General features: G+C 43.1%; 1 protein-coding gene and 2 pseudogenes across 1 annotated transcript; 2 read left to right on the top strand and 1 right to left on the bottom strand.

Moving 5' to 3' along the window:
* Positions 1-11,544: 11,544 nt before the first annotated feature.
* Positions 11,545-43,136, bottom strand: LOC106573132 (endoplasmin-like; annotated as a pseudogene).
* LOC106573039 (5'-nucleotidase domain-containing protein 3) lies at positions 42,889-86,222 on the top strand. The gene is made up of 14 exons (XM_014147662.2): positions 42,889-43,459; positions 45,357-45,541; positions 48,039-48,113; positions 49,293-49,348; positions 50,465-50,555; positions 50,915-51,052; positions 74,941-75,001; positions 75,451-75,553; positions 76,036-76,137; positions 76,372-76,453; positions 76,558-76,644; positions 76,784-76,924; positions 83,915-83,979; positions 84,307-86,222. Exons 1-14 carry the CDS (start codon positions 43,135-43,137, stop codon positions 84,569-84,571), a joined length of 1,776 nt encoding a protein of 591 aa, XP_014003137.1. The 5' UTR covers positions 42,889-43,134; the 3' UTR covers positions 84,572-86,222.
* Positions 86,223-90,545: 4,323 nt separating this feature from the next.
* Positions 90,546-92,426, top strand: LOC106573133 (pinopsin-like; annotated as a pseudogene).
* Positions 92,427-144,179: the final 51,753 nt, after the last annotated feature.

Consider the following 144,179-nt stretch of genomic DNA (forward strand, 5'->3'; position numbering starts at 1 on the left):
CAAACGCAAGTCCTGCCTCTCCCATCTCCTCATTGGTTTATAGAAGCAGATAGACACGTGCCATCTCCTCATTGGTTATACCCACGTGTGTGATTGAAAGACGAACTTCGGTCAGATGGTCGTGGTAATACGCCCATGAAAGTTAGATGCCAATCGCCATATGAAGTACAAAGAAGAAAAAGGCTGGAAGGAGGAGAGATGACTACAAACGATTCAGTTGACTGGTTTATGTGTGGATTAATTGTCAGAGTAGAGGACCTTGTGCATTTCAGGTAAAATAACAACTCAACGTTTATATCCCAGGACAAATTAGCTAGCAACTGCACATTAGCTAGCTAAATTGCTATAACTGTTTAATGCTTTTCGACCTTTCCCCAAATTAATATAATTGGTTCAGAGTTTGTTTTGATATTTCAACCTGCATGTCGTGATCACGTTTGGTGTGGGGGGGACAAGATCAATTTGCACGCGCATGGCCGGTTTGGGTAGGTGACCACACCGCTTGCGTTGCAAAATAAATGTAAACATACGTTATTCAATTATTACACCCACACTGCTCACACGCGCCAACAAGATTATACGTTGCCAAGTGCTAAAATAGAAGTCAGTTCTATTTTTGACACTGAATGCAGTACAAGTCCTGCCTCTCCCATCTCTTCATTGGTTTATAGAAGCAGATACACACGTGCCATCTCATTGGTTATACCCACGTGGGTGATTGAAAGATGAACTGAGTTCGGTCGGTCGTCGTGGTAACTATGAAAGTTAGATGCCAGTCTATAAAAAAAACAAAGCCCAAAGAAGAAAAAGCCTGGAAGTAGTAGAGATGACTAGAAACGAGTCGGTTGACCGTTTAGTGTGTGGATTAATTGTCGGAGTAGAGGACCTTGTGCATTTCAGGTAAAATAACTCCACGTTTATATCCCAGGACAAATTAGCTAGCAACAGCAAGCTAGCTAAATTGCCATAAATGTTTAATGCTTTTCAACCTGTCCCCAAATTAAAATAATTGGTTCAGAGTTGTGATCGCGTTTGGTGTAGGGGGACAAAATCAATTTGCGCACGATTTGGGTACGGTGTAAGAAACTGAAGTAGATTAACCACAGAAGGTGCTTACGTGTAACTTTCAGCTTTGTTTCTGGGATAGCAACAAGATTTTTTAAATGGGATTTATTGAATATACACAAGGGAATGGTTTTGGAAGTATAAGGACCATATCTTTCATATCAGTGAGAAATAATTTTCACAAACAAAAGGTTAAATTGATACACACCTTGATAGTTATTGTTCCCACATGGCCATATGTTACAGCGCTTGTTTATGGAAGACAGGCGGAAGACAAGAGGCGACCACCTGTGCTTTTTAGTGATCTAGCATGCTCCGAACACCGGTGTGTAAGTGTAATTTGGGAAGTGTAGTTTCGTCGGATGGTTTTCAAAAGCTAGGGGATCATCAGCTGCTAGTCAACTATGCCTGTTTAGAGAGTGTTCTGACGATACTTTTGACATGACCGAGGCAAGTTTGACCTCTTACTTGCCAAGATAGGAGCAAGCGTCGCTAGGATGGAGACCAACTACCACAACTCCAGCTGAAAGGCTCACAATTTGTGTATTTACCTAATAGTTGGCTGCTGATTACAAAATTGCCCATGGTAAATGAAACTATCAACATTGGAAGCTGAAATGTACTAGCCTATAATGAGTTTGGTGTAGCCTACACTACAGCATGAAGCAATAGTTTGCCCATGGTACATGAAACGATCAACGTTGGAAGCTGAAATTGAATAGCATAATGACTTTGGTATACCGGTAGCCTGCAATGAAATAGGCTACAGCATGCATGAAACAATTTCATGTACCATGGGCAAACTATCAACTTTGGAAGCTGAAATGAAGTTGTGTATAGCCTACAATACATCATGGATGAAACAATAGTTTGCCAGATTATAATTTGAGGCAATGGTGAATAGATTAGGCCTACTGTTTAGATTGAATGAATTTATAACATTTTTTTGTAGTTGCAGATTCCTGGCAACTGGGGACTAGTGTATGGTATAGTGCCCTTAAACTCAACTCTGGAACTCAAAGCCAGTTCCACTGCATTTAAAAAAAAAAAATATCCCCCCCCGTAGGGTAGAGTGGAATACTCCTGGTATAGTTTATATACTGTATATAAATGCTCACAGGTGTGACTCATTTGCATGTTTAACCTAACAAGAATTTCTTTTGGTTAATTGCCTTGTCATGTGATTTGAGCTGCATGTATTTAAACCCATCTTTGTGTTTCTTTGGCGGCTGCCCACAGGAAGTGAATGCAGTCTGGAGCCTAGGTTTTACCTGAGCATGTGATGGCTTCTTTTGGTAAAAGCACATGGCTAAATGGAGTTTGTTTGAGCTGAAGCGAGATCGCATCCTGAGCCCCTTTTTGTTGGTGTGGTTATGCATTTTAACTAGCGTGGTTTTAAGAGTATTTGAAAAGTTCAGACCCCTTGATTTTTTCCACAGTTACATTACAGCCTTATTCTAAAATTGCTTACATTGTTTTTTCCCTCAAATCTACACACAATACCCCACAATGACAAATCAAAAACAGGTTTTTAGGTCTGACTCTACAATCTTGGCACACCTGTATTTGGGGAGTTGCTCCCATTTTCTTCTCTGTAGATTCGCTCAAGCTCTGTCAGGTTGGATGGGGAGTGTCGCTGCACAGCTATTTTCAGGTCTCTCCAGAGATGTTCGATCGGGTTCAAGTCCGGGCCACTCAAGGACATTCAGAGATTTGTCCCAAAGCCTCTCCTGCGTTGTCTTGGCTGTGTGCTTAAGGTTGTTGTCCTGTTGGAAGGTGAACCTTCACCCCAGTCTTAGGCCCTGAGTGCTCTGGAGCAGGTTTTCATCAAGGATCTCTGTACTTCGCTCTGTTCATCATTACCTCGATCCTGACTAGTCTCCCAGTCCCTGATGCTGAAAAACATACCCACAGCATGATACTGCCACCACCACCATGCTTCAAAGGGATGGTGCCAGGTTTCCTCCAGATGTGAAGCTTGGCATTCAGGCCAAGGAGTTCAATCTTGGTTTCATCAGACCAGAGAATCGTGTTTCTCATGGTCCGAGAGTCATTTAGGTGCCTTTTGGCATATTCCAAGTGGGCTGTCATTTGCCTTTTACTGAGGAGTGGCTTCTGAACTGGCCACTACCATAAAGTCCTGATTGGTAGAGTGCTCTAAAGATGGTTGTCTATCGGGAAGGTTCTCCCATCTCTACAGAGGAACTCTGGAGATCTTTCAGAATGACTTTCCGGTTCTTAGTCACCTCCCTGACCAAGGCCCTTCTCCCCCGATTGCTCAGTTTGACTGGGCGGCCAGCTCAAGCAAATGTCTTGGTTTTTCCAAACTTCTTCCATTTAAGAATGGAGGCCACTGTGTTCTTGGGGAACTTCAATGCTACAGACATTTTTTGGTGACCTTCCCCAGATCTGTGCCTCGACATAATCCTGTCTCAGAGCTCTGCAGATAATTCCTTCGACCTCATGGCTTGCACAGTCAACTGTGGGACCTTATATAGACAGGTGTGTGCCTTTCCAAATCATGGCCGATCAATTGAATTTACCACAGGTGGACTCAAATCAAGTTGTAGAAACATCTCAAAGATGATCAATTTCGAGTCTCATAGCAAAGGGTCTGAATAGTTATGTCAAGGTATTTGTTTTTGATGAACTTGCCAACATTTCTAAAAACCTGTTTTTGCTTTGTTATTGTGGGGAATTGTGCAGTCGCAAAAACTGGCTCGAGGACCGCCACAGGAAAGGAAGACCTAGAGTTACCTATGCCGCAGAGGATAAGTTCATTAGAGTTACCAGCCTCAGAAATTGCAGCCCAAATAATTGCTTCAGAGTTCTATTAACAGACATCATCATCAACTGTTCAGAGGAGACTGAATCAGGCCTTCATTGTCAAATTGCTGCAAAGAAACCACTACTAAAGGACACCAATAAGAAGAGACTTACTTGGGCCAAGAAACACAAGCAATGACAGACCGGTGGACATTTGTCCTTGGGTCTGATGAGTCCAATTTTGACATTCGTTTCAACCGCCGTGTCTTTGTGAGACGCAGAGTAGGTGAACGGAGGATCTCCGGATGTGTGGTTCCAACTGTGAAGCATGGAGGAGGTATGATGGTGTGGGGGTGCTTTGCTGGTGACACAGTGAGTGATTTAGAATTCAAGGCATACTTACCCAGCATGGCTACCACAGCATTCTGCAGCAATACGCCATCCCATCTGGTTTGCACTACTAGTGGGACTATCATTTGTTTTTCAACAGGACATTGACCAAACACACCTCCAGGTTGTGTAAGGGCTATTTGACCAAGAAGGAGAGTGATTGAGTGCATCAGATGGTTTGGGATGAGTTGGAGCACAGATTGAAGGAAAAGCAACCAACAAGTGCTCAGCATGTGGGAAGTCCTTCAAGACTGTTGGAAAGCATTCCAGGTGAAGCTGGTTGAGAGAATGCCAAGCGTGTGCAAGCGCTGTCAAGGCAAAGGGTGGCTATTTTGAAAAATACTTTTTTGGTTACTACATGATTCCTTGTGTTATTTCAGTTTTGATGTCTTCACTATTATTCTACAATGTAGAAAATAGTACAAATAAAGAAAAACACTGAGTAATGAGTAAGTGTCCAAACTTTTGACTGGTACTGTACACAGTTGAAGTCAAAAGTTTACATGCACCTTAGCCAAACACATTTAAACTCAGTTTCACAATTCCTGACATTTAATCCCCGTAAAAATACCCTGTTTTAGTTCAGTTAGGATCAACACTTTAGGAATGTGAAATGTCAGAATAATAGTAGAGAGAATGACTTTTCAGGTTTCATTTATTTCATCACACTCCCAGTGGGTCAGAAATGTACATGCACTCAATTAGTATTGGGTAGCATTGCCTTTAAATTGGGTCAAACGTTTCAGGTAGCCTTCCACAAGCTTCCCACAATAAGTTGCGTGAATTTTGGCCCATTCCTCCTGACAGAGCTGGTATAACTGTGTCAGGGTTGTAGGCCTCCTTGCTCTCACACGCTTTTTCAGTTTGGCCCACAAATTTTCTAATGGATTGATGTCAGGGCTTTGTGATGACCACTCCAAGACCTTGATTTTGTTGTCCTTAAGCCCCTTTGCCTCAATTTGGGAAGTATGCTTGGGGTCATTGTCCATTTGGAAGACCCATTTTTGACCAAGCTTTAACTTCCTGACTGCCGTGTTGAGATGTTGCTCCAATATTTCCACATAATTTTCCTTCCTTGTAATGCCATCTATTTTGTGAAGTGCACTAGTCCCTCCTAGAGCAAAGCACTCCTACAACGTGATGCTGCCACCCCCAGGCTTCACGGGTGGGATGGTGTTCTTCGGCTTGCAAGCTCCCTCTTTCCTCCAATGATGGTCAGTATGGCCAAACAGTTCTCTCTTTGTTTCATCAGACCAGAGGACATTTCTCCAAAAAGTATGATCTTTGTCCCCATGTGCAGTTGCAAACCGTAGTCTGGCTTTTTTAATGGCGGTTTTGGAGCAGTGGCTTCTTCCTTGCTGAGCGGCCTTTAAGGTTGTCGATATAGGACTTGTTTTACTGTGGATAGAGATACTTTTGTACCCGTTTCCGCATCTTCACAAGGTCCTTTTGTTGTTCTGGGGTTGATTTGCACTTTTTGCACTAAAGTACATTCATCTCTAGGAGACAGAGCGTGTCTCCTTCCTGAGCGGTATGACGACTGCGTGGTCCCATGGTGTTTATACTTGCGTACTATTGTTTTTTTTTTTTTTTTTTTTTTAGGTCTTGATTGATTTTTGATTTTCCCATGATGTCAAGCAGAGGCACTGAGTGTGAAGATAGCTGTACCTTTGGATGTATTTCAAGGTATTTCAATTGACTCAAATGATATCAGTTAGCCTATCAGAAGCTTCTAAAGCCATGACATCATTTTATGGAATTTTCCAAGCTGTTTAAAAGGCACAGTCAACTTAGTGTATGTAAACTTCTGACCCAATGTAGCTTCTAAAATCAGTCATGTTTACAGTTGTTGCTCTGTTTTGCAGACACTTGGATATTTCTTTACAGTTGCGTTGCCCTGGTTATGTCCGCATACAGTAACTTTAAAACTAACTAATGACATGTTCCACCTGTACCTTGCAGATGATCCTAGGAGAAGGACAGATGAGAACAGCAGGTCAGTGGAGCATTTATAACAGCAGCAGCCAGGGTTAACTGGCAGGGAAGAGGATGATTTAGGTGAGCCAGACACAGGGCCAAAACAAGTTAAGCCATCACAGTATCCAGTTAAGCACTTTGGATTGCAAAACTAAGAGATTAGTGATGCACCAATTACATTTATGGCCGATACCGATATTTTCCTTGCCAAAAAACGATACCGATCACTATATTTTAAATTTTAGCGTCCTTAAGCATTCTAGTGCAGTTAAATAGTTAACACATGCACGCAATGATCTAAAATCAAATCAAACTTCATTTGTATTCGGCGCATGTGACAAGTGTAGCTCTTACCATGAAATGCGTATATTACAAGGCCTTACCTCTACTTGAACTGCACTGTTGGTTAATGAAATATTCAAATAAAATAGTAACACAGGGCTATATACAGGGGTACGGTACCGAGTCAGTGTGTTGGGGGGGGGGTACAGGTTAATTGAGGTAATTAGTACATGTAGGTAGGGGTGAAGTGACTATGCATAAATAAACAGCGAGCAGCAGCAGTGTACAAAACAAATGGAGGGGGGAGTCAATGTAAATAGTCTAGTGGCCATTTGATTAATTGTTCATTCACTATTAATTCTTGGTTACGTGATCTCGACTGATGAGTGATATTCCGAGGGAACCTCGTGCTCCCGAGTGGCGCAGCGGTCTAAGGCACTGCATCTCAGTGCAAGAGGCGTCACTATAGTCCCTGGTTCGAATCCAGGATGTATCAAATCCGGCCGTGATTTGTGAGTCCCATAGGGCGGCGCACAATTGGCCCTGCGTCATCCGGGTTTGGCTGGGGTAGGCCATCATTGCAAATAAGAATTAGTTCTTAACTGACTTGCCTAGTTAAATAAAGGTTACACACTGACCAAAACGTTACTTTGTTGGTATTTACGCATATCACCATTACCAGTAAAACAACCTATCAAAACCTAATTATTTCACTTACTTGCTGTTTCGCTGTTCAGTTGTTTCATTCTCAACAAGGATTTCATCATACATGTCAAGCAGTGAAGTTTCAGCTGTCTATCCGTGGCCTCTCTTCCTCGGTGCGCACTGTCACTGTCCATTTCAATCTTGTCCAGCTGTGTACGTAACATTTAACATACACCCTGTTTGTCTGCGTCGAAGAAGCGGTCCTTGTACATAGCATCGAGCATGGTGGCAACACAGTAAAGAGAGAATGCCTCCGAATCGCTTGTTCACAGCCTGTGTGGACAGTTTGTTGAGCAGGCGTTTCAATGCCATGACAGAGGGTATCACATCTGCTGCAGGCGCAGTTGAACTTATTTCTCAGGTCAGTTATTCGAATGGAGCTAGCTAGCGTGTTCATGTTTCAAACATGTTCTCAAATGCCATTGAATTGGCAGCAGTGGTATGACAACCAGCACATTCATTAGCATGCAATACGACTTTCCTCAGTACGGAATCCTCGACGACCCACTGTGCTGTCAGACTCCGCATGCTCATGAGGCTGATATTGCTGGTCCCAATGTCAGTCGTGAAGCTAATAGCAGTGATGCTATGACTAACTCCGGTAGGGCAACATCTGAAAATTAGCGCACTTGGTAGCGTGTACCGGTGCTCAACCAGATCGGTGAAAGCCAATGTCACCCACGACAGAACGGTTGTTTATCAAGGGCAATTATCTTGGCATTAACCTCTAGGGTAGGGGGCAGTATTTTCACATCCGGATAAAAAAAAAAAAAGACCCGATTTAATCTGGTTATTACTACTGCCCAGAAACTAGAATATGCATATAATTGTTTGATTTGGATAGAAAACATCCTAAAGTGTCTAAAACGGTTTGAATGGTGTCTGAGTATAACAGAACTCATATGGCAGGCAAAAACCTGAGAAGATTCTGTACAGGAAGTGCCCTCTGACCATTTCTTGGCCTTCTACACTCTATTGAAAACAAAGGATCTCTGCTGTAACGTGACACTTCCTGAGGTTCCCATAGGCTCTCAGAAGGCGCCAGAAGGTTGAATGACTCGTGTCCCAGGCTGAAAAACAGTAGCGCATTTGGTAAGTGGTCGATCTGAGAACAATGAGACGGGAGCGCGCGTGAAGAGTCCATTTTAGATTGAGTCTGAACGAAAACAGGGTTTCCCGGTCGGAATATTATTGCTTTTTTACGAGAAAAATCACATAAAAATTGATTTTAAACAGCATTTGACATGCTTCGAAGTACGGTAATGGAATATTTAGAATTTTTGTCACGATACGCGTCTGCGCATCACCGTTCGGATAGTGTCTTGAACGCAAGAACAAAACAGGATATTTGAACATAACTATGGATTATTTTGAACCAAACCAACATTTGTTATTGAAGTAGAAGTCCTGGGAGTGCATTCTGACGAAGAACAGCAAAGGTAATCCAATTTTTCTTATAGTAAAGTTTGTTGAGTGCCAAACTTGGGTGTCAAAATAGCTAGCCCGTGATGGCGAGCTATCTACTCAGAATATTGCAAAATGTGCTTTTGCCGAAAAGCTATTTTAAAAATCGGACATAGCGATTGCATAAAGGACTTCTGTATCTATAATTGTTATGTTTTTTGTGAACGTTTATCGTGAGTAATTTAGTAAATTCACCGGAAGTTTATGGTGGGTATGCTAGTTCTGAACGTCACATGCTAATGTAAAAAGCTGGTTTTTGATATAAATATGAACTTGATTGAACAAAACATGCGTAACATAATGTCCTAGGAGTGTCATCTGATGAAGATCAAAGGTTAGTGCTGCATTTAGCTGTGGTTTGGGTTTATGTGACATTATATGCTAGCTTGAAAAATGGGTGTCTGATTATTTCTGGCTGGGTACTCTGCTGACATAATCTAATGTTTTGCTTTCGTTGTAAAGCCTTTTTGAAATTGGACAGTGTGGTTAGATTAACGAGAGTCTTGTCTTTAAAATGGTGTAAAATAGTCATGTTTGAGAAATTGAAGTTTTTGAAGAACGCGCCACGGGATTACACTGGCTGTTGAGTAGGTGGGACGATTGTCTCACATACCCTAGAGAGGTTAATGGATTTTGCCTTTGAGTTGTCTCGCTGAAATTCTTACTCTTTCAAATGACGGCTCAACTTGTTGACTGCTCGATCCACATAACAGAAGTTGTGGGCTAGATTAGGAATGCTGTGTTGAACGTGTAGGGCAAAATTTTACGTGCCGTCATTACATCATGTACCTACGTTAGATTAGGTATGCATGGTAGCTTAGACATAAGTTTTGCACATCGTCGTTAAACTAGACATTGGGCTGGTGCCGAGGTTGGCATTTCTAGCTAATGTCGGCCGATTCCGATATATCGTGCATCCCTCAAAGAGATACAACAGAAAAGATAGACCGCAACAGAAGAGTAGATGGAGAGACACCAAACAAGAAGCCGAGACAGCAACAGAAGAGTAGGACATGATTGAGAGGCACACCAGACACAGGGGGGATACCTAGTCATTTGCACAACTGAACGCATTCAACCGAAATGTGTCTTCTGCATTTAACCCAACCCCTGTGAATCAGAAAGGTGCGGGGCCCACCTTACTCAACATCCACGACACCAAGGGTTAACTGCCTTGCTCAAGGGCAGATTTTTCCATCTAGCCGGTTCGGTAATTTGAACCAGCGACCTTTTGGCCCAATGCTCTTAACCACTAGGCTACCTGCTGATGGAGACAAAAAGCTTCTGTTGTGCACAAATTTGAATACATCCCTATTGGTGAGCATTTCTCCAAGATAATCCATCCACTTGACAGGTGTGGCATATCAAGAAGCTGATTAAACAGCATGCTCATTACACAGGTGCACCTTGTGCTGGGGACAATAAAAGGCCACTAAAACTTGCCTTGTCAACACAATGCCACATATCTCAAGCTGAGGGAGCATGCCATTGGCATGCTGACTGCAGGAATGTTCACCAGATCTGTTGCCAGAATTTAATGTTAATTTCTCTGTCATTTTAGAGAATTTGGCAGTACGTCCAACCAGCCTCAACCACGTGTCAACATTGAACAGAGTGCCTATGGTGGCGGTATGGGCAGACAACCTACAGACAAATTTTAGCGATTGCAATTTGAATGCACAGAGATCCTGTGACGAGATCCTGAGGCCCATTGGTCACGCCACTCATCTGCCGATGTCACCTCATGTTTCACCATAATGCACGGCCTCATGTCGCAATGATCTGTACACAATTCCTGGAAGCTAAAAACATCCCAGTTCTTCCATAGCCTGCATACCCAGACATGTCACCCATTGAGCAGGTTTGGGATGCTCTGGATCGACGTATGACAGCGTGTTCCAGTTCCCGCCAATATCCAGCAACTTCACACAGCCATTGAAGAGGAGTGAAACAACATTCTACAGGCCACCATCAGCCTGATCAACTCTATGCGAAGGAGTGTGTCATGCCGCATGGAGCAAATGGTGGTCACACCAGATACTGACTGGTTCTGATTCACGGCCCTACCTTTCTTATTTAAGTATCTGTGACCAACAGATGCATATCTGGACTCCGTCATGTGAAATCCATAGATTAGGGTTTAACAAATTCATATAGACTGATTCCTTATGCCAACTGTAACTCAGTAAAATCTTCGAAATTGTTGCATTTATATTTTTGTTCAGTATAATTAATATCACAATGGATTCATTTTAAATGAAGCAGCTGCCTGTTTGCTGTCGAGAGTCAGTGGAGTTGCTAGCTAGATAGGTAGGTTGTGCTAACAAGTGAATTGGAAGTATGGGAAGTGAATTAGATTTCTTCATCTTGCTAGATAGCTAAGCTTGGTAAAGCATTTAGTGTTGTGTGCATTGTGCTGCACTTTCCACCCCATTTGTTTCATACGAAATGTACCGAAGTGACTTTTTCGTAGCAGTTTAGGAGACTGAGGTTAAGAGAAATGATCTAACCTGCTATGAATGTCCCCCTCCGCCTGGCTCCGTTAGCTAGCGAACTAATGAGCAGGTGCACATTATCAAACTGAACCTAAAAGAAAGTTTAAGCGCAAAACTCCTTCGCTAGATGTAAATGATCAAGAGTATTCTTATTTCCAGATCTGTTTTCCGTGTCAGCCACTGCATGTGCTTCTTCAACAATTAAAAATAAATAAATAAATAAAAAGGGCCTCGCGAGTGGTGCAGCGGTCTAAGGCACTGCAGTGCTAGAGCTGTCACTACAGACCTAGGTTTGATCCCGGGCTGATTCACAACCGGCTGTGATTCCCATTGGGAGGCGCACAATTGTAAATAAGAATTTGTTCGACTTACCTAGTTAAAAAAATATTTAAAAAAGTCATTATTTTCCCAATAAATATTTATTTAATGGGATCATGTGACAGTATCGATCACATCTTTCCCAAAGACAGCTCAGTTAAATATTAACAAATTTACAATCCTGAGGAATGTATAAAAACAAAACCAAAGCCTTAAAAAAGAAAAAAAACCCATCAGGACCGTCAAGTGAGTGAAAGGTGGCCAATGGCCATCAATGTCTCGACTTAGCCTGATCGGTTGGGCAAGACCTCACAAACAGATCTGGGACCCGGCTAGTCTTCACTGACCATTGGTCATCTTGTCTATCCTGGAAATCCAGACTGAATCACACTGTCGTAATGACTAATTCATAAATAATGGAATGAAACATACAGAATGAAGCTATATTCAGTCTGAATTTCAAGGCTAGGACTTGGTTGGCCATGGGTGGTCTTGATTGTGGCTCAGCTGCAGGATAGGTCCATCATGACACCCCCACTCATTTAGTGCTTTATAATTCATCTTTATCTGTTACCTGTATGGGAAAGAGGAAGGAAAAAGGTTAGTAACAGGACTTAATGTGTGGATACTGGCCTAAACATATTTGTTGTACTTAGAAACATACCAATTCATCCTCATCTTGAATTTCCTCTTCTTCCTCAGCCTCTGCTGCCTCTTCAGGCTCCTCCTCAACCTGTTCGTTGAGGTCCACGTTCATACTGAGCCGCAGCATGCGTTCAATCCTGTCTCCATAGGCCTTGAAGCTGGTAGGCTGAACGCAGCGTGGCCGTCTCAAACACCATGGCCAGGTCTGAGGCAGTCTGGTCCTCGCCATCAGTCTATGGGGAGAGGAATACAAGTTAGTTATATTTACAGTTCGAGTCATTTAGTAGCAGTGTTGGGGAAGCTATTCTTAAGAGTTTACCAAGCTACCAATTACTTCACACTGAAAGTTAAGCTGAACTAAAGCTAACCTTAAAAGTAAACTATTTAAGTGAAATTCTCTTTGAAAAAACAGTTTACTACATCCAAACGACTTAATTTTTAATCATATGTATATCGGAAATGTCAAGACTACAAATTGCAAGAACAAGTCACTTTGGGGTCATATGTTAACAGAATGTAACAACCTATTAAACACCAAAAACAAATGGACTAAGTGAGAATGTGGCAGGGCCCGGTTTCCCAGATAGTGACGGAACTTAAGCTTACGAGTGTTATAACAATTAATCGTTCCTACAACGGCCGAGGATGTAACATGCGTTTCCCAAAACACCACGCAGATAGTGACTTTTCTAAGTGAGTCATTGGAGCATGTGACGATACTGATAGGTTCGAAAGAAAGGGAGCGCTGCCCTCTGAGTCGCTTTCTCCATCAAATTTTTACCTTTACATTTCACAATATTGACAAGGGATCAGCTCCTAGAGAAAAACTACCACTATTAAAGTGGCTACACATGAAATATAAGGGAGACAAGTTAGACGTAGCCTACAAGTAGCAAAATGGAACATGAAATGCATTTCAATATGACTGAAATAGGCCTATATTCTAGCGTTTATATTTTAATTCAGCCATCTCAGTTAATTTGAAGAATCTTTTTATAGGTTGGTTGTATTAAGACAATAGCAACTTTGTTTTCTAGTCAATTTTGTTCTGAAGTTAAGCAGTCAGAGACTTAGTATCACATGGTTTATGTTCGATTACGAGCATTTTCAAGCACAACATTAATAATTACGGTTTTGGGAAACCGCTCTGAGATTTAACGATGCTACTACGAAGGTTCTAACGAACAACTTAGCCTTAAATATGCTTTTGGGAAACTGGGCCCAGGTCTGATGCTGAAAAAATGAAATTGCCTACTTCACAACTTTAACAAAAATAAAATATGGGTGTAGTTTGCTACACTGTTACATGGAGAGAAAAATGTACTACTGAAAACACTACCTAGATATGAATTATGTTCAACTACCACCAAGCTACTGCAAAATGTTGTTAAGTTACATGTAGTTCACTACTCCAACACTATTAGCAGACACTTGTCGAGGGTGACATCCAGTTAGTGTATTGAACAAAAAACAGTAATACCTGCCCACAGATCAGACTGACAGCAACATTTACCATTTCAGTTGTCAGTGTCTATCAGTGAGCTCCAAAAGTATTGGGAGAGTGACACGTAATGGAAGGATAAAATTAGGTTAAAGTGCAGACTCCGCTTTAAATTGGAGGCCATCCATATTGGTTGAACCAGTTAGAAATTACAGCACTTTTTGAACATAAATAAGCCGCACATGTCTATAAGCCGCAGGTGCCTACCGGTACATTGAAACAAATGAGCTTTACACAGGATTTAACTAAACACGGCTTGTAACAAAAAATAAAAAATTTGCAGTAAGCTTTAGTTGTCTTTTTGCACTGAGTCAATTCCTCACGCTGCTGTTTCCAACGTCTTATCATCGACTCATTAAGACCAAGCTCCCGTGTAGCAGCTCTATTTCCTTTTCCAACAGCCAGATCAATCGCCTTCAACTTGAAAGCTGCATCATATGCATTTCTCCATGTCTTTGCCATGAGGGTGACAAAATGACTACCGTAATCAGAATGATGGGAAGTTTGAGAGCGCTCGATTTAATCTACACAGTAAACAAAAAAGTTGTTTGACCTTAACCCGTTCGGCAATTTCATTGGTCTAATGAAAGCTTCATGCCGCCCAAAAAAAACTGAGCACGTCACAGAATGTGTTTTGGGGGGAAAAAAATTGAAAGCGGGAAAAATCCATATTAGCCGCGTCATTGTTTATGCCGCGAGGTTCAAAGCGTGGAAAAAAGTTGCGGCTCATAGTCCGGAAATTACGGTACCCCATTACAATAACAGAAACAGTATCCTCCCCTGTTATAATGGTGAGATGTTAGCATTTCTTGGGGGTATGATGCGTTTAACTTTCTCACCTCATTATTCAGTCAGGATTATCCGTAATCATGGTAGCATCCACATTAATGTAGAAGTGTTTAGAAACATCCTATTCACAATAGAAGTGACTCCAAAATGAATACATTAACCATTTATTTCTAAATCGAGCACAAAATAAATCAAACCACCAAAACAAACATTTGTAGAGTCACAAGCTTAATGTAGTCATTGCACGTTATGAACATGGGACCAAACACTGAACTTTAATCCACATAAGTGAAATTGTTCCAATAATTTGGTCCCCTAAAATGGGGGGGGGGCAATTATGTACAAAAAGTGCTATAATTTCTAAGCGTTTCATCTGAGGGTATTTTCATCCAGATCAGGTGAATACTGACAGTCTGCACTTTGACCTCAGTCATAACATAATTTCAAATCCAAAGTGCTGGAGTACAAAGCCAAAACAAAAAAAGGGTACTGTCCCAATACCTTGGGAGCTCTGTATAATGGATCAATAATATTGTTGTATTACAGACATCACTTAAGTGATGAGAAACGTTCTGGCTTGGACCACATTGGCACCACTCAATAATCAGGTTGAGATGGAGTATTATGAACACAGCTTCACAAGGTTGTGTGTATGTGATACTTACAGTAATGCGTTTCAGCATTTCCTCGATGAGCGGGTGCTTTGGGTTGATTTCTAATGTTTTCTTCTGGCTTGCATAATAACTGGAAATACAAAGCAGAACACAATAAAAAAAATCAAGAAGGATCAAAGGGTGGTATGATGAAGTGAGAGCCAGGTTTACCTCATTCATGCAAGTCTCCCATTGACAGATTGATGTTACACAAAAGCTCAACACTTCAGAATGCTACCTGAAGTGCATAGTGATCACTCACTTTGTGGAGATGTCTTTTCCTGTCTGGTAGGCCTGTGCCTTCATGATCCTCTCCATGTTACCGGACCAGCCATACTGGCTGGCTACCAGGGCACAGGGAGACTTGGTCAGCCTCTGGGACAGGATAGCCTTCTCAATCTAAAGAAAAAATAAAATTGGCAAATAAGAAAAGGTTCCCCACAATATATGACAAATAGCCTAGTGGTTAGAGTGTTGGGCCAGTAACCAAAAGGTTGCTAGATTGAATCCGAGCTGACAAGGTAAAAATCTGTTCTTCTCCCCCTGGATGCAGTTAACCCACTGTTCCTAGGCAGTCATTGTACATAAGAATTTGTACTTAAGACTTGCCTAGGTAATTATATATATTTTTTTTTACATTTCATCAAAACATTTAGGGCTGGATTCACCGTTGAGCATGTTTTTAATCATGACAAGGGCTGTTGCGGTGACCATATTACTGCCACACTGGCAGTCATGAGTCATACGTCTTCGGAAAGTATTCAGACCACTTGGCTTTTTCCACATTTTGTTATGTTACAGCCTTATTCTAAAATGGATTAAATGAATACAAATCTTCAGTAATCTACACAATACCCCATAATGACAGAGCAAACGCAGGTTTAAAAAAAATCCGTAAGTATTCAGACCCTTGGCTATGAGACTCAATTGAGCTCAGGTGCATCCTGTTTTCATTGAGATGTGTCTACACCTTGGAGTCTACCTGTGGTAAATGCAATTGCTTGGACATGATTTGGAAAGGCACACCTGTCTATATAAAAAGGTCCTACAGTTGGCAGTGCATGTCAGAGAAAAAGCGCCGAGAAAAGATTGTGTCAGATCACAAATATGGGGAACGGTAGCAATACATTTCTGCAGCATTGAAGGTCCCCAAGAACAGTGGCATGCATTCTTAAATGGAAGAAGTTTGGAACCACCAAAATGCCTAGAGCTGGCCGCCCAGCCAAACTGAGCAATCGGGGGAGAAGGGCCTTTGTCAGGGAGGTGACCAAGAACCTGATGAATGACAGCTCTAGAGTTCCTCTGTGGAGATGGGAGAACCTTCGAGAAGTACAAACGTCTCTGCAGCACCAATCAGGACTTTATGGTACAGTGGCCAGACGGAAGCCACTCCTCAGTAAAAGGCAAATGGCAGCCCGCTTGGAGTTTTCCACATGGCAACGAAAGACTCCGACAATGAGAAACAAGATTCTCTGGTCTGATGAAACCAAGATTGAACTCTTTGGCCTGAATGCTAAGCATCAGGTCTGGAGGAAACCTAGCACCATCCCTACAGTGAAGCATGGTGGTGGCAGCATCATGCTGTGGGGATGTTTTTCCAGTGGCAGTGACTGGAAGACTAGTCAGGATCGAGGGAAAGAGGAACGGAGCAAAGTGCAGAGAACCTGCTCCAGAGTGCTCAGGACCTCAGACCGGGGCGAAGGTTCACCTTCCAACAGGACAACGACCCTAAGCACACAGCCAAGACAACGCAGGAGTGGCTTTGGTACAAGTCTCTGAATGTCCTTGAGTGGCCCAGCCAGAGCCTGGACTTGAACCCGATCGAATATCTCTGGAGAGACCAGAAAATAGCTGTGCAGCGACGCTCACCATCCAACCAGAGCTGGAGAGGGTCTGCAGAGAAGAATGGGAGAAATTCCCAAAATACAGATTTGCAAAGCTTGTAGCGTCATACCCAAGACGCACGGCTGTAATCGCTACCAAAGGTGCTTCAACAAAGTACTTTTTAAAGGGTCTGAATACTTAGGTCAATGTAATATTTATTATTTTTTAATAAATAAGCAACATTTTCTAAACCCGTTTCTGCTTTGTCATTATGGGGTATTGAGTATAGGTTGATGAGGAAAAACAAATACATTTTAGAATAACACTGCCTAACAAAATGTGTAAGTCAAGGGGTCTGAATACTTTCCCTAGGCACTCACTGCAGTAAAATCCCACGTGACCTTTGAGTCACAGTAATGTATTTTTATGCACTCTGGTTTATGCACCTAGCCCTCCGAGCCAACAGGTCTTAGAAGTGTCGCTGGCCAAGGCAGAACACTGACATTCCGGTCTTGTAGGAAATCGTGCACAGAACGAGCAGTATGGCTGATGGAATTGTCATGCTGGAGGGTCATGTCAGGATGAGCCTGCAGGAAGGGTACCACACGAGGGAGGAGGACGTCTTCCCTGTAACGCACAGTGTTGAGATTGTCATTGCAATGACACTCGGTCCGATGATGCTGTGACACCACCCCAGACCTTGTCGGACCCTCCACCTCGATCCCGTCCAGAGTACAGGCCTCGGTGTAACGCTCATTCCTTCGATCATAAATGCAAGTCCGATCATCACCCCTGGTGAGACAAAACCACAACTCGTCAGTGAAGAGACTTTGTGCCAGTCCTGTCTGGTCCAGCGACGGTGGGTTTGTGCCCCTAGGCAACATTGTTGCCGTTGATTTCTGGTGAGGACCTGCCTTACAACAGGCCTACAAGCCCTCAGTCCAGCCTCTTTCAGCATACTGTGGACAGCCTGAGCGCTGATGGAGGCATTGTGCGTTCCTGGTGTAACTTTGGCAGTTGTTGCCATCCTGTACCTGTCCCGCAGGTGTGATGTTCGGATGTACCGATCCTGTGCAGGTGTTGTTACACGTGGTCTGCCACTGCGAGGACTATCAGCTGTCCGTCCTGTTTCTCTGTAGCCTGTCTTAGGCGTCTCAATACGGACATTGCAATTCATTGCCCTAGCCACATCTGCAGTCCTCATGCCTCCTTGCAGCATGCCTAAGGCACGTTCACACATGAGCAAGGACACTGGGCATCTTTCTTCTGTTTTTCCCCAGAGTAAGTAGAAAAGCCTCTTTAGTGTCCTACGTTTTCATAACTGTGACCTTAATTGCCTACTGTTTGTAAGCTGTTAGTGTCTTAACGACCGTCCCACAGGTGCATGTTCATTCATTGTTTATGGTTCATTGAACAAGCATGGGAAACGGCGTTTAAACCCTTTACAATGAAGATCTGTGAAGTTTTGGATTTTTACGAATTATCTTTGAAAGACAGGATCCTGAAAAAGGGATGTTTATTTTTTGCTGAGTTTATTTAATTTCCCAAAATAAGAACTGGGTAGCTACAAGAACAGGGTTACAGTTTGGGCAGAATATCACCTGTCGCACAGGGAGAGCATGCTCCAAACAGTTGCCAACCGGCATCATTGAAACACACCGGCAGGAAAGCGTGCAGCCTCCATTCTAAATCTAAACTAATTTTACATAATATTGAAGACAAAATTAAATTGAGATCAATCTGATTGGTGAAAAGATGATCACTTGCGAGAACAGCTGTGCAGCCCGAGGCAACGAACAGAACGCAAGCTTTTTTTTTCTTTAACTATCTCAATACTCAATATGGTTGCATCATTCACAACTCAATTCACCAAATAACTAAATCTAGCCTATAGAATCCGTTTCAAATGATCACTTTTCCACTCAACATAGCCACTTCATATGCACACTCCACAGGAGGTTGCTGAGGGAAGAACAGCTCCATGTCTGGAATGGAGTGAATAGAATGGTATTAAATGCATGCATTTGTGGAACGATTCATACCATTATATTTATTCCATTCCAGCCATTACTATGAGTCCATCCTCCCCACTTAAGGTGCCACTAGTCACCTGTGGCACATGCGCTCCGGAATGTGAAACATATTTTATTTGGTTAAGTTTAATTATGTGTAGAGGCCTGGAGATGCTAAACATGTTTATTAAAAGGTAAATTACCGTGAGATTGGCAGTCTTTTGCATGACAACAGGCTGACAACGTCATGACCGCCACAGCCCTAATCATGACTAAACAGTCTGGGGAAAAAAGTTCTCTGAAGTCTGGTCTTTACATTCATGATCTGCATGTTACCTTGTCCTTGAGGGCGCTGTCCTTCATCCAGGTGGTGAGGGGTTCGTACTCCTTCTCCAGGACCTCCCTGGTCTCCTTGGCCTTGTCGCTCTCGTCAAACTTAATGCCCTCCTTGGCCACGTTCTGGAAGCGCTTACCGTCGAACTCTGGCAAGGCCTGGACACAGTACTCATCCACTGGCTCTGTCAGGTAGATCACCTCATAACCCTTCTTCAACAGACTCTCTACGAAGGGAGAAGACTCAGCCTGGGGGAGAGGACATTACACAAGGGAAGACAAGGGTAGGAACCTTGGCTATATTAACCTTGACTATATTACTCCTTACAGAGCTGCAAACAAAGGGCCAAAGGAAAGGAGTAGTGAGCGAATTGGGACCAGCTGAGAGTGGTTGATTCAGATTTTCGGCGATGCGACTTTCTTCCTTACCTTGACCTCGGTTGAAAATGTAAATTCAAGGTAAGGGAGGAAAAGTCAAGGGAAAAGTTAGAGGATCGCATTTTAATTCATCCAGTTCATGGTCCACCCTCTACCCACTTCCTTGTAGCTGGTCCTGGCCTTGAAGTACAGCTGGACCCACTTCCCCTTCATCTGTTATACATACCATTACACAAGAATCACCTATACCTACAGTACACTCCCCTGCGTATGTACTTGGACAGTGAAACAAAAACCTTTAATTTGCCTCTATACTATACGGAGGGGAGTGTTCAAAGTCAAACTCTACCCACCTCCCTGCGGCTGGTCCCGGCCATGAAGTAGATCTTGTCCTGCTTCATCCTCTCTACGTACTGCTCCAGGCTGGCCAGCACTGTGTCGCTGTTGGAGGTCTGAAAACGCAGCAGTTTGGCCAGACGAGTCCTGTTGGAGTGGTCCTCGATCACACCCAGTTTAATGTTGGTACCAAACTCCTTCCAGAACTTCTCATTGTACTGCTCCTCTGCAATCTTCTTTATCATGTCCAGGGTCTTACGCACCAGCTTCTTACGAATGACCTGGATGGAGGGGAAACGTAAGGGAGGAAGGGGCTTTAATTATGAAGCTCATATCATTCACTACATTAGTTAATGATAAAATTACTTATGTTGAAATCATCTTCTATAAGCACCAAAGAGAAGAGATCTGACCGAAACATTTCAGTAACAGTCTGAACTTGCTCATTTGAGATTGGAGCGGCTCACCTTGAGCAACTTGTGTTGCTGCAGGGTTTCTCTTGACACATTCAGTGGCAGATCAGAGTCCACCTAACCAAACAATCACATTATCATAAATCAGAGAAACTTAAGTATTAAATTAACTATCATTCAACTGTACAGCAGGGTCCAGGGTCAAATACATTTCTATTCAGTCAATTCAGATCGTAAACTAACGTTTTCAATTTCCTTTATTGATCCAAGCCTCCATAGCCCTAGAAGCTCCGTCACTCACCACTCCCCTGACAAAGTTCAGGTATTTGGGCATCATGTCATTGAAATCATCAGTGATGAAGACTCTACGGACAAACAGCTTGATGAAGTCGTTCTTCTTGGTTCCATACTCGAACATGCCCCTGGGGGCAGCAGTGGGGACAAACAGGATGGACTTGAAGGTGACCTCACCCTCAGCTGTGAAGTGGATGTGGGAGAGGGGCTCATCTGTCTCATCCTCATCTGAGGGAAGATTGAAAAATCAATACAATTCGAACACCAATCAAATGTATTGATTTATAAAGCCCTTTTTATATCAGCAGTTGTCAATGTTTCAGTAAACTAAGAACCCAAAGAGAAAAAAATAAAGGCACATTAGCTAAGAAAAACTCAGTAGAAAGAAGTAATGTCAAAAGGAGGTGCAGACTGCATACCTTAGAAAGTCTTGTAGAAGGCTTTGTACTCATCCTCCTCTACTTCTTTGGCTGGTCTCGTCCAGATAGGCTTGATGTCGTTCATCAGCTCCCAGTCCCACACGGTCTTCTCAGCCTGGACGAAAGGAATGAAGTTGCTTAGGTATTTAAAAAGTCACTTATCAAGTTGATGGCTTAGGTGTGCTACTATTGGAATGGATCAAATAAACTGAAGGAGAGTTTGGGAAACAAAATAAAAACTCTTGTTTTAACCTTCTTGGGCTTGTCCTCTTCCTCTACCTCTACCTCATCTTTCTCCACCTCAGTGTCCTCAATGGGCTCCTCAACAGTCTGTCTGGGTAGGGAGAGTAGGGAACATGGCAAAATGTTATTTCCACAGCTCACTGCTATTAAAACACCATGGGTTGTGCCATTGACAACGAACTATGACACCCTCAGTTGTCTCAAATCCATCCTCTCCATCTGCACTGATCTGAAAACAGACCACATGAAAGCCAGTGATGATGAGCAACTAGCACCATAATGTTTCCAATCAGTGCAGATGAGAGGACAGGAGATAATGTACAGTAAATTATAGTATAGTTCCACTCCTATACCTTGCTGGCCCAGATGTAGATGGGGAAGTTGAACTGTGAGTATTTCTTGACCAGGTTCTTGATGGTTTCCAGCTCCAGGTAATCTGTAGCCTCCTCCTTCATCACCAACCTGGAAGAGTAGAACAAATGCTAAATGCAAGGCTTTGTACATTGGATTTCATTGTGGGCTTTTGTCCCGTGTCATTTTATCTTTCAATGCTACATAAGTAGTTCATTGAAATCATGGCCACTGTATGAATACCATCACCAAGTATTCAAAACTTAAATACTTGGAGCACTGCCAGATGGGCGGGGTTTTCACTTTTGAGAGTACGCCATTGGAGGCACTTACGTGATGGTGGTGCCCCTGCCGAGCGTATCCCCGCGAGGGTCCTCAATGACAGAAAATTCATTGGAGTCAGACTCCCAGATGTGCTGTGTGCCATTGTTGTGCTTTGAAGACACGATCACCTTGTCGGCAACCAGGAAGGTAGAGTAAAAGCCCACGCCGAACTGGCCAATAAGCTCAGAGGTGGACTGGCCCTCGGTTTCAATCTCCGTCATCTTGTTGAGGAACTCGCTGGTGCCTGACTTGGCGATGGTACCCAGGTTCTTGACCAAGTCCTCTTTGGTCATGCCGATGCCCGTGTCAGTGATGTGGAGCATGTTCTTCTCTTTGTCCATCTGGGGAGGAGAAAATTAAGAAAAGCTCAAGCTCAGAAGTCCTAATAGTATTTATCTTATGATTCCCATGTCTTGTAGAATGGATCAGTCAAAAACATTTACAAAGTTAAGGCGTTTGGCTCTTCCTCAATTCAGCTTTACTTGATTCCTTGCATCCTCTCCTAACAGTCTCAAAACCCACTGGAGAAGGTCTGAAAGGAGAAACTTTGGACATTCTCCAGTACGGAATGTGAGTTGAGATTGAACCTGTGAGGACCATGAAACACCTTGATCTTGATGGTGAGCTCCTCATTGCCTGCCAGTGCATCCTCGTTGGTCAGAGACATCAGTCTGATCTTATCCAGAGCATCAGAGGCGTTGGATATCAACTCCCTCAAGAAGATCTACAACACACAGGAGTAAAGGATGGTTATGGTTGACTTATATCCATTTACCCCCTTGGTTTGATCAAATCCACAATCTGCATTTAGGGACCACTCTTTCAAAAGGATAGCCTACAGTTCCTATTATCAGGCAGGTGTGCTATTAGCAATAAGCATTATTCTGTAGGCTTACTGATGCAGCATAGTGGTTAGGCCAGTGGCTCCCAAACTAGGGCTTGCGTCCCCATGTGGGGTCACCTGATATAAAAATAGTCTCAATCATTGTAATGTGGTTAACCTTCAATTAAAATGATTCCAATCTAAAAAGTTAAAATTCAGTCCGAGATCACACTTAGATCATGGGAAAAGGCTACACTTGAATCATTCCCACAGTGAATGGCTAAACCCACTACACTATGAAACCACACACTAATTGCAGAGACTTTGATATTACCGGCCGCAGTTGATTTGGGATGGTCATATGACCTTTGACTGTTCCAAGTACTGGCATGATTTTTCTGGAGGACTACAAAATAAAATGTATACAAGCCATTTTTAGAAAAGCAACATTTCACTACACACCAACCATGCCCAATTTATCATAATTATAGATAACGAATCCTAATTGCCTCATTTTCAGTCAATAAATTGTAATTTAAGATTAATTTATTGAAACTAATATCAACTGGTTAGATTGTGGAACAGAATCTTCAAAAAAAGGTAATAACGTCAGCAGTGTACCACTTGTAGAAGCCTATGGTTACACAATTGCATGGCCTTGTTTTGTTAAATTAACAGACAATCTGCTCTTATTTCCCCGAGACCTTATCACATCCAAGACACATTTTTTGGTAAAAAAAAATAATCATGTTAGAATAAAATAGGTCAGATTAGACCGAAGTGATTCACATCATGTCAAGAACAGTTATTCAAAGAGTACTCATTTGAAACAGGGCTCAATTTGGAAAGTTGAAAGAAATCATGGTTACAAACCAAAATCGGTCTTTCCAATATACAGACGATCGATTTAGTTAATTAAGCCTGTTCTGAATTTTCTAAATGGATTAACAATTCTACATTGAACACTATGGGGATGAATTATGGCCAGGACATCCGTTTGGTGATTAGGCCTAGGCTTAATGATTCAGATGAAAAATAAAGTCTATCAAACTACATAATGTTTTAGCATATTTTCAGTGTGGAAGCGGTCAGTCTAGTGGGGGGGGGGTAATAGCCTAGGTTCACCAATTTGAAAATGCCACTAGTAGTTTGCAAAGTAGGGTCGCCACTAACATTAGTTACCACAGCCACGAAGTCATAAACCCTGTCCATTTCTACAATTTAGCTTCTTAACTTAACCTTTAGACCAAAAAGCACATTTTTGCATTTATTATTTTTTTGGTGCCTGTGGTAACTAGTGACAACCGCAAAGTAGCCTAATGCCTCGATCACACCGACAGAGTCATTGGCTGTGTTTGAACACCCACACTAACATACAGTATACTATACTGCTCAAAAAAATAAAGGGAACACTTAAACACCACATCCTAGATCTGAATGAAAGAAATAATCTTAAATACTTTTCTTTACATAGTTGAATGTGCTGACAACAAAATCACAAAAATAATCAATGGAAATCCAATTTATCAACCCATGGAGGTCTGGGTTTGGAGTCACTCAAAATTAAAGTGGAAAAACCACACTACAGGCTGATCCAACTTTGATGTAATGTCCTTAAAACAAGTCAAAATGAGGCTCAGTAGTATGTGGCCTCCACGTGCCTGTATGACCTCCCTACAATGCTTGGGCATGCTCCTGATCAGTGGTAGATGGTCTCCTGAGCGATCTCCTCCCAGACCTGGACTAAAGCATCCGCCAACTCCTGGACAGTCTGTGGTGCAACGTGGCGTTGGTGGATGGAGCGAGACATGATGTCCCAGATGTGCTCAATTGGATTCAGGGGAACGGGCGGGCCAGTCCATAGCATCAATGCCTTCCTCTTGCAGGAACCGCTGACACACTCCAGCCACATGAGGTCTAGCATTAGGAGGAACCCAGGGCCAACCGCACCAGCATATGGTCTCACAAGGGGTCTGAGGATCTCATCTCGGTACCTAATGGCAGTCAGGCTACCTCTGGCGAGCACATGGAGGGCTGTGCGGCCCCCCAACGAAATGCCACCCCACACCATGACTGACCCACCGCCAAACCGGTCATGCTGGAGGACGTTGCAGGCAGCAGAACGTTCTCCACGGCGTCTCCAGACTGTCACATCTGTCACATGTGCTCAGTGTGAACCTGCTTTCATCTGTGAAGCGCACAGGGCGCCAGTGGCGAATTTGCCAATCTTCGTGTTCTCTGGCAAATGCCAAACGTCCTGCACGGTCTTGGGCTGTAAGCACAACCCACCTGTGGACGTCGGGCCCTCACACCACCCTCATGGAGTCTGTTTCTGACCGTTTGAGCAGACACATGCACATTTGTGGCCTGCTGGAGGTCATTTTGCAGGGCTCTGGCAGTGCTCCTCCTGCTCCTCCTTGCACAAAGGCGGAGGTAGCGGTCCTGCTGCTGGGTTGTTGCCCTCCTCCACGTCTCCTGATGTACTGACCTGTCTCCTGGTAGCGCCTCCATGCTCTGGACACTACGCTGACAGACACAGCAAACCTTCTTGCCACAGCTCGCATTGATGTGCCATCCTGGATGAGCTGCACTACCTGAGCCACTTGTGTGGGTTGTAGACTCAGTCTCATGCTACCACTAGAGTTAAAGCACCGCCAGCATTCAAAAGTGACCAAAACATCAGCCAGGAAGCGAGAAGTGGTCTGTGGTCCCCACCTGCAGAACCACTCCTTTATTGGGGGTGTCTTGCTAATTTCCACCTGTTGTCTATTCCATTTGCACAACAGCATGTGAAATTTATTGTCAATCAGTGTTGCTTCCTAAGTGGACAGTTTGATTTCACAGAAGTGAGATTGACTTGAAGTTACATTGTGTTTAAGTGTTCCCTTTATTTTTTTGAGCAGTGTACATAATGAGAATACACTACATATTAATTCTTTAGTATATGTAAACAAACGGTATCGTTTCAGTTGAGCATACGAGTGTCGCCTGTCTACCGGAAGTTGATGCTGTTGCTATGCAACCTCTTGCTAACTTGTTAGCATAACAAATGACTAGCTACAATTTCTAGTGTGTACGTAAAGTCAATCTGCAGTGCTAGAGCGCATTCTGGGCATTCGTAATTCCAGAGCGTTTAGCTCTGAGCGTTCGGAGCGCACACTGGACGCCCTGGCCGAGGAGTAGGGTTGAGCAGAGCATTCAACTGCAGTCAAGCACCCAAGCTAACTGGCTAACGTTGGCTAGCTACTTCCAGACAATGAGAGAACACTGACCATTTTACACGCCATAGCAGACCTGGTTAGACTGTTTTCACATTATCCAGAGCCTTGGTGACTTACTGTGCTACTGGCAACAATTATGCTTTTTTGCTGACGTTTACTGACACCAGCCATATTCAGAGTAGATGCTCGGAAATCGGAGTAGATTGTCAATTCTGGCTATGTCCACTGAAACGCACAATGACGATACCACTTGTGAATATATTAACTAACCAATTTTTATTAATATACTGCCTGGCAAGTTGCTGTATTAGTATCCATCTAACGTTAGGTAACACACCTGTACATACTGCTGTAGTGCTATGCGGTTCGTAAAGGATAGCGTAGCTAACAAATTGTCAGCCAACATAACGTAGCATTTCATTGTGCAACATTTGTCCTTAGTTAAGTCAATGAATTTGTAGTCGCTCTCAGACTCTAGCAGCATATTTCCTGTCATTTTCATCAAATCTGAAAACATTGTGAAGCCACAACCATTTTCTGAAGAATCGCATTATGGGCCCTAAAAGTACAGATAGTGTCATCCTGTGTGTATAATACGTATTTAGTACGACATCCGTGAACATTTGGCATACTAACTATATCCATACTATGACCAATGTGCATACAAAAAACCAAAAAATGTCCTCTCCCTGTCAACGGCGTTTATTTTCAGCAAACTTAACATGTGTAAATATTTGTATGAACATAACATTTAACAACTGGACACAAACTGAACAAGTTCCAGACGTGTGACTAACAGAAACAGAATGTGTACCTGAACAGGGGGGAGGGGGTCAAAATCAAAAGTCAGTATCTGGTGTGGACACCCAGCTGCATTAAGTACTGCAATGAATCTCCTCATGGACTACGCTAGATTTGCCAGTTCTTGCTGTGAGATGTTACCCCACTCTTCCACCAAGGCACCTGCAAGTTCCCGGACATTTCTGGGGGGGGGGAATGGCCCTCGTCCTCACCCTCTGAGCCAACATGTCCCAGACGTGCTCAATGGGATTGAGCTCCAGGCTCGTCGCTGGCCAAGGCAGAACACTGACATTCCGGTCTTGGAAGAAATCACGCACAGAATGAGCAGTATGGCTGGTGGCATTGTCATGCTGGAGGGTCATGTCAGGATGAGCCTGCAGGAAGGGTATCATATGAGGGAGGAGGATGTCTTCCCTGTAACGCACAGCGTTGAGATTGCCTGCAATGACAAGCTCAGTCCGATGATGCTGTGACACACCGCCCCAGACATGACGGACACTACCTCGTTCCAGAGTACAGGCCTCGGTGTAACGCTCATTCCTTAGACGATAAATGCGAATCCGTCCATCACCCCTGGTGAGACAAAACCACGACTCAGTTTAGAGCACTTTGCCAGTCCTGTCTGGTCCAGCGACGGTGGGTTTGTGCCCATAGGTGACGTTGTTGCCGGTGATGTCTGGTGAGGACCTGCCTTACAACAGGCCTACAAGCCCTCAGTCCAGCCAATCTCAGCCTACTGTGGACAGTCTGAGCACTGATGGAGGGATTGTGCATTCCTGGTGTAACTCGGGCAGTTGTTGCCATCCTGTACCTGTCCCACAGGTGTGATGTTCGGATGTACCGACCCTGTGCAGGTGTTGTTACACGTGGTCTGCCACTGCGAGGACGATCAGGTGTCCGTCCTGTCTCCCTGTAGCGCATTTCCAATGGAATGCTGCGTGTGCCTTGCAGCATTGCGTTGCAGAGGCAGTTGCAGTGTGTTCTGCATATGTTGGATTTATCAAGCGCATACAAACTATGCGTAGACCGCTTGACAGAAATGTTAGAAGGTGAATGTTGAACTTTTTTGCGCCCTTATCCAGATACAGGGTACTATTTTGCACATGACGCTACCAGTGTGATCTAGGCCGATGAAGTCATGCGGCAAAATAGTGTGCAGTATCTGGATGTGCGCAAGAGTGCTTCTGGTGTACCAAAATGCAAAGACACCGTTTGGTTTGATCGAGGCGTGAGAGGAAAATTACGCAATTCCAAAACTGTAGTTCATTGTTGGAACACATTTCCCTACTTCAGTCAACCAGCATTTAGAATGTGATAACTGCCATCACTTGGCAAGACATGTCACCTTGTGAAGCCCATCAGTTAAATACCTTTACAGGCATTCATTTCTGTAGGCTCACAGCACAGGCGTGTGCGGAGGGAGCAGTTGGAACACAATTGAGTGAAAAGGAATTTAGGGAGCAAAACTGTGATGCTTGGCTTGTTTTATTTTTTTGTTGTGTCCTGCAAATGCACACATCGAACACTAGAGTCAAAGAAAATGAACGTGGTCTTCAACACAACGGACCAAATAGTTACAGTATTTAGTTGAAGATCGTTTGAGTACTCATGGCCTACGATTGATATGGTGAAAACAATGTTCCGGGCAGGCAGAGGCAAAGTCACAATACCTTTGTCAGATAACACTGAAACTAATAATTGACACTATAGCTAGCAATCATGATGATATTGACTTAAGACTCAAACTCCCCACCTTATGCACTCCAAATGGATTTTAGCTGTGAGGGCCGATATGTCCACGCATTGACTTTTGTTAGCTACATTTCGGGGGGTGCTATTCACGAGGACATATTTTTCTGTCTCATGATTCCAGAGCATGAAAGAGCACAGGGGATGTTCAGTGTGCGGTGTCACTATTGACAAAAAGCAGATTCCAATGGGGGCAGTGTTGCGGTCTAGATTCAGAAGCACATTCCTGTAAAGCTTAGAGAGGATCTCATTAAATACTGTTGAAGTAATATGGCTGCAGGTTCATCTTCCTCAACTAAAGCCCATTCTTGTGGGAAGCTGCTATAGACCAAGTGTTAACAGTCAGTATCTGGATTCCATGGGATTCTGCACAGATGGGGCGCCATTGATCACGGGACAGTGGATAGGCCTCTGCACTCTAGTTATTAACGCGTCTTCCTCTGCACGCATTGTATGATACACCCACTTAACTACTATAATGGATACAATTAGACCAAATGGCAGCAATAGAGCAGAAATCAGATGACGCAGGTAAGTTAGATTGTAAACTACATTGCGCACGTCTGTCTTGCATCAAACTATGTGGAGATATGGGATCAGAGCATGACAATATTCTATTTCCCACCGAGGCTTGGTGGTTAGCGAGCGGGAAGGTTGGAAAGATTTTTGGAATTGGGTTGGGAGTGACTTGTCATCCATTATGATCGTAATTTTTTTAAAGTCTCCTTGCTGCCGTAACAGGCATTTGGGATACTGCAGGAACTCAACACAATCATGTAAAGCAAATACAAGAGATGAGTGACAACCAGCAAAATCCGTTTGAATGTGATCCTGGCTCAGTTGATGTGCAGGTTCGATTTCACTTATAGCTGATCAGATGCCTTAAGTCAAATATACAGCACTGTTACTGTATAAGACACAACTCTCCATCTGGAGATCTAGGTTACTGGTGTGCAGGCTTTTGATCCAGCTTAACAAGATCTTGTTGAGCAGTTGATTTGTAGAATCTGATGTGTTAGAGCAGGGCTGGAACAAAAGGGTGGAGTGCACACCCAGTGCCTCTCCTGACAGAGCTCCAGACTAACCCCCACCCGTGCTACTTGCCTTTTCCAAATGGTGGCACCAGACCATGATTTGAGTCGCACCCTCAAAGTGTGGTATCGACTTCCGGTGACGCAACTTAGGAAATGGCTGCTTAGTTTTTCCATAATGCACATCGGTTGGGTGTTTCCCCCCTAAATTCAAGTATTTACACGGAGCATTAAAATAACTTCCACACAATGGGAAAGGTCGTGGAGCTACAACAATAGCCCGTAACAAGACAAGAAGATTATCGTTGATGAAACAGATGGCTAATGCTAGCGCAAATAAGCTAGCAGCAAAATAACTCATTTCGTGAGGTGATGAAGAATGGCTTGCGCGAGGCACTCACAGGTTCACGAGGAACTTCGAGAAGTTGTACGAAAATAATTAAACGAGTTGAAGGACATTAACCAGAAACTCAAAGAAAACAAGGATCTACAATAATGGGGATGCAGAAAAGCGCATTGGGGAAACAGACACATGGAACACTGCAGCCAAGAAAATACTTGAACAGTTTTTGAAAAGCCATCACACACTACAGGCAAAAGTGACAGAACTCAAAGGTTTCTCACAGCGAAACAGACTATTCTGTGGTGGAGGGCACAGAAAAAGAAAATGCCCAAATTTGTGGAGCGTATATTCAAAGAAATACTTGACACTGACCTGGGAATCGAGAGAACACACCGACCTCTGGCATTAAAACCCCCCAGCGGCACCCCACCAAGATCCATAGTAGTAGGGTTCCTTAAATTCTCAGTAAAAGAGAAAGTCTTACGTGCAGCCTGGGAAAAGCCTGTTTAATTCCCAAGACCAACGAGTGTTCTTTGATCATGACTACGCAGGAGAGATACTGAAAATGAAGGAATACACCATCAAGAAAGCACTTAGAGAAAAAGTATTCATTTCCAAACACCATTCCTGTCAAATGCAGGTATTTCTGGATAATGGCCTGGTTACATACAAGCATGCAGACGGAGCAGCTGATGACCTGAAGTCGAGGGGCATCCCAGTGGAGTACACCGCCAGGAGAAAGGCGTCTTCACCAGCAGAAAGACTCGAGCAGGACCTCCCATGGATTGTTGTCGGTGAGCAGTCACAGAAAGAGGGAAATCACCTCGGCGAGAGGACGTTCACATCCGAGAGAGACTCAGACATTTCCAACGAGAAGATTGAAGACACTGAATCGGATTTAACAGACTTAGTTACCGCTAGCTTTTAAGACATTAGGTAGTTAAAGTTGACATTGCAATAGGTAAAATGTCTCCCTATTTTCCCCCAATCCTGAACAAGGGTGAGTAGCCAAAAGTATGTGTTCTTTATGGACACATTATGCATGTCACGTTAATAACATACCTAATAGCTAATGATTAATGAGACAACGGGGTGACAGAAGGGCATATCAAGGGGAGGATTCATGATATGCACACATGACCTATATTGGTTAATTTCAAGTGCAAACTATGTGTATGAGACAATAGGCACCCTTTTTATTTATTTTCAGTTCCAACAGGTCGTTTGCGACTGCGTCACGCATTTTCAAATCTGAGTGAGGGGCCCCTCCTGCGGAAAGGCTCATCCCCACAAACTCCAGAGGAAAGAGACCATCCTCTGACATGGGACTCCAAATAGCAAAGTATTTGCTTTATTGTTCTTTCGTTCATTTTTAGGCTCATGTTAAGCAGGCAGTTATGGTGCACATGTTTTTTTTATTTATATTGATGCGTCGTTGGGAATTTAAGGTTATAAGTCTCAATGTAATTGACCTGGCCCGGGTATCCTGGAAGGATATTGACCTCATCACGTCAGTTGAGGATGCCTGGTCGTTCTTTAAAAGTAATTTACTCACCATCTTAAATAAGCATGCCCCTTTCAAAAAATGTGGAACTAAGAAAAGATATAGCCCTTAGTTCACTCCAGACCTGACTGCCCTTGACCAGCACAAAAACATCCTGTGGCGGACTGCACTAGCATCAAATAGTCCCCACAACATGCAACTTTTCAGGGAAGACAGGAACCAATACACAGTCAGTCAGGAAAGAAAAGGCTAGCTTTTTCAAACAGAAATTTGCATCCTGTAGCTCTAACTCCAAGTTTTGGGACACTAAACTCAATGGAGAATAAGAGCACCTCCTCCCAGCTGCCCACTGCACTGAGGCTAGGTAACACACACCACCGATAAATCCACAATCGAGAATTTCAATAAGCATTTCTCTACTGATTTCTTGCTGGCTACCCCAACCAACAGCTCCGCACCCTTCGCAGCTACTTGCCCAAGCCTCCCCAGCTTCTCCTTCACCCAAATAACTTATGTTCTGAAAGAGCTGCAAAACCTGGACCCGTACAAATCAGCTGGGCTACACAATCTGGACCCTCTTTCTAAAATTATCCACCGCCATTGTTGCAACCCCTATTACCAGTCTGCTCAAACTCTTTCGTATCGTCCAAGATCCCTAAAGATTGGAAAGCTGCCGCAGTCATCCCTCTTCAAAAGGGGGTGACACTAGACCCAAACTGTTATAGACCTATATCCATCCTGCCCTGCCTTTCTAAAGTCTTCAAAAGCCAAGTTAATAAACATATCACTGACCATTTCGAATCCCACCGTACCTTCGCCGCTGTGCAATCCGGTTTGAGCTGGTCACGGGTGCACCTGCCACGCTCAAGGTCCTAAACAATATCATAAACGCCAGCGATTAAACACAGTAACGTGCAGCCGTATTCATCGACCTGGCCAAGGCTTTCGACTGTCAATCCCGGTATTCTTATAGCAGAATCAACAGCCTCGGTTTCTCAAATGACTGCCTCGCCTTGTTCACCAACTACTTCTCAGACAGAGCTCAGTGTGTCAAATCGGAGGGCCTGTTGTCCGGACCTCTGGCAGTCTCTATGGGGGGTACCACAGGGTTAAATTCTCGGGCCGACTCTTTCCTCTGTATATATCAACAATGTCGCTCTTTCTGCGGGTGATTTCCTGATCCACCTCTACGCAGACACCATTCTGTATACATCTGGCCCATCTTTGGACACTTAACTAACCTTCAAACAAGCTTCAATGCTATACAACACTCCTTCCGTGGCCTCCAACTGCTCTTAAACACTAGTAAAACCAAATGCATGCTTTTCAGCCGTTCGCTGCCTGCACCCGCCCTCCCGACTAGCATCACTACTCTGGACGGTTCTACTTAGAATATGTGGACAACTACAAATACCTAGGTGTCTGGCTAGACTGTAAACTATCCTTCCAGACTCATTAAACAGCTCCAATCCAGAATTAAATCTAGTCGGCTTCCTATTTCGCAACAAAGCCTCCGTCACCTCACGCCGCCAAACATACCCTACTAAAACTGACTAACCTATTGATCCTCGACTTCGGCGATGTCATTTACAAAATAGCTTCCAATACTCTACTCAGCAAACTGGATGTAGTCTCAGTGCCATCCGTTTTGTCACCAAAGCCCCTTATGCCACCCACCACTGCGACCTGTATGCTCTAGTCGACTGGCACTCGCTACATATTAGTCGCCAGACCCACTGGCTCCAGGTCATCTATACGTCTATGCTAGGTAAAGCGCCGCCTTGCCTTAGCTCACTGGTCACAATAAAAGCACCCACCCGTAGCACGCGCTCCAGTAGGTATGTCTCACTGGTCATCCCCAAAGCCAACACCTGCTTTGACCGCCTTTCCTTCCCGTTCTCTGCTGCCAATGACTGGAACGAATTGCAAAAATCGCTGAAGCCTTATATCTCCCTCTCTAACTTTAAGCATCAGCTGTCAGAGCAGCTTACCAGTCACTGCACATAACCCATCTGAAAATAGCCCACCCAATCTACCTACCTCATCCCCATATTGTTTTTATTTACTTGTCTGCCTTTTGCACATCAGTATTTATACTTGCACATCACCATCTGCTCAACCATCACCCCGGTGTTAATTTCCTAAATTGTAATTACTTCGCTACTATGGCCTATTTATTGCCTTACCTCACGCCATTTGCACACAGTGTATATAGACTTTGTCTATTGTGTTATTGACTGTACGCTTGTTTATTCCATGTGTAACGTGTCGTGTCGCACTGCTTTTCTTTATCTTGGCCAGGTCAGTTGTAAATGAGAACTTGTTCTCAACTAGCTTACCTGGTTAAATAAAGGTGAAATAAAATGTAAATGTAAACTGACTGGGGAGTGCCATCAAGATAAGTTAATAGCAAAAATGAAACAGGTGTAGATTGAAGGAAAATGTTACTTAATCAATTTCAGAATACTGTAACATAACAAAATTCAAGCGTCCGAGTACTTTCTGAATGCACTGTAGATAACATGAGCAAGTCTACTTCTGATAAGCTTCCCAGTAAAGCATTAATAACAATCAAGCAAACCAGAAGTGCTCAAAATAGGCTACATACGTTAATATTGTCTAAGAACCAAGGTTCATGAAGTCAACTTGCGTGTAACAGATGACATTTATATCCTGACTATCTCTGACACTCACTTAAATAATACCTTTGATGATACAGTGGTAGGAACACATGGTTATAACCTCTACTTGAAAGACATGCCAATGGGGGCGGTGTTGAGGTCTATATTCAAAACTTTCCTTTAAAGCTTAAAGGATCTAATGTTAAATACGGTTGAAGTAATATGGCTACAGGTTCATCTGCCTCACCTAAAGCCCATTCTGGTGCGAAGCAGCTATAGACCACCAAGTGCTAACAGTCAGTATCTGGATAATATGTGTGAAATGCTTGATAATGTATGTGACAGGAATATTTCCTGGGTGACTTAAATATTGACTGACTCATCAAGCTGCCCACTCAAGAAAAAGAATCAAAAACTGTAACCAGTGTCTGCAACCTGGTTCAGGTTGTCAACCTACCAGGGTAGTTACAAACAGCACAGGATTGAAAAACAACATGTACTGATCATATCTTTACTAATGCTGCACAAATTTGCTTTAAAGCAGTATCCAAATCCATAGGCTGTAGTGATCACAATATAGTAGCCATATTTAGGAAAACCAAAGTTCCAAAGGCTTGGCCTAATAGTTTATAAGAGGTCATACAATAAGTTGTAGTGATTCATATGTTGATGTGAAGAATATTTGCTGGTCTGGTGTTTAATGAGCAACCAGATGCTGCTCTTTCCAAATTTATGAAATTGAGTACTCCCATTAAGAAAACAGTAAAAACCCCTTGGCTTGATGAGGAATTAAAAAATTGTATGACTAAAACAGATGAGGCAAAAGGAATGGCAAATAAGTCTGGCAGCACAACCAATTGGCAAATGTAATGCAAATTGAGAAATGTGACTAAAATAAATTAAACAGAAGAACTTACTATGAAATAATGATCGTTAAAAGCTTTGGATCACCTTAAGACATTTTGGGCAAAAAGTCACTCAGCTCCATCCTTCATTGAAACAGATGGCTCATTCATCACAAATCCCACTAATATTGTTAACTATTTCAAAAAAAAAATTCTCCCATTGGCAAGACTAGCAAACTAAGGCTAGACAGCAACAAACTGACACTACACATCCAAGTGTATGTGACCAAATTATGAAAGACAAGCATTGTACTTTTGAATTTCATAGAGTGTGGAAAAGGTGAAAAATTGTCTGTGACAACCTGGATGGAAAATGGCAGACAATATTGCCACTCCTATTTGCGAAGAATAGTAAAGCCCCCTTTACTGCCTCAAACAGCACTTAATAAAAACAAATGGCGTTTGACCAGATAATGCTATTTTACAGTAAAATAATTGACAGACCTGCGTGAATTGGACCATATTGCTGCCCTGCCGGAGCATTCGAAATGCAACTAGTGCTTTTGGGTGTACGGGAAATGTGAGAAAATCTACTTTTTACTTCAGGAATGTAGCAGAGTAAAAGTGCCCAAAATAGTAAAGTACAGCTACCCCAAAACACTACTTAACTAGTATCAAAGTATTTGTACTTAGTTACTTTACACCACTACAAATGACTGATTGGCTGAGAAAAGTATGATAAGATTGTGGGGGCTGTTTTGTTAAACTTCAATGCAGCTTTTGACATCAACCATAGTCTGCTGCTGGAAAAACGTATGCGTTATGGCTTTACACCCCCTGCTATATTGTGGACAAAACGTTACCTGTCTCACAGAACACAGGGGTGTTCTTCAAATAGAAGCCTCCAACATAATCTAGATAGTAAAAGATTGAAAAAGTAGAAAAAGTAAGGGGCCTAGACAGCTGACCTGAGGAATTCCTGATTAAGGACATGCCACTGACTTTTTTGACGCAACACTATACACGTCAGCTACTACAGCAACTGAAATGACTGCAAAACTTAGAGCTGCAGTTAGTGTCAGAATGGGTGGCAAAAAATAAGTTGTTAAATATTTAACTAAAAGCATTGTATTCAGGACAAATCATTAATTAAACCGCAACTAAACCTTGTAATGAATGATGTGGGAATTGAGCAAGTTGAGGTGACTAAACTGCTTGGAGTAACCCTGGATTGTAAACGGTCATGGTCAAAATGTTGATACAACAGTATCTAAAATGAGAAGTCTGTCCATATAAAGCACTGCTCTGCCTTAACACTATCAACAAAGCAGGTCCTACTTGTGTCACGGGGGGGGGGGGGCATAGAAAAATTACAATTGGCTCAGAACAGGGCAGCACGGCTGGCTCTTAAAAGTACACGGGGGCGCTAAATAATATGCATGCTAATCTCTCATGGCTCAAAGTGGAAACGAGATTGACTTAATCACTACTTGTTTTTGTAAAAAGTAGTGACACCCATGCATACCCAAGACATGCCACCAGAAGTCTCTTCACAATCCCCAAGTACAGAACAGACTATTGGAGGCACATAGTACTACATGGCACTATTCCACATCAGGTAACTGATGCAAGCAGTAGAATCAGGTTTAAAACACAAAAATACAGCTTATGGAACTGCGGGGACTGAAGACAAAGGTACAGACACATACATACGCACACAAGCGCTACACACACATACATTGTAATATTGTTGTATGGTAGATATGTAGTGGTGTAATAATGTTATATGTAGAGACTTCTCTTTTAGTTTTATATGTAATGTAAGTGCCTAAATGTGTTTGGACCCCAGGAAGAGTAGTTGCTGCCTTGGCAACAGCTAATAGGCATCCCTAATAAATACAAATACGGCAGCAGACCCCAGCGAAACAGGCACATCGGCAGGCCAGACATGAGGATAACCGACTTCAACTTTTGACCAAAACCATTTAATAGCTAAATAGTTAACAAGCTAGCTAACCAGCCAAACTACAAGCAATGTTTAGAATAGGCCACCTATTTAGTGTCCTTGTCTATCAAATTCTGTAGGCTACCTTACTCGCTCCTCTCCCCCATCTGGCAACGGCCCGACTCGCATTGGCACAAGCCTCATGTGCACAGAGTGGCACATATGGAGCTCTCTAGCATCTTGGAAGTGCACCTCAGGAGTACCATTTGATGTTAACATTTTTTTGCCATGGTGGCAACAATTAAGCAGCTGCATTATAGAGGAAACATATCATCTCTGGTCACATTTTAGACATTTAAATTTAAGACATTTGAATGTCGTCAACTTAAACATCTAAAACACACAGGACGGCAGGTTAGTTAGCTCCTCCTCAAATAACATTAAATGGCTTCAGGATAAGGTGGCAAAATTCCAGAAATAACAGTTGGAGGATTACCAGAATCAGGAGAGAATAATCAGGAAGGGAACCCTTCAGCTGGGAATCCACCAATTTTGGCGATGTTTTCATTATCTTTCAAGTTGACTTCAGGATAAGGGCTGTTCCCCAGCATGTTTGTGTGCGAGTGTGTCCCCAGCCACCACCACTCACCTCCTTGTTCTTATAGAGAGAGTTGATGATAAGCTTCATCATGCGGTTGACCTCTGCCTGGAAGACATGTTTCTCAGATTTCTCTCTGATCTCTTTTATCTGAGCTGCGTTCAGCCCATCCAGCTGGATAGACTCCTCTTCCCTGGAGGAGGAGAGAATTTGTGATATTGAAAGGATTAAGCACTTAAGTCAATAACCACTGTAATCACATTTTTGTTCCCTAGACAATGCTTTAAACATTACTGACAAGAATTTGATTTAAAGAAGGGCTGATTCACAGTCAGCAATGTAGACCATGGGAATGACTCCTGGAGAGGGTGCGTCAAGCATCTACCAGTGGTATTTTTTTTATTTAACCTTTATTTACCTACGCAAGTCAGTTAAGAACAAATTCTTATTTACAATGACTGCTTACCCCAGCCAAACCGTCAACTAACCCAAACACAGGTCCAATTGTGCACCGCCCTATAGGACTCCCGATCACAGGCGGTTGTGATACAGCCCAGGATCAAACCTGGGTCTGTAGTGACACCTCTAGCACTGAGATGCAGGGCCTTCCGAGGTCTAGTTCAAAAGGTCACGGCATAGTGACATGTCGAAGTGTACGGCGTCATTTTCTGTCATCTGTTCAAATACTGTACACAGATCAAGGTTGAGTTCATTAGGGCAAAAAATAGAAAAAGTGGTAAAGCATCCACTTGTCAGTTTCCTTTCTTTTGGTGCCTAATGAATACAACCCAGCTGTGAGATGCTATGACCTCCCCTATGAATCTAGTACCTCAAGTTTCTTCCTCTGACCTACCTCTGCACCATCTCATCTGTTTTGGAACCATCTCTGCTTTTTCCCAGATCATCTTCCACAGTCCCATCAATGTCAAGTCCATCTTCTGCTCTCACAGATGCTGAAATTAGAAGAGTAGTTAGGAAAAGACTTAAGTGAATGGACTTATTTGAAGGGCCACATATTCAGAGGGTGAATATGTATCTAGTTACCTTAGCTGGATTGAAAAATACTTAATTGCATACATCTGATTAAAAATATTCATTAATGGGCTATAGCTAAACAGCTTTATTATTTAGATGCATTTCCTGTATTATGGTTACAACAAACTGAGATAACTAGGATGAGCAAGCCAAGACTAGCAGCAAAGAAATACTGTAATCAGAGAGGGCGTAGGGCTATGGGGTAACTAGATAACCAACTATAAAACTAGAAAAGGAACGATGTTTGTTTGTACCTGTAAGGAAACTTTCAGAAACACGTGTGAGGGGAATACATTTCCTTGAATCAATTCCAATGAATAAAACGTTAATTCATACAAATAAGAAGCCCAATGATATCCATATCTAGGTAACTAACTATTCGTTTGAATTGCAAGCTTGCATTATACCTAGCCAGCCATCTAACTTACCAGGCTACAAATGAAGGAACTCGAGTTCAAGAGCTAGATAGCTCATGTGGGTGAATGTCGTTAATAATAAAACATATCCTTAGATACTCACCGAACGCTATATGTGCACAGAGCAGCCCAATCAACCAAATCCGCTTCCTTTTGTGAAATATGATTGAATGAAGCCCAGCTCTTCAGACAAAAGCCGGGATCAACACAATTAACGATGCCTTGGAAAGGAAGAATGACAAACTCCCTGTCACAAAAGCGCTCCATTTAATACCCCCATAACGGACCAATCACAGGACACCACGCACAAATCTCAGCCAATAGCAGCAGGACATTTCACGATCTACAGGACAATTCTCCCAATAAATGTCTTCCATGTACAATTTAACACGTGTCTTGTAACCATTAGCAAAATAATTATTTTAGTGGTTCTAGTTGAGGCAGCAAAGATCATTGCTCAACAAATAATGTCTACGCATGTTGCTCAATCAGTGGTTGTAGATTATAAATTGTATTGTAATGATGATTATTGATCAATGTTCTATTTATTCACTATAATGATGTTTTGTTCACTTACAGAAGCTCATAGCCTACCAGACGTTCATAATGCAAAACATAAGAAACATTTATTCAAGCAATAAAGAAAAGCAGAGCGATAGGATATTTTAGGGACATAAATCTATGCATATGCAGGAGGCATGAGCAGACATGGTTACCACAGTCAGCTCAGTAGCATCTAGGTTTCTGGGATAACCTGAAATATTTTATATGATTAAATGGATAGATAATTTTATCTGCAGTAGACTGACAATTGTCTGCAGCTTCAACAACCAACCACAAGGTGGTGGTCAGGAATAGTTTTTATAAAGTGGTGATAATGCTGTGTGTGTGTGTGTGTGTGTGTGTGTGTGTGTGTGTGTGTGTGTGTGTGTGTGTGTGTGTGTGTGTGTGTGTGTGTGTGTGTGTGTGTGTGCTTGCGTGTGTGCTTGCGTGTGTTTGTAGTCTATTTTGAAGAACATGAGCTGTATATATCCCTTCAATTACAACCTCTGAATTTTCTGCATGTCGTGCCGTTCAATATTTTAGAAAACTGAAAATTGGTTAAATAGCTCTGACACAGCCTGGAGGTGTGTTGGGTCATTGTTCTGTTGAAAAATAAATTATGGTTCTTCTAAGCGCAAACCACATGGGATTGCGTATCACTGCAGATTTCTATGGTAGCCATGCTGGTTAAGTGTGCCTTGAATTCTAAATAAATCACTGACAGTGTCACCAGCAAAGCACCCCCACACCATCACAAATCCTCCTCCATGCTTCACGGTGGGAACTACACATGTGGGGATCATCCGTTCACCTACTCTGCGTCTCACAAAGACACAGCAGTTGGAAACAAAAAATTATTGACTCATCAGACCAAAGGACAGATTTCCACCGGTCTAATGTCCATTGCTTGTGTTTCTTGGCCCAAGCAAGTCTCTTCTTATTGGTGTCCTTTAGTAGTGGTTTCTTTGCAGCAATTCGACCATGAAGGCCTGATTCACACAGTCTCCACCTGAACAGTGGATGTTGAGATATGTATGTTACTTGAACTCTGTGAAGCATTTATTTGGGCTGCAATTTCTGAGTCTAATAACTCTAAGGAACTTATCCTCTTCAGCAGATGTAACTCTGGGTCTTCCTTTCCTGGGGCGGTCCTCATGAGAGCCAGTTTCATCATAGTGCTTGATGGTTTTTGCGACTGCACATTTCAGTATTGTCTGACCTTCATGTCTTAAAGTAATGATGGACTGTCGTTTCTCTTTGATTATTTGAGCTGTTCTTGCCATAATATGGACTTGGTCTTTTACCAAATAGGGCTATCCTCTGTTTACCACCCCTACCTTGTCACAACACAACTGATTGGCTCACATGCATTAAGAAGGAAAGAAATTCCACAAATACAAAGCTATCATCAAGGCAAATTTGAAGAATCTCAAATATAAAATATATTTTGATGTGTTTAACACTTTTCTGGTTACTACATGATTCTATATGTGTTATTTTATAGTTTTGATGTCTTCACTATTATTCTACCATGTAGAAAATAGTAAAAATAAAGAAAAACCCTGGAATGAGTAGGTGTGTCCAAACTTTTGACTGGTACTGTACGTCTCGTGTCTGAGCCGTTGAATTGCAACCCCGCTTTGTCTCTTTACTGATGTTTTGCATGTTTGATTGCCTTAGGGAGGGAATAACTACACTGTTTGTATTCAACCGTATTCCCAGTCACCTTGCCATGGTTAAATGCAGTGGTTCGCTGTGATGCCCCTCAGCCTGCAGTGAATGTCATTCATCAGAGGGATCCTGAGATACTAATACTGATACTACGGCTGGAGGTAGGGCTTTCTCCTATAGAGCTCCATTTTTATGGAATAGTCTGCCTACCCATGTGAGAGACGCAGACTCAGTCTCAACCTTTAAGTCTTTACTGAAGACTTATCTCTTCAGTAGGTCCTATGATTAAATATAGTCTGGCCCAGGAGTGTGAAGGTGAACGGAAAGGCTGGAGCAACGAACCGCCCTTGCTGTCTCTGCCTTGCCGGTTCCCCTCTCTCCACTGGGATTCTCTGCCTCTAACCCTATTACAGGGGCTGAGTCACTGGCGTACTGGTGTTCTTCCATGCCGTCCATGGGAGGGGTGCGTCACTTGAGTGGGCTGAGTCACTGACGTGATCTTCCTGTCTGGGTTGGCGCCCCCCCTTGGGTTGTGCGCCCTCCTGTCTCAGCCTCCAGTATTTATGCTGCAGTAGTTTATGTGTCGGGGGGCTAGGGTCAGTCTGTTACATCTGGAGTATTTCTCTTGTCTTATCCGGTGTCCTGTGTGAATTTAAATATGCTCTCTCTAATTCTCTCTTTCTCTCTTTCTTTCTTTCTCTCGGAGGACCTGAGCCCTAGGACCATGCCTCAGGACTACCTGGCATGATGACTCCTTGCTGTCCCCAGTCCACCTGGCCGTGCTGCTGCTCCAGTTTCAACTGTTCTGCCTGCGGCTATGGAACCCTGACCTGTTCACCGGACATGCTTGTTGCACCCTCGACAACTACTATGATTATTATTATTTGACCATGCTGGTCATTTATGAACATTTTAACATCTTGACCATGTTCTGTTATAATATCCACCCGGCACAGCCAGAAGAGGACTGGCCACCCCTCATAGCCTGGTTCCTCTCTAGGTTTCTTCCTAGGTTTTTGGCCTTTCTAGGGAGTTTTTCCTAGGGAGTTTTTCCTAGCCACTGTGCTTCTTTCACATGCATTGCTTGCTGTTTGGGGTTTTAGGCTGGGTTTCTGTACAGCACTTTGAGATATCAGCTGATGTACGAAGGGCTATATAAATACATTTGATTAATAGTGAAGAAGGTAGACTTTGTTGCGTTTATTGCGCAAATTATAAATTATACTGGACAAACAAAAACATTTTTTTATTTTTTATAATAGAAATCATCGTGAAGGTGTCAAAAATATTTTGGGATCTTCAGGACTTCAAGGAGAAAACGTTACAGGGAATAATGAATGAAGAGTTTCCCCCCTCTCAGGTTCCTGAGCCTGTGTTGGTATCTGAGTAGACATTTGAATCCGCTTCAAGGAGGAAAGCTTTAATTTTTGTTCCCCCTTCCCCTTCCCCTATTAAAGTTGATCCGTTGTCACCCCATCCAATAGGTGGCGGCACGCACCTCTAACGTTTGTTTGCAAAACACTATACTACTTTTTAAGAAGAATAAGGTCTGTCATTTTGAGTGTTGACCATAGACAATGATAGAAGCCTCTAAGTGGCCAAAACGCTATTTATTAGCATGGGCAGCGCCATTGAGGGCTTCCACCATTATAACGTAGTCGACTGGGTGGTACTTCCAACTTCATTGGCTGATCCCTCCTGGTGACCCTATTGGAATAATGTCCAACTGGGTCATCAGCCAATCGTGAAGAAGAAACATTACTACTTCACCATGGAGACAGCCTCAATGGCTCTGCCCATGCCATCGCAGACGCTATAATTTCACAGATACAACAATTAGTCCTCTATCTATATCTACGGTGTTGTGAGTGGAACCAAGGAAGTGACGTAGCCACGGAAGAGCATGGACCGATTCGGTTTCTGTATTTACAGAAGAGTGCTCTAACCGAGTGCATTTACCTAGAGCCCACGACCTACACGCTGGTTACTGACAAACCGAAGGCGACTAGTCATGACGTCGTTGTCACTGTACTTGTGTAGTCTGTTAAATAATAATAATAATAAGAAGAAGTTGTTAATTTGCTACAACTACTTACATACGCACCGAACACCACTACACCTCGTCGATCGGGCGCCGCAGAAGACTCGACTTGTTCGGTTATTGGATATGAATGTCCCTGCAGTGTTCCGTGGTAGGGTCACCGGGAAGGTTTTGGCGCAACAATCCGGTGCCAGAAACTATAGGGAGGCTACTATGTGTACCAGTTCCGCAAGTGGCCAGGACATGACCAACTGGTTGTGGTCTATTTACAACGAAACCAAAAAACAGACCGAAGGTAGGGCATGCATTTGTTGAATTCAATGTAAACAAGTGTGGTTTAGGATGCAAAACAATTTTGTCCAATAACTCATTACTCTGTAGCATATTCCTTTGAAAGACGTTGTGTAACTTTCATTTAGCTAGCTACTGTACCAGGGGTGTCATGTCAGTAATAAGTACTTATTGTATGCCAGTTATTGTACCAGTTAAAAACGGGTACCTATTATTGTAGCTACCACTTACAAGTACTTATTATTGTACCAGAGACACTGGACATTTCACCTGCTGGTGACCATTGTCAATGGCACACTGTCAAAGGTATCCTGAACTGTGGTTGACTGACTGAATAGACATAGACTGTGACACTGGCATGTTGTTTCACACAGTGATTGCTTGCTGTCCCTCCCGTAGTCTCTGGAATACAGGCTTTTGAAATCCAGCAAATGGGCAGTGGACTCATCGTGTCCAACATAGAAGGGGCCAGGGGTCACCAAGCTCTTAAAAACCCTTCTCTGTATGTTGGGTTTTTGCAGTTACACTCGCCATCACAGCAAGCTATACAGACACCCGCCAAGTTCGGGGTCACCTAAACTCAGAATTAGTATTATAAATATTCTCTTACCTTTGCTGATCTTTGTCAGAATGCACTCCCAGGACTGCTACTTCCAGAAGAAATGTTGTTTTTGTTCGAAATAATCCATATTTATGTCCAAATACCTCTGTTTTGTTTGTGCGTACAGAGCACTATCCAAAGGCATAACGCGCGAGCGCGGTACCAGAGACGAAAAGTCAAAATGTTCCATTACCGTACTTAGAAGCATGTCAAACGCTGTTTAAAATCAATCTTTATGGTATTTTTAACGTAAAATTGCGATAATATTCCAACCGGACAATAGCATATTCATTCAAGAAGGAAAGGCGCGCTCGTGCATATCCAATCCCTTTATCCACAGGCAGTCCACTGATTGACTGAGTTCCTATACTCTGCCCAGTGACAGGAGAATGCTGAAAGAACTTTCTGAAGGCTGTTGACAGCCAATGGAAGCCTTAGGAAGTGCAACGTGACCCCACAGAAACTATAGTTTCGATAGAGAATCAAATGAACTACAATTCTCAGACTTTCCACTTCCTGGTTGGATTTTTCTCAGGTTTTTGCCTGCCATATGAGTTCTGTTATACTCACAGACACCATTCAAACAGTTTTATAAACGTCAGAGTGTTTTCTATCCAAATCTACTAATAATATGCATAGTCTAGGTTCTGGGCCAGAGTAGTAACCAGTTTAATTTGGGTACGTTTTTCATCCGGCTGTGAAAATACTGCCCCCTACACCCCAACAGGTTTAACACACTTTGCTGTAGGCTACTATTTACTAGTTAACAAAAAAATGATGTATGTCAAAAAAAATATTCACCCCACCCAGTATTGTAATCAAAACTTACCAGAAAGCATGTAGTCCTTGGCTCAGACAGTGTAGTAGTGTGGGCTCAATAGCATCTCATTAGTGTGCAGGATCTTGAGAATCAGCTGTACATGTGATGGAAGAATATACTGTGCATGCAGAGGGTTGCAATTCCATTGAATTGGGGATAGTTTAATCAAAATATGCCACAGACCTAGAACTGCCTTATGTATAAGCCCACAAAAAAGGTTCACTGTTATAAGCTAACTTTTTTTGATGAATTTAAGCAAAATTCCCAAAATTCCAGGGCTTAACTTCCCAAGGAAATTTACCGTAAAGTTTCCGACCCTTTGCAACTCTAGTCATGATTCATGACTAGAGTCATGAAGGGCATGGGAAAGACAGAGGCCTGTATTAATTTGCAGAGTCAGTGGAAATAGATTTAGCTTACATTGATACAACACAACTAGCAAGAAAGGTTGAGTTCACCCTATTCTTCCTTCTATTTTAGCCTTGATCCCAGTGATATCCAAGAACAGTGTGAACCCCAACACTGTCTTTGCCAATAATGAGATGAGTCTGCACGATATAGAGATCTATGGGTTTGACTATGACTACACCCTGGCTTTCTACTCCAGACACCTCCACACCCTCATCTTCAACATCGCACGGGACATCCTCATCCAGGAGCACAGGGTACGTAGTCTATTCCTCCAGTCTAGGCTGAACTCAGATCCGTAGCAGAGGGGTCTTTCATGTGACAGGTGATGAAGAGGTAGAGCAGAGGAACAGTAGCCTGGTCCCAGATCTGTTAGTGCTCTCTTAACAACACTTATGTTAATTGTCATACCAAGTTTGTGCCATATTGCCAATTGCTCACTGGGGCCAAGGTTGGCTTGACAATGAATGGCAAGATAGCACAAACTGATCTGGGACCAGAGTCTGTTCCTCTAGCTTGGTGTCCCAGATATGTTTGTGCTGTCTTATCAATAGGACTTGGCAAGACAGCAGATACAAAATAGCCAAATGTTCTGGTCATTGTCATTCCAAATCTATTTGTGCTGTGTAGCCATCTCCTACAGTCATTATCATGCCAAACTGCCACTGGCATGACAATAACCATATGTGACTTGTTTCAGGAAACTAGGCACATGTCGCGCGTCACTACTTCGCAGGAGAGCCATTTGAATACCTTTTTTGGCAGGAATGCCTTTTGAACATGTGAACTTTCATGTGCCTTAATAACAAACATGTATGCCTTCTGTAAATACGAATGAATTGTTAAATTACGACCCTAGTTCGTTTAGCTACAGAAAAAGGGAGCAACCTTCCCGCTATAGCCATGATTGGCTGATATAACGAGTGGGCTGGACATGCCGAGAGATGAGTTCGGATTGGTCTGCCATGTAGCACCCTTCTGTCTATTTGAGCTGGTCATGTGTAGGTAATCCTGTCTAACGTGGCTTTTAAAAACATATATTGCACAGTAGAACTGCATAAGTGTTGCTCTCCACTTTCTGGAGGACAGAGTTTTGAAATCAGTGGAATTAGCTATCATATTCTAAGGAGATAAAGAAAACGCCTGTCTCTGGATTACTTCTTCAAATTAAGGGCAACCATGGCATCCGTGGCAGAGAGGGAAGTGTCCATCCATGTATACAGATAAGATAGTCTAGCTGGCTACATTTTCAGATATTACACGTTTCTAATTTTGTCAAAGTCGTTTTCATTTCAAGTTAATATACTGTTAGTTAGCTGGCTGGCTGGCTGGCTGGCTCGCTAGCTAATGTTACGTGTATGATCTGTGTGGCAATATTATTTGTATCTCAGAGCCATTTGCTTTGCTAGTTATAGACTAATGTTAGCTAGCTAACATTGAACCTGGTTGGTTAGCTACCTGCAGATTCATGCAGGGTAGTAACGTCATGATTTGGAATTATGGTTAATTGTTTAGCTAGCTAGCAACATGTCTTAACAAAAGACTCCACTCTATGCAAGTAGAATGTTAATGTCACTGCAACAACTGTTGACAGACTTAGCCAGAGCGAATTTACCAGATATCTACTCCGATTTCAGAGCGCTCTCATCTGAGTGTACCAGAGCACAGAATAACTGACAAATTTACGAACGCTTACCACCCTTTGAATATGGCCGGTGTCAGTAAACGTTGGCAAAAAATATTGAATTGTTGCCAGCAGTATAGTTGCAGTCACCAACGCTCTGGATAGCATAGAAACTGCCTAACCAGCTCTGCTAGGGCAAGTAAAGTGGTCACTGAGCTCTTCTCTTATTTGTGTCTGATAGTAGCTAGCAAGCTAGCCAACGTTAGCTTGGGTGCTTGACTGCTGTTAGGACAGAACGCTCAGATCAACCCTTAAAGAGATGGGTGGGGCTAAAGCTTAAGAGGGTGTGAACAATGCTGAATAGGTGTAGACAAAGAAGAGCTCTCCAGTAGGTGTACCAAAACATTCATAGGACATTTTCTCAAAAGTGAGGTTACAAGTTTATCAACTTTCAAAGCAGAATTACCTTCCCATTGTTCCTTAACTGTAGTGTATGATATACCATTGTGTAGCTCTCAGTCTCTACTTTTATCCAATGTAAAAAATAAAACAAAATGTCATATTTTGCTACATAAGACCGAATTGAGCCGGTTGGGCACATATGAGTTGGTAAGAAGACAGAAACAGCTCCTCTAGTCCTTGGCATGCCAGATCATAGGAGTTGACAAGACAGCATTAACAAATCTGATCAGGTTTCTTTTTCTCTGCTTTTCCTCTGCTCTTTCATGTGACAATGAAATCATAGTAACAGAAAGCTATTTTATTAGGCTATGTAATTCTGTTTTACTTGACCGACCACAGTCAGGCCTCGTCTTTTTCGTAACCTTGACAATTCTCCCTCTCCATTTGATTCAACACTCACAGTTTTTCTTCCATAGTGAGATATTCTATTTGGTGTCAGTGTCACCCATTCAAGTTGACAAATTATTTTTTCATAGTCGTGGGAAATTCTCTGGAGTCTCTTACCTTTCAATTCCTTTCAAGGTCTTCCATGATGAGTTTTTCTTCAATGATTGAATGACACTGACGTTAACTTTTTCAATAGACTCTGCACACTTCTCAATTGGTTGATATGACACATTTGTGTTCCACTCAAAGCTCTGATAACATCTATTTTCCTTCCTCTTTAGTACCCTGAGGGCCTGCGTGAGTACGAGTACATCCCAAACTTTGTTGTCAGGGGACTGCACTATGACGTCCAAAAGGTGAGCATGGTTGATGTTATAACATGTTATGTATAAAAGCGAGCACATAGCCATGCAATCTCCATAGACAAACATTGGCAGTAAAATGGCCTTACTAAAGAGCTCAGTGACTTTCAACGTAGGATGCCATCTTTCCAACAAGACAGTTCGTAAAATTTCTGCCCTGCTAGAGCTGCCCCAGTCAACTGTAAGTGCTGTTATTGTTATTGAAACGTCTAGGAGCAACAACAGCTCAGCCAGTGAAGTGGTAGTCCACACAAGTTCACAGAGCTGGGCCGCCGAGTGCTGAAGCGCGTAGCACATAAAAATCGTCTGTCCTCGAATGCAACACTCACTACCGAGTTCCAAACTACCTCTGGAAGCAACGTCAGCACAATAACTGTTTGTCGGGAGCTTCATGAAATGGGTTTCCATCGCCGAGCAGCCACACACAAGCCTAAGATCCCTATGCGCATTGCCAAGCATCAGCTGGAGTGGTGTAAAGCTTGCCGCCATTGGACTCTGGAGCAGTGGAAACGCGTTCTCTGGAGTGATGAATCATGCTTCACCATCTGGCAGTCCGATGGTCGAATCTGGGTTTGGCGGATGCCAGGAGAACACTATCTGCCCTAATGCATGGTGCCATCTGTAAAGTTTGATGGAGGAGGACTTATTGTCTGGGGTTGTTTTTCAAGGTTTGGGCTAGACCCCTTAGTTCCAGTGAAGGGAAATCTTAACGCTACAGCATACAATGACATTCTAGACGATTCTTGAATGGCCTTCAAATGACCCCTGACTTCAATCCCATCGAACAACTTTGGGATGATTTGGAACGCCGACTGTGAGCCCCTGCCTAATCACCCAACATCAGTGCCCGAACTTACTAATGCTCTTTTGGCTGAATGGAAGCAAGTCCCCGCAGCATTGTTCCAACATCTGGTGGAAAGCCTTCCCAAAAGAGTGGAGTCTGTTATAGCAGCAAAGGGGGACCAACTCCATATTCATTTCTATGATTTTGGAATGAGATGTTTGACGAGCAGGTGTCCACATACTTTTGGTTATATAGTGTTTCCTTTATTTTGCCAGTTATCTGTAGCGGTTGTAAGGCTTTATATCACTGCTTGTGTGAATATTACATTTGTGATTGGCACTTGTCAGCCAATCTTTTTCTAATTTGTGTAAATCAATTATTTGTTCCAGGCATTACTGATGAAGATAGATGCCTTTCACTATATCCAGTTGGGAACAGTATACAGGTATGTACTATCACAGTTTACAATCAATACCTTTACATTCAACACACTTTTGGATTAAACATATGGATGGAGTGGCATATTGGAAGTGTATGGGGCTAGGTACTTCCTTGTGTGAATGGTAGCACAAACTTGTTTTTATTTACATTTTTATTTTATTTCACCTTTTATTTAACCAGGTAGGCCAGTTGAGAACAAGTTCTCATTTACAACTGCGACCTGGCCAAGATAAAGCAAAGCAGTGCGACAAAAAAACAACAACACAGAGTTACATGTGGAATAAGCAAAAGTACAGTCAATAACACTATAGAAAAATCTATATACAGTGTGTGCAAATGGAGTAAGGAGGTAAGGCAATAAATAGGCCATAGTAGCGAAGTAATTACAATTAAGCAAATTAACACTGGAGTGATAGATGCACACTAGTATTTCTACTTGCACGAAAGAGCAAAAAAGTAAATAAAAACAATATGGGGATGAGGTAGGTAGTTGGATGGGCTACTTACAGATGGGCTATGTACAGCTGCAGCGATCGGTAAGCTGCTCAGATAGCTCATGCTTAAAGTTAGTGAGGGAGTTATGTCTCCAACTTCAGCAAATCATTTATTTATTTTTTATTTTATTTTTTGCAATTTGTTCCAGTCATTGGCAGCAGAGAACTGGAAGGAAAGGCGGTCAAAGGAGAAGTTGGCTTTGGGGATGACCAGTGAGATATACCTGCTACGGGTGGGTGTTATGGTGTCCAGTGAGCTGAGATAAGGCGGGGCTTTACCTAGCAAAGACTTATAGATGACCTGGAGCCAGTGGGTCTGGCGACGAATATGTAGCGAGGGCCAGCCGACGTGAGCGTACAGGTCGCAGTGGTGGGTGGTATATGGGGCTTTGGTGACAAAACGGATGGCACTGTGATAGACTGCATCCAGTTTGCTGAGTAGAGTGTTGGAGGCTATTTTGTAAACGACATCGTCGAGGATCGGTAGGATAGTCAGTTTTACGAGGGTATGTTTGGCAGCGAGAGTGAAGGAGGCTTTGTTGTGAAATAGGAAGCCGATTTCTCGATTTCATTTTGGATTGGAGATGCTTAATATGAGTCTGTAAGTGTTCTCTTGTCACATGTAGGGGTCTTCACCCGGTGCCAGACAAGGAGGTGATTGCCATGTACGACGGCTGCCACGTTCCTCTGGAGAATATGAGTGACTTTTATGGCAAGGTAGGGCTCATCTCATCTCCACCCTTCCACATTCACTATATACAGATCAGCCTCATTTACCCCTTTACATTTTGCAGCAAGGCCACTCTGTTTATCCCAGTCACTCCGGTCATTAACTCTTTTCACCCCTACAGTCAGGCACACGATACTGTAGTATTACGTTTCTACCCTGTGGAGCCCAGTTATAGGTAATCAGTGAGCCCAGAACCAAATCTTACATGTGCTAGCTAACTATCTACAAAATGTACTTCTGTGGGCAGAGGTTAGGGATACACTTCTGTTTTGCATACCCTAGTAACACCTCGCTTTACTAGTGCCTTGTCCTATCTGATCTCTAATCTCCCCTCTATCCTCCACAGAGTTCCCATGGCCACACTATGAAACAGTTCATGGATATCTTCTCCCTTCCAGAGATGAACCTACTGTGCTGTGTTAATGACTACTTTATGAAGCACAACATCGACTACGAGCCTGTCCACCTCTACAAAGACGTCAAGGTAAAGAGACCAGAACAGTGGTGTTCCAAAGACACCTTCTTTGGACTGGAACTGCAGCCAGTGGGGGAAACTCATAGGGAGGGGCAGTTTCCCAGACACAGATTAAGCCTATTTCTGGACTAGTTAGAATCATGTTCAATGGAGAATCTCCTTTCAAATTTGCTTGTAGACCAATTACTGTTCAAAAAGGTTTTAAATGAAAACAAAGATCAGAAATTTTACCTGATGGTGGAGCTCTAAACATGCGCAAATTCCCATAGGAACACAGCAATATTAAGTGCAGAGCTTCTGCCTTCATTTTTCATCTTACAGGAATGATATACTACTGTACATGTGAGGAGAAAGCGGAAGGCTCTACCTATCCTTTGATGTAAATAAACCCTGTTTGATTCCCAGGTCGTCCGCTAGATAGCAATTGCATTTGGTTTGGGTAGTCAGTCACTGTGCCAAAACGGCTGAACGGATCTTCAAGCCGACATCTTAAAATGACCTTAGCAATCAGGGCTTTGAAGCTATAGTTATTTAAAATAAGACACAGACAGATGAGGGAATTTCTAACTTCTTGTCCCATTCAAGGATTCGTACGGCATTGCCAGCAGTAAGATTTGAGTTCGATTTCCAAAAGATAAGGGCTGTAGCTTTCAAATGATATATCACTTTTCTATTTTCTGGTACCAGGTCCAAAACAACCACTCAGAGTTGAATAGGTTAAAACAGCTACAGAGTTCAATGGCTGTGAAGGAAGAAAACTGAGGATGGATCAATATCATTGTAGTTACTCCACAATTATGACTTAAATGACAGCGTGAAAAGAAGATTCCAAATATTCCAAAACGAGTCACTAAAGTAATACTGCAAATAAACATGGGGCTCCCGAGTGGCGCAGCAGTCTAAGGCACTGCATCTCAGAACAATAGCTCGAATCCAGGCTGTATCACACCGGCCATGATTGGGAGTCCCATAGGGCGGCGCACAATTAGCCCAGCGTCAGGCCGTCATTGTAAATAAGAATTTGTTCTTAACTGACTTGCCTAGTAAAATAGTGGTTAAATAAAAAAAGAATACACTTTTTGGCTTAAACGCAAAGCCTTATTTATGTTTGGGGCAAATACAACACATAACTGAGTAACTGCCTCCATATTTTCAAGCATGGTGGTGGATGCATCATGGTTTTGATATGCTTGTAATCGTTAAGGACTGGGGAGTTTTCAGGATTAAAAAAAAAAAAAAACGAAATGGAGCTCAGCACAGGCAAATCCTAGAGGAAACTGAGATTTTGCGGAAAAAGATCAGGGTGCCTTGTGAGGATCAGGCGACAAGTGGCTAATCTGCCTTTACCTTCCATCTTGCTAGCTAACATTCAATCGCTGGAAAATAAATGGGATGAACTGAAAGCACGTATATCCTACCAACGGGACATGAACTATAATATCTTATGTTTCTCAGAGTCATGGCTGAACGACGACATTAAGAACATACAGCTGGTGAGTTATACACTCTCGGCAGGATAGAAGAGCAGCCTCTGGTAAGACATGGGCGGGGGCCTATGCATATACGTAAACAAAAGCTAGGTGCACGATATCTAAGAAAGTCTCAAGGTTTTTCTCGCCTGAGGTAGAGTATATCATGATGAGCTGTAGACTACACTATCGACCTAGAGAGTTTTCATCTGTATTTTTCGTAGCAGTCTACATACCACCACAGACCGATGCTGGCACTAAAACCGCACTCAATGAGCTGTATACCTCCATAAGAAAACAGGAAAACGCTCATCCAGAGGTGGCGCTCCTAGTGGCCGGGGACTTTAATGCAGGGACACTTAAGTCCATTTTACCTCATTTAAAACAGCATGTTAAATGTGCACCCAGAGGGAAAAAAACTTTAGACCACCTTTACTCCACACACAGAGATGCGTACAAAGCTCTTCCTCACTCTCCATTTGTCAAATCTGACCATAATTCTATCCTCCTGATTCCTGCTTACAAGCAAAAACTAAAGCAGGAAGCACCAGTGACTCGGTCTATAAAAAAGTTGTCAGATGAAGCAGATGCTAAGCTACAGGTCTGTTCTGCTAGCACAGACTGGAATATGTTCTGGGATTCTTCCAATGGCATTGAGGAGTACACCACATCCTTCCCGCAGTGACTGTATGTACATACCCCAACCAGAAGCCATGGATTACAGGCAACATTCGCACTGAGCTAAAGGGTAGAGCTGCCGCTTTGAAGGAGCAGGACTCTAACCCGGAAGCTTATAAGGAATCCCGCTATGCCTCCTGACAAACCATCAAACAGGCAAAGCGTCAATACAGGACTAAGATCAAATCGTACTACACCGGCTCCGACGCTCATCGGTCGTGGCAGGGCTTGCAAGCTATTACAGACTACAAAGGGAGCTAAACAACTTGTATGCTCGCTTCAAGGCAAGTAACACTGAAACATGCATGAGAGCATCAGTTGTTCCGGACGACTGTGTGATCACGCTCTCCGCAGCCAATCTGAGTAAGACCTTTAAACAGGTCAACATTCACAAGGCCGCAGGGCCAGACGGATTACCAGGACATGTACACCGAGCATGCACTGACCAACTGGCAAGTGTCTTCACTGACATTTTCAACCTCTCCCTGTCCGAGTCTGTAATACCAATATGTTTCAAGCAGACCACCATGGTCCCTGTGCCCAATAACTCTAAGGTAACCTGCCTAAATGACTACTGACTCATAGCACTCACGTCTGTAGCCATGAAATGCTTTGAAAGCCTGGTCATGGCCCACATCAACACCATTATCCCAGAAACCCGAGACCCACTCCAATTTGCATACCGCCCCAACAGATCAACACATGATGCAATCTCTATTGCACTTCACACTGCCCTTTCACACCTGGACAAAAGGAACACCTATGTGAGAATGCTATTCATTGACTACAGCTCAGCGTTCAACACCATAGTGCCCTCAAAGCTCATCACTAAGCTAACGACCCTGGGACTAAACACCTCCATCTGCAACTGGATCCTGGGTTTCCTGACGGGCTGCCCCCAGGTGGTAAGGGTAGGCAACAACACATCCGCCACGCTGATCCTCAACACAGGGGCCCCTCGGGTGCATGCTCAATCCCCTCCTGTACTCCCTGTTCACTCATGACTGCATGGCCAGGCATGACTCCAACACCATCGTTGTTTGCTGATGACATAACAGTGGTAGGCCTGATCACCGACAACAATGAGACAGCCTATAGGGAGGAGGTCAGAGACCTGACCATGTGGTGCAAGGACAACAACCTCTCCCTCAGCGTGATCAAGACAAAGGAGATGATTGTGGACTACAGGAAAAGGAGGACTGAGCATGCTTCCTTTCTCATCGATGGGGCTGTAGTGGAGCAGGTTGAGAGCTTCAAGTTCCTTGGTGTCCACATCACGAACAAATTAACATGGTCCAAGCATACCAAGACAGTCGTGAAGAGGGCACGACAAAACCTATTCTCCCACAGGAGACTGAAAAGATTTGGCATGGGTCCTCAGATCCTCAATGTTTTACGGCTGCACCATCAAGAGCATCCTGACTGGTTGCATCACTGCCTGGTATAGCAACTGCTCGGCCTCCGACCGCAAGGCACTACATCGGGTAGTGCGTACAGCCCATTACATCACCGGGGTCAAGATTCCTGCCATCCAGGACCTCTACACCAGGCGGTGTCAGAGGAAGGCCCTAGAAATTGTTAAAGACTCCAACCACCCTATTCGTAGGCTGTTCTCTCTGCTATCGCACGGCAAGCGGTACCGGAGTGCCAAGTCTAGGTCCAAGAGGCTTCTAAACAGCTTCTACCCGCAAGCCATAAGACTCCTGTACAGCTAATCAAATGGCTACCCAGACTATTTGCATTGTCCCCTCCCCTTCTATGCTGCTGCTGCTACTCTGTTATTATCTATGCATAGTCACTTTAACTCTACCTGCATGTACATATTACCTCGATACCGGTGCCCCCACACATTGACTCCGTACCGGTACCCTCTGTATATAGCCCCTCTATTGTTATTTACTGCTGCTCTTTAATTATTTGTTATTCTAATTTTTAAAAAATGGGGGGGGGGGTTTCTTAACTACATTGTTGGTTAAGGGCTTGTAAGTAAGTTGTATTCGGCGCATGAGACAAAGTTTGATTTGATTGTCTGCTTTCCACCAGACACTGGGAGATGAATTCACCTTTCAGCAGGACAATAACCTAAAACACAAGTCCAAATCTACACTGAAGTTGCTTACCAAGAAGACAGTGAATGTTCCTGTGTCCGAGTTGCAGTTTTGACTTAAATATGCTTGAAAATCTATGGCAAGACCTGAAAATGGTTGTCTAGCAATGATCAACAACTAATGTGATAGAATTGAAGAATTTTGAAAAGAGTAATTGGCAAATCCAGGTGTGGAAAGCTCTTAGACTTACCCAGAAATACTCACAGCTGTAATCACTGCCATAGATGCTTCTACAGGGTTTTGACTCAGGGGTGTGAATACTTATACTACCAGTCAAAAGTTTGGATACACCTACTCGTTCCAGGTTTTTTCCCCCCTTATTTTTAATATTTTCTATATTGTACAATAATAGTGAAGACATCTAAACTATAAAATAACACACATGGAATCATGTTGTAACCAAAAAAGTGTTAAAGAAATGAAAATATATTTGAGATTCTTCAACGTAGCCACCCTTTGCCTTGATGACAGCTTTGCACACTATTGGCATTCTCTCAACTAGCTTCATGATGTAGTCACCTGGAATGCATGTCAATTAACAGGTGTGCCTTGTTAAAAGTTCATTTGTGGAATTTCTTTCCTTCTTAATGCATTTGAGCCAATCAGTTGTGTTGTGACAAGGTAGGGTTGGTATACAGAAGATAGCCCTATTTGGTAAAAGACCAAGTCCATATTATGGCAAGAACTGCTCAAATAAGCAAAGAGAAACAACAGTCCATCATTACTTTAAGACATGAAGGTCAGTCAATACGGAACATTTCAAGAACTTTTAAAGTTTCTTCAAGTGCAATCGCAAAAACCATCAAGCGCTATGATGAAACTGGCTCTCATGAGGACCGCCACAGGAAAGGAAGACCCAGAGTTGCCAGCCTCAGAAATTTCAGCCCAAATAAATGCTTCCCCTGCCATCAACTGTTCAGAGGAGAATGTGTGAATCAGGCCTTCAGGGTCAAATTTCTGCAAAGAAACCACTATTAAAGGACAGCAATAATAAGAAACTTGCTTGGGCCAAGAAACACAAGCCTCCTTTGGTCTGATGAGTCCAAATTTGAGATTTTTGGTTCCGACTGCTGTGTCTTTGAGACGCAGAGTAGGTGAACGGATTATCTCTGTGTGTGTAGTTCCCACTGTGAAGCATGGAGGAGGATTTGTGATGGTGTGGGGGTGCTTTCCTGTTGACGCAAGCAGCAAAATTAGATTTAAAAAACAGATGAAAAAAGAACTTTATTGAACAGTGAGGACTGTGAAGCAACACAAACATTGGCACAGACGCATGCATACACACACACACGATAACATATGCACTATATATACACATGGGTTTAGTACTGTAGATACAGTTGAGGTCTGAAGTTTACATGCACCTTAGCCAGGTGACATAATCCTAGTAAAAATTCCCTGTTTTACATTTACATTTACATTTAAGTCATTTAGCAGACGCTCTTATCCAGAGCGACTTACAAATCTACAAATTATCACTAACCCAAACAAGTCTATAATGCATAAAAATACAAAATATGTTACAATTTCCCCCAGTCTCCCCTTACTAACAGTGAGGGTGCAATTTTCAAACAATGTACCCCACTCTTCCCTACCAGCAAATCAAGGAAAATCTGACAAGGGAGACACATTTCTGAGGATATTTTTCAATTAAAGTAAAGGACAGTAATGTTACGAGTAAAGTAGGAAGTCCAGGTTTCAACGGTCGAAAATATATGAATGTGTCCTGAAAGGAGTGTGGATACTTGGCCTGGCGAAGTGGTTTTATGGGCTGACTGAATGAGAGCTGATAATTAAGTTTTTCACACCACTTGTCTCAGTTGGTCTGGCAAGAAATTACATGTCCTCATTGTCCGAGACCGAGTTTAGACTGAGTAAAAATGTATTCAAAACAAGTAAAAATGAATTTGACACGAGACAACATCGAGACACTCAATATGTGGTCTTGAGGCTGAGTGGTAGTCTACAACACTGGAGGGTAGATGATGGAGTCTACTGATGATCTTGTAGAGGGAAAGTCTGGGATCCAGCCGGAGTCTTATAGCCAATGGACTTCTCCTCTTCCACCCTGTGTAGCAGAGTTCAGAATAGTAGCCAGTCGTCCTCACTACAAGCCCTCTGACTCAGTACTGCTGTATTCCTCTATCTCCCATTCCTCTCACGCTTCAGGCGACTCCTCAAATGATCAGGAACTGGCAGCCAAGTGAAACATGGTTCCGAGGTTGCCATGACGCCACAAGTTCGCCTAGGCAGAGAGCTCTTGTAGGGGACTGTTCCAGACTGTCGAGGTGTGGTGGTCTTTTCCGGAGCTTTTAATCCCCGTTTCCACTGGCACTTAAAATTAGGGCCAAATTAGGGCTGGCTCAAATGGAATTCTCAAATTCAAGATTGGACAAATAGGTCAGTTAGGATCACCGCTTTATTTTAAGAACGTGAAATGTCAGAATAATAGTAGAGAGAATTTATTTATTTCAGCTTTTATTTATTTAATCCCATTCCCAGTGGGTCAGAAGTTTACATACACTCCATTAGTATTTGGTAGCATTGCCTTTAAATTGTTTAACTTGGGTTAAACGTTTTGGGTAGCCTTCCACAAGCTTCCCACAATAAGTTGGGTGAATTGTGGCCCATTCCTCCTGACAGAGCTGGTATAACTGAGTCAGGTTTGTGGGCCTCCTTGCTTGCACAAGTTTCTTCAGTTCTACCCACAATACCTTGACTTTGTTGTCCTTAAGGCATTTTGACACAACTTTGGAAGTATACTTGTGGTCATTGTCCATTTGGAGGACCCATTTTGTGACCAAGCTTTAACTTCCTGACTGATGTCTTGAGATGTTGCTTCAATATATCCACATACTTTTTCTTCCTCATGATGCTGTCTATTTTGTGAAGTGCACCAGTCCCTCCTGCAGCAAAGCACCCCCAAAACATGATGCTGAAACCCCTGTGCTTCACGGTTGGGATGGTGTTCTTCGGCTTGCAAGCCTCCGCCTTTTTCCTCGAAAAATAACGATGGTCATTATGGCCAAACGGTTCTATTTTGTTTTATCAGACCAGAGGACATTTCTCCAAAAAGTACAATCTTTATCCCCATGTGCAGTTGCAAACCGTAGTCTGGCTTTTTTATGTCGGTTTTGGAGCAGTGGCTTCTTGCTGAGTGGCCTTTCAGGTTATGTCGATTATAGGACTCATTTAACTATGAATATAGATACTTTTGTGCCTGTTTCCTCCAGCATCTTCACAAGGTACTTTGTTGTTGTTCTGCGATTGATTTGCACTTTTCGCACCAAAGTACGTTCATCTCTAGGAGACAGAACACGTCTCCTTCCTGAGTGGTATGACGGCTGCGTGGTCCCATGGTGTTTATACTTGCATACTTTTGTTTGTACAGATGAACGTGGTACCTTCAGGCGTTTGGAAATTGCTCCCAAGGATGGACCAGACTTGTAGAGGTCTTACATTTTTTTTCTGAGGTCTTAGCTGATTTCTTTTGATTTTCCCATGATGTCAAGCAAAGAGGCACTGGGTTTGAATGTAGGCCTTGAAATGCATCCTCAGGTACACCTCCAATTGACTCAAATAATTTCACTTAGCCTAACAGAAGCTTCTAAAGCCATGACATCATTTTCTGGAATTGTACAATCTGTTTAAAGGCACAGTCAACTTAGTGTATGTAAACTTCTGACCCACTGGAATTGTGAAATAATCTGTCTGTAAACATTTGTTGGAAAAATTACTTGTGTCATGCACAAAGTAGATGTCCTAACCAACTTAACAAGAAATTCGTGGAGTGGTTGAAAAATTAGTTTTAATGACTCCAACATAAGTGTATGTAAACTTCCGACTTCAACTGTATGTGGTAGTGGTGGAGTAGGGGCCTGAGGGCATACAGTGTGTTGTGAAATCTGTGAATGTATTGTAATGTTTTTGAAATTGTATAAACTGCCTTCATTTTGCTGTACCCCAGGAAGAGTAGCTGGTGCTTTGGCCATCCCATCTGGTTTGCACTTAGTGGGACTATCCTGGCTGTGTAAGGACTATTTGACCAAGGAGAGTGATGGAGTGCTGCATCAGATGACCTGGCCTCCACAATCACTCGACCTCAACCAAATTGAAATGGTTTGGGATGAGTTGAACCGCAGAGTGAAGGAAAAGCAACCAACAAGTGCTCAGCATATGTGGGAACTCCTTCAAGACTGTTGGAAAAGCATTCCAGCTGAAGCTGGTTGATAGTGTGCAAGGGGAGTCTACTTTGAAGAATCTCAAATCTAAAATATAGTTTGATTTGTTTAACTCTTTGGTTACTACATGATTCCATATGTATTATTTCATAGTTATGTCTTCACCAATATTCTACCATGTAGAAAATAGTTACAATTAAGAAAATCCCTTGAATGAGTAGATGTGTCCAAACTTTTGACTGGTACTGTACATAAAAAAACACAATATTGAAGAAATGACTCCTCCAAACCTCTTTTCGGTCTTATGTTACAAAATTTGAAATGGTGTTTTCTACTTTGGATAAAAGTACTGACTCAGCTTCAAAATGGTATACAATGCACTGCAGTTGAGGAACAATGGGAAAGTAATGCTGCTTTGAATGTTGATTAATGTGTAACCCCACATTTGAGAGAACCAGCCCTTGAATGCTTTTGTACAACTACTAGAGAGCTCTTCTTTGTTCACACCCATTTAGCATCATTCACACCCTCTTTAGCATTATCCCTTCCCATCTCTTTAAGGATTCACATGTGACGCCTTGTGCCATTTGATAAACATAGTGATTGTGGCTGAGCTTTAGGTCAGTTGACCTTAATCAGAGCATCTAAAAGTTGTGAACGTAGTAGCCTACAATAACGAAAAATTCCAGGTAGAAATACATTTGATCTAGTCTTTGGCTTATATCCTCATCTGACATTGGTGCAGGTCATGTTCTTCACATTACTGTCTCTGGTAAACACACACTATATTAAATCATCATTTATTTGTCACATGCTCAGGATACAGAAGGGTTAAACGTAAAGTTAAATGATTATTTGCCTAGTAGCAATATCAAAAGTAGGGAAATAACAAATTATATAGTGTGTACAAGAACAATAGCAGTGATAGTGAGGATAGATGAGGTAGTTACATGCATACAATCAGGGGTAAACAGACTGAGCAGAAGGATAAAAACATAAATAGTAGCAGCAATGTCTGTGTGTATGAGTAGAGAGTCATGTGAATGTGCATAGAGGCAGTGCAGAAAGGGAATCTATATTCAGAGAGCCTGTTTCTGACCTACCCTTGACTGGTGCAGGGCATGTGATGTCCATGGCCTCTCAGTTGCAAAACTCCCTGATCTTCTCAAAGATAAGTTTGTCTGGTTGTGTCCAGTCTAGGTGGTGCTTGTACAGTGAGGGGGGGGGGGGGGGAAGTATTTGATCCCCTGCTGATTTTGTACGTTTGCCCACTGATAAAGAAATGATCAGTCTATAATTTTAATGGTAGGTTTATTTGAACAGTGAGAGACAGAATAACAACAAAGAAATCCAGAAAAACGCATGTAAAAAAATGTTATAAATTGACTTGCATTTTAATGAGGGAAATAAGTATTTGACCCCCTCTCAATCAGAAAGATTTCTGGCTCCCAGGTGTCTTTTTATACAGGTAACGAGCTAAGATTAGGAGCACACTCAAAGGAGTGCTCCTAATCTCAGCTTGTTACCTGTATAAAAGACACCTGTCCACAGAAGCAATCAATCAATCAGATTCCAAACTCTCCACCATGGCCAAGACCAAAGAGCTCTCCAATGATGTCAGGGACAAGATTGTAGACCTACACAAGGCTGGAATGGGCTACAAGACCAACGCCAAGCAGCTTGGTGAGAAGGTGACAACAGTTGGTGCGATTATTCGCAAATGGAAGAAACACAAAAGAACTGTCAATCTCCCTCGGCCTGGGGCTCCATGCAAGATCTCACCTCATGGAGTTGCAATGATCATGAGAACGGTGAGGAATCAGCCCAGAACTACAAATGGAGGATCTTGTCAATGATCTCAAGGCAGCTGGTCACCAAGAAAACAATTGGTAACACTACTCCGTGAAGGACTGAAATCCTGCAGTGCCCGCAAGGTCCCCCTGCTCAAGAAAGCACATATACATGCCCGTCTGAAGTTTGCCAATGAACATCTGAATGATTCAGAGGACAGCTGGGTGAAAGTGTCGTGGTCAGGTGAGACCAAAATGGAGCTCTTTGGCATCAACTCAACTCGCCGTGTTTGGAGGAGGCGGAATGCTGCCTATGACCCCAAGAACACCATTCCCACCATCAAACATGGAGGTGGAAACATTATGCTTTGGGGGTGTTTTTCTGCTAAGGGGACAGGACAACTTCACCGCATCAAAGGGACGATGGACAGGGCCATGTACCGTCAAATCTTGGGTGAGAACCTCCTTCCCTCAGCCAGGGCATTGAAAATGGGTCGTGGATGGGTATTCCAGCATGACATTGACCCAAAACACACGGCCAAGGCAACAAAGCAGTGGCTCAAGAAGAAGCACATTAAAGTCCTGGAGTGGCCTAGCCAGTCTCCAGACCTTAATCCCATAGAAAATCTGTGGAGGGAGCTGAAGGTTCGAGTTGCCAAACGTCAGCCTCGAAACCTTTAATGAAGATCTGCAAAAAGGAGTGGGACAAAATTCCATCTGAGATGTGTGCAAACCTGGTGGCCAACTACAAGAAACGTCTGACCTCTGTGATTGCCAAAAAGGGTTTTGCCACCAAGTCATGTTTTGCAGAGGGGTCAAGTTCTTATTTCCCTCATTAAAATTCAAATCAATTTATAAAATTTTTGACATGTGTTTTTCTGGATTTTTTTGTTATTCTGTCTCTCAATGTTCAAATAAACCTACTATTAAAATGATAGACTAATCATTTCTTTGTCAGTGGGCAAATGTACAATATCAGCAGGGGATCAAATACTTTTTCCCTCATTATACTTGCAGACCATCTCTGGGAGGAAGGACATCAGTGTTGCGCAGCAGCTGAATCCTGGTGTTGTGATGTGACTATCATTAATCTGATGACTGTTACTTTATAAAATGAATAACTGTTTAATTGTTACGCGATTAACCTGTTATGGCTAGGGGGCAGTATTTTCACGGCCGGATAAAAAACGTACCCGATTTAATCTGATTATTACTCCTGCCCAGAAACTAGAATATGCATATAATTATTAGCTTTGGATAGAAAACACTCCAAAGTTTCTAAAACTGTTTGAATGGTGTCTGTGAGTATAACAGAACTCATTTGGCAGGCCAAAATCTGAGAAGATTCCATGCAGGAAGTGCCCTGTCTGACAATTTCTTGCCCTTCTTGATTATCTCTATCCATTACAGGGGATCTCTGCTGTTACGTGACACTTACTACGGCTCCCATGGGCTCTCAGTAGGCGGCAAAAAGCTGAATCGTGGCTTTGCAGGCTCTGGCTGAAAAAAAGTAGCGTGTTTGGATAGTGGCTGGTCACAGTACTGTGAGACTCAGGCTCGTGCACGAGTGGACTCCATGTTTTATCTCTGAACGAAAACCACCACTCCCGGTCGGAATATTATCGCTTTTTTACGATTAAAAATGGCATAAAAATTGATTTTAAACAGTGGTTGACATGCTTCGAAGTACGGTAATGGAATATTTAGACATTTTTTTTGTCACGAAATGCGTCATGCGCGTGACCCTTATTTACACTTCGGATAGTGTCTTGAACGCACGAACAAAACGCCGCTATTTGGATATAACAATGGATTATTTTGAACCAAACCAACATTTGTTATTATAAGTAGCAGTCCTGGGAGTGCATTCTGACGAAGAACACCAAAGGTAATCAAACTTTTCTAATAGTAAATCGGAGTTTGGTCAGGGCTAAACTTGGTGGGTGTCTAAATAGCTAGCCGTGATGGCTGGGCTATCTACTCAGAATATTGCAAAATGTGCTTTCACCGAAAAGCTATTTTAAAATCGGACACCTCGATTGCATAAAGGAGTTCTGTATCTATAATTCTTAAAATAATTGTTATGTTTTTTTGTGAATGTTTATCGTGAGTAATTTAGTAAATTCACCGGAAGTGTTCGGTGGGAATGCTAGTTCTGAACGTCACATGCTAATGTAAAAAGCTGGTTTTTGATATAAATATGAACTTGATTGAACAAAACATGCATGTATTGTATAACATAATGTCCTAGGCGTGTCATCTGATGAAGATCATCAAAGGTTAGTGCTGCATTTAGCTGTGGTTTTGTTTTTTGTAACATTATATGCTAGCTTGAAAAATGGGTGTCTGATTATTTCTGGCTGGGTACTCTGCTGACATAATCTAATGTTTTGCTTTCGCTGTAAAGCCTTTTTGAAATCGGACAGTGTGGTTAGATAAAGGAGAGTCTTGTCTTTAAAATGGTGTAAAATAGTCATATGTTTGAAAAATTGAAGTTTTGTGATTTTTGAGGAATTTGTAATTCGAATTTGTAATTCGCCTATCATTGGATATTGGAGCAGGTGTTCCGCTAGCGGAACGTCTAGATGTAAGAGGTTAAATTAATCATATAACAAATAACTCATTAGGAATTTGGGGCACCACGGTAAAAGTTATTTAACGAGGTACTATCTCCCAACTTAAACTCTAAAGATGTATAGCTATCTCTTACATCAATAAGTCACTTATTAATCATTACCTCATTCTGAACGCTGCATACTCCTTGATATCGGCAAGAACCCTAACCTTATTGATAAATCAGCAATACACAAATTCACTTAATTATTTATTTACTAACTAAATAATAACACAGAATACATAAACACACACATACACAGTATAGGTTATTGATTACTAATGCAATACAATGAAAACAGGTCCCTAGTGGACTAACAAAATCATGACCGTTTGGTTATAAAAGATGGAGGGATGGAAAGAAAGAGTCAACTATCGTTGTTACAGTTGGAAGCTACACTCAGGGAAATACGAATACTTCGCACCCTAACCATTGCTCATTCGTATTAGAATTGCAATATTTACACGTAGCTGTCCTTGATCGCCGTCTAACTCAATGAGTCCTATGGTGAAGTTGTCGAGGAATGTAAGATTCTGGTTTGTCCACCTGAGGTCACAATGTCCTTTGTAGAGCTTCTCTGGTAGTGGAGTGGTTGTTGGACAGGTACTTCAGATGTACCAATGGTTGTCTGAGAGGGATCTCTTCTTCCCCCTTGTGTCTTCTACTTTACATGCCAGCTGCAGACTGGTAAATGCTACGGTCTATTGAGTTTCTTCTTGCGTAGAGAGTTTCACCATTTCAAACGTATGGACAATCGTCTCACATTTTCTGGTCTGTAGAGTTTTTAAACCATTTGTCATATTCAGCTTGCTGTCTGCGTTGGCTGGTCTCGTAGTGGTCTCAAGGTTGATTATTCACGTTCAGGCTCCCGACCACTTTACACGCCAGAAGCAACCCGGCATGTTTTGGTCTAATGTAAATTTCGGAGTCCAAACACTCCTTGGTGACAACAACACCAGTCTCCAGAGCATCAAAGCTGTAAAACAGGAAAATATATTTTATTTTAAAATAGATGAGACATTACAACCTTGCATAACATCAATTCACCTTCCAAGTTTAGATGATAAGACCATGCAATGAAAATGATATTCACCTGAAGTGCTGGTACCACTTGATCTCTAGTAGCGGCCTGAAGTACGGAGTCAGCAGCTACTCTTCCTGGAGTCCAAACACATTTAGGCACTTACAGTGCATTCGGAAAGTATTCAGACCCCTTGACTTTTTCAACAAACAAAAAAATACATTGCAGCCTTATTCTAAAATTGATGAGGATTTTCTCTCATTTAAAGGACACTCGCTATAATGGCGCCGGAGGGGATGGCTGCCGTTTTTACAGGCTCCTAACCAACTGTGCTATTTTGTTAGTTTTTTTGTGTTTGTAACTTATTTTGTACATAATGTTGCTGCTTTCATCTCTTAATGACCAAAATAGCTTCTGGGCTTCAGAACAGCGATTACTCACCTCAAACTGGACAAATAAAGCAAGAAAATTCTCATCCAGAAGCAGTGCTCCAAGTGGCCGGGGATTTTAATGCAGGCAAACTTAAATCCGTTTTACCTCATTTCTACCAGCATGTCACGTGCAACCAGAGGAACAAAATGACTTTACCACCTTTACTCCAGACATAGAGACGCATACAAAGCTCTCCCTCATCCTCCATTTAGAAAATCTGATCATAATTCTATACTCCTGATTCCTGCTTACAAGCAAAAACTAAAGCAGGAAGTACCAGTGACTCGCTCAATACGGAAGTGTTCAGATGAAGCAGATGCTAGGCAACAGGGCTGTTTTGCAATCACAAACTGGAATGTGTTCTGGGATTCATCCAATGGCATTGAGGAGTACACCACCTCAGTCACCGGCTTCATGAACAAGTGCATCAATGACATTGTCCCCACAGTGACCGTACGAACATATCCCAACCAGAAGCCATGGATTACAGGCAACATCTGCATCGACCTAAAAACAAGAGCTGCCACTTTCAAGTAGCGGGACACTAATCCGGACGCTTATCAGAAATTCTGATACGCCCTCAGACGAACCATCACACAGGCAAAGCATCAATACAGGACTAAGATTGAATCCTACTACACCGGCTCTGACGCTCGTCGGATGTGGCAGGGCTTGAAAACTATTACGGACTACGAAGGGAGACCCAGCCACAAGCTGTCCAGTGACGCGAGCCTACCAGATGAGCTAAATGCCTTTTATGCTCGCTTCGAGGCAAGCAAAACTGTGTGATCATGCTCTCCATAGCCGATGTGAGCAAGACCTTTTAAACAGGTCAACATTCACAAAGCCGCAGGGCCAGATGGATTACCAGGACATGTACTCAAAGCATGCGCGGACCAACTGGCAAGTGTCTTCACTGACATTTTCAACCTCTCCCTGACTGAGTCTGTAATACCAACATGTTTCAAGCAGACCACCATAGTCCCTGTGCCCAAGGAAGCGAAGGTAACCTGCCTAAATATTTACGTCGGTAGCCATGAAGTGCTTTGAAAGGCTGGTCATGGCTCACATCAACACCATCATCCCGGAAACCCTAGACCCACTCCAATTCACGTTCCGCCCCAACAGATCCACAGACAACGCAATCTCAGTTGCACTGCACACTGCCCTTTGCCACAAAAGGAACACCTATGTGAGAGTGCTGTTTATTGTTTACAGGTCAGCGTTTCCACACCATAGTGCCCACAAAGCTCATCACTAAGCTAAGGACCCTGGGTCTAAACACCTCTCTCTGCAACTGGATCCTGGACTTCCTGACAGGCCAAGCCCAGGTGGTAAGGGTAGGCAACAACATCTGCCACGCTAATCCCGAACACTGGGGCCCCTCAGGGGTGTGTGCTTAGTCCCCTCATGTACTCCCTGTTCACCCACGACTACATGGCCAAACACGACTCCAAGACCATTGTTAACTTCTATGGGCTAGGTGGGATGGTAGCGTCCTGCGGGACACAGCCAGTGAAATATCAGGGCGGCAAATTTAAAAAACAACAATGTCATAATTCAACTTTCTCAAACATACAACTATTTTACACCATTTTAAAGATACACTTCTCCTTGATGTAACCACATTGTCCGATTTCAAAAAAGGCTTTACAGCGAAAGCAAAACATTAGATTATGTTAGGAAAGTACATAGACAAAAATAATCAAACAGCCATTTTCCAAGCAAGGACATGTGTCAATAAAACACAGCGAAATGAAGCACTAACCTTTGACGATCTTCGTCAGATGACACTCCTAGGACATTATGTTACACAATACATGTATGTTTTGTTCGATAAAGTTCATATTTATATCCAAAAACAGCATTTTACATTGGCGCGTGATGTTCAGAAAATATTTTGCCTCCAATACTGCCGGTGAAGCAGCACAACAATTTACAAAAATACTCATCATAAACGTTGATAAAATATTAAACTGTTATTCAAAGAATTATAGATGAACATCTCCTTTATGCAACCGCTGTGACAGAATTCAAAAAAGCTTCACGGGGAAAGCACACTTTGCAATAATCTGAGTACTGCGCTCAGAAAAATACACCAGGCAATACAGATACCCGCCATTTTGGAGTCATCTAAAATCATAAATAGCATTAGAAATATTCACTTACCTTTGTTGATCTTCATCAGACGGCACTTCCAGGAATCCCAGGTCCACAATAAATGTTGTTTTGTTCGATAAAGTCCATTTATGTCCAAATAACTCCTTGTTGTTTGCGCGTTCAGTAAGCTACTCCAAATGTAGGAAGCGCCCCGAAAATTTCACGACAAAAAGTTATATTTACTTTCGTTGAAACATGTCAAACGTTGTAAAACATCAATCTTTAGGGCCTTTTTAACGTAAAACTTCAGTAATATTTCAACCGGACGATTCCAATGTCTTGAAAAACGTTATGGAACACAGCTACCTCCTCACGTGAACGCACGTAATTGTGGCCTGTCATTCTCTCGGTCATCAGACACCAGAAGGTCTTGTTCGCTCTCTGTTGACTGCAAAAGCCTGAAACACCTTCTAAAGACTGTTGACATCTAGTGGAAGCCTTAGGAAGTGCAAATTGAACCCTAAGTCACTGTATACTGAATAGGCCCAGTCTTGAAAAACTACAATCCACTTCCTGGTTGGATTTCTTCTCAGGTTTTTGCCTGCCATATGAGTTCTGTTATACTCACAGACACCATTCAAACAGTTTTAGAAACTTCAGAGTGTTTTCTATCCAAATCTACTAATAATATGCATATTCTAGTTTCTGAGCCAGAGTAGTAACCTGTTTTAAATTGTGTACGTTTTTTATCCGGCCATGAAAATACTGCCCCCTAGCCCAGACAGGTTAAGTTTGCTAACCACACAACAGTGGTAGGCCTTATCACCGACAATGATGAGACAGCCTATAGGGAGGAGGTCAGAGACTGCCAGGACATCAACCTCTCCATCAATGTGAGCAAGACAAAGGAGCTGATTGTGGTCTACAGGAAAAGGTGGGCCGAACAGGCCCCATTCTCATCGACGGGTTTGTAGTGGAGCGGTTGAAGAGTTTCAAGTTCCTTGGTGTCCACATCACCAACGAACTATCATGGTCCAAACGCCCCAAGACAGTCGTGAAGAGAGCACGACAACACCTTTTCCCCCCCAGGAGACTGAAAAGATTTGCATGGGTCCCCAGATCCTCAAAAAGTTCTGCAGCTGCACCATCGAGCATCCTGACCGGTTGCATCACCGCCTGGTATGGCAACTGCTCGGCATCTGACCGTAAGGCGCTAATGAGGGTAGTGTGTACAGCCCAGTATATCGTTGGGGCCAAGCTTCCTGCCATTCAGGACCTACATACTAGGCGGTGTCGGAGGAAAGCCCATAAAATTGTCAACGACTCCAGTCACCCAAGTCATAGACTGTTCTCTCTGCTACCGCATGGCAAGCGGTACTGGGGCGCCAATTCTAGGACCAAAAGGCTCCTTAACAGCTGTAATATTTGTGTTGTGGAGAAATGACCAGGCAGTAGACGGGAGTACAGTTACTTTCTTTTAGTCAAAAAACTTGTGCTCTACAGCCCCCGGCCCAATAGTGCACATGTGCATTTCCTATTAGGTGTAGTAACATAACACTGCCGTAATACATTACTGCTTAGTAACAGCATAGTAATTAATATAAACAGCTGTAGATCACAAATACTACACTCCTCCCCATAGTGTTTAACTCCCAGAGAACAAGGTAAATATGTTAGGGAACTACTAATGCAATATGTGAACAATGCATTCTTAAACATTTTTCAGCTACTGGTTTGAAGCAGACTTTTCAGAGCTCAGCACAAATCCAGGGGATTATTCTGCCCTGAAGATGGAATTTATGTCCTAGTAACTAACCCAGGTGATGTCCTTTTTCTTTCCTTTTATCTAGGACATATTAAATTGTTTGTTTGTTTTACTATCTGTTACCTTCTGAAACAGCTCAACTCACAGGTCAAGCTTTTGAGGTGCCCTTCACTGTCGAATAGGATTTCTCTGCTCCTCCTGGGCTTCCGGTGGGGGGCCAGGTTTGGGTGGAAGGTCAGGCTCTGTCTCTCCCGTACGTCCACAGTCAGGAGAATAGTCCTGGGGGTGGATATTGTTTTTTTTCTCTCGGCATGTCTCTGCTGGGGCATTGGACCGTAGCAGATGATCCACATGAACGTTGACATGGCAATGACCAAATTGGACTTGGTAAGTCAAAGGTCCTCTGCTTTGCAAGATCACACCTGAGTTCCACAGGCGCTTGGGGTGTCTGAAATCACATACCATCACCCTCTCTCCCTCTTTAAATTCTCTGTCAGTCTTTGAGTATCTGTCATGAGCTTTCTTCTGCTGTAGCTGGTGCTTTGCCACAGTGCTTGACAAGTCTGGTTTCAACAATGTCAGGCGGGTACTTGGTTGGTGTTTCAGGAACAGTTCAGCTGGTGTACGTTCCGTTACTGTGTGTGGTGTGTTACGGTAAGTAAACAGGAACCGGGGAAGCCTTTGGTGGGTGGACACAGACTGAACCTCGAGTCTAGTCCAGTCCTTCTTAAAGGTTTGCAAGGCTCTCTCCGCTGCTCCGTTTGATGCCGGATGGTAAGGTGGTGACAGGATGTGCCTTACTCCATTGTTCTTGAGAAACATTTCAAAATCGTTTGACATGAAAGGAGGGCCATTGTCCGATACGAGCTCCTTGACTAGTCCAAAGGATGCAAACAGGTGTCTGAGAAGATTTGATGGTCTTCTCAGCTGTGGTCAGTTGAGTAGGAAACACTTCCATCCACTTGGAATGAACATCGACGACAACAAGGAAATGTTGCTTGTCAGTCTCGGCGTAATCCACATGGATGCGTTCCCATGATGTAGCAGGGCAGGACCATGGGTGAAGAGGTGCAGCAGTAGGCTTGTTGCGAAGAGCTTCACAAGGTGAGCAGTGGCATACATTCTGTTGAATGTCCTGATCCAGTCCAGGCCACCACAGGTAACTGTGGGCGTGTGCTCTCATTCGAGTGATCCCTGGATGTCCCTCATGCAGGTCAGTCTTCCAGATCTCTCTCATATTCACTGTTGGAGTCACTATTGCATGGTAGTCTTGATAGTGCATCTGCATTTGCTTGATCACTGGATCGTCTGTACTCGATCTCGTAGTCATAGGCTAGCAATATCAGAGGCCAATGTTGCATTCGAAGTGCAGCAAGGGTTGGTATGGCTGATTTTGGTCCAAGGATGGCCAACAGAGGCTTGTGATCTGTCAGCAGTTGGAACTTCCTTCCGTAGAGGTATTTGTGAAACTTCTTCACTCCGAATATTATGCTCAGGGCTTCCTTCTCAATTTGAGCATAATTGTTCTCACTTGATGACAGAGTCTGTGATGCAAATGCAATAGGGTGTTCTCCACCTGACGGTAGAACATTTGAGATGACTGCTCCTACTCCATATGGAGATGCATCACCCACGAGTCTCAGCTTCATCTCTGTGTAGTAGTGGGCAAGCCACTTGCTCTTTAGCTGACGCTGTTTGCAAGTCTTGAATATTTCTTCGCATTTTGGGGACCAATTCCACTTTGTATCGGCCTGCAGCAGTTGGTAAAGCGGATGCAACAATGTGGACAAGTTTGACACAAACGTTCAGGAGCCCCAAAGATGACCTCCGCTCTGGGTGCAGGCCTTGTGCATCAGTCTTGTATCCAAGATACTCCACTGAGTCCTGGAGGAACTCACACTTGCTGCGTTTCATTCTCACTCCATATTTCTCCAGTTTTGACATCACTTTGTCCAGCACTACTAGGTGCTCTCCAATGGTTGGTGCTGACACGAGGATGTCGTCCATGAAGCACACAACATTGTCTATACCGTCCAAGATCTGATCTATTGTGTGTTGGAATATCGCTGGAGCTGTCGAGATTCCATAGACCAAGCGATTCAATCTGAATAGCCCCTTGTGTGTATTGATGATCAGATACTGTTCTTACTCCGGTTCCAGCTTCAGTTGCTGATAAGCGAATGCCAGGTCCAGTTTACTGAAAACCTTCCAACCAGCTAGAGTGGCAAACAGATCTTCAGCGTTTGGTAGTGGATATTCCTCTGGTAGTATGCAGCGATTTACTGTGACCTTGTAATCTCCGCACATTCTTACAGTCTTGTCTTTTTTGGGACTACAACGATCGCGCCTCGCTACTTTCGTGATGATGTTATTCTTCTGTAGGCGGTCCAGTTCCTTCTCTACTGCTTCCTTAAGAGCATAGGGAACTGGACGTGGTTTGTGAAAGATAGGCTTGGTTCCTTCTTGTACTCTGACTTTTGCTGTGAAGTCTTGTATTTCGCCATAGCCATCTTTGAAAAGTTATTTGTGCTTCTCCAGCATGCTAGTGAGTGTAGCCTGACTCAGTGGTTTGTCATTTCTCACTAAAGATTTTTCCCCAGTTCAACTTGACCTTTTGTAGCCAGTTTCTGCCTAGCAAGGCTGATTTTTTTCTCCTTTAACAATGACAAGCGATAGCGTCCACTCCTTCCCCTCATACCGGACTGGTACCTGGATCTGACCTAACACAGGAATAGTGTCACCAGTGTATGAAGAAAGACGGATGGGCGCTGGCTGAAGAGGGAACTCTTTCAGTTTTTCTTTGTTGTGTCTTTCTGGAACCAGAGATACAGACGCTCTGGTGTCCAGCTGCATTTTTACTGGTTGTACCGCTAACTCCATGCTGAGATAGATTCCATCTTCTTGTTGTTGAGCTGTGAACACTGTGAACAGTTCCAATACTGTTTGTTGTACCTTCCTCTTCTTGTGCTGCGTCTGACACCTTGTGCGCTCTTGGTGTGCATTTTGGAGCTTTACACACACTCTGTAAATGTCCAACCTTTCCACAATTGTGGCACTTTTCATTTTGGAATCGACATTCACTGTGCTGATGATTATCTCTCCCACATCTGTAGCAACTTGGCTTAGACCTTTGTGATGTGGGCTGCTTTGTTCTTATGTAACCTTGAGGACAGGACTGAGAAAAGTGTGACGTTTGTGAGCCTTTTCCTCCACATGTGTCACTGACCTTGTGAACACCTTTCTGACGTTCTGCATGTCCCGATAGCTCAATAGTATCCCTGTGGGCAAGCTCGAGTCCAAGTGCAATATCACCGGCTTTCTTAAAGGTCAGGTCCTTCTCTGACGGAAGCCTTCTGTGATATGCTTCACCTGTGAGACCACATACAAACTTGTCTCGGAGAGCATCATCAAGAAATCGTGCAAACTCACATGTACTTGCCAGCCTTTTCAAAGCAAGGATGTAGTCAGCCATGGTTTCCCCTTGCCTCTGGTGACGTTGGTAAAATCTGAAATGTTCTGCAATGAGAATTGGCTTAGGCTTGAAATGCCTTGAAAGAGTTTCAGTCACTTCTGCATAGGTCAACTCCACTGCTTTTATTGGTTACATGAGACCTTTCAGCAATCCATACTCAGTTGAACCCAAAACACTGAGAAATACGTCTGCTTTCTTTTCATCTTTGATTTCAATTGCAGCCAGCCAACGCTCAAAACGCTCTACATAGGAATCAAAATCCTCTTTTGTAGCCTCAAACTCTGGTACTCGACCAATGGTTGCCATTTTCACAGTTAATTGTTCAGTTTCCTTATTCCTTGTATTCCTTAATTTTCTGAATTTTCATCTAATTCTTCACTTAATTTCAGAAGTTGCTGAAATGACTTCATTCACTGCACTCATTTGTAATCATGTACCCACTGTGTTACATTTTCTTCTTTTTTTAATATATATTTTTTTTAAACAATATTCTCCACTGAGATCGCCTAATTTCAATGGGTTCAATGACACCACCAGAGGGCAGTGTCTCTATTCTGGACTCCAATAGGCTTGCTACTTGGCAGCTCCTGAACACTGTACCTACTAGCAGCCTTTTCTACTGGCGAAAAAAATAAAAAAATAACTGACGATTTACATAATTATTTTGAATTTCATTACTCACGCAACATTCTTCCCTTCAAGCAATGTCCATTTAAGAAGTTTAGTCACATCGTCGCCACTGTAATATTTGTGTTGTGGAGAAATGACCAGGCAGTAGACGGGAGTACAGTTAGTTTCCTTTAGTCAAAAAACTCATGCTCTACAGCCCCCGGCCCAATAGTGTGCATGTGCATTTCCTATTAGGTGTAGTAACATAACACTGCCGTAATACATTACTGTTTAGTAACAGCATAATAACTAATATAAACAGCTGTAGATCACAAATACTAAAACAGCTTCTACCCCCAAGCCATAAGACTGCTGAACAATTTATCAAATGACCACCCAGACTATTTACATATGAGTTTTTTCACTGCTGCTACGCGCTGTCTATTATCGATGCAATGTCACTTTACCCATACCTACATTTAAAAATGACCTCGACTAACCTGTATCCCGCACAAATTGTTAACAGAATTACCCCAAAATCTGTAACAGAAAGACTGCAACTGAATTACTAGACACAAACCACAATTTGGTCACCTGTTACTAGCCTCCCTTTCACTGGCATACTGTTATGTTCAGCTCAATGTTTTCTTTCGCTTTCTGTCACATGGTGGTCAAAGCAAGAGTGTGAAAACAGTCTGGACAACCCCTCCCTCTCTCTCTCTTCTCCCTCTCCAGTTAATGTCACCTTTCCTGGCTCTTACTGACACCAACCCATAAGCCCCTTTTTAAATTCCATTTACTCTAACCAGCCCTCTCACCCACTGAGCATTGACTGACACTGGACATCTGTTGAAAAGTAGTTGAAATTTAGTCCAAATCTGAACCAGTCAATGTCTGTTTCACATGTTTATACACCACAGTAAAGAAAAGTAAAGTAGTTTAGTACGCTATAATTTACTGTGCTGAACTATACTCTACTGTGCTATACTGTACTGAACTCTACTTTACTGTGCTGTACTGTACTCTGCTCTACTGTGCAGTACTGTGATGTCCAAACTTGTGAAACATAGATGTCTATGATTAGTACAGGTATGGTCCAGTTCGGACCAACCAAATTTGGTCTTGTTTGGGTGCGGAGCTCATTAGAATAATACCCAAACATGCAAAAGAGGATATTACATTTTTCTACCTTTTGTGTACCTATTCAGGATACATCATGAGGAGAATGATATTCAGAATTATGCATTTCTCTATTGTACAGATCAGGGACCCACGATGTCATTCTGTTACCGGGTGTTAATCCACTTCTCTTACTGTAGCTCAATAATCAAAATAGATTTTTTCAAACTCAATGTGTCATATCATAGATGACCCCCTATTCTTTCTGCAGATATTTTAATCTTAATACGGAGTAGATATTTAACGCTTTTTGGAAAACGTAGTCACATAAAAACTGCAGGAGATTTTACCATCATTCTGTTACCAAACTTTACGTCTGCACTGTTCTTCGAGTAAATGTGTTTTTGTAAAATGTATGATTTGTTTAACTTTCTTGCCGTCCCTCTCACTGTTTGTAAAGTGCTGTATTTTGTGAAAAATATTCCTCCTGCCACAAAATACAACCTTTGTAACATCTCATCCTCTCTCTGTGTTGACAGGCAGCGATAGGAGATGTCCATGTGAAGGGTATTATGTATCGAGCTGTGGAGGCAGATATGGGTAAGGATAACAAGGATCTCTGTGTTGTTCTCTAAAATAGTTACTTTATGATCATTGGAGTGAGGGGAGTGTATGCTCTGATTTGGGCAACCCAGTCGGTTATGTTATACGTGGTCTCTTTACAAATGATCTCAGGTGTTTGTGCTACTCTGTATGAATGTCTGTGAGAATGTGAGGAGAGTTCTACATCAAGGTCATTGCCATTGCTCGTATTTTGAAAGAGATTACTATGAAATGTTGTTATTATTGTAGTTCCTATAGAAAGAATGTATTTTCTGTAGACAATAGTAATTGTCTGACAGTGTAGCTCAGTTTGTACTGTATTTTCACTACCCCCCCAATATCTTTCTCTCCCTTTCTTTTCTCTCTGTCTCTCTCTCTCTCTCTGTCTCTCTCTCTCTGTCTCTCTCTCTCTGTCTCTGTCTCTCTCTCTCTGTCTCTGTGTGTAGAGAACTATATTTCCTATGGGGAACAGACTCACGCTGTGTTGAAGAAGCTCTATGAGGATGGCAAGAAGATGTTCCTCATCACCAACAGCCCCTTTGACTTTGTGTGAGTGTCAACTGTCAACCTGTGTTCAGGCAGCTTGTGGTCCTGTGTGGCTCAGTTGGTAAGACCTTGGCACTAGAAAACAGCAGTGTTGTGGGTTCAAGTTCTGAAGATATCACATACAATATATTTTATCACTGTACTGTAAGTTACTCTGAGATTTCCGTCAGTACTAAGCTAGGCTTTACAACCACAACATTTGTTAGATTCACATGGAGGCTTGACCCAAATCCACTGGTCTAAATCAAAGAGCTTCCATCACCTACTCATGTCATGGTTACAGGAATGTTATCTACATTCAGTCCTCACTGTGATGAAATGGTAACGGCTTGAAACAAGACTGATTTAAAAATAGAACAAACGGTTGATGAACTACCCTCATGAGTGTGCAGATATGTTTGATACTGGCAGAGTGTGCTGTGTGTTCTATATTCTGTTGTCTACTGTGTGAATTCTAATATAAAATCTAATCTCTGAATTCCCAGGGACCGGGGAATGATCTACATCGTGGGGAAGGACTGGAGAGATTTGTTTGATATTGTCATTGTGCAGGCCGACAAACCAGGCTTCTTCAACGACAGGAGGAAGTAAGTGTTGGAACTACATAAAGACCTTGAAACTTGTGTTATGTCCCTTTTGGTCTCCACAGGGTACCTACATAAAGACTTCATAACACGTTAATAAACCATACATGACACATTCATAAGCAGTACATAAGCACTCCATAAATGCTTATGTCAACAACCGCAAGTTGAAGTCCTCATGAAAGTAAGTACTCTTCAAATAAAGTGTTAGTGTTTTTCTTCCTCTGTCCATCCTAGGCCCTTCAGACGAGTAACAGATAAAGGGGTGCTGCATTGGGACAGGATTCACAAGCTGGAGAAGGGGAAGATCTACAAACAGGTACAGGACAATTCAATTGAGCTATTGAATATGAGTTAAAACTCCTTTGTGGGGTCTATGGAATTATTGCATTTTTCTTTGATACAGGTATGTGTTTGTTTCAGGGAAACCTATATGAGTTCCTGAGACTCACTGGTTGGAGGGGGTCCAAGGTGCTGTACTTTGGGGATCACATTTACAGTGACCTGGCTGTAAGTGCAACAACTATTTGCAAATGCTTTAGCTACAACAAGCAGTCATTCAAAGTGACAACATTTCGACATACTTTTATGACGTACATTGTATTTGTACTGTAATTGGTTATTTGAGGTGTTATGCGTCTCCCTGTAGGACCTGACTCTGAAGCACGGCTGGAGGACAGGAGCCATCATCCCAGAGCTGAGGAAGGAGATCAAGATCATGAACACTGAGCAATATGTCCACCTGATGACCTGGCTACAGGGCCTGACTGGACTCATAGAGCACATGCAGGTAGGTGGGGGCGGGGAGAGGTGTGTGTGTGTGTGTGTGTGTGTGTGTGTGTGTGTGTGTGTGTGTGTGTGTGTGTGTGTGGGGGTGTGTGTGGGGGTGTGTGTGGGGGTGTGTTGAATACTGAGAAGTACGTCCACCTAATGACCTGGCTACAGGGCCTGACGGGGCTCATAGAACACATGTATGTTGGTGTGGGTGGTAGCTCTATGCCTACAGCTATGCTCCCTCCTCAGTGTTGGGTAGGTTACTTTCTAAATGTAATCCTAGTTTACAGTTATTGGTTACCCGTCCCAAATTGTAATCAGTAACTTAACTTTTGGATTATTCAAACTCAGTAAAGTAATCTGATTGCTTTCAGTTACTTTTGGATTACTTTTGCCTTAAAAGATCCCCCCCCAGAAGAAGTCGGGGCCACTATTTCAACATAGTTTTCTGTCCAATAGATGAAATGCACATTTAGGTTCCACCTGCGAAGAATGACGAGGGCTGCTTATACATATTCACAAATGTATGTGAGAATTTCCACGTGGAGTTGATAAACATCAACAAATAAGGCACTGACAGCTGTCAGTGTAGCTAGCTAACATGCTAACCTTATCTAGCTAGCTAGCTATCTTGCTAACCTTATCTCCCTAGCTAATATTATGTTTTTTTTTTCCATATTCAAAAGATTAGCCAGCTGGCCCTATGGCTGGTCCTGGAGCTGAATTTGTCATAAGCATTGATTTAGGCCATCCCTAGTGAAGTTCACCCTATCTTTTTCCAAGATGGCGTAGCAGTGCAGACGTGGTTTGTCGTCCTCTCGTGTACTTTTGGTATTTTTCGTCTTTTTTGTTGTTGTATATATTTAAATTTATTTTCAATCTCTTTTCCATTTTTAAATTAAATATACCTTCCAGTAACTCGCCTCATCCAATGTCCACCTCCCAACCTACTCAGTGATCACTCAGCTACACAGCTGAATGCCTCCCGGACTCTACCCCAACACGGCTAGAATCCACTACTCCACCGGATCCTTGCCGTAAGCTCTGGACCTTTGCATCGGATCATCGCTGCTAGCTAGCTACTACCGAGTGGCTATAGTGGCTAATGCCCCTGCCCTGAAGCTAGCACCAGTTAGCCGTGAGCCAGGCGCATCTCCCGGCTAGCAAACAAAATTACTACAACTACAATACCTCTCTCGCCATCTGGCCTGGACCCTTTGTCGACACGGCGCCCCGCCGTACCACCACGACTGGTCTGCCGATGCAACTCCATCCGCTGTGCCCTCAACCGGCCTTTGCCGGACATCGGAGTAGACGCTTCTACTTACCACAGCCTGCTAACTTTAAACGGCGTGTCTCTCGCGTGCTAGCGTAGTAACGACTAACCCGCGGCTTCCCTGTTCCATCTATTGCTGTTCACTGGACCCTATGATCACCTGGCTACATAGCTGATGCCTGCTGGACTGTTCATTAATCACGGTACTCCATGTTGTTTTATTTTTTTGTTTATCTGTCGGCCCCAGCCTCGAACTCAGGCCCTGAGTGTAGTTAACCGAATTTCTCTGCCCATTCATTGCCATTTTACCTGTTGTTGTTGTCTTAGCTGATTAGCTGTTGTTGTCTTACCCATTGTCGTCTTAGCTAGCTCTCCCAATCAACACCTGTGATTGCTTTATGCCTCGCTTTATGTCTCTCTCAAATGTCAATATGCCTTGTATACTGTTGTTTAGGATAGTTACCATTGTTTTAGTTTACTGCGGAGCCCCTAGTCCAGATAACATGTCACAGATAACTCCTTTGTCCCACCTCCCACACATGCGGTGACCTCACCCAGCATAACTAGCGCGTCCAGAGATGCAACCTCTATTATCCTCACTCAGTGCCTGGGTTTACCTCCACTGTACCCACACCCCACCATAACCCTGTCTGTACATTATGCCCTGAATCTATTCTACCACGCCCAGAAATCTGCTCCTTTTATTCTCTGTCCCCAACGCACTAGACGACCAGTTTTGATGGCCTTTAGCCATACCCTTATCCTACTCCTCTGTTCCTCGGGTGATGTGGAGGTTAACCCAGTTCCTTCGTGTCCCCAGGCACTCTCATTTGTTGACTTCTGTACCGAAAAAGACTTGGTTTCATGCATGTTAACCTCTTACATCTAGACGTTGCGCTAGCGGAACACCTGCTCCAATATCCAATGATAGGCGTGGCGCGAATTACAAATTCCTCAAAAATCCCAAAACTTCAATTTTTTAAACATATGACAATTTTACACCATTTTAAAGACAAGACTCTCCTTTATCTAACCACACTGTCCGATTTCAAAAAGGCTTTACAGCGAAAACAAAACATTAGATTATGTCAGCAGAGTACCCAGCCAGAAATAATCAGACACCCATTTTTCAAGCTAGCATATAATGTTACAAAAAACAAAACCACAGCTAAATGCAGCACTAACCTTTGATGATCTTCATCAGATGACACGCCTAGGACATTATGTTATACAATACATGCATGTTTTGTTCAATCAAGTTCATATTTATATCAAAAACCAGCTTTTTACATTAGCATGTGACATTCAGAACTAGCATTCCCACTGAACACTTCCGGTGAATTTACTAAATTACTCACGATAAACATTCACAAAAAAACATAACAATTATTTAAAGAATTATAGATACAGAACTCCTTTATGCAATCGAGGTGTCCGATTTTAAAATAGCTTTTCGGTGAAAGCACATTTTGCAATATTCTGAGTAGATAGCTCGCCATCACAGGCTAGCTATTTTGACACCCACCAAGTTTGACCCTCACCAAACTCAGATTTACTATAAGAAAAACTGGATTACCTTTGTTGTTCTTTGTCAGAATGCACTCCCAGGACTTCTACTTCAATAACAAATGTTGGTTTGGTTCAAAATAATCCATAGTTATATCCAATTAGCGGCGTTTTGTTCGTGCGTTCAAGACACTATCCAAGGGTGACGAAGGGTTACTCGCCCGACGCGTTTCGTGACAAAAAAATTATAAATATTCCATTACCGTACTTCGAAGCATGTCAACCGCTGTTTAAAATAAATTTTTATGCGATTTTTCTCGTAAAAAAACGATAATATTCCGACCGGGAGTCGTTGTTTTCGTTCAAAGACAGAGAAAATAAAAACATGGGGTCGCCTCGTGCACGTGCCTCAGTCTCATTGTCCTCTGATCGACCACTATCAAAATGCGCTAGTGTTTTTCAGCCAGGGCCTGCAAAGACATCATTGAGCTTTTTCCTGCCTTCTGAGAGCCTATGGGAGCCGTAGGAAGTGTCACGTTACAGCAGAGATCGTCAGTTTTAAATAAAGAGAGTGTAGAAGGCGAAGAAATGGTCAGAGACGGCACTTCCTGTAAGGAATCTTCTCAGGTTTTGGCCTGCCAAATGAGTTCTGTTATACTCACAAACACCATTCAAACCGTTTTAGAAACTTTGGAGTGTTTTCTATCCAAAGCTAATAATTATATGCATATTCTAGTTTCTGGGCAGGAGTAATAATCAGATTAAATCGGGTACGTTTTTTTATCCGGCCGTGAAAATACTGCCCCCTATCCATAACAGGTTAACATCGAAAGCCTCCTAAGTTTGTTTTACTCACTGCCTTAGCACACTCCGCCAACCCTGATGTCCTTGCCGTGTCTGAATCCTGGATTAGGAAGGCCACCAACATTTTGGAGATTTCCATCCCCAACTACAACATTTTCCATCAAGATAGAACTGCCAAAGGGGGAGGAGTTGCAATCTACTCCAGAGATTGACAGAACTTTGCAGGCTTACTTTCCAGGTCTATGCTCAAACAGTTTGAGCTTCTAATTTTAAAAATGAATCTCTCCAGAAATAAGTCTCTCACTGTTGCCGCGTGTTATAGACCCCCCTCAGCTCCCAACTGTGCCCTGGACACCATATGTGAATAGATTGCCCCCCCTCTATCTTCAGAGTTCGTTCTGTTAGGTGACCTAAACTGGGATATGCTTAACACCCCGGCACTCCTACAATCTAAGCTAGATGCCCTCAATCTCACACAAATTATCAAGGAACCCACCAGGTACAACCCTAAATCCATAAACATGGGCACCCTCATAGATATTATCATGACCAACTTGCCCTCCAAATACAATCAGGTTCTCAGCGATCACTGCCTCATTGCCTGCATCCGCTATGGGTCCGCGGTCAAACGACCACCCCTCATCACTGTCAAACGCTCCCAAAAACACTTCTGCGAGCAGGCCTTTCTAATCGACCTGGTCCGGGTATCCTGGAAGGATATTGACCTTATCCTGTCAGTTGAGGATGCCTGGTCGTTCTTTAAAAGTAATTTCCTCACCATCTTAAATAAGCATGCCCCTTTCAAAAAATGTAGAACTAAGAACCTTGGTTCACTCCAGACCTGACTGCCCTCGACCAGCATAAAAACATCCTGTGGCGGACTGCACTAGCATCGAATAGTCCCCGCGATATGCAACTTTTTAGGGAAGTTAGGAACCAATGTACGCAGGCAGTTAGGAAAGGAAAAGCTAACTTTTTTCAAACAAACTTGCATCCTGTAGCTCTAACTCCAAAAAGTTTTGGGAGACTATAAAGTCCATGGAGAATAAGAGCACCTCCTCCCAGGTGTCCACTGCACTGAGGCTAGGTAACACTGTCACCACCGATAAATCCACGATAATAGAGAATTTCAATAAGCATTTCTCTACGGCCCACCATGCTTTCCTTCTGGCTACCCCAACCCCGGCCAACAGCTCCGCACCCTCCGCAGCTACTTTCCCAAGGCTCCCCAGCTTCTCCTTCACCCAAATCCAGATAGCAGATGTTCTGAAAGAGCTGCAAAACCTGGAACCGTACAAATCAGCTGGGCTAGACAATCTGGCCCCTTGCTCTTTCTAAAATTATCCGCCGCCATTTTTGCAACCCTATTACCAGTCTGTTCAACCTCTCTTTCGTATCATCAGAGATCCCTAAAGATTGGAAAGCTCCCGTGGTCATCGCCCTCTTCAAAGGGGGTGACACTCTAGACCCAAACTGTTATAGACCTATATCCATCCTGCCCTGCCTTTTCTAAAGTCTTCGAAAGCCAAGTTAATAAACATCACTGACCATTTCGAATCCCACCGTACCTTCTCCGCTGTGCAATCCGGTTTCCGAGCCGGTCACGGGTGCACCTCAGCCACGCTCAAGGTACTAAACGATATCATAACCGCCATCGATAAAAGACAGTACTGTGCAGCCTTCTTCATCGACCTGGCCAAGGCTTTCGACTCTGTCAATCACCATATTCTTATCACAGACTCAACAGCCTCGGTTTCTCAAATGACTGCCTAGCCTGGTTCACCAACTACTTCTCAGACAGAGCTCAGTGTGTCAAATCGGAGGGCCTGTTGTCCGGACCTCTGGCAGTCTTTATGGGGGTACCACAGGGTTCAATTCTCGGGCCGACTCTTTTCTCTGTATATATCAACGATGTCGCTCTTGCTGCGGGTGATTTCCTGATCCACCTCTACGCAGACGACACCATTCTGTATACATCTGGCCCTTCTTTGGACACTGTGTTAACTAACCTCCAAACGCGCTTCAATGCTATACAACACTCCTTCCGTGGCCTCCAACTGCTCTTAAACGCTAGTAAAACCAAATGCATGCTTTTCAACCGTTCGCTGCCTGCACCCGCCCTCCCGACTAGCATCACTACTCTGGACGGTTCTGACTTAGAATATGTGGACAACTACAAATACCTAGGTGTTTGGCTAGACTGTAAACTCTCCTTCCAGACTCATATTAAACATCTCCAATCCAAAATTAAATCTAGAATCGGCTTCCTTTTTCGCAACAAAGCCTCCTTCACTCACACCGCCAAACATGCCCTACTAAAACTGACTATCCTACCGATCCTCGACTTTGGTGATGCCATTTACAAAATAACTTCCAATACTCTACTCAGCAAACTAGATGCAGTCTATCACAGTGCCATCCGTTTTGTCACCAAAGCCCCTTATACCACCCACAACTGCGACCTGTATGCTCTAGTCGGCTGGCCCTTGCTACATATTCGTCGTCAGACCCACTGGCTCCTGGTCGTCTATGCTAGGTAAAGCTCCGCCTTATCTCAGCTCACTGGTCACCATAACAACACCCACATGTAGCAGGTATATCTCACTGGTCATCCCCAAAGCCAACACCTGCTTTGGCCTCCTTTCCTTCCAGTTCTCTGCTGCCATGAATTGCAAAAATCGCTGAGACTTATATTTCCCTCACTAACTTTAAACATCAGCTATGTGAGCAGCTAACCTATCGCTGAAGCTGTACATAGTCCATCTGTAAATAGCCCACCCAATCTACCTACCTCATCCCCATATTGTTTTTATTTACTTTTCTGCTCTTTTGCACACCAGTATTTCTACTTGCACATCATCATCTGCTCATCTATCACTCCAGTGTTAATTCCCTAAATTGTAATTACTTCGCTACTATGGCTTATTTATTGCCTTACCCCCTCACGCCATTTGCACACATTGTATATAGACTTTTTTCTTCTATTGTGTTATTGACTGTATGCTTGTTTATTCCATGTGTAGCTCTGTGTTGTTGTCTGTGTCGCACTGCTTTGCTTTATCTTGGCCAGGTCGTAGTTGTAAATGAGAACTTGTTCTCAACTAGCTTATTACCTGGTTAAATAAAGGTAAAATTACAAAAATTATATTAAAAAATCTTTGACTTTTTGTATTTTTTCACAAACATCCTTTCTGAATTCAAAAGTAATCCAATAATTAATAATCTAGTTTTTAAAAAGTATCTATAATCTGATTACAATATTTTTGCTGGTAATGTACTGATTATACTTAGTTTGTAATCAGATTACATGTAATCAGTTACTCCCCAACCCGGTCCCTACTTCCCAGCTCCACAGATATTTATTCTCAGTATGTATGTAAACAGTTACACAGTATGTCTCCTCTTCTCCCTCCGTTCCAGGTCCACAGAGACCCAGCGTCGCAAGCTGTTGTCCAGGAGTGGATCAAAGAGAGAGAAGCCATGAGGTACCATGGTGAATTACTTTTAATGTGCATAGATGGGACTGGGGAAGAGCCTTTCAAGAATCTCAAGAGAAGCATTATGTCATTTGTGATGAGTCCTCTTATTTGGTCAAAGTATAGAAGTTATGCTATAGATATTTTGATAATACTTTCTTTGAAAGGCACCTAGAGTACATAAGGACTTCATAACATATTTATAATCTACATAAGAATTCCATATGAATGTAGCTACTCTTCAAATGAAGTCTTACCGATATTTTCCTTGACATGCAATGCAAATGAGCACTGTCACTTGATAACAAATATCTTACATATTTTATCATACAACAGATCACAGACTAAGGACATCTTCAACAGCCAGTTTGGGAGTCTCTTTCGAACGTACCACAACCCCACCTACTTTTCCCGCCGCTTGTCTCGTTTCGCTGACATCTACATGGCCTCCCTCAGCTGTCTGCTGAACTATGACTTCCAGCACACCTTCTTCCCTCGCCGGACCCCCCTGCAGCACGAGTCACCCTTCTGGCCCGAACAGACCAGCGCCGGAGCCCTGAAGATGCCCTTCATACCCCACAGGACCACGACTGAAGAGTAGAGAGGAGTAGGGTTTCAGTGTAACACCCCATCCGGATCTGCTCAAAGTAGAGGGGGACGGGTTTCATTGCGACACACTCCGTCCGGACCTGGTCTGGACACAGAGCTTTCTGTGGGCCCTATTCAGAGTTGAGATTAGTGTGCGCAACTCAGTTTTGCGCCGATCATTCATTCATGTAAATTGGAGACTGGCACAAAATTGTAAGTTAAGTGCGTTGTCTTCAAGTCAGAATACTGTCCTGAGATGGGTTCTGGACATGGCTGACTTGGACTTCAACCATTCATTACATATTTAGGGCATGTGGACTGTAACCTAAAGGCCATTCACTAGATACTGTACATACTCCATCTCATATGCTGGCTTTTTCACAATAACTTGAATACTGCTGCTCCTCTTTAAAATCTTGTCATGACATCTCACTATTACAGGTGTAGGTTTCATCTATTTATAAAGATTTAGGACGTTAGATAATATGCAGTAAGTATATAGCCTCTTTAATAGTTCTGTAATGTTTCAATGCAATTCTATTGTCATTAAGAGAACCACTCACAGTAGAGTTGCTTAGTATACCAAACACAAAGTATTAAGTTTGGATGAATGTGCTTGACAGACATACAGTATGTAACCAAATGGAGATTTACTTAGATCAGCAAACTTTCACTTTCATCCAAACAAGGTCAAAATATGTCATTGTGATCTCTAATTTCTTAGTAAGTATGTGTGGGTGTGAGAGAGAGCAAGAGAGTATGGTTGTCCGTACAGAGTGAATAGAGTTTATTTTATAGCAGTCTTGAAAGACGTCGGGCCAAGACGTGATACGTGCGTTATCTGTAACATTCATGGTAATCATATATTTATGTAAATGTATGATATGCACTTGTATAGTTAGTTACCTGTGTATTAAGATGATCTTGGCCTTTTTAACTATATACTGTATCTGTAAATAAGGGGAAGTTGGTTATAAAGGGGTAATAAGGGATGACCACCTAAAGCAGGTGGTCTCTGAACCTGTAAGCACAGAGAAACACAGACTCCTGATATTATCAAGCACAGGAGTTTTTGTGTGGAGATTAATTGTTTGAAAATATGACTTGACATTTTCAAAGACATGCCTTACGCGTCTGTCACTAGAACTGGACTGTAGATTATATATTAGTGATGCTTTAGTTTAGAATATATTATTCCCTGGTAATAAGGGAGATAGGCCTACCCTAAAATCATATTTTTCACACAGGCTTTATTGTTATTAGTAGTCCTTACTAGTTCAGGTACTAACCACATTAATAGCACTCAGACACAACCAACAGTTTATTTTTCATAGAAAAGGGTAATCTGCTGTATTTCATTGACAAATGTATTTATCATCGTCCAGTGTTGCTTGGCTATCTTTTTTGTTTGTTTTCATAAACATTGTGCTTTATAAAATATAAAAGTGTATTCAAATAATTTACTTTGCATTGAAATGTTCAAAGATTTGATTTATTCGTTTTTTGGGGGAAACTAACAAGAAAATGACATTGTTTATGATCATCGATAAGGCTTAATGTTTTAGAAATCTATTGTTTGATATATACAGTGTGGTCTGAAATTATTGACATCCTTGATAAAGATGAGTAAAAATGACTTCATAAAATAAATGATTAAATTCAAATACTGAGCTATACTGAACAAAAATATACATGCAACAATTTCAAAGATTTTACTGAGTTACAGTACATATAAGGAAATCAGTCAATTGAAATAAATTCCTTAGGACCTAATCTATGGATTTCACATGACTGGGAATACAGATATGCATCTGATGGTCTCAGATAACTTTTTTTTAAATGTAGGGGCTTGGATCAGAAAACCAGTCAGTATCTGGAGTGACCACCATTTGCCTCATGCAGCGCGACACATTTCCTTCGCAATGAGTTGATCAGGCTGTTGATTGTGGCCTGTGGAATGTTGTCCCACTCCTCTTCAATGGCTGTGTGGAGTTTGTGGATACTGTCGGGAAATGAAACACGCTGTCATACGTCGATCCAGAGCATCCCAAACATGCTCAATGGGTGACATGTCTGAGTATGCAGGCCATGGAAGAACTGGGACATTTTCAGCTTCCAGGAATTGTGTACAGATCCTTGTGACATGGGGCCGTGAATTATCTTGCTGAAACATGTGGTGATGGTGGCAGATGAATGGCACAATGGGCCTCAGGATCTCATCACGGTATCTTTGAGCATTTGAATTGTGTTTGTTGTCTATAGCTTATGCCTGCTCATACCATAACCCCACCGCCACCATCGGGCACTCTATTCACAATGTTGACATCAACACACAGCTTGCCCACACGACGCCATACACATGGTCTGTGGTTGTGAGGCCGGTTGGACGTTCTGGCAAATTCTCTAAAATGACATTATGGTAGAGAAATGGTTTATGGTAGAGAAATTAAAATTCAATTCTCTGGCAACATCTCTGGTGGACATTCCTGCAGTCAGCATGCCAATTGCACCTGTGTAATGATCATGCTGTTTAATCCACTTCTTGATTTGCCACACCTGTCAGGTGGATGGATTATCTTGGCAAAGGAGAAACGCTCACTAACAGGGATGTAAACAAATTTGTGTACAAAATTTGAGAGAAATAAGCTTTTTGTGCTTATGGAACATTTCTGGGATCTTTTATTTAAGTTCATGAAACAAACACTTTACATGTTGCGTTTTTTTTGTGTATATTGTATGCTAAAAAAAAGGGAAATTATATTATACTAAAATAATTGCTGAGAGAAAGATATTGTTTATCGAGTAAAACATTCTCTCAAAGGTAGGGGTCAAAATTATTAAGACCCCTGTTTTCAATACCTTTTTAATACCTCACCTTGCGAGGATAACGACACTGAGCCGTTTTCTAAAATGTTTAATGAGTTGGAGAACACATTTGGACAGATCTTAGACCATTCCTCCATACAGACTCGTTCCAGATCATAGATATCAGCTGTCTGCGCTTATGGATTACCCTCTTCAGTTGAAACTAATTGAAAACCTGTGGTTTGAAGACTGGCGATTGCAGCCATAGCAAAATGTTGATTTTGTGACCAATTAACCATTTCTTTGTGGATTTTGAGGTGTGCTTAGTGTTATTGTTTTGGTGGAAGATCCACTTGTGGCTAAGTTTTAGCCTCCTTGTAGAGGCAACTTATAAGGACACAAGCCGAGACCCAGATGAAGACACGGGAGGCAGATGGTTTGCGTCTTTGATATTTATTATATCCGCAAGGGGTAGGCAAGAGTGGTCGTGGACAGGCAAAAAGTCAAAACCAGTTCAGAGTCCAGGAGGTACAGTGTGGCATGCAGGCTCGAGGTCAGGGCAGGCAGAATGGGCAGGCAGGCGGGTACAGAGTCCAGAAAACAGGCAAGGGTCAAAACCGGGAGGACTGGTAAAAAAGAATAGAAAAGGCAGGAGCACGGGAAAAACACGCTGGTTGACTTGGAACATACAAGACGAACTGGCACAGAGAGACAGGGATAACAAGCGACACCTGGAGGCGGTGGAGACAATAACAAGGATAGGTGAAACTGATCAGGGTGTGACACAACTGGGTTTTTGGCTAAATTATCCTGGTACTGGATAACGTTCATGATGCCTTTGACCTTAACTAGGGCCCAGGACAAGTGGCAGCAAACTAGCCCCATAAAATCAACCATAACATCATCCACCACCATATTTTACAGTAGGTATGGGGTTCTTTTCTGCTCATAAATTCTCATTTCGACACCAAACCCACCACTGGAGTGTGGCCCAAGAGCTCTATTTTCATGTCATGCCCCCTAGTTGATTCTCAATGTGAATTTACTGTGCCTTCAGAAAGTATTCACACCCCTTGACTTTTTCTACATTTTGTTGTGTTACAGCCTGAATTTAAAATTAATTACATTGAGATTTTTTTGTCACTGGCCTAGACACAATAACCCATAATGTCAAAGTGGAATTATTAAGTAAGCATTTTAAGATGAAATGTCTTGAGTCAAGTATTCAACCCCTTTGTTATGGCAATCCTAAATAAGTTAAAGAGTAAATCTTTGGTTAACAAGTCACATCTCATCTCTGTACCCAACACAAACAATTATCTGTATCTCATTCGAGCAGTGACTTTCAAACACAGATTCAACCACAAAGACCAGGGATGTTATCCAATGCCTCACAAAGAGGCGCACCTATTGGTAGATGGGTAAAAAATTTAAAAGCAGATATTGAATATCCCTTTGAGTATGGTGAAGTTATTTACACTTTGGATGGTTTATCAATACACCCAGTCACTACAAAGATACAGGGGTCCTTCCTAACTAAGTTCTCGGAGAGGAAGGAAACTGCTGAGTTGATTTCACTATGAGGCCAATGGTGACTTTAAAACAGTTAGAGTTTAATGGCTGTAATAGGTGAAAACAGAGGATGGATCAACAACATTGTAGTTACTCCACAATACTAATCTAAATGACGGAATGAAAATAAATATGCCTGTACAGAGTAATATGTTCCAAAACATGCGTCCTGTGTGCAACAAGGCACGAAAGTAATACTGCAAAAAATGTGTCAAAGCAATTCACTTTTTTGTCCTGAATACAAAGTGTTATATTTGGGGCAAATCCAATATAACACATTGCTGAGTATTACTCCATATTTTCAAGCAATAGTGGTGGCTGCATCATGTTATGGGTATGCTTGTAATCGTTAAGGACTGGGGAGTTTTTCAGGATAAAAAAATAAACTAAATGGAGCTCAGCACAGGCATAATCCTAGAGGAAAACCTGGTTCAGTCTGCTTTCCATCAGACACTGGGAGAGGTTTTCACCTTTCAGCAGGACAATAACCGATAAAACAAGTCCAAATCTACACTGGAGTTGCTTACCAAGAAGACAGTGAATGTTCCTGTGTCCGAGTTACAGTTTTGGCTTAAATCCGCTTGAAAATCTATAGACCTGAAAATGGTTGTCTAGCAATTATCAAGAACAACCAATTTGACAGAGCTTGAAGAATTTTGAAAAGAGTAGTTGGCAAATGTTGCACAATCCAGGTGTGGAACACTCTTAGAGACTTACCCAGAAAGACTCCGCTGTAATCTCTGCCAAAGGTGCTTCTACAAAATATTGATTCAATACTTATGTAAAATATATATTTATGTTTCATTTTCAATAAATGTGCAAACATGTTTTGTTATGGGGTATTGTGTGTAGATGGGTGATATAAATATTTTGTTCATTTTGAATTCAGGCTGTAACAAAAACATTTGGAATAAGTCAAGGGGTATGAATAATTGTTTTATTGACCCAGTTGCCTGAATATACACTACTGGTCAAAAGTTTTAGAACACCTACTCATTCAGGGGTTTTTCTTTATTTTTACTATTTTTTACATCATAGTGAAGACATCAACTATGAAATAACACATTGAATCATGTAGTAACCAAAAAAGTGTAAAATAAATCAAAATATATTTTATATTTGAGTTTCTTTAAATAGCCACCCTTTGCGTTGATGACAAATTTGAACACTCCTGGCGTTCTCTCAACCAGCTTCATGTGGTAGTCACCTGGAATGCATTTCAATTAACAAGTGTGCCTTGTTAAAAGTTAATTTGTGGAATTTCTTTCCTTCTTAAAATGGGTTTGAGCCGATCAGTTGTGTTGTGACAAGGTAGGGGTGGTATACAGAAGATAGCCCTATAGTCCATATTATGGCACGCCCATATACAGGTATTGAAAATGCAAGTTTAATTTGATCGAGTTAGCTCAATGTGTTGAATTAGGTTCATGGGGGTTTATTCAGATCTTTGTAGTTTTGTGGTTGTGAATCCAGGGCCCATATTCATAAAACATCTCAGAGTAGGAGTGCTGATCTAGAATCATTTTAGCCTTTTAGATCATATTGAATAAGATTAAATGAACAGGACCTGGACCTGATCCTAGATCAGCACTCCTACTCTGATATACTTTATGAACACACAGCCCCTGGGCTCCTCTCCCTCAGGTCTGGTGTCTATGTCCACGTTGACCCTGCTGGAATATGAGCGGTACAACGTGGTGTGTAAACCCATGGCAGGTTTCAAGATGAACATATGTCGGAGCTGCTAGGGGCTTCTGGGTGTCTGGCTGTTCTGGCTGTTCTGGGCCGTGGCCCCGCTGCTGGGCTGGAGCTCTTACGGCCACGAGGGGGTCCAGACATCCTGCTGTCTTGGCTGGGAGGAGAGGTCTCTATAATGTCGTATAACTTGTTATAAGCATGTATGAACCTTTATAATGCTGGAGCTCCCACCCCAAGGGCGTCCAGACATCCATCCTGGGCTGGGAGAGAAGAGGTCAGTAACACTTTATTAAAAGGCTTGGTAACTTGTTATAAGCATGAGCCTTTATAATGTCTTGTAACAACACATTTGTCCAGACATCCTGCTTCCTCGGCTGGCAGGACTGGTTGGTAACACTGAGTACTTTTCAGACCTTTTATTGAAAAGGTAGGGCAGTGTAGATTAGAATGAGGAAAGTGAGGAGAGTTTGCCACGAGCGCATGTAGGCCATGTGTTGAAGGTCATGGTTGGTAACACTTCTTAAAGCATCCAGGTATAATGTCTTATAACAGGGCTTATAATGTGTTATGTCTCTCTAGGTCCTGGAGCAACTACAGCTACCTCGTCCTCTACACACTGCTGTGCTTCCTCCTGCCTGTAGCCATCATCATCTACTGCTACACCAAGGTCCTCATATCCATGAGCAAGGTACACATAAATATTGTCCACCAGTCAGCTCTCTCTGTCAAACAAATCTCTCTGTCTATATGCTGTATCAATTGAGCCTGGGGATGAGGTCAAGTACGCAGACAAGGTTTAGCTCTGTAGTCTATATAGTTCAGGACCCCCGGAGGGAAAGCAACTGTGTTCTACTGTATGCTCACAAATATGTGAATGATGGTAGCCCTGTCCGGTTTCTCTTCCTCTAGCTGAATAGAAGCTCCACTGTGGAGCTCCAGGAGAACACGTTTTAAAAACTTTTTGTCATGGAAAATGAAACATTTGTGTTTCTTATTGGACAATTCCATGTAGTTACTCCCTTTTTCAGTCTGTTTTCTTCCGGTAGATACCTAATGAACACAACCCTGTTGTGGGGTGTTGTCTTCTTTTTTGTCTTTCTATTCCTCTCCTTCCTCTTCCCCCAGCTGAACCGTAGTGTGGAGTTGCAGGGAGGGCATCCCAGCCTGGAGGAGAATGAATGGCGGTGAGGATGGTGCTGGCCATGATCGGGGCCTTCTTTTTCTGCTAGCTGCCCTACACGGCCCTTTCCGTGGTGGTGGTGGACTCAGACCTCCACATCCCTCCACTGTTTGCTACCATGCCTATGTACTTCGCCAAGACCAGTCCTGTCAACAACCCTATCATCTATTTCCTAAGTAACGAGCAGGTATGTGTAGGAGTGGCAGAATAAAGTGAGGACACAACACATCAATTGAGTTTAGATTATTGAAGGAGACTGCTAAATATCAGGTCCCTGTGGTCTTAATTCAATTAGGATATTTACATAAAAATGTTGGTTATTAAGTAGATTACACTATTATCAACAGAAACTTAGAATGTCTTGTGTATTGAATAGTGTATGAATTGTCTTATAGTTCTTTACTACACATTATGTATGTAGCTTCTAACAGTTGGTGTCTGTCTGTACTCCCTGTAGTTCCGCAATGCCACTCTAGAGGTCCTCTCCTGTGGGCGCTACATAGCTCATGGCCTGTCAACCGACACCCTCACCATGCACTCAATGACCCTGATGAGCACCGTGGGAACAGGGAGCCGAGGGATCAGCGTCCACAGCAAGGTGCTGCCTCTGTGAATCCTCTCTCCTTTGTCTTCTCCATCACTCCACCGGAAACAGAAATAGGAACCCAGAAGTATCACAGTGGTCTGGGTACATCCCGTCCCGGCCCAATCAAGGGGGAGAGGAGAGAATAGCTTCCTCCTCATCCTCAGGCCACATAAAGTAGTCCCCATACAATTCCACATCAGTTATTCTCAGCAAGACCTCAAGCCACAAAGTATTCCCAACCCTGCAATTCCACATCAGTCACCAGCCAAGGCCGCCTCCTCAGTGCCACCAACATTGGAATGACTAAAGGACTCACAGTAAGTAAGTCTTACAGTAAGTGTCCAGTGAAAATCGAACTTTTAAAAGTTCAAATTCTGTTAACTCATACCCAAAGAATGTGGTTGACTCATCCCATACTCATATGTGGCCAAAGCAACAACAAAAAAACACCTCAATCTTGTATCTGAAATATTTCAAAAATCAGCATGAATATCTTTAGTGACCGATATATGCCCACACCATTCTGTTGTTGGGGTACGCCCACACCATTTCAACACAGAAAAAATGCTTTTTAACATAGTTAATTACCATTGTTTGGAAGGAAAACGATTTCACACATAGAAAATAGGATTGTGAATAATGTTTGGTGCAAATTACTCTTTGAAAATTATTTTTGTTCCTACAGTTAATTTGACCTACAATACCAGTCAAAAGTTTGGACACACCTACTCATTCAATGTTTTTTCTTTATTTTTAAATGTTTTACATTGTAGAATAACAGTGAAGACATCAAAACTCTGAAATAACACATATGAAATCATGTAGTAAAGTAGCTACCCTTTGCCTTCATGACATTTTTGCAAACTTGGCATTCTCAACCAGCTTCATGAGGTAGTCACATGGAATGCATTTCAATTAACAGGTGTGCCTTGTTAAAAGCTAATTTGTGGAATTTCTTTCCTTAATGCGTTTGAGCCAGTCAGTTGTGTTGTGACAAGTTAGGGGTGGTATACAGAAGATAGCCCTATTTGGTAAAAGACCAAGTCCGTATTATGGCAAGAACAGCTCAAATAAGCAAAGAGAAACATTTCAAGAAATTTGAAAGTTTCTTCAAGTCGAGTCGCAAAAACCATCAAGCGCTATGATGAAACTGGCTCTCATGAGGACCGCCACAGGAAAGGAAGACCCAGAGTTACCTCTGCTGCAGAGGATAATTTCATTAGAGTTACCAGCCTCAGAAATTGCAGCCCAAATAAATACTTCAGAGTTCATGTAACAGACACATCCCAACATCAACTGTTCAGAGGAGACTGTGTGAATCAGGCCTTCATGGTCGAATTGCTGCAAAGACACTGCAGAAATTTCCCTGTCCTCTGCCGTGCCTTGATTGTAATACTGCTGCTGATATGTGCAGGGTGCATTTTCACACTGGCCCATCTCCTGTTGCTAGCCTTAATTCTGACTTGTGCCCTGCTATTTTAGGCAGTCATTGAAAATACAAATTTGTTCTTAACTGACTTGCCTAGTTAAATAAAGGTAAAAAAATATATATATATACTTCACTGATTTCTGCTCTCGTAAAAGCCTGGGTTTTCTGCACATTAACTCTAGAAGTTTATTACCTGAAATGGATTAATTGAAAGTGTGGGTTTACAGCTCCAATCCAGATATGTTGGTCATTACTGAGATGTGGTTAATTAAGGAAGAGCGTTTTGAATACTGATCTTAACCTTTCCGGTTATAACCTTTTTCGGCAAGACAGGTCTTCCAATGGTGGGCGAGTGGCAATTATTACCAAGGATCACCTTCAGTGCTCTGTTATCTCCACCAAGTCTGTCCCCAAACAATCTGATTTGCTGGTTTTAAGCATTCAACTTTCAAATAGCTCTTTTTGACTGTTGCCTGGGTGGTATTGTCCTCCATCAGCACCGGCCTGTACCCTACCTGCCCTAAGCTCACTCCTGGCCCCTTACACTAATTCTGAATTTGTCCTGCTAGGTGACGTAAACTGGGACATGTTTAAACCACCTGACCAAGTCCTAAAGAAATGGGACTCCCTAAATCTTTCTCAGATTATTACTAATCCCACAAGGTATGACTCCAAACACCTAGAAAAGGCTACTCTCCTCAATGTTATCCTCACAAATAATCCTGATAGGCATCAGTCTGGGGTTTTCTGTAATGACCTTAGTGATCACTGTTTTACAGCCTGTGTTCGTAATGGCTGCTCAGTGAAACGACCTATCCTGATTTGTCATAGACGCTTGCAAAAAATTTTTAATGAGCAAGCCTTACTTCATGAACTGGCCTCTGTAAAATGGTATAGAATCAGCATGATCCCTCTGTCGAAGACGCTTGGACCTTCTTTGTTGATATTTTCAGTGGTATTGTTAATAAACACGCCCCCATAAAGAAAATGAGAATTAAAAACAGGTTCAGCCCCTGGTTCGACCATGATCTTGCAGAGTTACTCCACCTCAAGAATTGCATTTGGCAAAAGGCTCGGCACACGCATACTCAAGCTGACTGGCTCTCGTTCAGGAAAATGAGAAATAAGTGTACTCAGGCTATCCGGAAGTCCAACTTCAGTTACTTTAAGGAGCAGTTATCTCTCTGTGTGTCTAACCCCAAAAAGTTCTGGAAAACGGTTAAAGACCTGGAGAACTAACCCTCCTCCTCACAGCTGCCCATGTCCCTTAATGTTGATGATGTGGTTGTTACCGACAAGAAGCACTTGGCTGAGCTCTTTAATCACAACTTCATTAATTCAGGATTCCTATTTGACTCAGCCATGCCTCCTTGCACATCCAACATTTCCTCATCTCCCATCCCTTCTAATGCGTCTATCACTGACCCTCCTCCCTCGTTTTCCCCTGGCCCACTACAAAGTTTCTCCTTGCAGGTGGTCACTGACTCCGAGGTGCTAAAGGAGCTCCTTAAACTTGACCCCCAAAAAAACATCTGGGTCAGATGGTTTAGACCCTTTCTTCTTTAAGGTTGCTGCCCCTATCATCTCCAAGCCTATCTCTGACCTTTTTAACCTCTCTCTCCTCTCTGGGAGGTTCCCATTGCTGGAAGGCAGCCACGGTTCATGCTTTATTAAAAGTTGGAGATCAAGCTGATCCTAACTGTTAAAGGCCTATTTCTATTTTGCCCTGTTTATCAAAGGTGTTGGAAAAACGTATCAATTATCAACTGACTGGCTTTCTTGATGCCTATATTGTTCTCTTTGGTATAAATCTGGTTTCCACTCAGGTTATGGATATGTCACTGCAACCTTTAAGGTCCTAAATGATGTCACTATTGCCCTTGATTCTAAGCAATATTGTGCTGCTATTTTTATTGACTTGGCCAAAGCTTTTGATACGGTAGACCATTCCATTCTTATGGGCTGGCTAAGAAGTATTGGTGTCTCTGAGGTGTCTTTGGCCTGGTTTGCTAACTACCTCTCTCAAAGAATGCAGTGTATAAAGTCAGAACATCTGCTGTCTCAGCTGCCTGTCACCAAGGGAGTACCCCAAGGCTTGATCCTAGGCCCCAATCTCTTCTCAACAACAACTGAGCAAGAGGACATGTACATAGTTTGAGAAACAGACACCCCAGAAGTCCTCAACTGGCAGCTTCATTAAATAGTACCCGCAAAACACCAGTCTCAACATCAACAGTGTAGAGGCAACTCCGGGATGCACTGTCAAGTGTCTGTGTCTTTTGCCCATCTTAATCTTTTATTTTTATTGGCCAGTCTGAGATATGGCTTTTTCTTTACAACTCTGCCTCGAAGGCCAGCATCCCGGAGTCGCCTCTTCACTGTTGACGTTGAGACTGGTGTTTTGCAGGTACTATTTAATGAAGTTGCCAGTTGAGGACTTGTGAGGCATCTGTTTCTCAAACTAGACACTCTAATGTACTTGCCCTCTTGCTTAGTTGTGCACCGGGGCCTCCCACTCCTCTTCCTATTCTGGTTAGAGCCAGTTTACGCTGTTCTGTGAAGGGAGTAGTACAGAGCGTTGTACGAGATCTTCAGTTTCTTGGCAATTTCTCACATGCAATAGCCTTCATTTCTCAGAACAAGATTAGACTGATGAGTTTCAGATGAAAGTCCTTTGTTTCTGGACATTTTCAGCCTGTAATCGAACCCACAAATGCTGATGCTCCAGATAATCAACTTGTCTAAAGAAGGACAGTTTTTTTGCTTCTTTAAATCAGCGCAACAGTTTTCAGCTGTGCTAACATAATTGCAAAAGGGTTTTCTACTGATCAATTAGCCTTTAAAATTATAAAGTTGGATTAGCTAGCACAACGTGTCATTGGAACACAGGAGTGATGGTTGCTGATAATGGGCCTCTGTATGCCTATGTAGATATTAAGTTAAAAATCTGCCGTTTCCAGCTACAATAGTCATTTACAACATTAACAATATCTACACTGTATTACTGATCAATTTTATGTTATTTTAATGGACCATTTCTTTCAAAAACAAGGACATTTCTAAGTGACTTTAACCTTTTGAACGGTAGTGTACCTCTGAGGGTTTAGAGCTTGAGGTAGTCACCACATACAAGTACTTGGAGTACAGTGCCTTGCAAAAGTATTCATCCACCTTGGCTTTTTTCCTATTTTGTTGCATTACAACCTGTAACTTAAATCAATTTTTATTTGGATTTCATTTAATGGACATACACAAAAAAGTCAAAATTGGTGAAGTGAACCCCCCCCCCCCCCCCAAATAAAAATGGAAAAGTGGCTTGTGCATATGTATTCACCCCCTTTGCTATGAAGCCCCTAAATAAGATCTGGTGCAACCAATTACCTTCAGAAGTCACATAATTAGTTAGATTGCACACAGGTGGACTTTATTTAAGTGTCACATGATCTGTCACATGATCTCTGTATATATACACCTGTTCTGAAAGGCCCCAGAATCTGTAACACCACTAAGCAAGGGGCACCATGAAGACCAAGGAGCTCTCCAAACAGGTCAAGGACAAAGCTGTGGAGAAGTACAGAACAGGGTTGGGTTATAAAAAATATCCGAAACTTTGAACATCCCACGGAGCTCCATTAAATCCATTATTAAAACATTTAAAGAATATGGTACCACAACAAACCTGCCAAGAGAGGACCGGCCACCAAAACTCACAGACCAGGTAAGGAGGGCATTAATCAGAGAGGCAACAAAGACACCAAAGATAACTCTGAAGGAGCTGCAAAGCTCCACAGTGGAGATTGGAGTATCTGTCCATAGGACCACTTGAAGCCGTACATTCCACAGAGCTGGGCTTTATGGAAGAGTGGCCAGAAAAAAAGCCATTGCTTCCAGAAAAAACATACGCAAACACACTTAAAGGCATGTGGGAGACTCCCCAAACATATGGAAAAAGTTACTCTGTTCAGATGAGATTCAAATTTAGCGCAAACCCAACACCTCCCATCACCCCGAGAATACCATCCCCACAGTGAAGCATGGTGGTAGCAGCATCATGCTTTGGGGATGCTTTTCATCAGCAGGGACTGGGAAACTGGTCAGAATTGAAGGAATGATGGATGGCGCTAAATACAGGGAAATTCTTAAGGCAAACCTGTTTCAGTCTTCCAGAGATTTGAGACTGGGACGGAGGTTCACCTTCCAGCAGGACAATGACCCCAAGCATACTGCTAAAGCAACACTCGAGTGGTTTAAGGGAAACATTTAAATGTCTTGGAATGGCCTAGTCAAAGCCCAGATCTCAATCCAATTGAGAATCTGTTGTATGACTGAAAGATTACTGTACACCAGCGGAACCCATCCAAAAATCCCAGTTGCTAGATGTGCCATAAGAGACTTGCAGCTGTAATTGCTGCAAAGGGTGGCTCAACAAAGTATTGACTTTGGGGGGCTGAATAGTTATGCACGCTCAAGTTTTCATTTTTTTTCTCTTATTTCTTGTTTGTTTCACAAAAAAAATGATTTTGCATCTTCAAAGTGGTAGGCATGTTGTGTAAATCAAATGATACAACCCCCCCAAAAACTACATTTAATTCCAGGTTTTAAGGCAACAAAATAGGAAAAATGCCAAGGGGGTGAATACTTTCGCAAGCTACTATATGGCCAGACGGTACACTGTTCTTCTCTCGGCACATATCAAAGCTGCAAACTAAAGGTAAATCTAGACTTGGTTTCCTCTATTGTAATCGCTCCTCTTTCACCCCAGCTGCCAAACTAACCCTGATTCAGATGACCATCCTACCCATTCTAAATTACGTAATTTATAGATTGGCAGGTAAGGGTGCTCTCGAGCGGCTAGATGTTCTTTACCATTCGGCCATCAGATTTGCCACCAATGCTCCTTATAGGACACAGACACATCACTGCACTCTATACTCCTCTGTAAACTGGTCATCTCTGTATACCTGTTGCAAGACCCACTGGTTGATGCTTATTTATAAAACCCTCTTAGGCCTCACTCTCCCCGATCTGAGATATCTACTGCAGACCTCATCCTCCACATACAACACCCGTTCTGCCAGTCACATTCTGTTAAAGGTCTCTAAAGCACACACGTCCCTGGGTCGCTCGTCTTTTCAGTTCACTGCAGCTAGCGACTGGAACGAGCTGCAACAAACACTCAAACTGGACAGTTTTATCTCTCTTCATTGAAAGACTCAATCATGGACACTTACTGACAGTTGTGGCTGCTTTGCGTGATGTATTGTTGTCTCTACCTTCTTGTCCTTAGTGCTGTTGTCTGTGCCCAATAATGTTTGTACCCTGTCTTGTGCTGCTACCATGTTGTGCTGCTGTCTAGTTGTGTTGCTACCATGTTGTTGTCATGTGTTGCTGCCTTGCTATGTTGTTGTTTTAGGTCTCTCTTTATGTAGTGTTGTCTCTCTTGTCGTGATGTGTGTTTTGTTCTAATATAAACTCAGCAAAAAATGTAACGTCCCTTTTTCAGGACCCTGTCTTAAAAAGATAATTAGTAAAAATCCAAATAACTTCACAGATCTTCATTGTAAAGGGTTTAAACACATGCTTGTTCAATGAAACATAAATAATTAATGAACATGCACCTGTGGAACGGCCGTTAACCTGTTTGGGATAGAGGGCAGTATTTTCACGGCCGGATAAAAAACGTACCCGATTTAATCTGGTTACTACTCCTGCCCAGAAACGAGAATATGCGTATAATTAGTAGATTTGGATAGAAAACACTCTAAAGTTTCTAAAACTGTTTGAATGGTGTCTGTGAGTATAACAGAACTCATATGGCAGGCCAAAACCTGAGAAGATTCCATACAGGAAGTGCCCTGTCTGACAATTTGTCGTCCTTCTGTAGCATCTTTATCGAAAATACAGCATCTGTGCTGAAACGTGACATTTTCTAAGGCTTCCATTGGCTCTCAGAAGGCGGCAGAAAGTGTAATGGGGTGTCTGCAGTCTCTGGGCGAAGTACAGCAGCTCTGTTTGTGAGTGGTCAGGCTGAGAACAGTGACACTGGAGATGCGCGTCTACGAGACTCTTTCAGCGTTTGAATGAATACAACGTTGCCCGGTTGGAATATTATCGCTATTTTACAAGAAAAATAGCATAAAAATTGATTTTAATCAGCGTTTGACATGCTTCGAAGTACGGTAATGGAATATTTTGACATTTTTCGTCACGTAATGCGCTCGCACGTCACCCTTCGGATTGTGACCTGAACGCACGAACAAAACGGAGCTATTTGAATATAACTATGGATTATTTGGAACCAAAACAACATTTGTTGTTGAAGTAGAAGTCCTGGGAGTGCATTCTGACGAAGAACGGCAAAGGTAATCAAATTTTTCTTATAGTAAATCTGAGTTTGGTGAGGGCCAAACTTGGTGGGTGTCAAATTAGCTGGCCATGATGGCCGGGCTATGTACTCAGAATATTGCAAAATGTGCTTTCGCCGAAAAGCGATTTTAAAATCGGACACCGCGATTGCATAAAGGAGTTCTGTATCTATAATTCTTAAAATAATTGTTATGTTTTTTGTGAACGTTAATCATGAGTAATTTAGTAAATTCACCGGAAGTTTGCGGTGGGTATGCTAGTTCTGAACATCACATGCTAATGTAAAAAGCTGGTTTTTGATATAAATATGAACTTGATTGAACAAAACATGCATGTATTGTATAACATAATGTCCTAGGAGTGTCATCTGATGAAGATCATCAAAGGTTAGTGCTGCATTTAGCTGTCCGATTTCAAAAAGGCTTTACAACGAAAGCAAAACATTAGATTATGTCAGCAGAGTACCAAGCCAGAAATAATCAGACACCCATTTTTCAAGCCAGCATATAATGTCACCAAAACCCAGAAGACAGCTAAATGCAGCACTCACCTTTGATGATCTTCATCAGATGACAACCCTAGGACATTATGTTATACAATACATGCATGTTTTGTTCAATCAAGTTCATATTTATATCAAAAACCAGCTTTTACATTAGCATGTGACGTTCAGAACTAGCATACCCCCGCAAACTTACGGGGAATTCGCTAACATTTTACTAAATTACTCACGATAAACGTTCACAAAAAGCATAACAATTATTTTAAGAATTATAGATACAGACCTCCTCTATGCACTCGATATGTCCGATTTTAAAATAGCTTTTTGGTGAAAGCACATTTTGCAATATTCTAAGTACATAGCCCAGGCATCACGGGCTCGCTATTTAGACACCCGGCAAGTTTAGCACTCACCATAATCATATTTACTATTATAAAAATGTCATTACCTTTTGTTGTCTTCGTCAGAATGCACACCCAGGACGTCTACTTCAATAACAAATGTTGGTTTGGTCCAAAATAATCCATCGTTATATCCGAATAGCGGCGTTTTGTTCGTATGCGTTCCAGACACTATCCGAAATAGTAAAGAAGTGTCGCGCGCTTGGCGCAATTCCTGACAATAAAATTCAAAGTATTCCATTGCCGTACGTCGAAGCATGTCAACCGCTGTTTAAAATCAATTTTTACGTCATTTTTCTCGTAGAAAAGCGCTAATATTCCGACAGGGAATCTCCTTTTCGGCAAACAGAGGAAAAAATCCCAAAGGCGGGGGCGGTCGGGGTCACGCGCATAAGCTAGTGTCTCTTGATGGGCCACTTGAGAAAGGCGATAATGTGTTTCAGCCTGGGGCTGGAATGACGACATTCTCTTTTTTCCCGGGCTATGAGAGCCTATGGAAGACGTGGGAAGTGTCACGTTAGAGCAGAGATCCTTAGTAAATGATAGAGATGGCAAAGAAGTTCCAGAAATGGTCAGACAGGCCACTTCCTGTAAAGGAATCTCTCAGGTTTTCACCTGCCATTTGAGTTCTGTTATACTCACAGACACCATTCAAACAGTTTTAGAAAATTTAGGGTGTTTTCTATCCATATGTAATAAGTATATGCATATTCTAGTTACTGAGTAGGAGTGGTAACCAGATTAAATCGGGTATGTTTTTTATCCAGCCGTGTCAATGCTGCCCCCTAGCCCTAACAGGTTAACGAGAGTCTTGTCTTTAAAATCAATTTATAACATTTTTGACATGCGTTTTTCTGGATATTTTTGTTGTTATTCTGTCTCTCACTGTTCAAATAAACCTACCATTAAAATTATAGACTGATCATTTCTTTGTCAGTGGGCAAACGTACAAAATCAGCAGGGGATCAAATACTTTTTTCCTCCACTGTGTGTGTGTTTGTGTGTGTGTGTGTGTGTGTGTATTATTTATCTTGTATTTTATTATTATTTTTTAATCCCAGCCCCCTTCCCCGCAGGAGGCCTTTTGCCTTTTGGTAAGCCATCATTGTAAATAAGAATTTCTTCTTAACTGACTTGCCTAGTTAAATAAAGGTAAAATAAAAAATAAACCACTACTAAAGAACACCAATAAGAAGAAGAGACTTGCTTGGGCCAAGAAACAAGAGGAATGGATGTTAGACCAGTGGAAATCTGTCCTTTGGTCTGAAGAGTTCAAATTTGAGATTTTTGGTTCCAACCGCCATGTCTTTGTGAGACGCAGAGTAGGTGAACGGATCATCTCTGCATGTGTGGTTCCCACGGTGAAGCATGGTGGAGGAGGTGTGATAGTTTCACCAGCAAAGCACCCCCACACTGTCTGTGATTAATTTAGAATTCAAGGCACACTTAACCAACATGGCTACCAAAGCCTTCTGCAGTGATATGTTATCCCATCTCGTTTGCGCTTAGTGGGACTATCATTTGTTTATCAACAGGACAATGACCCAAAATACCTCCAGGCTGTGTAAGGGCTTTTTGGCCAAGAAGGAGAGTGATGGAGTGCAACATCAGATGACCTGGCCTCCACAATCATCGACCTCAACCCAATTGAGATGGTTTGGTATGAGTTGGACTGCAGAGTGAAGGAAAAGCATCCAACAAGTGCTCAGCATAGGTGGGGACTCTTTCAAGACTGTTGTAAAAGCATTCCAGGTGAAGCTGGTTGAGAGAATGCCAAGAGTGTGCAAAGCTGTCATCAAGGCCAAGCGTGGCTACTTTGAAGAATCTCAAATATAAAATGTATTTTGATTTGTTAAACACTTTTTTTTGGTTACTACAGGATTACATTTGTGTTATTTGATAGTTTTGATGTCTTCACTATTATTTTACAATATAGAAAATTGTAAAAATGAAGAAAAAAAATGAGTAGGTGTGTCCAAACGTTTGACCGGTTCTGTATATTTTTACAGCAAAATAATCCTGCAGTAATTTGTTATTTGATCGTTTAGTCCATAATGTTGCTTGATTGGTGGTTAGACTATTAGCTGCCCAAAAGTAGGCTACAATACTTTTAAAGATCCAATGCAGTGGTTTTTGTCTTAATATCAAATAATTTCTGGGTAACAATTGAGTACCTTAGTGTAATTGTTTTCAGTTAATATGGTCAAAAAGAAACAAAAAGCTTCTTTGCGAAGAGCCATTTCTCACGCAATAATTTTTCTAGAACTTCTAGAGGGGTTTGGAACTCTTTCTTATTGACTACAAATACAAGGAAGCTGTGGTGGCTGATGTGATGACTTTCTGGCTCAATAAACCGCAAGAGACCGAGTAACAATGCATCTTTTTATTTAGATCTAAAGCAATGGGTAACTATATGCATACGATGTTAGAGAGAATAAATACATTTTTTTCCTTTTGAGAGAACTTACATATGTTGTGCAGCAAATTATTGAAAATAAAGTGAACAATGTATCGTTCTACACAACAGACAATACCTGGGCTAATGCAGAGTGTGTGCTAAAAATGGAGCAAATCATGAATCATGTACGACATACGGGCTACAATGGACACAACTGGTATCCCGTCTTGTGAATGATTCTGAAGAACTAGAAACAACCTTGTCTAAGATTTTACTTTATTTGTTTGAAACACAGTTTAATTGTAACATGTATCATATTTGTTGTTTATATATTTCTATAGCGGATGTGTGTGTTTTAAAAAATTCAGCGACACAAGCCTGTAAATCTAAACCAAATATACAGGGTGTTGCATGCATGGATCGTTGAGAAAACGGGGACTAGTATACTGCTACGAATCCTGAATTGTCTGTATACGTAATACTTGATGTTTGCAAAAATAAAAATTCTAAATGAAAATGAAATGTTGTCGTTATTTGAAAGGGGCTCATTAATGTTATTGTACCTCAGAGAGGCAAGAAGGATGGCGTAGCAGATGTTGAAAAACATTTATTATACCCCCTCTAACCCCGGGTCTTAAGGGGGTAAGGAGCGGTTACAGAGAGCTATAGCCGAAGAAACAGGTAGCCGGTTAGGCGCGGCTCAAGTGAATGAATGGTTGGCAGAGCAGGATGCTTAAACTCTGCGAAAACGAGGTTTATTCTACTCATCCCTTGTCCCAGTTTCAGGCGGATCTATGTGACATGCAGGCTCATGCAGATAAAAATGATGGAAGTCGCTACATGCTAACGGTTATAGATATTTTCTTTAACCTCTTGACGGTCGCCTAAGATAGGGGGCGCTACAGCGATTTTTGAAAAAAATTAGTGCCCATTTTAAACGGCCTCCTACTCAAACTCAGAAGCTAGGATATGCATATAATTAATACTTGTGTATAGAAAACACCCTAAAGTTTCTAAAACTGTTTGAATGGTGTCTGTGAGTATAACAGAACTCATATGGCAGTCAATACCCCGAGACCGATCGAAACAGGAAGTGGAATTCGGAATTGCGGAGTCAACTTCATCTCGTTGCCTAGAAATCACACAGTGAGAAATGGTTCATTGAGCACTTCCTATTGCTTCCACTAGATGTCCCCAGTCTTCACAAAGTGGTTTGAGTCTCTTATGTTGAAAACTGACTGAATGACACGCTGTGGAACGTGGTCACACAGAGAGGGCCATCACCATTATGACGCCGGCGCCCCTGGCTACCCTCCCCTTTCGAAACGTTTTGAATGACAATGCAATCGTCCCCCTTGAATCTTATTGGAGCTCTGGTTGAAAAAGGCCCGAAAGATTTATGTTATACAACGTTTGACATGTTTGAACGAACCTAAATTTTTTAAAAATGAATTTTTCCGAAAGAGTAGTCCCGCGGCCGACGGAGCTTTTGGAGCAGCCTAGAACGCGCTAACAACAACAAGCTATTGGAACATAAAGGATTAATTTTTTTGAACGAAAATACATTTGTTGTGGACCTGGGATTCCTAGAAGTGCTTTCTGATGAAGATAATCAAAGGTAAGGGATTTTTGACAATAAAATACAAGACTAGATTTGATATACGATTGTTCCAAGATGGCGCTGACCTGTAACGCTAGCCTATTTTTCTGAGTATCGCATCCCCTTTTATCGCAAAGTGTGATTACCCAGTAAAGTTATTTTTAAATCTGGCATTACAGGTGCTTTCAAGAGATATTCATCTATAAATCTTAGAATGACAACATTACATTTAAAAACATTTTTCGAATAGTAATTTAGTAAATTGTAGCGCTATTTCACCGCATGCATTTGAGGGAAAATAGTTAGTCAACGTTACGCGCCGATGTAAAATGCTGTTTTTATATATAAATATGAACTTTATCGAACAAAAGAATGCATGTATTGTGTAACATGATGTCCTAGGAGTGTCATCTGATGAAGTTTGTCAAAGGTTAGTGCTGCATTTAGCTGTTTTTTGGTTATTTGTGATGAATGTGGTTGGTCGGAAAATGGCTATGTGGCTACTTTTACGATATACTCCTCTAACATAATCTAATGTTTTGCTTTTGCTGTAAAGCCTTTTTGAAATCGGACGACGTGGTTCGATTCAGGAGAGGTGTATCTATAAAACGATATAACATAGTCCTACATGTGAATTTCTTTTTAAATTAAATTTCGTTATGCTAATGGAGATAGGATATTTTCGCTGGATGTCCATCCCGTATACGGGACGAGCCCGTCAAGAGGCTAAAATAGCATTTGTAAGGGTCTTAAAAAATAAGAGCGGGGCAGAGGTGACCCGGGCCTTTGAATCTTTCTTGAAGGAAGGAGGAGCCCCCAAGAAAGTGCAGACTGACGGCGGAAAATAATTTTTTAATAATACTTTTCAGAAACTCATGAAGAGGCACAATATCGTACATTTTGCTACAGGTTCGGATTTGAAAGCTTCAGTTGTTGAACGCTTTAACAGAACTCTGAAGGAGAGGATGTGGAAATATTTTACAGCTCACAACACACATAGATATATTGATATAATTCAAGATTTAGTAAAGGTTTTCAACTACAGCTACCATAAGAGTATTCGGATGAAGCCCTCCGAGGTCTCTTCTGAAAACAGTTTTCAAGTCTTTAAAAATCTGTATGGTTTGTTCCCCCTTCGCCGTAAGATTTCATAGTGGGGGACTTGGTACATAGATCCAAGTTGAGGGGTGTTTTCGATTAAAAAAACATGAGCAAGGTTACAGCGCTGAGTTGTTCACAGTTACCGAATGTCTACCGCGTATACCCCCTGTCTACAAGTTAAAAGATTATGACGGGGAGCTTATAGAGGGTTCCTTTTATTAGAAGGAACTACAGAAGGTACAGCTGGGTAAAGACAAAGTCTTTCACGTGGAGGAGATTCTAGATCAAAAGAGACAAAAGGGTAAAAAATGGGTGTTGGTCCGATTGAAAAACTGGCCCCAAAATGTCAACAGCTGGGTATTAGAGCACGATGTGGTGGAGGCATCGGGGGTTAACTTAAACCCTCAGGCATGATAAATACAACATCATTCGCGTGTACACAGGAGTTCATCATGGAACACAGCTGCTTCTACCTGACTCTCCCCAGTAATGCATCTGCACATATATATTGGAATAACCAAAGTTCGAATTATACAACCAATTTTCCCAAACCTATAGAGTTATCAGAGGCCTGAGAAGTAGGTCTCATTAAGATTACATACCCCCATAGTTGGTATAATATCAATGATAAGGACCGGGATTTCTATTGCAAAAGGATATCGGAAGCCCCGAAACCTATAAAGCTTAAAAAAGGGTTTTATAGAACTGTAGAGAGGATCATATCAGAGTTGAACGAACTCCTAACCCTGAACAATATGGAAATACTATTGATCTACAATCCTATTCATAAACGTGTACAAATCTCAGGGGCTGCTGATGGGGGTATAAAGACCAGCGGTAATTTAGCCTACATGTTGGGGATGGGTCCCAATAAATGGACGTATGTGAAAGATAAATTGTTCCCATTCCCTGCGGATATACATGCAGGGTTTTACAACATATTTGTGTATACCTACATCATATCCTATCAAAGGGTAGGGGATAGTTGTGTGCCCCTCCTGAGAACAGTTCATATAGAGGGAAAGGATGGTGATGTAGTCACTGTTAACTATGACAAGCCATACTATGTACCTGTAAGCAAGAAATATATTGAAAACATTCTGGTTGAGCTTAAAACGGATCAGAACGAAAACATTGAATTTACTTATGGTACTCCACTTTAGACCCACCAAAACCTCTCTACATATCTAATATATTAGTATTATATATATTTTTTTTTTATATAAACATAATACAAATAAATTAAAATGGTTATGGAACACAACCACCATCTCGACCCTAACCGCTATATCTCATACTATGTTGATCAAGTGGGTAATGGCTTACCAGGCTATCATGGATCCCCGACCATGTACGGTTTGGGGAAAGGAGGCATATTTCGTAACCTCTTTAGGATGGTTTTACCATTTATGAAGAGAAGCCTCAGCATAGCCAAACCACATTTAAAATCAGCGGCTAAAAATATTGTGAGGTTGTAGCCAATGCTATGACCAGAAGGGCGTCATCAGATACCGAGCATCAAGAAGGCTCGGGGCTTATGCTGTTGTCTCGAAGAGTGAAAAAGAGACCTCCGGGTGTAAGGCGCAGGCCAGCCCCTAAAAAGCGGAGGTTAACCGTTAAAAGAAACTCAGTAAGTCAAAGACGGGGTAAAGTGAGGAGGTCTGGACCAAAAACGGCAAAAAGAATACTCTGAAGTTTTTTCGAAAATGACAAGCAACATGGCTCTTTTACACCGCATGTCCTCTGAAGCTATAAAGACAGAGCTCGATCTTTTCACGGCCCCCTTAGCCCAATTTTCAATAGATAGCCCCACTCTCGGCCATTACAGACAACGGTCCTATAGAATGTTTCATACCAGGCCACGGTGACAAGTATCTGGACCTCAACAACAATGTATTTACGTCTCAAAGTGACCAAAAGAGATGGTACTAATATTGCAAACGATGCCAAAGGGAGTCTCATTAATTACCCCTTGGCCTCCATCTTTTCCCAAGTGGATGTGACTTTGGGTGAACGCCTAATCAGTCAAAGCAGTGCCACATACCCTTATAGGGCCATCATGGAATGTTTACTCAACTACTCCGAAAGACATTCTCAAGACACAATTCAGCGCCGGGCTGTTTAGCAAAGATACTGCAGGCGTTTCTATGGAATCGATAGACCCTTCCACCGGTGCAAACAAAGGACTGGTGGCACGTGCTCGCTACTGTGCCGAATCTCGAGAGTTTCATCTGCTAGGGCCTATACACTCTGACATTTTCTTTCAAGAACGTTTACTCTTAAATTCAGTTGATTTAAGACTAAAATTAACCAGGGCCAAGGATGAGTTTTGTCTGATGTCTGCCCAAGACGGTGACTTTAGTTTAAAAGTGTTGGGGGCAATGCTTTTTATTAAAAAAGTGTCTGTATCTCCGCCCGTTCGTCTGGGTAACTCACAGGCTTTGATGAAAGGAAATGCCCTTTACCCTTTCCAAAGAATTACCATGAAAACCTTTAGCATACTTGTGGGCAGTTGAATCTGTAGTCAAGAAAACCTTTTTCTAGGCCCTTTACCACGCTACATGGTTATAGGTTTGGTTGATCACGCCTCTAATACGGGCAGCTTACATTAAAAAAAAACTTTAATTTTCAACACTTCAATGCAGAGTATGTAGCTTTCTGTCAGGACAGACGTCAGGTCCCTGCTAAGGCTTTCCAACCGCAATTTAATAACAACATATCTGTGCGAGAATTTTACAATCTATTCCTGGCTACCAGGAGCCATCTAAAAGATCTCTCTTTACCTATTGACAGAAATGATTTTGCAGAGGGTTACACATTGTATGCTTTCAATTTATCACCTGATGATGATACCTCAGGAAATCTGTCTGTGGTGTCCCAAGATAACCTCAGGATGTAAATGCGTTTCCGTACACCTTTAGCCTGTACAGTTAGCATGATTGTTTATGCATGCTCTGATTCAATCTTGTCTTAGTGGATCCTTAATAATAATCTTAGTGGATTATTATTAAGGATCGTTGAGCAAAGACATAAATACCCAAGAGCTAGAAGGTTTCATGAGCCGCTTGATTGGAAAACAATTTTGTGGAGTGTGAGCTTGTGATGAATTACCTATTGAGAAATGGCCGGAGCGACCGGCCATGTTTATTGTCAATACCCATCCTAAACACATGCCGGGTGAACATTGGCTTGCGATGACATTAGAAGATGAAGGAGGAAGAAAAATCTCAACTTTTTATGATTCCTACGGCTTTTCCCCCCAGATTTTCACATTTCCCCAAATCTATTAAACAGTTTTTGACCAAAAACGGATCAAAGATCTACTACAGCATCAAACAAGTACAAGATAACCTTTCCACTGCATATGGTCTACACTGTGTATTCTACCTATGCCAAAGAGCCCATGGAGTCTCTTTTGAAGATGTTATGTCTCTTTATAGTGATGACTTAAGAAGTAATGATAGCGTTGTAGCTTGTTTTGTTAGAAAATATCAAAAGTGTTCAAGTATGTGTCCTTTAAGACCCTGTAATCAAGCCGTATGCTCATGTCAAATGCTTCAAGAATGTCACAAATGTTAAATTGTATCATTTCTCAACTAAAATGTATTGAGATTAATCATAGTCATTCAAAAGTCTAACCACCCTGAGTGATCGGGATTAGGAAAAGGTCCGGAGACGTTCAGGGGGGTAAATTAGTTATCATCATCCCTTTCAAAGAGGGGAGGGGTTGTTAGAACATCTTTAGGGGTGCTGTAGCTCGTTGAAGGTTTTTGTTTTAAAGTTTGAATCTGTTGACGAAGCTTATAGTTGGGTACACCCGAGCAGGGGCGGAAATCCCGGGGGGGACGGGGGGGACACGACCCCCCCATCCTGGGAAAAATATGATTTGTCCTCCCCAATATATCACTGAAACATAACTATGTAATTTAAATAATATTAATAATACACAATGAAAGCAATTGTGCTGATTATAGACACTTAGTAGCGCGTTTTTAAGTTTCAAAAGATTGCGACCCCCCCGCCCTTTGCCTCACAATGGTTTGATCCACTGCCAGTTCCTTAGCTTGCTACGTAACTGCCGTGAGGTTCATCCAGTCAATCGCGCACACACACACTAGCTGAATATGCAGAGCTAGCGCGCAAATATTAACAATTAAGCTAGCTAGTACCTATTCCATTTATGTGGCGTCGTCAAAGATGGAATCAGCATGCAGATGATGTAAGTTAGTGCTTCAAAGTCCCTATGATAAGGTTAGCGATAAACTGAAGTCCAAACTGAACAGAACTACACTCTCATCTACCATTGTCTTAAATATATTTTATGTTCTCGTTGCAAAAGCTAAATTGTCGCAAGGGAACTTTTATTTATTTAATTTCACCTTTATTTAACCCGGGTAGCAAAGATTATAGCAAACACCACTGAAACTGAATTGGTGCTCGCTAGCTTTGCAAATTCAGCTATTGTTGGAAGCCAGCCAATATGAAACAAACTATTAAAATTACAAAAGGTTGCAGCGTATGTTGTGTAAATGGTGAACTCATACAGCTGTCAACTCTTGTCATTTTAATCCGTTTCACATTTGCTAGCTACCTTTTAGATCGAAGCCCATATAGAATGATTGAAGATGATAGAAGCCCATCTCCTACTGTAAATAACCTACATACTGTGTGTGAAGCCAGCCGGGTAGAAAAATGGCAGAAAAATAAAAGACGGACATCAGAGTATTTTTCATATACACCAAATACACCAAAACGCATAGTAAGAACCCTAGTAGCCTAATATCTCAAAGACTAGTTGATAAAATGTTCATAAGAAAGAAATGAAATTCTAATGGAAATGTTTCACAATGATGTCATTAGGCAGAGCAGGCAACAGATGGCACACAGACAGCAGAGTTGGGGACAGATATGCAGGGACAGACTGGCAGAGACAGGGAGTCTCAGGTAAGTTTGTTGAGTCTTTGTTTGGCAACATTATGAAAGGTTCTCAATTTTTTTTACTTGTAAAATAGGAACATAATTGGAAAATGCCATGGATACCCCCACTCTCAACTTAAACTGGTGACTGAACTAAGATTTGTTAAAGGCAATGGTATTGCTGTTGTGATTAGTTGTGTAGTTTTGGGTACCGGTAGTTAGGAGTACGGCAAACACCTTATTTCTTTGGTTCCTCAATATACATTTACCATATTACAATGTAGGCTATGTGTTACAGCACTACTTTTGGTGTCCCCCTCAGGAATTGCTCTTGAGAAAATTTCATGTAATTGTCCCCTCCAAAGTGGATATCAGATTTTCGCCCCTGCACCCGAGAGAGGAATGTTGAGGATTGCCAAGGCCTTAAGAAACTGACGCCACCCGGGAGGTCTTCTGTCATCAGCAACCTTGTGGGCTGCCGTGGTACTTTTAAGCAAGTCCATCATATGGGAACCCTTGACAACAGCGCCCTGAAGGATAAACTCTCCTTTGTCATTCCAAGTAGCGGTTCCCTTTGAGTCTTTTATCTTGTTCATAATGTATCTAACATTTTTCCTGTTACGTGCCGGAACATGTGTCAACATGTCATGCATAACGTTATCTTCAACAGGCATTTGATCTTCAACCGGTAAGATCACAGGTACAGGCATTACAGGGGCTTGGCTCTCTCTAGGCGCATCATCTTTTAAAGGGTCCGGTAGGGAAAGAGATAAATGGGTGGTCTCTCTCTCACCTTGTTATACCAAGGCCAAATACCTTTGCAAGAGGTTTGTGTATTTTTGGACCTTATCATAGGGGTTCAATCCTTTTCGGTTCAAAATATCCTTCATGGACGTATCCAAATCATTTTCCGCTGTTATTTTCCGCTGTTATATTTTCAGGACCCTGTAATTGTTTATAATAAGTCTATCCAACTCTTATTGAGGCACCAAGTGCATTTTATTTGCCATCACACTCTATGTTCAACCCCCACGTCTGGCAGCAATAAGGCTGGTGACGAAGGGCACCGCTATTGTTAGTAAAGGCAGAAGAAAACCCCCAGACTGTTGTATGCTATGTCTTTTCTTTTGAAGACTGGCCCTTTTATTGGCAAAGAGTTTGATCGCGGTCTTTTGTCTCTTTAATTTTTTTAATTGGGTCAGGGTGTGGAATGCGTCCTTTGAGAAGATTCAAAGCAATCTCACATAGGGATAATATGAGATCTGAAGAACAGTGACCCAAGATGGCCTTCCGTTCTTTAGCGGTAGCCCCAACTAGGCTTCTCAAGAGGGGAAGGTTTCTTTTTAAATGCAGAGACATAGTGGTTACTTTTTAGGAATGTACGCAGCTGGCCACACCCACGGGAACAGGCCTGTTCGGAGCCTCAGGTGTTCTGGAGTATTTGATTTGAAATCCACAATTAAATAAGAAAATGGCGCTTTGGTAGCGTCCTCATAGCTCTCCATGAAGTAGGATTTCCTTCCAGGGTACATCTGCTGAGCTAGAGTGTTAATTTGTAGTTTGTCTCTAGGGTTTTTGAACAAAACCATGTAATTGGCGTTCAAACTAATGGTACGGCTATTTTACCTTGGTGAAACACATTCTGCACCAAGTAAAGCATGGACAGGTTTCTATGATGAGTATATTGGGTAAAAGCTATTGCAATTTCAGGATGTTCGCTACCTGCAAATAGCATATCGTCCAAAACCAGCAGATTGTTTTTATGAGGAGGTAAAAGTTCATCATCAGACAGGGATTCAGGTATTCCTTCAACAAACTTGATTTTTATTTTCTTCAACAGTTCATCATACGAAGGTTGATAACAGGAATAACACCACACAATATTGTCAGGTTTCTGAGATAATACATGTTCAGAATTCTCTAAAATACTTTTTACAAAACAAGTTTTACCGCTATTGGATGGGCCTGCGATTAAGGCCGAAAATGGTAGTTGCAACCGGGGATCAAAACCTTCTACAGCAGCCATTATATCTTAAGCTTTAAGACACAAGGGGCTTGTAACATAAGTCAGTAGCCAAAGGGCAATGTAGTCCCATCAGGTAAAAGAAATCTTCTTGTCATAGACTACCCTGAATCTTTTAGTAAGTGGGGCATTCCTTAGATGGAAGCCCTTTTTATCCCTAACCATTTTTTTTGTAGGAGCTCAAAATCTCCAAGTCACTATTCCGGTCGTTTATGAACCCCTCGACCAAGCGTGTGATTGATTCCAAGTTTACACGCGGGGCATTTTTATAGTTTTGAGTCACGCCTTTGGCTTTCAACACCACGTGATTGTCTTTAGTCCTAATAGCATAGCTTTTGGGCCCGCAGGAGACCATTCTGTGATATGGTCACCATCTTCGAGTTCACTCGTTAAACCACCCAGATAGTTGCTAAGTGGGGGGTTCCAATCACCCTGTTTGCTTACATACGACATCGAATCTGTGTTGTGGTAAAGAAGCCGCCTCTGAAGCTGCTCCATTAGGGCGTACAGTTCAAGTCGACTATAGGCCGTGGTAAATGCTGCAAGAAACACATTTACATTACCTGGGGGTAGGTGTGACAGTATCTAACGAAGGTGGTGCCCCTCCTCGGTCGGGCGACGCTCGGCGGTCGTCGTCGCCGGCCTATTAGCTGCCACCGATCGTTGTTTCTGTGTCTTTTGGTTTTGTCTGTCTATCCCGCACCTGTTTTGTGTCTGTCATTAGTGGGGGGTTATTTAGTGTGTATTTTCAGTTGGGGTTCTCGTGCGGGATTGTTTATTGTCCACTCAGGACAGTTGCGAGTGTAAGCTGTTTTTTCGCTGTTATTGTCCATTGTATTGCCGGGCTGCGCCCCGAGCGCTTTTTCCAGAGCGTTTATTTTGGGAATGTGTTTTTCCCCTAGCGGACTTCGCCACGCGCCCTGTGCCCTACGGCTATTGCGTTTGCAATTATTATTAAAACACTGTTGCTCTGGCCCTCTGTCTCCTGCTCCTGATTCCACATCTCCACTGGTCCTAGACAGCCGTGACAGTAGGACCCACTTCTTGTTACGTCTCCATTGCACCAGGCAATGTCTTGACTCAAGAATGAAAAATTTGAAATTGCGTATTGGTCCAAAAAAACAAATTCCAAAAATTCTTCGGGGTCTTTAATGATCGACGTTGTTAGCATATTGCTTCTCTGGGAAAGCTTCCCCCAAAGAGAGTTTAAGTATAATTTCAATTTCTTTTGGTTTTGTTGACCTCTATTCTGTCTGGGTCAAGAAGTATGCCTCCTATGTCGTGATAGTCTTGAATGTACTTGTCTTTGCTCTCTTGATCTGTGACCGATGCAGGATAGCCTGAAGCCATTTGCTTGCATCTCAAGAAGGTCTTGATGTACTCTTTAAAAAGTGTGTCCGATTTCCTGGAAAAGTTCCACACTTCAAAGATTTTGGCCACGCGATACCCCATCTCTAGAGCCTCAGAGAATTCAACTGTGACCCATACACCTGTCAGGGCTCTTTCTTGATCTGAGTGATCACAAGGCTTTTCCTGGTTGTTGTTTTCACTGCAGGTGCGACAAAGGGGAAAGAAAAGTTTTCCTTGAGGTCCCTTGTAAGGCAACACTGGCATAAACAAATCCCTAGGAGGGTAGACAGTTGCTTTGATCAGACCAAAATAGTGTTGGGGTAAGTCAAAGTCGCGGTGAATAATTTCAGGATCCCCCATAGGATAGCATGAGGAACTCATTACATGAGGATAAAGGTATGTAAAATCTACATATCCTATTGTCTCGTCGGGTTGCGCTACATACCACAATGTCAAAGCATTGGTATGGCCTCCATACAAGGCCTGTCGTGGTTCCAAGGGTTCTGGTGTGTCAAAGCTGGAAAGGAAGGCTCGAACATGTGGATCAGACTTTTTGAGTGCGGTCCAGTCATGCCCCCACATCACATTCACTTTCAACCCGTAAGTAGCCTGTAAAGATTCCAATTTGTCTTGGAACTCTTGGTACATTTCCCCAAAAGTCTTTTGGGTTAGGACACACATGGCCTGGGGCACAAAGCAAGATTTGCAACCGTGGAAGAAACAACCATTGTACGCAAACACGGTCTCAACACTGTCAATCTGTGTGTATCCATCTACGTGATAAGGCCCAAACGTCTTCTCACCCCTATTCAAAGCATGTTGAATAAAAATGTCTTTATCCTGGGCCAAGTACTGCAACCATTGAATGGACCCACTAGAGTGTGACTTGAATTGGCGTCAGTAGTTGTCAGGCGATGGAATAGCTATATATGCTGGAAGTAAAAGTGTGTACGATAGGTTTTCATGCATGCCGATGCAATAGTTGTACAACTCCAGGGGTCAATGCCTGCATCTTTGATTACCTCTTCTCTGAATCTGAGGCATCCTTCACGAAGTATAACAACATCGTTGTCACAGTATGACTCCATTTCTTTGTGGAAATCAAAAATGCTATGACATACTGTCTTGTAACATGTCATGAATCTCTCCCGCTCTTTGGGAGACATCTGATCACACCCGTACATTTCGGGGCTGGGATAAGATCCAATATAATGTAGATTCTTCTCAGATGTGAAGAAATGAGGAATCCAACCTTTCATAGAGTTTTCAAAACCCAAGGCCTCAGGCATTTGAGCCAATCTCATGGGTAAGAAGCTTAAACTGGCAATATATCTCTGGTTGAAGGCGGGGTCTACAAAACACAAGATTTTACTACCTTGAACTATAACACTGGGTGCAACGCCTTGTTGTGTCAGAGGGTTCAAAAGAAGATGGGAGTCATAGGTTCTAGAATTGTGAGCTAAAAACGTGATGTTTCTGTACTGGGGTTTTCTGAAGTGTTTAAGAAAGAGGAGTGCACCATTGGACCCCTCTGCCGATCACTTTTCACCCTTGAAAGTCATGGTAGATACAAAAATAGGTAAATTAACACCTGAGTTGCTGATTAGTCTCAAAATCATAAAACACGTATTTCTCTGAATGTTCATCTTCAGCCAAGGGCTGAATATAACACTTGTGTGGCACTTCTTGAACCACTTCAGCGTCTCTGCTTTTCAAAGGCCCTTTACAGATTGGGCAATGAATGATTCCACACACATGAGGTTTAGGGCTGTCTATTTTAAGGTTGTAATTGCAATTGCATTTTGGACATTTCTTGTTAATGTCACAACTGCTTACAGATTTACATGCCTTGGGGTGCCATGTTTCAATTTTGTGTTTTTCGTAGCAGTAGGTCGAGCGACATGTGCGTTGACAGGGTGTTAGGTTTAAGGGTTGCATCGGACATGTTTCATCCAGACATACTGAACAGTTATAACGACAAGAGTGCCCCCCCTTTCGGGTGTAGCCTGTATGACAGGTTGGACACACATAAGGCGCTCCTAAAAATGCTGTGATGTTGGTAATAGCATAATAATGGTCGTTTTGCACATAAAAGTACAGAATCTGAGGATGAGGTTGTGGGTTGTTTTGACATTTCAAGAGAGCTGCATAAGCTCTACTGTGGTACAAAACCACAATCTTGATGTTCAGAAAGTTTTCAAATTTGTCAGAGAAAGCCACCGCATCCTGTATACCTAGACCCATGGCAATTTGGAGCTCTCTAGCCTTTTGTAACGCCGCGTGATCAGTACATCCAGAGTTGAGTAAATGTGCTAGGCCTATTGCAAAGCATAGCTTATTACCAGGATTGTGAACGTTTATGAGATATGCCCTTTTATTGCTTATGATTTCTGATTGCATGAGACTATCAAGTTTCCTTCTCTGACCCCCTCCACCCAGGGGTTGACGTATTATTTGTACTATAAGCTTGAGGGTCCTATCGGCTATTATGGATACATTTGATTGAACAAGTCGTTCCAGCAGGGCTATAAATTGTTCAAGATCTGCGGCACCATTGGGTAAAACTAGAGATAGTGTTTTGCATGCTATCTCCACAAATTTCAAGCTGTAAGACATCACAAGGTTTGCCATAATCTGCTGCCCGGTCTAACAATTCGTTCAGAGTATCCAATATCATAACATAAAAAACTGCATAGTCAAGATTCTGATTCAGCCATGTGAAATTGAAAAACTGTCTAATCTCTGTATTGCTGAATTTATTTCGATACACAACCCGAACACTTCTATCAAGACCATCTCCCCCCCTGATTTATTAGACAACTTTCCAATTCCCCAAAAACATCATATTGCGTTTCAGACTCTTCGGACATGGGAGTTAATGGCGGGGTCTGTGTGGGGTCCGGTGTAGAAGATCTTATGCTCTCGTTCATTTGGTTATTTAAGGATATGAGTGCGTCAGGGATTTGGGTTAACAGGTTTTCATCTGTCGTCCCGGCTTCATTCATATGATTAATTAAGGCTATGAGTTCGGCGGGAATCTGTAATAACAGATTTTCATCTGGCGGTATTATGTCTGATGTTACCCCAGCCTCATTCATTTGGTTAATTAAACATAAAATATATTAGATAAAATGTCAAATACATTTCAGATATAATACTATATATTAACAATATATACTGCTCAAAAAAATAAAGGGAACACTTAAACAACACATCCTAGACCTGAATGAAAGAAATAATCTTATTAAATACTTTTTTTCTTTACATAGTTGAATGTGCTAACATCAAAATCACACAAAAATAATCAAGGAAATCCAATTTATCAACCCATGGAGGTCTGGATTTGGAGTCACACTCAAAATTAAAGTGGAAAACCACACTACAGGCTGATCCAACTTTGATGTAATGTCCTTAAAACAAGTCAAAATGAGGCTCAGTAGTGTGTGTGGCCTCCACGTGCCTGTATGACCTCCCTACAATGCCTGGGCATGCTCCTGATGAGGTGGCGGATGGTCTCCTGAGGGATCTCCTCCCAGACCTGGACTAAAGCATCCGCCAACTCCTGGACAGCCTGTGGTGCAACGTGGCGTTGGTGGATGGAACGAGACATGATGTCCCAGAGGTGCATTGTCTTGCATTAGGAGGAACCCAGGGCCAACCGCACCAGCATATGGTCTCACAAGGGGTCTGAGGATCTCATCTCGGTACCTAATGGCAGTCAGGCTACCTCTGGCGAGCACATGGAGGACTGTGCGGCCCCCCAAAGAAATGCCACCCCACACCATGACTGACCCACCGCCAAACCGGTCATGCTGGAGGAAGTTGCAGGCAGCAGAACGTTCTCCACAGCGTCTCCAGACTCTGTCACGTCTGTCACATTTGCTCAGTGTGAACCTGCTTTCATCTGTGAAGAGCACAGGGCGCCAGTGGCGAATTTGCCAATCTTGGTGTTCTCAGGCAAATGCCAAACGTCCTGCACGGTGTTGGGCTGTAAGCACAACCCCCACCTGTGGACGTCGGGCCCTCATACCACCCTCATGGAGTCTGTTTCTGACAGTTTGAGCAGACACATGCACATTTGTGGCCTGCTGGAGGTCATTTTGCAGGGCTCTGGCAGTGTTTCTCCTGCTCCTCCTTGCACAAAGGCGGAGGTAGCGGTCCTGCTGCTGGGTTGTTGCCCTCCTACAGCCTCCTCCACGTCTCCTGATGTACTGGCCTGTTTCCTGGTAGCGCCTCCATGCTCTGGACACTACGCTGACAGACACAGCAAACCTTCTTGCCACAGCTCACATTGATGTGCCATCCTGGATGAGCTGCACTACCTGAGCCACTTGTGTGGGTTGTAGACTCCGTCTCATGCTACCACTAGAGTGAAAGCACCGCCAGCATTCAAAAGTGACCAAAACATCAGCCAGGAAGTATAGGAACTGAGAAATGGTCTCTGGTCCCCACCTGCAGAACCACTCCTTTATTGGGGGTGTCTTGCTAATTGTTCCCTTTATTTTTTTGAGCAGTGTATAATTAAATTACCTCTGCTTTTTTGATGCAGGCTGTTCTGTGTAATCGTGGATACCGTGGGCTCTAGACTTTTTTCACCAGGCATTCCAGATTCTGCCAGGCGTGTATCGTTGGAGTCTGAAAAAACATTATTTGTCCTTGTTTTAACATATTCAATCATAAAATGTATAAATAATAATAAAAAATGTACAACTAATAACATATATATATTGGCTTCATACCGTATCCATAGAGCGCCGTTTCTTGAAGCCGTACGTTTCCCGCCCAGTAGCACTTCTCGGGCCGGGGTGATTCTGCGAAATGCACTTGGGCCTGAGTTGTGCGTTGCGTCTTGGGGTCGAGAATATGGCACGATTGGCTTGAGGTTCCCGGGGGTGGTGATGTGATGGTTATAGCCTCGGTTCATTCCTCCGTAGTCGTTCAGAGTCCATAATGCAGCAGGGATCGTTCTTGGTGGACTGTCAGCTGTAAACACAAAATTAGCTTTTAATATAGGGTGCACACTTTTTGTTTTTAATGTATAAATATTCTTATGGATTTTATTTTTGGACTTATGTCGAAAATAGTGTGATGGTGAAGGGCTGCGTAAAGGACCGGGCATTGTATGTTTCTGAGAACCCCCATCTAACGCTGTCGGTTCCAAATCAATTATTCCTGGTAGCAGCTTGGTAAATGACGGATATCCGACCGACGTTAGATAATATTAACATGTATTTATACAAAATATATACATTTTAACTTGTAAAAATACGTGCATTTTGGGTCTAAATACATACCTGAAAAATCGTTGTCCAGCCGTTTTAGTATATCTGTAAAAAAACACATATACCGTCTGTTTAATATTAGAACAATATCAAATTGTAATATCCAAACAATTCCCAGAAAAAATACGGTATGGTAATCACACCATTTAAAGCTAAATACTGGCATAAAATAGTTCACATCCTTGCAGGCTTTGGAAAATACATATGAACTGACAGATTTTGTAGCATTTGTACTAGCATTTTGTTCACATGCTAAAATTGTCACTTTTGAGTCGGGGGTATACGCCATTGAAGAGATTCTTATGGCTTTCAAATCATTGCACCTGCACACCAACTCTTCCAACGCATAGCCTGGTAGGGATGTACCGAATCTTAAGCCATTCTCTCATACGCAGCTCAGGAGAAAAACTCCTGGGTTTTGCGTGATAAAGGGGGCTGGGGCCGCTGTCGGTGAAAATCTTCACCGTTGAATCCTCAGGTTGGAATATGTAAGCCATATGTCCATCACCCGTATCCAAAACTCCTTTAAAACATTCAGGGGCCTCACACAAAATGTCCTCGATGCTTTTGTCATTGGGTTCCTGACACGAGGCACGTAGTACCCCCAGAATTGGCCTAGGAGACATCATTTTCTGATTTATATTCTGGGTTTATTTTTAAAATCTTGTTTTGTGTTCTAGGGCATATTTCTAATGCGTCTGCACCCCCAATACCCCCGGATATTCCTGTTTCATAGACAACAGAACTAAGGGCAATAAAAACAGGGGGTGGGGGGCCATACGCTTTGAAATGTTCAAACACATCCCCCCAGTTCAACGAGGGCTCACTCTTGGATTGCGTCCTACCTGACAGGTCGCTCCTACCAGGTGGCGTGGCGAGAATCTGTCTCCGCACCACGTGCTCTCACCACTGGTGTCCCCCAGGGCTCAGTTCTAGGTCCTCTCCTATTCTCGCTATACACCAAGTCACTTGGCTCTGTCATATCCTCACATGGTCTCTCCTATCATTGCAACGCAGACAACACACAATTCATCTTCTCCTTTCCCACTGCTGATAACCAGGTGGCGAATCGCATCTCTGCATGTCTGGCAGACATATCAGTGTGGATGACGGATCACCACCTCAAGCTGAACCTCGGCAAGACAGAGCTGCTCTTCCTCCCGGGGAAGGACTGCCCATTCCATGATCTCGCCATCACGGTTGTCACTCCATTGTGTCCTCCTCCCAGAGTGCTAAGAGCCTTGGCGTGACCCTGGACAACACCCTGTCGTTCTCCGCTAACATCAAGGCGGTGACCCGATCCTGTAGGAAGCGGCGCAGGTCCAAATCCAGGCACTTATCATCTCCCGTCTGGTTTACTGCAACTCGCTGTTGGCGTGGCTCCCTGCCTGTGCCATTAAACCCCTACAACTCATCCAGAACACCGCAGCCCGTCTGGTGTTCAACCTTCCCAAGTTCTCTCACATCACCCCGCTCCTCCGCACACTCCACTGGCTTCCAGTTGAAGCTCGCATCTGCTACAAGACCATGGTGCTTGCCTACGGAGCTGTGAGGGGAACGGCACCTCCGTACCTTCAGGCTCTGATCAGTCCCTACACCCAAACAAGGGCACTGCGTTCATCCACCTCTGGCCTGCTCGTAAGCACAGTTCCTGCTCAGCCCAGTCAAAACTGTTCGCTGCTCTGGCACCCCAATGGTGGAACAAGCTCCCTCACGACGCCAGGACAGCGGAGTCAATCACCTCCTTCCGGAGACACCTGAAACCCCACCTCTTTAAGGAATACCTAGGATAGGATTAAGTAACCCTTCTAACCCTCCCCCTACCCTACCCTCCCCCCCAAAAAGATATAGATGTACTATTGTAAAGTGGTTGTTCCACTGGATATCATAAGGTGAATGCACCAATTTGTAAGTCGCTCTGGATAAGAGCGTCTACTAAATGACGTAAATGTAAAATGTAAATGTCCCTACACACCAATCATCATGACAACTTCAAAGGAATAGATGCAATATATGCATAAATTAACACTCACTCTAAGTCGTAAGAACCGGAACAGGATACCCTTATATGGGCATAACCACGTGATAACTTCCCGCCTGGATGTCCTGACAGGATGCCCAAATATGGGCATGCACACGTCACCCGGACATAGGGTCATAAATCAAACGTTTAACGCGTGCCGTCTACTGTATTCTCTTTGGTCTATTAACAAATTTACTAGTTTTGTGTATCTAATATATCGCATTGCTTAAATGTATGCATAAATAATACCTTATCGATGCCCAGTCTTGGTCATGATATGGTTTCAGTTTTTTTTCAGTCCATCCCACCAAAACAGGCTGAAATTTCAGGCAGTCTTTTCAAACAGCTTTCGCACTAAATGGGCATTATCATAATTTTCACAATATTATACCAACCTCATACTATATTCCAACCTCATAGTGTGGAAATATATATAACACACAGGACAATCGACTGCACTGAGCCTTTAATACCGTGTGTTGTGTGGGTTTTCAGTGAATTTACAGTATGTAAATCATGAAACTTCTCTGCATTTCCAAAAACAAAAAGTTATCAATTAAGATCCTACATCTGTATATCATATATTGAGATCACAAAGTTGATTCCTGTTTGTGTGTGTGCGTGTGCGAGTGTGTACGTGCTTGTGTGTGTGTGTTTGTGTGTGAGAGAGAGACACTGTCTCTTCATTTTGTGCAGATAATGTCAATTGTTAAATAAAACCAATGCCCCGAACCCTTCTTTTTGTGTACATTTATTTGACAGAGCATGGCGTGAGCAGAAAGGAAAACTTCTCCACAACTGCTTGTGAGGAACATAGTGCCTTTTATATTTTATCAATGAACAGAGAGGATAATACACTGGCTTGATCTAATCCCAGATTTAGATTTGGCATAGCCTCTATGAGCTGGAAATGTTCAAACAAAGAGCATTTCACATCCTCTCCTGCAAATAGGATTATAAAATGTAACGCAGTAATCCATTAACACGGCTGGCTTTCTTTTCGTTTGGATGTTTTGAGAACTGTCTGTCATCAGCCACATGTTTGTAACATAGCACAAACAGACTGGTACCCAGGCTATCATTCCACTGCTTGACACTCAGGTTTGGCATGGCAAGGAGTGAAATGATAGCCTGGATACCAATCTATTTGTGCAATCTGTAACAGACCTCAATCATAAACCCTATCTGTCACACATGTCAATTCTGTAGTTAAAAGACTAAAATATGAACTTTCTACATGCAAAAATGCACACCATTTTGACAGGAGCAGCTTGAGCAGTTCAGACTTGTCTTCTAAAGCTGTTATGATCAGTATAAAAGTCAAAAGACCAGCTGCTGTCCTTATGATGAACAAATGCACAGTATCGACCATGCCTATTCCTATTAACTTTTTTGTGTATGTTTGCCACACATAACTGGCAGGTTTGAGTCAGTATTGTCTTTAAAAAAAATTTACCCCCTTTTTTCTCCCCAATTTCGTGGTATCCAATTGGTAGTAGTTACAGTCTTGTCTCATCGCTGCAACTCCCATACGGACTCAGGAGAGGCGAAGGTCGAGAGCCATGCGTCCTCCGAAACACAACCCAACCTAGTCACACTGCTTCTTGACACAACGCACATCCAACCCGGCAGCCAGCCACACCAATGTGTCGGAGGAAACACCGTACACTTGGCGACCTGGTCAACGTGCACTGTGCCCGGCCTGCCACAGGAGTCACTAGTGCACGATGAGACAAGGATATCCGTGCTGGCCAAACCCTCCCTAACCCGGACAATTGTGCATCGCCCCATGGACCTCCCGGTCGCGGGCGGCCGTGACAGAGTCTGGGCTCGAACCCAGAATCTCTGGTGGCACAGCTAGCACTGCGATGCAGTGCCTTAGACCACTGCGCCACACGGGAGGCCCCCGGGTCAGTATTGTCAATAGGTCAGTAGTCCTATTGTATTACTTATGTAATACACATGAATATAACCCCTTACTCTAAACAATACATAGGTACACATCCAATTAAACTCTCACTGTAAATCATCAGTGAGGATACAACACAGTCAAGTGCAAATTAATGTGATTCACAGAGAGGATTCCTAGATGACCTGTGAGCTATTCAGGGTGTTCATGAACCAAATGGACTCAGGGTGTCACCTGTCATAATGGGACTGGCTTAGGGTGTGCTATGAAGAACAGTCTTTATTATTTACTCTGCTTTGGGCATGGAGTAGATGTGTTGCATAATAAGCAGCTGTGTGATTGTAATCATAAGGATTCTGAACTGAGATGGAAATCAGTGTTCTAAGATGGAACTTAACTAAACTGGCACTCAGATAATTCTGTAATGGAACTCGAACCATTCTAAGATGGAACTATTTTCAATAACTATTTAAATTGAGATGAAACGAGAGGCATTCTGTTTTTCCATTATTCCTGTGAAAAAGGTAGTTTGGGAGGAGTACATTGACATTGCTTTTACCATGGCAAACTGTGTGGTATTTTTATTCATCTCCTTTGTGATCATCGCAGCAAATGTTTTCGTCACACGGGTGGTGTTCCATCAAAAGCATCGTTGAACGTGGAACAACGCGCTACTAGTCAATCTTCCCGTTATCTACATCCTTTGTTGCTGTATCACCTGTCCCATTCTCCTCACTATTGTTCTGAAAGGACCCAGAGGACGAGGTGTGGAGGAACTGCTCTGTGACGCCCAGGTAGCCTCTATCTTTCAGCTGCTGTATTCAGTTGCTCACATTGGCCTGCGTCAGTGCAGAAAGACATCAAGCCCTTTCAAAATCACTCAGCGCCGAAGACAGATCCTGGTCTGCATCCCCTTGACCTGGACGGTGGGTATACTCATTGCTGCCTTTTGTTAGACGTGTGTCAAGAGCCTCGTTTATACCTGGTGACAACATGCATCCTTTGTCCTGATCTTATCCACATTCTGATTTTCCCACATTGTAGCTGTTGCATCTACACATGGTCCAGATGTCAGATCTTAATTTGATCACTCTTTTGTCATGAAAATGTTTCTTTCTAGATCCTAGAGCAACTACAGCTACCTCATCCTCTACACACTGCTGTGCTTCCTCCTGCTTGTAGCCATCATCATCTACTGCTACACCAAGGTCCTCACATCCATGAGCAAGGTACACATAAATATTGTCCACCAGTCAGCTCCACAACTCTCTCTGTCTATATGCTGTTGCAATTGAGCTGGGGATGAGGTCAAGTCCCCATGTCCCCTAGAGCCCTCACTGTGTTCTTCAGGAGCACTATCGAGAGCATACTGTCGGGCTGCATCACAGCCTGGTATGGCAACTCCACCAATGTGGACCGCAAGGTGCTTCAGAGGGTGAAGGGATGTAAACAAATTTGTGCACAACATTTGAGAGAAATACGCTTTCTGTGGGTATGGAACATTTCTGGACCTTTTATTTCAGCTCATGAAAGATGGGTCCAACACTTTACATGATGCGTTTATATTTTTGTTCGGTAGTTCAGGACCTCCGGAAGGAAAGCAACTGTGTTCTACTGTATGCTCACTAGTATGTGAATGATGGTAGCCCTGTCTGGTTTCTCTTCCTCTTCTTCCAGCTGAAGAGGAGCTCCAGTGTGGAGTTCCAGGAGAATACTTTTTATAGTGGAAAATGAAATATTTGTGTTTCTTATTGGACAATTTCATGTAGTTCCTCCTTTTTTCAGTCTGTTTTCTTCCGGTAGATACCTAATGAACACAACCCTGTCGTGGAGTGTTGTTGTCTTCTTTTTCATCTTTCTATTCCTCTCCTTCCTCCTTCTCCCCCAGCTGAACCGTACTATGGCATTGCAGGGAGGGCATCCCAGCCTGGAGGAGAATAAGCGAGATGTGAGGATTGTGTTGACAATGATCGGGACTGCCTTTATCTGCTGGCTACTCTACACAGCCCTGTCTGTGGTGGTGGTGGTGGTGGACCCAGAGCTCCACATCCCTCCACTGTTGGCTACCATGCCTATGTACTTTGCCAAGACCAGTCCTGTCAACAACCCTATAATCTATTTCCTAAGTAACAAGCAGGTATGTGTAGGAGTGCCAGAAAAACACTAGAGTGAGGACACGCCACACCAATTGAGTTTCTAGATTATTGAAGGAGACTGCTATATATCAGTTCCAGTGGAGGCTCCTCAGAGGAGGAAGGGAAGGACCATCTTCCTCAGTGAATTTCATAAATATGTACATGGTAAAACATTTATAAAGTTATAATTGTTAGATAAAACTATATGAAATATAATCACGTCACCAAATAACTGATTGAATCATAGTCTACATTAGCCTCAACAGCACTCTATAGGGAAGCCACATGGTGTAACTGGAAGACAGCTAGCTTCCTTCCTCCTCTGGGTACATTGACTTCAATACAAAACCTAGGAAGCTCATGATTCTCACCCCTTCCATAAACTTGCACAGTAATTATGACAACTTCCGGAAGACGTTCTCCAGAGCTCTTCCAGCATGAACTGACATGTTGTCCATCCAATCAAATGATCAGATAATGAATCTAGTACTGAAAGCATACGCTACAGCTAGCTAGCGCTGCAGTGTATAAAATGTGGTGAGTAGTTGACTCAAAGAGAGAAGGACAATAGTTGAACAGTTTTTAACTAATTCATTTCTTTCAAAATGAAGGAGAAGCAAGAGAGAAAGAGAAACTTTCAGTTTCACTTACTTAGCTAGCAAGTGCAGCTAGCTAGTTTAGCCTACTGAAACACCCTGCTCAAACAGAGGGATGCTATGTTAGCTAGCTGGCTATGACTCTCCAACACAACACTGGAACTCTTCCAAGTCAAGGTAAGCTTTTGGTATTACTAATTTATTGCCCCCTGGGCATGCTGGTGTAACTGCTTACTGACTGTATACTAACGTTACTGCATGATTGTAGCGGGTTTACTAACAAGCTATGCTGACTATGACATTACTTTAGCTAATATGGTGACAACGATGTAGGCTGTTTGTAGAGATTTGGCTTGGAAAGGTTGTTTCGCATGGGCATATACAGCTGATTTGTTGTGCATTGAAGTCCACAAGTGAAGGGAAGATAAGGAATACAACGTGGCTGTTAACTCTGTTTACGAGTGATCAGGGGTGTATTCATTCCGCCGATTCTGTTTCTTAAATGGAAGCAAACGGAACAAAACTGGGATAAACATACCTGAATTTGCCTGTTGGACTAATGATTATACTTTATATCAGCTACATTCAGGCAAGAGTTTGCAAGGCGGTATTGAATGTTGCTGTCTGTCACCTCAAATCTCTCAACCTGTGTGCTCCTACGTTGTAAACTTTCATTCATAGGCTAGGTTGTAGCAACCTCATGATGGATATAGGGAAAATTGGAGTATCATGTAGTAGCCTAAACCTATCGCTGTTAGATTGAACTGGGTGAATGGAATATGAATGAGAGTCATCCAATATGCTGTAATAGAAATAAGGCCATGCTCATGAAAAACATGTTTTCCCTCATCTCAAACGGCACTGACCGCCACTGATCAGTTCCCTGTGGTCTTAATTCAATTAGGATACACATTTACATTTTGGTTATTAAGTAGATGACACTCTTATCCAGAGCGATTTACAATCAGTAATGTCTTGTGGATTGTCTGGTGTATTGAAGATTGTATGAATTGATTCATAGTTCTTTACCAGACATTTTGTACGTGGTTTGCAAACAGTTTTCATCTGTTTGTACTCCCTGTAGTTCCGTGATGCCACTCTAGCGGTCCTCTCCTGTGGGCACTGCATCCACCACGGCCCGGCCATCGACACCCTCACCATGAACTCAATGACCCTGATGAGCACCGTGGGCACAGGGAGCCGAGGGATCAGCGTCCACAGCAAGGTGCTGCCTCTGTGAATCCTCTCTCCTTTGTCTTCTCCATCACTCCACCGGAAACAGAAATAGGAACCTAGAAGTATCACAGTGGTCTGGGTACATCCCGTCCCGGCCCAATCAAGGGGAAGAGGAGAGAATAGCTTCCTCCTCATCCTCAGGCCACATAAAGTAGTCCCCATACAATTCCACTTCAGTTAGTCTCAGCAAGACCTCAAGCCACAAAGTAGTCCCAACCCTGCAATTCCACATCAGTCATCAGCCAAGACCGCCTCCTCAGTGCTATCAAAATGGGAATGAGCGCGCACTCAGTCTGTTGTTTTTCTGAAATAGTTTTTATTAAATAGTTTTTAATCATAACAACAACAACATCTTTAACTATTGGAAGTTCTGATAGCTAAGGATTCCTCGACGTAGCTGGCTTTTTCAGCTGGGTCTGTAAGTTTGTGTCCCGGATTCCTGCTAAAAAAAACAGTTAGCGGTTAGCCATCATGCTAACAGAGCAAGATAACGCTAACAGTGCTAGAGTCAAAACACCAGTGGTATTTGTGTCTTTGGCTGGGCTCAAATGCGCTAGGTGCGAGATGATGTCTACGCAAGAGGAGGAAAATAAGGTGGAACTAATAAATTAACATTAATTCTTTGTCTGTTCCAAATGTATCATCAACCGGTATAGGGAAGAGATTCTCCAGCTGCTATTTCAGCTGCCGGAAAAACAAGATGTGCTTTCTAAGTACTTTGATTCAGCCCAGGGGTCGATGAGAATTTTTGTTCTGAATGCCTCCTACAGCCAAGGGGTCGATGAGTCGGGCAGTACTGACCTGCTCCATTCCACTGGACAGATGGTAAGCTCAACTCCGCGGCAGGTAGCCTAGTGGTTAGAGCGTTGGACTAGTAACTGAAAGGTTGCAAGATCAAATCCCCAAGCTGACAAGGTAAAAATCTGTTCTGCCCCTGAACAAGGCAGTTAACCCACTGTTCCTAGGCCGTCATTGAAAATTAGTTTAATAAAGTTAAATAAAGTTAAATAAAGGTAAAAAAATATCTGGGGAGAAGGGCTTTGGTCAGGGTGACCAAGAACCCGATGGTCACTCTGACAGAGCTCTAGAGTTCCTCTGTGGAGATGGGAGAACCTTCCAGAAGGACAACCAATCTCTGCAGCACTCAACCAATCAGGCATTTACGGTAGAGTGACCAGATGGAAGACACTCTTCTGTAAATGGCATATGACAGCCCGCTTGGAGTTTGCCAAAAGGCACCTAGAGGTCTCTCAGACCATGAGAAACAAGATTGAACCCTTTGGCCTGAATGCCAAGTGTCACGTCTGGAGGAAACCTGGCACCATCCCTACAGTGAAGCATGGTGGTGACAGCATCATGCTGTGGGGATGTTTTCAGCGACAGGGACTGGGAGACTAGTCAGGATCGAGGGAAAGATGAATGGATCAAAGTACAGAGAGATCCTTGATGAAAACCTGCTCCAGAGCGCTCTGGACCTCAGACTGGGGCGATGGTTCACCTTCCAACAGAACAACGGCTATAAACACACAGCCAAGACAATACAGGAGTGGCTTTGGGACAAGTCTCAATCTCCTTGAGTGGCCCAGCCAGAGCCTGGACTTGAACCCGATCGAACATCTCTGGAGAGACCTGAAAATAGCTGTGCAGCGACGCTCCCTATCCAACCTGACAGAGCTTGAGAGGATCTGCAGAAAAGAATGGGAGAATCTCCCCAAATACAGGTGTGCCAAGCTTGTAGCATCATACCCAAGAAGACTCGATGCTGTAATCACTTCCAAAGGTGATATGTAAATGTGATATTTCATTTTTTTAATACATTTGCAAAAAATTAATTAAACCTGTGTTTGCTTTGTCATTATGTGGTATTGTGTGCAGATTGATGAGGGAAAAAAACAATTTAATTCATTGTAGAATAAGTCTGTAACATAAAAAAATGTGGAAAAAGTCACAGGGTCTGAATACTTTCCAAGTGCACTGTATGTCCAGAGTCATATTCTTGTTAGGTTGAGAGAGGATCTCACGTCAGATGATGTGGAAGTAATATGGCTACAGGTTCATCTGCCTCACCTAAAGCCTATTCTCGTAGGAAGTTAATATAGACCACCAAATGCTAAAGATCAGTATTTGGACGATATGTGTGAAATGTTGGATAATGTATGTAATATCAACAGGGAAGTATATCCGATGTCAACAACTACAGACCAGTATCCCTTCTTTCTTTTCTCTCCAAAACTCTTGAACGTGCCGTCCTTGGCCAGCTCTCCTGCTATCTCTCTCAGAATGACCTTCTTGATCCTAATCAGTCAGGTCTCAAGACTGGGCATTCAACTGAGACTGCTCTTCTCTGTGTCACGGAGGCTCTCCGCACTGCTAAAGCTAACTCTCTCTCCTCTGCTCTCATCCTTCTAGACCTATCTGCTGCCTTTGATACTGTGAACCATCAGATCCTTCTCTCCACCCTCTCCGAGTTGGGCATCTCCGGCGCGGCCCACCTGGTCGCTCCTACCAGGTGGCGTGGCGAGAATCTGTCTCCGCACCATGCGCTCTCACCACTGGTGTCCCCCAGGGCTCTGTTCTAGGCCCTCTCCTATTCTCGCTATACACCAAGTCACTTGGCTCTGTCATATCCTCACATGGTCTCTCCTATCATTGCTATGCAGACGACACACAATTAATCTTCTCCTTTCCCCCTTCTGATAACCAGGCGGCGAATCGCATCTCTGCATGTCTGTCAGACATATCAGTGTGGATGACGGATCACCACCTCAAGCTGAACCTCGGCAAGACGGAGCTGCTCTTCCTCCCGGGGAAGGACTGCCCGTTCCATGATCTCGCCATCACGGTTGACAACTCCCTTGTGTCCTCCTCCCAGAGTGCTAAGAACCTTGGCGTGATCCTGGACAACACCCTGTCGTTCTCCACTAACATCAAGGCGGTGACCCGATCCTGTAGGTTCATGCTCTACAACATTCGCAGAGTACGACCCTGCCTCACACAGGAAGCGTCTGGATTACTGCAACTCGCTGTTGGCTGGGCTCCCTGCCTGTGCCATTAAACCCCTACAACTCATCCAGAACGCCGCAGCCCGTCTGGTGTTCAACCTTCCCAAGTTCTCTCACGTCACCCCGCTCCTCCGCTCTCTCCACTGGCTTCCAGTTGAAGCTCGCATCCGCTACAAGACCATGGTGATTGCCTACGGAGCTGTGAAGGGAACGGCACCTCCATACCTTCAGGCTCTGATCAGGCCCTACACCCAAACAAGGGCACTGCGTTCATCCACCTCTGGCCTGCTGGCCTCCCTACCTCTGAGGAAGCACAGTTCCCGCTCAGCCCAGTCAAAACTGTTCGCTGCTCTGGCACCCCAATGGTGGAACAAGCTCCCTCACGACACCAGGACAGCGGAGTCAATCACCACCTTCCGGAGACACCTGAAACCCCACCTCTTTAAGGAATACCTAGGATAGGATAAAGTAATCCTTCTAACCCCCCCTTAAAAGATTTAGATGCACTATTGTAAAGTGGTTGTGCCACTGGATATCATAAGGTGAATGCACCAATTTGTAAGTCGCTCTGGATAAGAGCGTCTGCTAAATGACTTAAATGTAATGTAATGTAAATGTAATTTCGATGAAGATCATCAAAGGTAAGTTAATTTTTATAATGTAATTTTTGTCATTTCTGTTGACTCCAAAATGGTGGGTATCTGTATGGCTTGTTTTGATGTCTGAGCGCTGTACTCAGATTATTGCATAGTTTGCTTTCGCCGTAAAGCTTTTTTGAAATCTGACACAGCGTTTGCATTAAGGAGAAGTGTATCTATAATTATTTGAATAACAGTTGTATATTTTATCAACGTTAATGATGAGTATTTCTGTAAATTGATCTGCTCATTCACCGGAAGTTTTGGGAGGCAAAACATTTCTGAACATTACACGCCAATGTAAAATGGGTTTTTTGGATATAAATATGAACTTTATCGAGCAAAACATACATGTATTGTGTAACATGAAGTCCTATGAGTGCCATCTGATGAAGATCATCAATGGTTAGTGATTAATCTTAGCTGTATTTCTGGTTTTTGTGACGCCTCTCCTTGCTTGGAAAATGGCTGTGTGGTTTTTCTTGTCTAGGCGCTGTCCTAACATAATCTAATGTTATGCTTTCACTGTAAAACCTTTTTGAAATCGGACACTGTGGTTGGATTAACGAGAAGTGTATCTTTAAAATGGGATATAATAGTTGTATGTATGAGAAATTTGAATGATGAGATTTTTGTTGTTTTGAATTTGGCGCCCTGCTATTTCACTGGCTGTTGAATAGTGAGTCCCGCAGGTGGGACGTCCCACATACCCCAGAGAGGTTATTAATGTATGTAAACTTCTGACCCAATGGAATTGTGATACAGTGAATTATAAGTGAAATAATCTGTCTGTAAACAATTGTTGGAAAAATTACTTGTGTCATGCACAAAGTAGATGTCCTAACCGACTTGCCAAACCTATAGTTTGTTGACAAGAAATTTGTGGAGTGGTTGAAAATGAGTTTTATGACTCCAACCTAGGTGTATGTAAACTTCTGACTTCAACTCTACATCCTGGAGTTGTGAAAAACTCTGCTACCTCGTTACCAAAGCATAGTTGGCTAATGTTAGCTATCCAACATGGGTGGAAAAACGGTTTAGCTTGGTAGCTAACTAGCTAACGTTAGCTAACTAAGCCTAGTAAAATACAAAGGAGACCAGCTGCTATTGAGTCTTAATTTCTTTAATTGATCAAATTAGTTTGTGAGACACGCAGGCCGCCAGGAATCTCTTCTTGTGAGGGAACGATGCATCACCAAACAAGGGTATGCATTTCCAACCACTCATGGACACAATTAGTTCCCTGCTGAATCAAATACTGGACTACAACATGGTGGCTGATATGAAAATGAAAGGTGTGGACAAATTAGTATTTGTAGCTATATGACTTTGAATTTGACAAATTCAAGTTTATTTTGAAAAAGTCCAACCAAGCAATCAAGTTAGGTTGTTGTATGATGGTTATCTTGGGATTCTCACATATGTTACATTAAATTGTGGTGTGAACATGCATACATTTCCTGTTTTTCTTTGTCATGTTTCAGGAAGAACAGTCCGCACAACACCCGTGTAATGTATACTGAACAAAAAAATAAACGCAACATGTAAAGTGTTCTTCCCATGTTTCATGAGCTTAAATAAAATATCCCAGAAATGTTCCATACGCAAGCTTATATCTCTCAAATTTTGTGCACAAATGTGTTTACATCCCTATTAGTGAGCATTTCTCCTTTTCCAAGATAATCCATCCACCTGACAGGTGTGGCAAATCAAGAAGCTGATTAAACAGCATGATCATTACACAGAGAATTGAATGTTAATTTCTCTACCATAAGCCACCTCCAACGTTAATTTCAATTTACTGATTTCCTTATATGGACTGTAACTCAGTAAAATCTTTGAAATTGTTGCATTTTATAATTTTATTCAGTATAGTTTAAGAAGGTTTAATCAGGAAGGCTGGTCTGAATAACACAATTCACTTCGTTTCTTATTATAAGGGCATAGTGTGAATGAATACAAACGTATCATCATCAGCATAGCGTCTTCTTTCTTCTCTCTCCTCTTAGCCATGTGTGGATGTCATTCAACTAAACTCAGCAAAAAAAAGAAAAGTCCGCTCACTGTCAACTGTGTTTATTTTCAGCAAACTTAACATGTGTAAATATTTGTATGAACATAACAAGATTCAACAACTTAGACATAAACTGAACAAGTTCCACAGACATGTGACTAACAGAAATGGAATAATGTGTCCCTGAACAAAGGGCGGGGGGGGGGTCAAAATCAAAGAAACAGTCATTATCTGCATTAGGTACTGAAGTGCATCTCCTCCTCATGGACTGTATCAGATTTGCCAGTTCCTGCTGTGAGATGTTACCCCACTCTTCCACCAAGGCACCTGCAAGTTCCCGGACATTTCTGGGGGGGAATGGCCCTAGACCTCACCCTCCGATCCAACAGGTCCCAGACTGTCACGGTCGTCATAATGGATGGACAAAGGCGCAACGGGTATGTGAATGCTCATTTTATTTAACACGAAATAAAAACAAGAAAATGATGAACGGACAACAAACAGCCTTGTAGGCTCACACAGCAGTACAAAGAACAATCTCCCACAAGCCCCAAAACAAACAAACTCCTAATTATAGGACCTTCAATCAGAGGCAACAATAACCAGCTGCCTCCAATTGAAGGCCCGAATCCCAAATACTAAACATAGAAATAAACACCCTAGAAACAGACATAGAACTGTACAACATAGAACTAAACCAAAAACCCCGGAAACATAAATAAAACGCCCCTCTACATAAACACACACTCAAAACCATATAAAACAAATACCCCCTGCCACGTCCTGACCAAACTATAATAACAAATAACCCCTTTACTGGTCAGGACGTGACAGTACCCCCCCAAAGGTGCAGACCCCAGACCTGACAACAAAAATACCCACAAAATAAACCCCCTAAACTAAAGGGAGGGAAGGGAGGGTGGCTGCCGTCACCGACGGCTCCCGTGCTACACCCCCCCTCCCCAAACCTCCTACAGTGGAGGTGGCTCAGGCTCAGGCCTTGGTCCCTTACCTGACCAGTCCACCCCCTCTGAATACCTCTGCCTGAAGCCTGTCACTGTTGACCCTGGACTGGATTCTGGGAGCTCCGGACTGTAGGGCGACTCTGGGAGCTCCGGACTGTAGAATGACTCTGGGAGCTCCAGACTGTAGGGCAACTCTGGGAGCTTCAGACTGTAGGACGACTCTGGGAGCTCTGGACTGTAGGACAACTCTGGGAGCTCCGGACTGTAGGACGACTCTGGGAGCTCCGGACTGTAGAATGACTCCCTTGGTTCCGGACTGTAGGATGACTCTCTTGGTTCCGGACTGTAGGATGACTCTCTTGGTTCTGGACTGTAGGACGACTCTCTTGGTTCCGGACTGTAGGACGACTCTCTTGGTTCCGGACAGTGGGCCGTCTCTCTTGGTTCCAGACAGTGGGCCGTCTCTCTTGGTTCCGGACACTCTGGACGAGGCACTGTTGTCGGACACTCTGGACGAGGCACTGTTGCCGGAAGTTCTGGACGAGGCACTGTTGCCAGAAGTTCTGGACGAGGCACTGTTACCGGACACTCTGGACGAGGTACTGTCGTCGGAAGCTCGGGACTGGGCTGACGCACTGGAAGCCTGATGCGTGGGGCTGGTCGTGGAGGTACCAGACTGGGGACACGCACCTCAGGGCTAGTGCGGGGAGCAGGAACAGGACGTACTGGACTGGGCTGATGCACTGGAAGCCTAGTGCGTGGGGCTGGTACTGGAGGTATCAGACTAGGGACACGCACCCCAAGGCTAGTGCGAGGAGCGGGAACAGGACGTACTGGACTGGGCTGACGCACTGGAAGCCTAGTGCGTGGTGCTGGTAGTGGAGGTACCAGACTGGGGACACGCACCTCAGGGCTAGTGCGGGGAGCAGGAACAGGATGTACTGGACTGGGCTGATGCACTGGAAGCCTAGTGCGTGGGGCTGGTACTGGAGGTATCAGACTAGGGACATGCACCCCAAGGCTAGTGCGAGGAGTGGGAACAGGACGTACTGGACTGGGCTGACGCACTGGAAGCCTAGTGCGTAGTGCTGGCTTAGGAGACGCCAGACTAAGGACACGCACCTCAAGGCTAGTGCGAGGAGCGGGAACAGGACATACTGGACTGGGCTGATGCACTGGAAACCTGGTGCGTGGTGCTGGCTTGGGATGTGCCAGACTGGAGACACGCACCTCACGGCTAGTGCGAGGAGCGGGAACAGGATACACTGGACCGTGAAGACGCACTGGCGGTCTCGAGCGCAGCACTGGCTCCAGCCTTACTGGCTGGATGCCCGCTTCCCCCTAGCAAATGCGGGGCGCTGGCACCGCGCACACCGGCCTGTAAATACTTGGCCTTGACGCACTGCGCATTACTCCGAAGCACGGGACCTGTCCAGTAATAGGTTGCCTCCAAAAAGCACGGGGATTTGGCTTAGGGCTTAACCGCCAAACTACCCGTGTGCCCCCCCCCTAAAAAAATTATTGGGGCTGTCTCTCAGGTTTAAACTTCAACCGTGTACCCCTGTAACATTCCCGGTCCTCTTTAACCTTCCTCCATGGGCCCTCTCCGGCTATAATCTCCTCCCAGGTCCACGACTCCCGATAGTCCACCTGCTGCTCCTTCCTCCGCTGCTTGGTCTGTGATTGGTGGGAGATTCTGTCACGGTCGTCGTAATGGATGGACCAAGGCGGAGCGGGTATGTGAATGCTCATTTTATTTAACAAGAAAATGATGAACGGACGACAAACAGCCTTGTAGGCTCACACAGCAGTACAAAGAACAATCTCCCACAATCCCCAAAACAAACAAACTCCTAATTATAGGACCTTCAATTAGAGGCAACGATAACCAGCTTCCTCGAATTGAAGGCCCCAATCCCAAATACTAAACATAGAAATAAACACCCTAGAAACAGACATAGAACTGTACAACATAGAACTAAACCAAAAACCCCGGAAACATAAATAAAACTCCCCTCTACATAAACACACACTCAAAACCATATAAAACAAATACCCCCAGCCACGTCCTGACCAAACTATAATAACAAATAACCCCTTTACTGGTCAGGACGTGACACAGACGTGCTCAATGGGATTGAGATCCGGGCTCTTTGCTGGCCATGGCAGAACACTGACATTCCTGTCTTGCAGGAAATCATGCACAGAACGAGCAGTCATGCTGGAGGGTTATGTCAGGATGAGCCTGCAGGAAGGGTACCACATGAGGGAGGAGGATGTCTTCCCTGTAACGCACAGTGTTGATTGCCTGCAATGACAACAAGCTCAGTCCGATGATGCTGTGACACACCGCCCCAGACCATGACGGACCCTCCACCTCCAAATCGATCCCGCTCCAGAGTACAGGCCTCGTTGTAATGCTCATTCATTCGACGATAAACGCGAATCCGACCATCACCCCTGGTGAGACAAAACTACGACTCATCAGTGAAGAGCACTTTTTGCCAGTCCTGTCTGGTCCAGCAAAGGTGGGTTTGTGCCCATATGCGACGTTGTTGCTGGTGATGTCTGGTGAGGACCTGCCTTACAACAGGCCTACAAGCCCTCAGTCCAGCCTCTCTCAGCCTATTGCGGACAGTCTGAGCACTGATGGAGGGATTGTGCGTTCCTGGTGTAACTCATGCAGTTCAAATCAAATTTTATTTGTCACATGCACATGGTTAGCAGGTGTTAATGCAAGTGTAGCGAAATGCTTGTGCTTCTAGTTCCAACCATGCAGTAATATCTAACAAGTAATCTACCAATTCCACAACAACTACCTTGTACACACAAGTGTAAGGAATGAATACGAATATGTACATAAAAATATATAAATGAGTGATGGCCGAACGGTATAGGCAAGATGTAATAGATGGTATGGAGTACAGTATATACATATGAGATGAGTATTGTAGGGTATGAAAACATATAAAGCAGCATTGTTTAAGGTGGCTAGTGATACATTACATCAGGATGGCAAGATGCAGTAGATGGTATAGAGTACAGTATATACCTATGAGATGAGTAATGTAGGTTATGAAAACATAACGGCCCACTGAGTCCCGTGTGGCTCGGTTGGTAGAGCATGGTGTTTGCAACGCCAGGGTTGTGGGTTCGATCTCCACGGGGGACCAGTACGGGAAAAAAATGTATGAAATGTATGCATTCATTACTGTAAGTCGCTCTGTATAAGTGTGTCTGCTAAAATAACTAAAATGTAAAAAAATTATATAAAGTGGCATTGTTTAAAGTGGCTAGTGATACATTTATTATGGCAAGATGCAGTAGATGGTATGGCGTACAGTATATACATATGAGATGAATAATGTAGGTTATGTAAACATTATCTAATATAAATAATATAAAGTAGCAAGTGATAAATTGATTACATCAATTTTCCCATTATTAAAGTGGCTTGAGTTGAGTCAGTATGTTGGCAGCAGCCACTCAATGTTAGTGATGGCTGTTTAGCAGTCTGATGGCCTTGGGATACAAGCTGTTTTTCAGTCTCTCGGTTCCAGCTTTGATGCACCTGTACTGACCTCGCCTTCTGGATGTTAGCGGGGTGAACAGGCAGTGGCTCGGGTGGTTGCTGTCCTTGATGATCTTTTTGGCCTTCCTATGACATCGGGTGGTGTAGGTGTCCTGGAGGGCAGGTAGTTTGCACCTGGTGATGCGTTGTGCAGACCTCACTACCCTCTGGAGAGCCTTCCGGTTATGGGTGGAGCAGCTGCCGTGCCAGGCGGTGATACAGCCCGACAGGATGCTCTCGATTGTGCATCTGTAAAAGTTTGTGAGTGTTTTTGGTGACAAGCCGAATTTCTTCAGCCTCCTGAGGTTGAAGAGGCGCTGCTGCACCTTCTTCACCACGCTGTCTGTGTGGGTGGACCATTTCAGTTTGTCCGTGATGTGTACGCCGAGGAACTTAAAACTCTCCACCCTCTCCACTACTGTCCTATCAATGTAGATAGGGGGCTGCTCCGTCTGCTGTTTCCTGAAGTCCATGATCATCTCTTTTGTTTTGTTGACATTGAGTGCGAGGTTATTTTCCTGACACCACACTCCGAGGGCCCTCACCTCCTCCCTGTAGGCCGTCTCGTGCGTGGCCATGCATGCATGGCCACGCAGTCGTGGGTGAACAGGGAGTACAGAAGAGGGCTGAGAACGCACCGTTGTGGGGACCCAGTGTTGAGGATCAGCGGGGTGGAGATGTTGTTACCTACCCTCACCACCTGGGGGCGGCCCGTCAGGAAGTCCAGGACCCAGTTGTACAGGGCGGGGTCGAGATCCAGGGTCTCGAGCTTAATGACGAGTTTGGAGGGTACTATGGTGTTAAATGCTGAGCTGTAATCGATGAACATCATTCTTACATAGGTATTCCTCTTGTCCAGATGGGTTAGGGCAGTGTGCAGTGTGATGGCGATTGCGTTGTCTGTGGACCTATTGGGTCGGTAAGCAAATTGGAGTGGGTCTAGGGTGTCAGGTAGGATGGAGGTGATATGGTCCTTGACTAGTCTCTCAAAGCACTTCATGATGACGGAAGTGAGTGCTACAGGGCGGTAGTCATTTAGCTCAGTTACCTTAGCTTTTTTGGGAACAGGAACAATGGTGGCCCTCTTGAAACATGTGGGGACAGCATACTGGGATAAGGATTGATTGAATATGTCTGTAAACACACCAGCCAGCTGGTCTGCGCATGCTCTGAAGACGCTGCCGGGGATGCCGTCTGGGCCTGCAGCCTTGCGAGGGTTAACACGTTTAAATGTTTTACTCACGTTGGCTGCAGTGAAGGAGAGCCCGCAGGTTTTGGTAGCGGGCCATGTTAGTTGCACTGTATTGTCCTCAAAGCGAGCAAAAAACTTGTTTAGTCTGTCTGGGAGCAAGGCATCGTGATCCGCGACGGGGCTGGTTTTTCTTTTGTAGTCCGTGATTGACTGTAGACCCTGCCACATACCTCTCGTGTCTGAGCCGTTGAATTGCGACTCCACTTTGTCTCTGTACTGACGCTTAGCTTGTTTGATTGCCTTGCGGAGGGAATAGCTACACTGTTTATATTCGGTCATGTTTCCGGTCACTTTGCCCTGATTAAAAGCAGTGGTTCGCGCATTCAGTTTTGCGCGAATGCTGCCATCAATCCACGGTTTCTGGTTGGGGAATGTTTTAATAGACGCTGTTGGTACGACATCACCGATGCACTTATTAATGAACTCGCACACCGAGTCAGCGTATTCGTCAATGTTGTTGTTCGCAGCAATGCGGAACATATCCCAGTCCACGTGATCGAAGCAATCTTGAAGCGTGGAATCCGATTGGTTGGACCAGCGTTGAACAGACCTGAGGGCGGGAGCTTCCTGTTTTAGTTTCTGTCTATAGGCTGGGAGCAACAAAATGGAGCAGTGGTCAGCGTTTCCAAAGGGAGGGCGGGGGTGGGCCTTATATGCGTCGCGGAAGTTAGAATAACAGTGGTCTAGGGTTTTGCTACTCCTGGTAGCACAACCGATATGTTGATAGAATTTGGGGAGCCTTGTTTTCAGATTACCCTTGTTAAAATCCCCGGCTACAATAAATGCAGCCTCAGGATATGTGGTTTCCAGTTTACATAGAGTCCAATGAAGTTCTTTCAGGGCCGTCGATGTGTCTGCTTGGGGGGAGATATACACGGCTGTGATTATAATCGAAGAGAATTCTCTTGGTAGATAATGCGGTCGGCATTTGATAGTGAGGAATTCTAAGTCAGGTGAACAAAATGACTTGAGTTCCTGTATGTTGTTATGATCACACCACGTCTCGTTATTCATAAGGCATACACCCCCACCCTTCTTCTTACCAGAGAGATGCTTGTTTCTGTCGGCGCGATGCGTGAATAAACCAGGTGGCTGTACCGACTCAGATAGCGTGTCTCGAGTAAGCCATGTTTCTATGAAACAAAGAACGTTACAGCCTCGGATTGTCTCTCTGGAATGCCAACCTTTCTCGGATCTTGTCTACCTTGTAGTATGCTCGGGAGCGGTGCGCAATGTGCCTGTCTACGGAGCCTGACCAGAAGACCGCTCCATCTGCCCCTTCTTCTACGACGCCGTTGTTTTGGCTCGCTGGCTGGGATCCAATCCATTGTCCTGGGTGGTGGTCCAAACCCTTATCCCTACAGGCTCCGGACCATGGATAATCCCTACAGGCTTCTCGCCATGGATTATATCTACAGGCTCCGGGCCATGGATTACCTCTGGAGGCTTCGTGCCATGGAACATCCCTACAGGCTCTGGGCCATGGATCATCACTTGAGGCTTCGTGACCATCGATTATCACTGGAGGCTTTATTCGTGGAGCTGGAACAGGTCTCACCGGACTGGGGAGACGCACTGAGAACCGAGTGCTCAATGCAGGCACCGGCCGTACTGGGCTATGGATGCGTACTGGAGACAGAGTGCGAGGAGCAGGCACAGGACGTACTGGGCTATGGTGACGCACTGGAGGGAGAGTGCGCGGAGCAGGCACAGGACGTACTGGGCTCTGGAGGCGCACTGGAGACAGAGTGCGAGGAGCAGGCACAGGACGTACTGGGCTATGGTGGCACACAGGAGGGAGAGTGCGCAGAGCAGGCACAGGACGTACTGGGCTCTGGAGGCGCACTGGAGGGCAGGAATGCTGAGCGGGCATACTCCAAGCTGGCTGAGTGCCAACCTTAGCACGACAACGGTGAGGAGCTTGCACCGAGCGCACCGGGCTGTGAGTGCGCATGGGCGACACCGTGCGCACCACCGCATAACACGGTGCTTGTACAGTCACTCGCTCACCACGGTAAGCACGGGGAGTTGGCTCAGGTCTTAAACCCGCCTTAGCCAATCTACCCGTGTGCCCCCCCCAAAAAACAATTTTGGGCGCTGCCTCTCGGGCTCCTGTAGCTCTCTTAGCTTTTCTTCCCAGTATTGCCATTCCGCCTTCGCTGCCTCTATCTCATCCGGTGGGCGGCGATACTCTCCCGGCGTTGTCCAAGCTCCTGCCCCATCCAGGATCTCTTCCCAGGTCCATTCCTCTGAACCACACTGCTTGGTCCCGCTCATCTTTCTGGTGAGTGCATGCTGCTAGGCTTTCTTTTGGTGGGATCTTCTGTCACGAGTGCTGTCTTTGTATTCCCTGTCATAAATTAGCCAAGGCGTAGCGTGCCGGTAGTTCCACATCTTTTATTTGTGAAACTCTAACAAAACAAGAAAACAGGTGAAAACTGAAACAAACGTGACGTACTGTGGCTGCTCACACACAGCTGCACAAAAACAAAGGGGAAAACAGGCTGCCTAAGTATGGCTTCCAATCAGAGACAATGATAGACAGCTGCCTCTGATTGGAAACCATACCCGGCCAAAACATAGAAAAGAAAACATAGAATGCCCACCCACCTATCACACCCTGACCTAACTTAACAGAGAAAACACAGCTCTCCTAGGTCAGAGCGTGACAGGTTCATTGAACAAGCATGGGAAACAGTGTTTAAACCCTTTACAATGAAGATCTGTGAAGTTATTTGGATTTTTACGAATTATCTTTGAAAGACAGGGTCCTGAGAAAGGGACGTATTTACCTTATAGTCTATAAGCACAGCACAATGATGCACATTTCTCACTCTTGCTGTTTAACCTATGGGCGCACTCTTGCAATCTTCACCTTTCTTTCAACCAGTGGGTGTAAATCTTGGGATTTATTTATATGTCAATTTAGCCTTGTTCTCTCACTTGCAATAGTTTTCAAACTATGGTAATTTCCTTCAGTGTTGGTTAATTATGTTAGACGCCAAAATCTTTTTAATGAGGCTGTGAAAATGTATAGACAGTTTGAGGCCCGCTCATCCACTAAAGAATGGCTTGATGATGCTCTCTGTAGAGTACGTACCATTGAGACCTCCAACCAGAAGAGATGAAAGTAAAAAGAAAATGTCTGTACCCCCATATAATCTCCTTTGAGTGATGACATCAAGGGAGAGATTAAGAAACATTGGAATATGCTTATGGCTGATCCTGCTTGCCAAAATATTTTCACACTACAGGGACAGGAATGTCAGGGACTTCATTGTTCGTGCTGACACTCATGTACCCCCGAAAAGAAATTACGGAACCTGGACACGGTGACTGGCTTCTACCGCTGACGTAATTGTGTGGCATGTAGGGATTACTCTAAAAAAGTGAGTGTATTTAGCAGTTTTGGCACTGGCAAACAATACACTATCAAACAGTTCCTCACATGCAACTCTTCTAATATCATACATAGTGCCTTCGGAAAGTATTGAGACCCCTTGACTTTTTCCACATTTTGTTACGCTACAGCCTTATTCTAAAATGTATTCAATTGTATTTTTTCCTCAATCTACACACAATATCCCATAATGACAGAGCAAAAACAGGTTAAGAAAATGTTACTAATTTACATTAAAAAAACAGAAATATTACATTTATATAAGTATTCAGGCCCTTTACTAAGTACTTTGTTGAACCACCTTTGGCAGCGATTACAGCCTTGAGTCTTCTTGGGTATGACGCTACAAGCTTGGCACACCTGTATTTGGGGATTTTCTCCCGTTCTTCTCTGCAGATACTCTCTCTCTGTACTTTGCTCCATTCATCTTTCCGTTGATCCTGACTAGTCTCCCATTCCCTGCCGCTGAAAAACACAGCATGATGCTGCCACCACCATGCTTCACCGTAGGGAGGGTGCCAGATTTCCTCCAGACGTGATGCTTGGCATTCAAAGCCAAAGAGTTCAATCTTGGTTTCATCAGACTAGAGAATCTTGTTTCTCATGGTCTGAGAGTCTTTAGGTGCCTTTTGGCAAACTCCAAGAGGGCTGTCATGTGACTTTTACTGAGGAGTGGCTTCCATCTGGCCACTCTACCATAACGGCCTGATTGGTGGAGTGCTGCAGTGATGGTAGTTCTTCTAGAAGGTTCACGCATCTCCACAGAGGAACTCTAGAGCTCTGTCAGAGTGACTATCGGGTTCTTGGTCACCTCCCTGAACAAGGCCCACCACTCATTGCTCAGTTTGGCTGGGCGGCCAGCTCTAGGAAGAGTCTTTGTGGTTCCAAACTTCTTCCATTTAAGAATGATGGAGGCCACTGTGTTCTTGGGGACCTTCAATGCTGCAGACATTTTTGGTACCCTTCCCCAGATCTGTGCTTTGACACAATCCTGTCTCGAAGCTCTACGAACAATTCCTTCGACCTCATGGCTTGTTTTTTTCTCTGACATGCACTTTCAACTGTGGGACCTTATATATACAGGTGTGCGCCTTTACAAATCATGTCCAATCAATTGAATTTACCACAGGTGGACTCCAATAAAGTTGTAGAAACATCTCAAGGATGATCAATGGAAACAGGATGCACCTGAGCTCATAGCAAAGGGTCCGATTTTTTATGCAGTTGAAGACATTTCTAAAAACCTGTTTTCGCTTTGTCATTATGGGGTATGGCATAAAAGTGATTGATAATTTAGAACAGGTGTCACGACTTCCACCGAAGGTGGCTCCTCTCCCTGTTCGGGCGGTGCTCGGCGGTTGTCGTCACCGGCCTACTAGCTGCCACCAATCCCATTTTCCTTTTCATTTAGTTCTGTCTGGTTTTACACACCTGTGTCTTGTTTTTCTGATTTCGGTGGGTTTATATTTCCCCGCTGCAGGTTAGGCTGTGTGCGGGATTATTTTGCGGTTGGCTAATTGTAAGGGGTGCGTGCCTGCACCACGGGCGTTGTTTGTCTTTTGTACGGTATGTGTTTACCGTGGACAATTTTGCTTGTGGCTAGCGGAATTGAGGTTTCTCCCCTGTGTGTGTCATTGTGCTTTCGGGACCGCCAAAATAAAGTGTGGATT

Source organism: Salmo salar, chromosome ssa16 (genome assembly GCF_905237065.1).
Source record: "Salmo salar chromosome ssa16, Ssal_v3.1, whole genome shotgun sequence".
NCBI classification, from domain to species: domain Eukaryota; kingdom Metazoa; phylum Chordata; class Actinopteri; order Salmoniformes; family Salmonidae; genus Salmo; species Salmo salar.

Excerpts from the sequence above, each read along its gene's own strand:
- LOC106573039 (XM_014147662.2), top strand. The coding sequence starts at position 43,135 with ATGACGTCGTTGTCACTGTACTTGTGTAGTCTGTTAAATAATAATAAT. Across the intron at positions 45,542-48,038 it reads TCCTCATCCAGGAGCACAGG|TACCCTGAGGGCCTGCGTGA; the intron begins GTACGTAGTCTA and ends CTTCCTCTTTAG. Across the intron at positions 76,925-83,914 it reads GACTCATAGAGCACATGCAG|GTCCACAGAGACCCAGCGTC; the intron begins GTAGGTGGGGGC and ends CCTCCGTTCCAG.